Genomic DNA, 144,179 nt, shown 5'->3' on the forward strand with positions numbered 1-144,179 from the left:
GTTACTCCGCCAAACGAGAGGACTGGGATCCCCTTGACTACTTGCGATCTGTTCCTTCTTTTGTTTTGTCGGGACAACTAGCAATTGCAGCACTCAGACATTAATTAAGTCCATTGTACTACACTGGGATTCGCTTTTAATTTTCTTTAAATCTGCCCGATCTCCGAAGAAATCTGAGTAGATCTTGTGGTGCCAAGGAGCCAAGATGGTCGCTTCTTAACACATCAGTGCCAAAGACCTCAAACCTGATTCGAGCGAAGGCGGGGCAGACACACAGGAAGTGATCCGCCGTCTCATCCTCCTCTTCACAAGCTGGGCAGAGTACATTGTCTGAGATGCCCAACCTTTCCGTGTGCTTCGCCCACAGTAAGTGACCCGTCATCAGTCCAACCAGCCGTCTGCACGCCCCTCTGCTTAATGACAGAAGGGTTTGCGACAGTCGATCGGACATGACAGGTAACATCCATTTAGTCCATCTGCAGCCTCTCTCAGCCTGCCAAGCTCGATTGTGGGTGGTAGTTACCCATTTGCTAACCGTGGCTGTGACGGCCGCAGAAGTGGGTTACGCGTCAACTAAGCGAACGCTGGGCAAGTACATAAGCTTTTAAGATCGCAAAATATTTCTAATACTATTCTAATCACTCGCGAATCCAATTACTATAACATTTCCAGGTAACGCCACATGGAAAATACTATTACTTATTTTGCCCTATAATAAAGGCCCAAATTCAGATACTTGTGGCAATCGGCCAGATATTTTTAATCTTTTATATCTTTCGTGGGTGCCCTTACAGGACACTGGCCGCGAGATGCTCAAGCTATCAGACTCTGCATTACTTCGAGTCCGAGTTACATGAAAAGTTAAAGTGGAATCATCTCATCACCTTCTCCCTAACTGCTTTGCGTTCCCATGGTTAAGATTAAGTATCTCTCATCTCTTTGCTAGCAGGCATTGATACCAAAAATCTGATGAACTTCATCAGCAGTACGAAGCCGCCAACACCACTGTAAATCAGTCATCATTCGGTCGTCTTCACCAAATGCACATCCTTCGCCCACTTCTCATCCTTCTTGCCTTCCCAGTTTTCTTGTGTCCTTTGTAATGGTATCATAAAGGAAGAATTTTTGATTTTCGTCGAAGTGTGCCCTCTCTATGGACAACCATTTTAACCTAACCTAACTTAACCTATTTGGCCAATAGTAAATTCGCATGTGCCATACCGCTGGAGTATAAATTCAACGTTTCGACTTTGCGCCCTCCGAATATAAAGCAAGTTTTGGAACTGTGACGAAGAATACTGCATATGAAACGGACACTCCATCTCTTAAGTTTAATTGTAAGTGGTATCAAAGATTTCAGACTGGACATTTTTTGGGGAGGACGTGTCTCGAGAAGCATGGCCAAAACCACCAAAGGAAGCAGCACAGAAGCAAGTGATTTTTGGTCTTATTTCTATAAGTACCTTGGCTAAAAAAGCGGGTCGATTATCAAGCACTAAGCATGTGAAGGTTTACGAGTAGCAGCAACCACAGCAGCAGCCGATAATGGCAGGGGAAATGGGGTAGCTCTTCAAATTGCTGACGCACCATGCGTACTCGATTGAGAAAAGACACAGCGAAGTGAATTTTTAACTTACCCATATTTGAACAGCCATGGATGTCTTAAATCCTCTCACTACAAATTCAAGCGTGAGAGGAAATCACGACTACTGCGAAAGCTGGAATAATGCGAGCGCCTGTTATACTTATTTGAGTGCTCGCTCTTTATGGCAAGTAGGAGCAGAATTTGAGAAATTTTCGGAGTAAATTTGTTTCCAGAGATTCTGCTATAAAAGATGATTGATGACGAAATAAAATGGAAAGCAGTGAGCGGTCTTGTGACAACAGTTGAGAAGTCTAGAGACAGTTAGGCGGAGTTGTGATGATTGGCGAAATACCATCTCATCCATAAAGTAATGCGCGGCGGCGGTGCTGTGGGTGAGAAACTTTTTTCAAATAGGTCTAGTCTGATTGAGAGAGTCTCTTGATAATAGCGCGCTGCCATAGCGCCAATTGCAAAGAAAAAAAGTATAAATACAGGCACTCGCATCCAAATAACAGAGACACAGCTGCTATAACTTTATGGTTGAATTTATAATATTATATTTAAAAAGATTGCAACACCAAGTGGCGTTTAAGTCTGCAATTTTTTTAATGAAAAACATACTTCCACAGGCAACTACAAGAAATAACAGCAACAAAATGTCAACATCAACTAAGCATAAATATGCAAGTGTGTGCGTATGTGTGAGCCCCTTTCAACAACGCTTGAGTTCCTCGGCAGCCGCCAACGCCGACAGCACTAAGCGCTGCAGAGCCGCACTAGCGAAGTATTTGCCCTGAGAGGCAAGTACATAAAACGGCGCATGTGTGAACGTGTATGTGTGCGTGTCTATGAAACCATTGCCTATACAAGTTGCAAGTTGCATTTTAATTTAATGGTGCACTCAAATTTACCCACTACTTCGTTGCACACATGCACACACACACACGCGCACTTGCACTTGTACAAATACCGACACCGCCACCGAGGCACTCACAAATCCAATCTTGCAACGCCCTCTCCAGTCCTTAGCCACTTCAGCCGCAAGCCACAATCACACACAGCCACAAATGGCATGAATATGATTTTTTTTTGTAAGTAACTCGTTGTGGCAACAATGGCCAACATATGTGGCAATATAGCGGCAACTTACAATTTTCCACTGTCGTCATTAACATACACACATACATACGCGTGCATAAAAATAACACACTTATAACTGCGAATATATGCAAGTGCAACAAAGCAAATGAATTGGGCGTGTTTGGAGGGGGACTACAGCAGCGGGTGGCGGAGGTGGGAGTGGAGGTGAAGCAGTCAACAGTGCCATTTCAAGCAAAGCGCGACTCTGGCACAATGACACAGCGGCAGGGCTTATTGTTGGCATAACTTGCAGAACACATCAGCTTCTTGCCCCTTTTGGCCACTTCAGCGCCGAGTGTCAACCGAAATTTACATACGCAATTTTATCGTCGTCCTTTCTGTTGCTGCTCTTGCTGCGGTGATGCTGAAAAAACGCGCATAAAATAATAAAAATATGTCAAAAAGGAAAAGAAATTTAAATTTGAATTTAAAAAGCGATTCTTTCGCAACAACAACAACAGCGGAGCGTATGCACGACGTAACATAAAGGACACATGCAATGCATAAGGATTAGGGTATGTGGATGACTTTGTGTATATGTATGTATGTGTGTGTGTGTGAGTACGCTCGCGCACTGGCTTCTCTCATTGTGTGTCAACATAACGCGCCATGCCTGTTGGCCACTCCATTTCCACTTTCATTCAGTCATAAACTGCACTTCCTTATGCGACTATAAAAATCAAACACAAATTGCTGGCAGGCAAAATTTACTGCGGTTGTCACTACAGAAGCTAAATGCGCTATTATATGCATACATACACATATACTAAGCACACTTGCAAGGTTAAAACAACAAAATTACTTGTTTCTGAATTTTTTATTTTTTTGTTTTTCAAATATCTTCTCATTTTTATAAACCAATGCTTCCCGATTAAAAAGTTATAGGAACTTTTTAGGAAGCTACAGCTACAGTTTGCAAGCAAAAAAAAGGTCAAGCAAATTATAGACAATTTTCTAGAGCTCACAAAAGAAAGCGTCATTTTATGCTGGGTAAAAATCGAAAATCGACCAGATATTCACAATATTCGATCAGTATTGGAAAAGAACCATCAAAGGAGAATCGAACACAAAATCTTTATGTCGATTGTAAAGCACTACGAATTACGAGTCCAAAAAATTCAATGTTTTCGGTACCAGTCGAGATTTGACGCGCTTGAGGCCCAAACATCCTTCAAAATGGTATTAACTGAGCCTTTCGATATGCCAACATCATCAGCAAGGTCTCTAATCGTTAATCGACGGTTTTTCAACACCAAATCTTTGATTTGTTGGACGTGAGCTTCGTCAGTTGAGGTTGATGGTCGCCCAGGACGCTCTTCGTCTTCGACACGTTCACGACCGGCTTGGAACTCACTATACCACTTGTAAACATTTTTTTTTAGACATAGCCTCATCACCAAAGGCTTTCTGCACCATCCTCAACGTATCCGAAAATTGATTCCGCAAACAAAATTTAATGCAAATTCTTTGCTCAACAAATTTCGACATTGCAAAAAACGAGAAACTCACTTTTAGCAGCTCACAAAACGACGCGTATCTCAAACAGTAAATGAATATTTCACATGAAATTTGACATAGATGTCACTCACAGTACTACCAACCTAAAAAAAAAAAGAATTCTCCTAATCCTTCAAAGCGCGCAGTTTAAAATCAAATGTCACCTTATTTTTTGGACACAGAGTTAATTCGACAGCACGATTAGGCGAGATGGCGTTTTTCAATACCAGGAGCACCATCCGAATTGGTAAGGACCACTCCGTGCAGTGTGATACTAAAGAAGGTTTCTGAAAAAGTGACTCGCTGTTGTGGGACTTCTTTAACAAGATTCTGGAAAATATTGTGAGAACCGGCCTTATCATCGACCTTAAAAGCCGCGTAGATAGTTCTGCGTTTTCCAACCTGCATACTAAAGTAAAGCCCTGGTGCTGAAGGAGAACAAAACGAAGTTCCTCCTGTCATCAAACAAACAGTCTTCGCACTCGGGTACCCGCCTCAACTGGGAGTGTTTGAGAGAAATATTATGCGGAAGATTTTTGAACCTGTGCACATTGGCGACGGCGAATATCGAAGGCGAGGACCAATGAGCTGCATGAGCATTACGACGACAGCGATAGTGCAGCGAATAAAGATCTGGCGGCTGCGTTGTCTGGGGCATGTCGTCCGAATGAATACAAATTTGAAAGTATTCGATGCGGTCCTTATTGGCATAGGAAAAATCAGGTGGAGAAGGACTTAGCTTCACTTGGTGTGTTCAACTGGCGCCGGTTAGCACGAGAAAGAAACGACTGGCGCACTTTGTTAAACTCGACCAAAATTGCTTAGGCGTCAATCAAGAAAAAGAATGGATCGTAGCTCGTATGACAAATTATCTTCAACAAGAAAACCAATTTTACAAATTGTCAGAATTTAATTTTGTGACAAAAATACAGACACTCAAGTAAGCAGTCCATTTTTCGGTTCCGATTTCGGTTCAAAAGAGTTGGGTATGAGTTCCTCGATATTATAGCTTTTGATGGATGTACTTTGCGAGGGAATAAATAAAGTATTGAGGTATTTTGTTATTATAAAGCGCAGAGGAAAGTTTAGCTGCTGAGTGGCGGTTTGAAGATCGTGATCAAGCGTGTGTAGATAATAAATATTCATACTTGCCTACTCTAATAAATGGCGAAATGGAAATGTAGTTCCCTTAACAATTCCCTAGCGCAAGACTTGGCTCTTTGCCACAGCAAATTAATGAAATGACAGACATAGACATATAAAATGGTCTGGATCTCACGAAATGGATTGACTCAAAGACTGTACTTCTGAGTTACCATTCCAGTGTATGGAAGCGGGAAACTATTCAAGGGGCTATTCATGAGGATATGCAAGTGAGACTCCCTGCAAGCTCAAAAATATGTTTGAGATAACTCCTCATTTGCTTTGGTTTAGGGCCAGATGTACAAGATGAAGTCCAAAATAAACAAGACTGAGCTACAGCAGACACTAAAGGGGCTTTCTTCTGATAACTTCGAGCTTTCCGGAAGAGTGTTTGAGGTTATTGAGCGGAATGTCCTGCAGGATGTCGGTACAAGCCTTTTGGATGGTCTCTACGGACGCAAAACGTTTTTCTTTCATGGCCAAAGGACACTTTTCGAATAGGTAGAAGTGACATGGAGCCATATCACGTGAATACGGTGAGTGATTGATGGTTAAAATGAAATTTCTATCATGCAATAAACGCCAGCTTCCTCTTTCGCGGTATTCAGGGCGAATTCGACAAATGCGATGCAACAAACGCTTCAAATGCCAAGATAGAAAATTGTATTGACGGTTTGGCTAATTAGTGCGAACTTTTTGTGGACAATTCCCTTGGAATCTTAAAAACAAATGAACAGCGACGTGATTTTTGACTTCTCCAAACGCGATTTTTGGGGATGCATTCGGCACTTTCACGCTTAGTTTCATCTTTATGTTTGAAACACCACATTACATCACCAGTTACAATGTTGTGAAGGAAGTTCTCGTCTTTTCTCGCCTCTTTATTGAGGCCTGTCGAATATTCAATTCTGAGCAATTTTTGGTCCTCAGTTAACTTGTGCGGAATGAAACGTGAACAGACCACTAAACCGAATGGCTTCCACTAAACCGAATGTCACCAAGCTTTCACTGGAAGTCGGCTAGGGACGTAACTTCCAACGCACTAACTCATTAAAAAGATGGCGCGATTAGAAACACTTTTTATGATGCCAGTCTTGCTTGTTTTGGACTTCACCTTGTAGTTTTAAGTTTTTTTTTAAGATTTAGACGATAAAATGGTAATACAAAGCTAATTCGGCAGATAATTTTACACATTTATTTTTTGATTATGATAACCGGCATATGTCAGCCGCGGCTACGAGTTACATGGTTCCTTCGATCACTAAAATTGTTGACTACTTTTTCCGTTAAATCTTCTGGCGTTAAACGATTCATGGTGACCTGCCAAACCTCACAGAACAGAATTTTCTCCACAGTTTGCCATTATCAGCTGTCGAACCATAGTTATCGACATCGATAGTTCTCATACAGCTAAAAAAACAGCCGATATGAGTGCCTCCCTCTGAGCCAATTGTCAAGCCATCTAGACATTTAATCCACAAAAATGATTCACTACTTTGCTGCTTAAAAATATTTACATACACTACTCAGGTAAGCAAGTGCGGGGTTACCGACGTCCATTTCCACTTCAATAAGCTGACAATTCACTCGTATTCAAGCACATAAATAGGTGAGTGTGCTGCTGCAATTCCTTGCAAGCATTCCAGTTCGTCTGCATGCATGGTGAGCAAAAGCACTTTTATCCATACATACGTACACCCATATATACCTGTTATACGTGTCATGTAACTTTATAAAATACTTAAATCATGAAATGGAAAATACTTACACAAAATATATATGTACACATATCCGTATGTACTTATCCAAGTATTGGATGAGTGTGCATGTGAAGGCATTTGCATAAGAAAAATATGAAAAGCGCACTCAAAATTTTGTAACGGATTTATCGAAATTTCTCATAGTAAAATTTAATACATATCATCAAACTTAACTATTCACTTACATAATCTCACATTTGCAGAAGAAATGCTGTATTACACAATCCGGCTTTGCTTCCATGAATTTTTCATATGCTTCATGATTGAACTCTTCAACATGGCTCGATTTCAATAAATCATAAAGACATGTCATATAACGAGTATTAACATAACCAATTTAATGCGAACACATACAAATAGAAGTACATATACGAGTATAATCTTTAGCATAGAAGTACGTGAAATATTTGGGCGAAAAGCCTTTTTGTTTTCCTGCTGAAAGAGTTGCAAAATTGGATGCTCAGCTTTGCACAAAAAAGCAATTGATGTTTAAAAAGTTTTACTTTTTGTGGTAACTTAAAAATTTAATTATTTGCGAGAGACTTAGTGTAGGTGAAAGAATTCAATGGACCTCTCAAGCTTGGTGCATGACCATTATTTGGAAGAGAGCAGACTAAAATCTCCGCGCAGAAAATGATAGAAAAGTTTTTCTCTAATAACAGCAGGCAATGGCGAACTCCCGAGTGTATTTCTGCCATGAAAAAAGTAGTATGTGTAGAACCATTCATGGTATTTATTTTCCAAAGATAATCCCTTTCAAAAGTTGGTCGCAACTTCGCAGTAATCATCACCATAACCATCAGTAAACACCAATTTTGAATGACTCGCTGGAGGACTTCGGTCGGTATCTTCTGAATAGCTTTAGTACTGTTGGCTTCCAATACCTCAATCGAAAGGTTATTCACAAAGCATTTAGGCCTTGCATACCCACACAAATAAAAGCCCAAATGAGTGATAACACACGATCTTGGTGTTTCATTGGCTGTGTGGCAAGTAGCGTCGTCTTGCTGGAACCAAGTATGGTGGTGAGATGTTGTCAAAACGACAGTTCATTGTTACATTGGCGCCAGCCTCTTCTTTGAAGAAATATGTGCCGATAACTCCTCTAGCCTATAAGCACCACCAAAGGAATGTTTTTAATGGATCTAATGGCTATTCTTGAATGGCTTCGGGTTGATCTTCAGCACAAATACAGCAAGTTAGCTTATTGAAGTAGCCACTAACTCAAAAATGGGGTCCCAAAAGACAAATTTTCGGCGAGTTTTTCAACAGAGCAACGACGGAAATTATTACGATCTTTCGTCAAATCTTAGACTAGATGTATTTTATATGCTTTTAAACCAAAGCCTTTGCGTAAAATCGCCCAGGTAGTCCCACAAAATAGGGCAAGTTGTTAAGATACGCATCAAATCGATTATTCCGGGTCTTCGGCAAAACTCAGTGCGGGCTCTGCGTGATCTAGTCGGTCAAGTATCATCCAATAATATAAAATTGTCCTCAATTTTTCTGTCGGTTTGCTGAATAGTGCGTTCTGTAGGACGATTAAGTCCACCAAAAGTTGGACTGAACGCACAATGAACACTGTTCACAGAACATCGATTGTCGTAATATGATTGTACGATTTGTAAACGTTGTTGATGAAACGTCAACGAACATTGGAAAAAATTATGTACAGGGTGGCGCACGAATCGTGCTACAAAAACAAAACGTAATAACTTTTTTTCTAATCAATGTATTTAACTTTTTGTTTTTTTATTGTATAGATAATTCAATTTTATTTTATGTAACTAATTAGTTTTGAAAATAATAGAACGTAAATGACCTCCATGCTCATTCACGCATATGCGACACCTGATGAGAAAGTTGTTCATTGTGCACTGAAGGGTTGAAGTCGGGATCGCCTCAATTATTGTTGTGATGGACTGCTTCAATTCAGTCAAATTACTTGGTTTTGTTTTATACACCTCTTGTTTGAGATAACCCCATACAAAAAAATTTGGTGCAGTGAGGTCAGGTGACCTTGGGGGCCAGCGGAAAGTGGAATTTCTGGATATCAATTTATTTCTAAATTTTCGTTGGAGCTCCTCCATAACCGGTCTGGCTATATGTGCAGTTGCTCCATCTTGCTGGAACCAAATGCTGTTAAAAGGGATACGTCTTCGCCGCAGTTCTGGATAAAAAAACAACTTCAACATGTTTAAATAACGGTCCCCATTTACAGTCGCTGTTACACCGTTTTCTTCGAAGAAGTATGGCCCGACAATGCACCTTGATGAAACTGCGCACCACACTGTGACTCGTTCTGGGTGCAGTTCCATCTCATGGAGTATTTGCGGATTTGATTGACTCCATATACGGCAATTTTGCTTCTTTACATTGCCGTTTAGATCAAAATGGGGCTCATCAGACATAAACAAGCAATTTATGAAGTTGTTGTCTTCTTCGGCCATTTCAATAATTTTTTGGCAAAATTCCAGGCGAATAGGCAAATCCAGAGGGTTTAATTTGCTTGTGATTTGAACTTTGTACGGAAACAAGTTTAAGTCATCATGAACTATTCGCTGCAATGACCGTCTGCTAACTCCAATTTGCGCCGACAAGTTACGAGTCGAAACTCTTGGATTTGCCTGAATTGACGATGCTACAGCCGCGATTATGGCTTCAACCCGAACATGGGGATCTCGATGGTACGGTCTGCGTGCGATGCTTCCAGATTCAGCAAACATGTTCACCAGCCTCATAATGGTCCATCTGCTCGGGAGAGTGCCGCCAAACTCCCACCTAAATTCCCTTTGGACGGAAATGATGGACTGCAAAGCATGGTACCGCTGCACTATCCAAATCCTCTTTTCGGTATCCCAAGCCTCCATTTTTTGTAAATCTAAATACTAATCTGCAAAATAAAAAAAAAGCCGATTACTCACACAGAAAAAAAGTTATTACGTTTTGTTTTTGTAGCACGATTCGTGCGCCACCCTGTATTTAGTTTGTCAATAGTGACGCCGGAACATCAAAAAAGTGCACAAAGTCATTTTGAATGAACGAAAAGGAAGTTGTGTGAGTTAGCTGACATCGTAAAGAAACTCTCTGGCTTTATATTGCATGACAATTTGGCTTTGAGAAAGCTCTGTTCAAAATGGGTGCCGCGCTTACCCTCTTTCAAGATAACGCACGGAAGCCAATCGAAGCAATAGCAAAACTACACGAATTGAATTTCGAATTATTCCACATCCATCTCTTTGGTCAAATTTGGCTCCCAGCAACTACTGGCTGTGTGTAGACCTAAAAAATGCTCGCTGGTAAGAAATTTTGCTCGAATGAGGAGTGTACCGTTGAAAATGATTCCTATTTTGAGCCGAAAGGTAAATCATTAAAAAAAAAATCCTCTGTCCATCAATGACGGGTAGCATTAATCTTAACCGATTTAATACTGTATGAATGAAATTAGAACAATTTTAGAATCATCACAGTAATTCTAACACGACATTCTTGATTCAGTTATCATCATTACTAATCTAGGAAAGTTCTCCAATGAAACTTGGAGATATTGTAGCGAGGAAACTGAAAGCGTTGAACATGTGCTGGCATCGTGATCAGCGCTAATGCCTACGCGGCACAAAGACCTGATTAAACATGTTCTATCAGAGCAATTTAATGCTTCAAATGCTTAGACAAAACCTACAATTTATTGAATCTTTTTGGGGCCAGATAAACGCTCTGCATCCGTGAAGGGGGCACAGTAGATCTTTCAGGTCGCAGTGCTAGATATCCACCCCATTATAAAGGGGGGTTAAATTTTAAGGGCCGATGTTGAATGTGAACCACACCTAAACGTTAAGCTTTTTTTTTGCATTTCATTTGACATTTTTTAATTTTAGTCCAATTCAATTTGAACCATGGAAAGATACGCTCGATTGTTAAAGTTATTCAGGCTTATTATGAAAACGGGCGTTCAAATCAAAATGCATATCAAAGAAAATCATCTTCAGTGATGAGGCACATTTTCACCTCAGTGGATTTGTCAATAAGCGTCAATAAGCAGAATTGCCGCATTTAGGCAAACGATAATCCAAGAGTGATTGCCGAAGAGCCAATGCACCCACAAATAGTGACTATTTAGTGCGGTTTATGGGCCGGCGGCATCATTGGGCCGTATTTTTTCCAAAATGAGGCCGGTCAGGCTGTGTTACTGTGAATAGTGTTCGCTATCGTGAGATGATAACGAACTTTTTATGGTCCGAATTGGAAGATATGAATGTGGACTGTGGCAACACAGATTGAACAGACGACCCGATGGCAACCCTGACAATAACAGGACAAGAGAAGAACGCCATTGAACGAAGAGCTTTGAGTTTCATCTAACCGCCGGCGAAGACGGACGTATATACCAACCCGCACATACGACATTAATATTATACAAATTTATTTTTAATGAAGTTAATTCTTATAATTGTATTTCTTACATACTAGTGTAAATAAATAGATAAAAACGAATCAATTGCCTACAATTCCCACATGGACGATATGTGGTTTTAACAAGACGTGGCCACTTGTCACACAGCTAACGAAACAGTGGCTCTTTTGCGCGAAAAATTTGATGGCCGAATAATCTCACGTCGCGGCGATGTCAATTGGCCGCCAAGAACATGTGATTTGACATCGTTGGCCGAGATTTTATTCCATACGTAATTGAGCCATACCAGTATTATCATAATAAAGAGAAATGATAAGAATTCCCTAAAAAATTTTATTTTATTCAAAATCAACACCGGCCCTTAAAACTTAACCACCCTTTATAATAGACTCGACGTAAATATTATATAGAAGTCACGTCCACTTCTTGTATGTCAAAACTAAATTTCCATTGTCCCTTTTAAGTTCCAAGCTATAACTATCAATGGCTATGAGTTCAATTGACACCAAAAATTAAATATTCAAATATGGGCGGATATATCAGCCGAAAGCCTTGGGAGCTAAAGCTTTTTATAACTTTCACCAATAGTTAATAAATAAAACCGACTTTATTCGGTTCGTACTGATTTAAGCCCTTCCTTACCATTTAATTTTGTTTTGCTCTGCTGTTATACAAATTGTATTTATCTGTCATGCTAAGCAATGTATCCAGCGAAAGAAAATTTAGTAAAGTAAAATTCTTACTTACCGAAAAAACTTGCAAACGCAACGAACCTTTATGCCATATTTTCCAGCACGCAATCTTCCTGCAATTAAAAGTAAATATATGATTATTTTTTGCTGCTTCTCCTTTTTGACGATAGAAAATATTTCATTGGAATATTTAATGAAATACTAAAAATGCAAATTCCCATTAAAGGAACCACTTCCCTGAGCTTTATTCCTCTGAGCATAATCAACCACCCTTCCAACGTGTCACTCTGCCTCTGTAACTTACACACTCTGTGGCCTTCCTGCTCATAAATAAATTCCATTTGAAGGACCAAGATCTTCACTAAGAATTCAAAGTCATCCATTTCCTTCGCAAAATATCTTCACGCCAATGCCATTCGCGTGTATTTATGAATCCACAAAAAAACACAACAATTGCAGTCAGTAAAACACAATTGCAAAATCAACATAAGGAAACTGGAGGAAAATTTGCTAAAAACGTAGAATTTTTCTTAATTTTTTCTATTTTTTTTTGGTTTTGTTTCGTACTCTATCACTCGCTTACCCGCACACACTATACAATGCTTAACAGTTTGGCGCATTGGAATTTATGAAGGGAATATCACAAAATCAAATTCAAATTCAATGCACAACTCAAATTGCCATTGAAGTGGTGGTGAATAAGTAAGAAGGGATAAAGGATGAGAAGCGTGAGCGGAATGCTCCTAGAAGCAATCGCATAATAAAGCAATGCGCCAGCTCAAGTTAAATTTAGCGCAATAATGAGAATGAATTTGCATGCAGCGGCAATAGCTTCGAAAAATTCCAACTCCCCACAGATCTGCTGCAACATCTTTTCCCACTTCAGCATCCTTCTATTCAACAACTCAGATATCTTAATGCGTTCATATTCCAGCAGCTATCAAAAACAAGTACGAAATAGCCAGCAAACGGACAGTAAAAGAGAAGCGTAAAAAAATTACACCAAAATTTAAGATTCATATCCTGAAGCAACCTCTTCACCTGAAAATGTGAAAATACGCCTAGTGAATTCCCTGAGAGTAGGCTGTGTGGTTACCGAGTACACTTTGCAACGTATTGAGAGTGTGTTCGTACATAGGATCCTGGTATAAAAGCCAAAGTGTAAATGAAAAAGTGAAATCTCAATAGGTGAGTAAAGCGAAGGCGAGAAAAGGGGTTAAGATTTCTTATTTGGAGTTCACAAAAAAGGATTTTCACGGCTTTAGAGTGTCCTAAATAATTCATTTTCTTAGTAAAGGAAGTAAAGCAAAAACGCGGAGGAAGGTGAAAGTGAAAAATAAATCACCTCTCCACCACTTCTATGCTACCAAGCTACAAATTCTTATTCCCAATTCTGAAATTCATAGGGTTATTTACACTGAGGGAGTTTATTGACAAATTTTATCAACTTATTTATTTTTCATTTCATTTTAAGGGATTTTTTAATTAAAATATAGATGATAGCCACTTCACAGAGCTTGAAAATTGAAAACCCAGTTAACGAAATTCCATCGAAATTTCATGAAATTTAATCAGAACTTCTAAAAAGCTTGTCAGAATGAAGTGACACAAAAATCGCGTTGATTTTTAACAATTACAAAAACCATACAAGTCAACTTTTCAAGCTTTGTAAAAATTAAAAAAAAAGAGATTCAATAAAATTCTTGTCAGAATTTCACATTTTTTTAATCAGAATTTTTATTTTTAACAATTTTCTTTTTTTTACAAAAACCATATAAGTCAGATTTTTAAACTCTATCCAAAAAAAAAATTTATAAAATTTTCGTCATATTTTCCCATTTTTAAATCAGACTTTCTGAAAAAATTTCGAATATGTAGCTTTATAGCCAATTGAATTTCGGTCTAATAAATTTCAACGAACCCCTTTGATTTTTAAGATTTTTTTTTTACAAAAATCATATAAATCCAATTTTCAAACTTTATGCAAATGAAAAAAAAAGATTTCTACAAAATTCCATCAATATTTCACAATTAATCAGAATTTCTGGGAAAATTTCGGGTACACACTTTTGAAGCCAATTAAATTCCGATCTGATAAAATGCGAATTTTAAGTGGTCCAAAAATCGCATTGATTTTTAGTAATGTTTCTTTTTTTTACACAAGCCATATAACTCCGATTTTCTAACTTTGTGCAAATTAAAAAACTTCAACAACATTTTCGCCAATCAGAATTTCCCGAAAAACTTCGGGTATACACTTTTGAATCCAATGGAATATTGGTCCAATAAAATGCCAATTTCAAGTGACTCAAAAAACAGGTTGATTTTTAACAATTTTTTTATTTTACAAAAACCATGTCAATCCAATTTTCAAACTCAGTGCAAATTTAGAAAAAAAATCAAGAAAAGTTTATCAAAACTTCACAATTTTTAATCAGAATTTTTGGAAAAAATATTTTGTAGGCACTTGAATTTAGGGCTAATATAGTGCCAGCATTTGTAGTGGTTCAAAAACCGCGTTGATTCTTTGTTTTTTGTGTTTTACAGTCGGCCTTGAGCACTTCATAGCTTCACAATCCGTGCTGGATCATAGCTTCATCACCAATTTTTCTCCACTATATTCCATTCACGGCTTCATCTCGCCGGTTGCGTACGTTCATATGCTTGAGATCTGATTCGACGTCATCTAACCATCTCTTTCATGGACGCTCTCTCTTTCTTCCTCCAATCGGTGTTAGAAAAAGAGCTTTCCTAGCATTTCGATTTTTCGGTGTGCGCAGGCATCCAATCCATTTAATCCATTGTCTCTGTATCACTTCAATTTTGTGGAGATCAAACGGAAATGTTGTGTAGGCCAAACGGTGCATTTATTGAAAAGATGTCCGAATCATCTTTTCTGACGAAGTGCGTTTGTAACTCGGTGGCTATGTCAAAAATATCATCAAAGATGCCAAAGGTGGGCATACTCCCACTAACATTTTAACATTCCTCCTCATTGGGTGATTTTCCACCTGGGGCCGCTGTAAGCATTTCATTTTCAAGGTGGAGCCGCGTTTATGTCTATTGACACAACCAGGTACCTGCGGTCAGGTTCGTCTCTTGAGGACGTATGGAGATTTTCCGCCAGCAATAGTGTCCACTCTGCCCGCAGTTTTGATAAGTGGTTCTGGAGGAAATGGAACTTCAGAGTTTGCGATAGCGTAGTCTTTACCAACTATCATCTTGTCTTTTATCTGATGCTATTGTGAGTCATTGACTCAATTGTCCGCGTTTATCGCCGTCCTCTGAAGAAACTGTAATCTTCAGTTCATACTTGCAACTATAACAGAGAGCGACAATTTGATTTCAGGATGGCGTGCCTTGCTACATAGTTTATCGCATAATCAATATTTTTTGCGCCAAAATCGGTAATCGTGCCACCAGCTGCCTCGGCGATATAAATTGGGTACCCCGAAACTGCGATTGGAAGTCATTAGATTTTTTTTGTAAAGTATCATGAAGTATTGATATCATGCAAGCAATTCATTAACTATTTAGACGCTTAAGGTGGTTTCAGAGTGAGCTATTCATAAGATAAGGGCGGAAACCGTCACCAAGTTATTGAAAAACCGGATTATAAAGATGCGCTACCGCGAAGCGAGGCGAGACATCATCATTACTTAAATATTAGGAATGATTGCTCTTTCTGTTAAACTATTAATATATCCCGACAAATTCGCAAAAATTGCATAGTTCGATCTTAGACACAGCTGGTTTAGTCATAGTATCGCTGGAAATCTAATTGGATTCACCAAGAGATTGAAGTAGAACTGCAAAAATCACCTCCTGGACAACTCGACTCACTGACCATCGGAGTACGCTCTTCTTTTAAGAGCATAATGCGCATTGGGTATAAAAATTACATTCACCAAGAGATTGAAGCAGAACTGCAGAAATCACCTCCTGGACAATTCGACTCGCTGACCATCGGAGTATGCTCTTCCTTTAAGAGCATAATGCGCATTGGGTATAAAAAATTTAATTGCGCTCAAATCTGAATTCTTAACTTGTTTAACTAAAATTTTAGAAGCGAAAATATTTTTCCCTCCAGGCGACGCACAAAAATTCCATTACAAAATCTTTTCCATTTATTTTCAACTTCCGTTTCTCACACACTTTCTGACCTTTTTTTGCGGACAGTTGCATGCAAATGAGTTCGTAGCGACGATCCGCTCGGATTATTATTTTATGCCAAGTTCTAAAAACAGTATAAAGTGAAAAACGAATTTGTGACTTATTTGCCGCTCTGCGGGGCTGAAGAGCGGCAAGAATGAACCGAATTCGCGCGCGAGCCCTAAAAGGTACTTAACTTGTTAATAAGAAAATGCAATTCCTCACACCATGTGCTATGAACTTATTTAAAAATAAATATTTCGAAAAACAAAATAAAAAAAAACGATAAAAAATTAAAAAAAGTATAAAAATATAAGCAGCAGATTTTCTACTGAAAAGCAACCGAATTGAAATGAAAATAAAATTACATTCATGCTGTGTGTGCTCGTGGGCGTGGCAATTGAAATTCGCTACAAATGTTTTGTTCTTGCCACTTTCTCTGGTTCTGCTGCTCGCCTGTTTATGGCGCATTTATGCGCGCTTTAGCTATAAAAATTGACGAACTGTAAAAGCGGCAAATGTGGCGGCAATGATGGCAACGCAGCAATTGACTTTCAAGCGTCACGAAAATTTACATGCAACACACACCTGCACACAATGGTCTAACTGGTTTGCCTCAGTGAGTGTGTGTGTGTATGTCGGTGTATTTCTCACCTGTCCCACCTTCTTTCTACAGTTCAAGCGTAAGATGCTAGTAAATATTTGTATGTCTGTGCGTACTTGCTTTCTCTGTGACGAGTACTTGTGAGTGTAAATTTGTTGCACAGACTCGTGACTGCCACATTTTAATTGAATTGCTCGTTTACGTTGTCAGTTGTTCAGTAGTCCCTTCGGCTAGCTATTCGGTCTCGCTCTGCTGATTAGGAGGTGCGAATTTATGTTCCATTCCTTTGGCACTCGTCAATTTTTTCTGCTCTCACTTTAGCGTCTTAGCGTTCCCTTACTTTCAAGTTTCCTTACTAAATATCTTGCCCTTACGCGTGTGGCAAACAGTAACATTTTAATGATGCATTTTATTGTAATTGCAAAATTTTCCGCCACACCGTCAAAAACCGTGTGGAATGGGAGGTGAAAATGGAATAGGAAATAGGAGTAAATAATTATATGGCGCGCACTTAGTACCTTGGGGATTTATTATGATCCTTACTTTGAGGATGCGGGGTTGGCAATCACAGTTTTATGCCACAAATTTAACAATTTACGGTTCTTTTAAGTACTGCAAAGAAATAAGGAGCATCTTTTACTCGTCATAGAAATGCCAACATATTCAGGTTGTTTGCTACGACTTGATACAATTTCTGAGTTTAAAATTATGTAATTGTGTAAGCGTTGTGCGCTGGGCAAGGGACTCGCCACGTAAAACACCAATAAAAAGTATAAAAAAGCCTTGAATGAGATGGCAGCAAATGTTTTACGGACTATGTGCATGCACCTGTAATGTCCGGTCTTTTCATAGATAAGCTGGCTCTATCCGGCGAGCTGACACCCTTCTTAAAGCAAGTATTGATACGAACACCATTTAAGAGATGTGCTGCATGGTTCAAAGCAAAAAGTTCATTGACAAGTTGAGCATACTTGAGTCACCTAGTGCAGCTGCCATGGGTCAGAGCCTTTCACACCAAGTACTTTCATTTCGCCATAATGAGCATCGCAATGAGATTATTCAACATCTCGCTATCTGCTCGTAGCCCCAATGGACGTGAAGGACAATTCGACCAATTATCGTTTCTATGAGCGCCCAAAATGTATCTATGAGCCCTGCTCCCGCCGTGGCATAAAAATCGTGCTTAACGACTTCATTACTAGGGTAGACAAGGAAGTGTATTTCTGGTGCTACAGTCAGCCAAATAAATCTACACGGAAAACGTAAAACCAAGATGAAAGACAAGCTTTCAGCGATTTAGATGTGCGTGTAAGTACAATGGATGAATCCTATATCCAAGATCCAAGAAGTTAAGATCCCATTTTAAATAATCATTAATATTCTGCAGGGCGGAAAGAACTATTGTAACAGCCAAGAAAACCACATTGTCGCATAAATAAAAGAAGCTGCAAGCAGACGTAACGCAAACCATGTGGTATCGTTATCGGTGGTGGAGAAAGGAAGAGAGACAAATAATCTAGATTAAAAGCGAGAGAACGAGAGGCTACCGAGCAACTCTTGACATGTAATTGTGTCTTACAAAATTTGACGGAATATTTCATGAGAAACTTTGACCTCAATTTCAGGATTTATTGTCAAAATTAGTGGGTTACTACTTGCGCTACTTTTCTCAACAAAATACGTTTGGCGCGGTAAGATATATTATATTATTTTCCGTGGTCTTCCACTTGCAAAATTTTGCCTCTAGCATATTTTTATTTGCCGACTTATATGTTAAACATTTTTCTTCTTCTTGATTGGTGCGATAACCTCGAACGCGATTTTGGTCGATTTTAACAAAGCGCGCCAGTTGGACACATCAAATCAAGCCAAGTTCGTATCCACATGAACTTTCCAACGCAGAGGAGGCCCACTTCTTCCTGTGCTACCACGAGCTGGTTCCTTTTCGGAGCTACTTTCAGGGCCAGAGCATTTGTATCCATTCGGACGACATGGCCCTGACAACGAGGCCGCTAGATCTTTATTCGCTGTGCTATGTCTATGTCGTCGTAAAGCTCATACAGCTCATTATTGTTCTATCGCCTGCGATACTCACCATCGCCAACGTATAAAGGTCCAAAAATCTTCCACCGAATCTCTCTCGCGAACACTCAAAGTGACGCCTCATCGGATATTGTCATCGTCCAAGCTTCTGGCTGGCATGAGTTGCTGCATGACTGCCATTTGCAATTCGGAGAAACACCAAATCGAAGAAAATGATTTTTCTAATAGCGGTCGCCCCTCGGTAGGCAATGACAAACCTCCGAGCGTATTTCTGCCATGAAAAAGTTTTTCATAAATTTGTGAAACATTCCTGCATTTGTGAAACAGCATCAAGACGCACACCACAAATAAGAGAAGAGCTCCTCCCGGCCAAACACATAACAGAAGTGTACGCACCAATTATTTATTTTTATTTTTAAGCTTCTGGTTGACATAAATAAACGAAATCTTTTGCAACCTCGAAATCAGAACTCTCAACAGTGACGTGGATGCCGATACGCGAGTCCGCCGACTGTTTGTTTGATAACAGGTTCTATTTCGTTTTGTCTGCCACCACCAGTTGTTAAGGCCGATGATGTCAATATCATCGGCATACGCCAACAATTGTACGCTCATACGCAACTCGGAGACATACTTCTCAATTCTGAAGGCGCTGCTCGTATTGAGCAACGTCTGGTCAATTGTCGATTTTCCAGGTCTAAATCCACACTGATAACGTCCAATCAGTTGGTTCATGGTGGGTTTCAGTCTTTCACTCGAAATCGCTCACTAGAACCTTATAGGTGATATTTAGAAAACTATTTTATGACCTTCTTATGGTTTAGGCAGAGCACTCTTAAATTCCAATCTGCGGGCTGGTTTTCATCTGACAATATTTGACCATGGAAGCTGATGCATGCACTTTACCTGCTCTACGCCGTCATGTTTGTGTAGCTCAACCGGCATCCATCGACTCCCGTGGCTTTGTTGTTCCTTAATCGCGTTAGCGCTATTTTAACCTCGACCGGCGGGAGACCGGTGGTCATCGATTACTGTACCAGGATCTCCAAATTCTCTCGAATGCGCAGATGTCACTATTTAGCAGGTTCGAGAAGTGTTTCCTACATAATTTAAGTACGCTCTGGATGTTAGTCCCCAGATCGCCATCTTTGTTCTTAAAGGAAAATGCCCCGCTCTTGAAACCTTTTCTACAAGCAGCCGAACTTTCTGGTTGAATTTCCTATTTTGGCGTTTTCCTTATTGTCCCGCATCTCAAGCTCTTCTCACTCATGTATTTCGGCCTTTCGTTTCTTCCTTCTGATAATACGTCTCTCATCGTTTTTTAGCTCCCTGTAGAGATGCCATATGGCCCGCATTGCGCATGATCCCGGTGTGGCTCTATAGGCAGCATCTTTTTTTCTGTGGCAGCATACCATTCCTCGTCGTACCAACTGTTTTTACGGGCTCGCCAGAATCCGATTTCTTCTTCGGCGGCTATACGCAGGGAACGAAGAAAGGTGCTCTATTGCTCGTGCATGCCAGATTGTTGGGCAGTACTCTCTGAGAGCAGGAGTACGAGTCGAGTGGCGAATCTTCTGCTTGTCTGTTGCGATTGCAGCTTTCCGATGTCAAACATTCATGGTGTAATTAGATGTGCGTTTTATGCTGCATGGAGGCATATATGTACATATTTTGGTTTCAAAAATGATCCGAGTCGATGCTGAGCCCTCAGATATACATCTAGCACACTAGAAGCTTGTCTTCCATATATCGCAACACGGTCGATCTGGTTTCGTGTTTTTCAATCACGAAAGCCCCGGCGAAGTCAATGAGCTCCTATCCTTTACCGGATGTTTCGTTGTGCAGGCTGAATTTTCCGAATGTGGGACCAAAAATTCCCTCCTTGCCCACCCTGGCATTAAAGTCGCCAAACACGATTTTTATATCGTTCCAGGGGCAGCACTCATAGGACGACCCAGGTGGTCATAGAAGAAATCTTCGGCCTTCTCTTCCATCGGGGCATGGGCGCAAATAAGCGAGAAATAAAAATATTTTCTTGATAGAAGTATTTGTTTGGTTTTTGTATTTTTGTTGTTCCTTGCTTTAGTGGATTCAAAAAGTTTACCATTTCGAGGTAATGCAAACTCACACTGTATGTAAATTAATAACATAATTTGTAAAGGCCCTCCAAATTTAATAAGAAGCGATGGTTTTAGTTAAGAAAGTGCAAATGACTTGAAAATTTTAGTATGTCAAAGCATTTCCTTGACAAGCTGTATATTACAGCCATGATAAAGTCTCCAGACTAAAGATGCATATTCCATTTTACATCGAACAACGAATATATACACAAGCATTGTGAAATTAAATATTTTACAACAGTGTGATTAGTTTTCTATATAACCATACTACTAATTACATAAATATATGGTAAAACCTCCCTTTCAATTGAGTTTTCACCTGAATTTAGTTGCTCTATTTCAGTACTCAGTTTCCTGCTTCTTATCTTTTTACTTAAAGTGATACCTCACTTCAGACATTTTACTCGCTTTAACTCAAAAAATCAGCGCAAATTAAGTACGCCTCATGGCATCTGTCAGTCTGAAGATATGCCATGAGTATGCCACACATGCCACAAGTCCAAACTACATAAATTCAATCCAATTTAACTTTATAAAATTCACTTGATTCCACTTTCTTGCACGTCGCACTTGCCACTTTAGAAATTCTCTTCTTCATGTCGGGTAGTTCCATATGTTGCAAGTTACAACAAGCCAACCCTTGCAAAAGTTGAACGATTCAACTAACTTTATGTGCTCACCTCACCAAACCACACCCCAGCGCACCTTGTCGTATGTCAGCCCATCCCACCATTTGCAGTTGCACCGTCGTTTATAATATTGCACGCACATGCGACAACGTTGCAGTGGCGATAAAATGCCACTAAGTAATGCAACTACAACAATAGCACATACAACGATAATATTATCAGCTGTAAGTGCGTCAGCAACGAGCTGTCATATCGGTGGATTTCATTAGAGATGATGCAATGTGATGGCAATCAACGCTATGTTGCTGTTGCAGTGGCAAGTGCAAGTGTACTGCCATTGCTGTAGCCATTTTATCGCTTACTCCATTGGCGGAAACCAGCACAAGTGGCAACAATCAACTGTCACAAGCCACTTTCACTATTGCAACACCTGCACTGTATTTCAAACGAAGAACCCTCTTTGCTGCGACGTTCGTTAGTTACGTGCTGCATGACGCAGCGAAAGATATTGCAACAAAATGGTGCTGCACATGCATGCTTGCGCATATGTAGGTATGTATGTATGTAAGTATGTGTATATAAATTTAGTTAAGTAGCAAGTTGCAATCGACACTCATTTTTTTATTTCATTTTTTGGCGCAAGCAATCAAGCATAAACGCTCCATGTGGCAAGCAGCCAAACAAAACCACATCGACCTCAAATTTGATGTATTGCTATAGACTGTGTGCATGTGTATATATGTGTTTATGTATGCACGTATGAGGGTGGCTGGTGCAATGATAAATAGAGTGCGCAACGAGTTAGTGCAGTGGAAAGTGCATGCATGGCATGGGACCACAGTAGCATGCCACAAATTGTTGTAAGAGCAGCGTAAATGCTTAGAAACAGCTTGGACGGCAAATAAAACGAAATGTAGCAGAAAACAGTGGCTGCGCAGCAACAACAAATCGACAACAAAGACAAAGTAAGAGCAAGAAGAAGAAGAAGCATAAGGCAAACGCCGCACGAAAGAAAGCTCGCAAGCGTCTTACTCATATTTATGCTTGATTTGTTTGGGTATTTGTATGCTAATGTGGCAACTTTGAATAAGCCAAGTGGTGCTTGTGATATGCGCAATATTGCAAGCATCCCAAGGCGGTGAAGTTTGCTACACGTCGCGAGTATGTATGTATGAGTACTGCAAATATTGCGTGGAAAGGTGCAAAGTTTTTGCTTCATTTCTTTCCGATTTGTTATTATTATTTTTAATTTTTTTTTTGTTCTTTCGCTGGCAGCCAAATTTATTTGCGCATATTTCGTGGCAAGGTTGCACCACATGCACAGCTCGAAGCTTGTAATCTGCCGTAAATTTTGCAACGTGCCACAAGCAGCAGCAGCCACCACCACGAAGCCATAAAGTTGGCGGAAAGCGCGAATAGCGAGGGGCGGGAGTTGGCGTGTGTGGGGAGAGTCAGTTGCCGTAAGTGCACTTTAGACATCGCAGAGTTGCTAGCGTTTTCACCAAACGCAATTCACTCGCTCGCTCGCTCACTTATTAAAGATATTTATTGCCCTTTTGTTGCATAACAAAACGAGTTACAGTTTCGCTTACTTCGCGTCACTCCCCGCACGTTGTCACTATTATTATTGTGTTTTTTTTTTTGTTTTTCTTTTTTGCACCACACTCCGCAAATTGTTGGCCTCGTGCTGCATTCACACTTGCAACACCGCATTCGTTTTTATTTATTGCCAGCTTTGTTCTCAGCGTTCGTGTGTTGGCTGTGCAAAGCAAACAGTTTGCGGTTGGCAGCGTTGGCAGCGTTGGCGTAGTATGGCGACTCTCGCCTCGCATCCCACAGCGGCTACGCGTAATTCAGAGCTCACCTTCTGACACTCCGCGTGTGTATTTTTTTACAAAACGTATTTGTTGTTTTCATTATTATCTTTGCGTTGTGGCTTTTCTTTTGTATCGGTGCAATTGGATGTCGCATAGCTCCGTCACTGCGTCGCCACTGCGCTTATTGCTAAAAAATTATTGCTGACTATGCATTTTGAGCTCAAAAGCTCAATCATTCGCTTGTTCTCCCTCTCTCTCTCTCTCATTCTATCTCTCTCTCTCTCTGTCATCCTTTGTTCCTTGTTCTGTCACGCTTTACTTCTTCTTGCCGTCGCTGCTGACCCAAATTTTTGCCAAATTGGATAAATTTTTCGCATTTTCGCTTGTCCTTTGCCTGGCGCACCATTGTTGCCTGCATGCCAGCACTAAGCGTGGCTATCTATTGCATCCACGATCGCCTTACAGAGCTGCACAGTGTCTCTAAGTATCGCCAGCTGCTTCTACAAACATTAATTACACTAATTTACGTGGAAAAAAGTACATCGTTAAAAATGTGTTTTTTATAATAATTTGGCGTTGCTGAACATGCAAATGGGTTTCATTTCTTTTCTCAAAGAAGACCTTTTAAAATAAAGATGAAAAATGTGTTTTAGGTAATTTCGCAGTTACAATATCGCTCCAGAAAAACGAATAAAACTAAACTTTCATGACGTTGGAAAGTTATATTCTGCCTCTTCGCACCGATTTATTCTCTGCGTCAATCGAAAGAGGATTTTTCGAGTTACAGGCATCTAAATTCGTAAACAAAAATGTTTAATTTTTATTAATTTTTTTTAGTGGATAAGTCAATGCGACGCACACTGGGGATTTTTGTACTGAGATGCGGAAAAAAGTATACATACCAAAAAATATTTACATTTTTACTACTAACGAAGTTGTATATATTTGTGTATGAAAAGAACATGTTTAAAAACATTATTTTTTAAAACTATTTTTTAAAAAAAAAATTTTTTAAAATTTAAAAAAATAATGTTTTTTAAAGTTCATAAATTTTATTTTTAAAAATATATGGAAAGAACATGATTTAAAACAATGTTTAAAAAAATTTTATTTTTAAAAATATATGGAAAGAACATGATTTAAAACAATGTTTAAAAACTGTTTTAAAAAAATGTTGAAAATCAATGTTTTTTCCATATAGAAATATATACTACTGCGTTATTTGTAAAAATATGAAAATTTTTATATGGACTGCCGACAAGTGAATAAATAATGATGATACACAAATTATACACATTACATATTCATATAAAACATATTTTTTTGCAAATTTTATTCTTGTAAAAGCGCAATTTCTTCCTTGCTTAAATCACTGTGCTTTTTCTTATTGAAAGAAGGTGTCAAATGTGATATCAACGGGTCTGATGTCACCATCATTCGGTGCATGATGTCTTGATTCGTGGCAATTCTGCTGCATTTTCTGGAGTTTCTGGGTCTATACTTTTTGTAGTCTTTGTTTCGACATTCCTGAGCCTCTTCAGACAATATACCCACAGGGAAAATACAATTTTCCATTATATCCTTACCGTGTATGAGAATTTTATGGAGAGTAGTTGGCATATTGTACCATTCATACAAAGTAACAAACTTTTTTGCTGTCTCCATACAAAAATCTCCAAATTTTGTTGGGTTCACTGGCTCACGTATGGTTATGGCTTCAAGAATAAGAGCAAATCTTTTAATTAAATCTTCGTCCAAACCTGTTATTTCAGAAACTAAGGTTGGATTGGCAAAGAATCTTCGTGACGTGTTTTCGGAATTTGTTGTGCCGAATCCTTGCTTGACAGTATCAACCTGTATCCCAATTTTATCTTTTAGCTCTCGTTTTATCAATTGTTTTCTGGCTTTTTTTATTGGGCGAGTATGTGAGTCGACTCGTCCTCGTTTAAATTCCATATTATAGGCTACATGCAGAAGACACTCCATCAGCTTGATACGAGCATGGAGAGGTGACATGCCGAATTTCAGTGCTTCTTCATTTACGGGCCTGGATTGAACTTCTTCAATTTTATTCATAGTGCTAATGAAAACCATTAACAAAATTATTGCCGCAGATTTTTTTTTGTTGCCCTGTGTTATCATTGCCAAAAAAAAAGGCAGTGGCACCTGGTGGCACCTGCAATTGATTAAAACTGAAAGAGACGCTATTAAGGAACACGTTGATACTAGTTTCTGACCGTAGGTAAATGTAGCTCAACTTGCAGATCCAAGAATATGAAGGAATATGATTTTTTTTTTTGTTTTTGTAAAATTAATTATAAATAGATAATCAAATGCTTCACAGCCTTTGTTCTTCCGGCTAAAATATATAAAAATATCGTACCCTAAATGAAAAATAAAAAATTCGAAGTCGGCTCAAGCAAAAGGAAAAAAAACCACCTTGGGCTTTGAGGTTTTTTCTTAGTCAGTTCAATACTATAAAACAATTATACTTTTCACATATCTATAAAAAAAAAACTGTAAGTCGGAATTTAGTAATTCTTTTTGATTTTATTGTTGGTTCTATTCTGGAATTTAGAAATACCATTAAACATTGCGTAGGTGGTATGTTGGAAATTTGACTTTTTTCCGCAAAATCCCCACTGTGCGACGCAAGTAAAATTTTCAATATTTTTTTGCATTACAGTCTATTTATTTTATTGACCTAGCAACTTCTCATTTTTATAAAGTTAATATCGATTTTGTTTGATTTCGCTTTAATTAAATCGAAACAAGTGGCTTCGAATAATCAAAAATAAGTAAAATATAGTTCGAGATTTTTTTGTATAATCCTCTAATATTGCATTTCATTTATTACCATTATTATTTCCTTTTTAGCAGGCTTATTATGATTTAAATTGAAAAACTCAAGTCTGAAATGAAAGTCTGAATAATTAAGTTTTCTCTATTGCGAATAAACCTTAAGAAAATTACTTTTCGTTCTGCGTTTAGTGTACATATTTTTTTGTTCTTATAACGAATCTTCATATTACCAAGAAAAGTTGTTTAGAGGAACTCCTCCTCTATCACGACGCTCTTCTTGCAGAACGTGAAATCGCTATCTGAGCTCTTACTTCTTTGTACGCCTAGCAGACTTGGAATCAGCAGCTATCCACAGTATTTTAATTATTTACTATATATTTATTATTTCATTATTTTATTTACTACTTATTTATTATTATTATTTTTTACATATTTATTATTTTATTATTTATTTTGTATTTTATTGTTTATATGACAGACGAAGTAATTTCATCGCTTTGGGAATTAAAAGGGGAACTTGAGCCCGAATGCTTGGTATCACAATGGGCCTCTAGATCTAAGTGGACTCTCTCTACTCTCTTATGTAGAGTGGCAACCCCCGCAAACTAACTTTAGATCAACCCCCATGAATGACCATTGAAATCGATAATTCCTACCGAAAATGTCCCATCGCCCCGATAATCAGTTAAGAAATGGCTCCGTACAAAGGCATTTCTACGAAAAATATTACCGAAAGTGTGCATGACAGTCTAGGAATCCAAGTTATTTCATGTATACATATGCACCTACATATAATATAAGCGGAAATAAGAAAAGCTTTTGCTAATAAATGTTTGATACAGCGAGTTTTCAATTAATTAGTTTTTATTTATTATTTACTAAAGTAACTGCTACTAGACTGCTTAAAATATCTGCTTAATTTTATAGTGAGCGATTCCATGTGAAGTATTTTAAACATTACCTCCAATTCTTCCAGAAATCGGTTGTAGGGCTTATAGGGGGTAAACTAAGAAATATATAAACATTTTGATTTAACTCTATCATGAATATTTTGGTTAAGCGTTTTCTAAAGTGTCTTTTATTATTAAAAAAAACTTACAACTTGTGTTTTTTTTTGTTTGTAGCTTTTAAATAAAATATACTTGAAAAAAGTATTCGGAAAAAATGTGCATACATTTTTATAAATTTGTTTTCTTTCACTTTGATCTTAGCCATAAGGCTGAGAAGCGGCCACCGGCAAACATTACCAATATTGTTGATAGTCAAGCAGCGATCACGGCACTGATTTTAGCGCGCATCAATGTGCTAAAGAATGCAGGAAGTCTCTCTCGTTTATCCAACAACACAACACCACATTTTATTGAGTTCCCAGGTATCCTGCAGTTGAAGGAAACAAAAGATTAGATGAATGTGCAAGGAAAGGCTATGGGATTTACCGTCAGCAAGTAGTAGAGGACATAAACATTCCTCTAAACATAATGTACACTGCGATTGACTTTAGCGTAAACGCGAAAACCAACAGCAGATGGTCTCTGACTACTAACTGCAGGGTCTCCCAAGCGTTCTGATGGAAACTGAACCTTAAAACAAACTGTCTGCTTGGATTCAACAGATGAATGACCAGCGTCTTCACAGGTGTTCTGACCGGTCATTGCACTACCGCCATTCTAGTCAATAGAATTGGGACTTCTGTAAGAGTTGTGGAAATGAAGAAGAAATTGAGTCGGTACAACAACTCCTCTATGAATATCTTGCACATCAAGGAAGCTGTGTGAAATATCTTGGCTATTATTTCTTTGATGACCTGGTAAATTTGCAAAATGTCTCACTTCTTGAAAAGATCCAATTGGCTTAAACAACTTAGTTAGGGGATGGAAATCAAAAGCAGCTGTTACAGAAGGTCTTAGGGCGACCGAGTATCTTGTCTTAGACAAGCAACCTGGTTGCCACATCCTAACCTTTCTGTTTGTAATTTTTAAAGAATATTTATTTCAAAAATGTGTTTGGAAAAAGAAATTCAAAAATCAATGCAAAATGTTTTCTTATTTTTTTATTATTAGCTGAGACTATGCTCATTAATATCTACAAGTCTCATAAAGACTGACTTATATTCAAATACATACATACAGCAATTCAGAGGCAAATATTGCGCTAACGAAGTGAAAGGCATTCGTTTGCAAATCGATCGAAGCATCGCTACGTACATTAGCAGGCAGATACACAGAATTTTTTATTGTTTCGCTGAGCATATAATATTTGAATATGTCTTTCAAAGGATGCGCCTAGATGTTGTTTACAATTAAATATGTAAAAATTTAGATTATTTCAAGTTTCACTATTTTTATTCAAAACACGGCCTTTAATAATTATATGTGAAAAATTACATAATTTAAGTGCCCACTATGCCCATTAACACGTCTAGAGGGAAAATCCGTGATGCAAACGACTCATGAATGCCTTATTGTTGAGAAACGATGACGTTGAGAAATCGATGTTAAAAGTTGTTCAGCAACACTTTGTGCTACAACAACAATATTATCTACCGAACTTCCAGTTTTTGGTCTGCCATTTCTTTTTCTATCCTCGACAGAACCAGAATTTATTGAAATCTTTTCACCAACCTTTGAATTGTTAACTCATTGGGACGATTATTTCCATGAAGAAATCACAAATTTCGCGATGTCCGATTGATTTTAGATGCATCTTCAAGGACTTGTGATGATCACCATAAGAGACTTCTGGAGAAACGGGCTCCACAAAAACAGCGATAACTTTTACAATTATTAATTTTTCTTTTTTGAAGTTTTGCTAAAGCCAAGTAGAAACATGATGTATTAATACTATGTTTTTATTTTGATAAAAAAAAAATTATTGAAAATCATCATTCTTTAAGACCTCTGAATATCCCTGACCCCTTAAAGACCAACTATTTTCATATCAAATTCCAATCATTTTAACGCGTTAGTTATCGTGTAAAAGTATACACCTGCCTACTTGACAAATGTCAAAGATGGCATATAAAAGGTATTCTCCAGGAATAATTTTCTAGTGACATCTAGAGGTTACTTTTAAAATACCTTTTATTTGTGGGAAAGGCATTATAAAACTTCCAGGAACTACTGAGTATAGTTTAAACTATTAATGAAAAAAGAAAAAAAAATAGTAAAGACCTAAGCAGGAGATTTATCCTATATTACAAAAAAATTCCTAAAATTTTGGAAACCATGTAACTTCATCCTAAAAAGATTGTGGTTAGAAAAAGTATTTTAGCCTAGAAAATAAAAAAATATAATTCAAACTAACTAACAAATAACTATTTTAACAGGATCCTCGAACAGGATGAAAAAAAGGATGTAAAAAGTTGCACCTTTGGTTTTACACCTCGGATCTGGCTGGACTCATATACAAAATATATGAAAACATATATGATATGATACTTTTTTTTCGTTTTCATGGTAAATCTATATCAATGGGGTGTAACACATAACCATTTCTCGTACAGCTATGTCTTATCATCGATTACGAGTTTTGACACGATATATTCGTTTTGATAAGTCGATTCGGACCCGTGAATTTCACCAAAGAACCGATAAAGCTGCGCCCATTCGTGATATTCAATATATGAATGAAAACCTCAAAGATCATTATGACCCGCATGAAAGTATTACTATCAATGAGCAACTATTTCCATATCGAGGCCGAACAAAATTCATGCAATATATTCCATCAAAACCGGCGAAATACGGCATAAAAATCTCGTGGGCATGTGACTCCAAAACAAAATATCCTCTGCAAGGAAAGTTGTATTGTGGCCGAACAGAAGGAGAAGAGCGTGAAGTTGATCAAGGGGAAAATGTGATGCTATAATTATCCAACCGATATGTAAACAGCGGCCGTACAGTAATAGCCGGTAATTTTTTCGTTGACTCGCATTAGTTGGCACCATACGATCCAGCAAACGTTGTCTTCCACCAGATATGAAAAAGAACAATTCTCAACCAGTGCTTTCGTCATTATTTGGTTTTCATGAAAACCTTGTTTCAATCAGCAGCTATGTGCCAAAGAAGAATAAAACGGTCAATTTACTTTGCACTGTTCATTATACTAAAGAGTGTGAAGGCGAGGCAAAAAAGCCATCGGCTATTTTATATTATAATGCACATAAAGCTGGCGTCGATTGTATGGATCAAATTGTCACACATTTCACATGGAAATGGCCAAGAAGTCGATGGACTTTTGCTTTCTTTTGCAACATATTGGATGTCGTGGCATTGTCAGCGTTTTGTATTTGCAAGGAAGTCGATGGGCTTAGAAAAAGTGATGCTCGGCGCACTTTATCGAATACATTGGTCTTTGCAAACATCGAAAATCGTATGAATAATCAAAGCATTATTTTTCAATTTACTACTCGTTCGGCTATGGAATCATTTTTCAACAATAAAATAAATATCCCTGTGAATATCGTAGTTAATCAACCAACCGGTGGAGATACACTCGCAGCGAAAGGAGATTGTCGTCTTTGTGAACAAGGGGGCGATAAATTTCGTCGAAAAACTCGTTTTTATTGTACTGTATGCATGAATCCTGTATGTCAACAGCACTCAAAAGTCTCATATGCATGTTTTGCTTGCCTTTCCCCGAACCCATAATAAAGATCATTTCATATTTTATCATAAATTTTATTGCTTTCGCATATTGTTTCTTTAACTTTCTTCGAAATGAGTCAAAATAAAGAACAAAAAAAAAAAAAAAACAACGAACAAGAAAGGCCTTTCTTTACAAACCGAAATATTTTCAGCGAATATTTTTTCTTTTGTACGTAGCTCAATGCACGCCCAAACCAATGAGAAAGGTGAGAAATTTTAAATATATACCTGTGATGTTTATAAATGATGGCACATTTGCCATATATTCCCATAGGGTTCTACCTAGACCCGAGATGTACAACCGAAGGTTTAAAAAGTGGTGTACAACGGAGGGTTAAAGCAACATCTGAATATTACAAACCTACCAGGGATTAAGTTGCAATGTCTCGGTTGTTAATAAAAAAAATAAAAAAAATTGTAAAACAGCTTAGGGCGAGATGATGCATAAAAAATCATTCAAAAAGAAATTTCATTACAAAAAAATTTTATTTAAAAGTATATTTTATGCTAAAGAATTAAAAAAATTATATATTACAAAACTGTTAAAATAAATCGAAAATATTTCATTTTAAAAAGCTCTGCATATACCAAATTTTACAATATCTGAAATTATAAACCTTGTAGGAACTACGTTGCATTGTCTCAGTTGTTAATAAAAACAAAAATAGTAAGAAACCAATATAATAAAAAACAAAATTTGTAAAATATTTTAGGAGGAGATTTCTCAATAATAAAAAAAAAAAACAAATTAAATAAAAAATTATTATTTTCCAAACAAAAAAAATGTGTTTAAAAAGTAAGTTTTATCTCAAAATATTAAAAAAAAATTTTAATAAAAATCTTAAAAGTGACCGAAAATATTTCACTTTAAAAACCATCATCATTTAAAAGCAACATTTGAAAATTATCTGAGTATTATAAAATTATTTTCACTTTACTTTTTATTACACCTAAGCGTACGAATGAACAAATTTTTTTAAAATTTACGACAATGTTCAAAATACCTGGATAACTTGGCTTGGAATCGCTCTACTATTTACTATATTATTCAACTTCTCGTCACTTCAGTCACACTGTGCATCGCTTCTGTTTCGTTGCTTCCCTACATATGTTTACAGCGCTATCTGCTTCTCCAGCAAGCCGTCACAATTCACACAATTGTTAGCCATCTTGTTTTTGTTATATTCCTTTTTTATACGAAGTGCTGTTACTGATTTGTCTCCTTTGTTGCTATTGTAGTCACTACTTTCATTACCGTACTATGTATTGCGTTGCATTTTATTTATTTCAACAATTTTCGTAATTTTTCTCCGAATCAGCTAAATTTTTTTTTTATTTTATTCTTCCTTGCTACTCTCCTTCACTCTGGTCCGCGTTGTTGTCTGGTTGTTGCTGTTGGAAGCAATTTTGTCATTGTCATGCATGCTGTTTATTTTTTGTTGTGCTTATTGTGGCCGAAGTTTCTTTTGCTTCTCTTTCACCTCTGCTATTTGGCTTTTGTGGTCGCTATAAAGGATATGAGTTGTCACTTTAAAAGCGTCGACTTTCAGTTTTAATCCTCCCTTACTGCATTCCCTGCCATTTCCTGCTTTAGTTTTTCATCTATCTCTGAAATTGAATCGCATTTTGCAAAAGCGCAACCACAAAACAATAACAATACCAACAAAATAAAAAACAGGGGAAAAAACGTTGCACTTTTAAGCTCCCCTCATACATACACACACGCAAGCGGAAGCAGTAAAATTAGGAAAAAGTGTTCACAAACCAGCGCCAATACGCTCACCTTTGCCTCCCGCTCTCAGCATACCTCTTCTACACTTTTCGTTTTTCCATTCCATTATGCTTTCGGGCATTTTGTTCGTCCAAAAGAGGCAGCCAATGTGCAAACGACTATATATCAGAGGGCAACACAGCCTGCTAGCTGGCGGGGCTTTACAACTGTCCGCCTTGTGAATTTTTCATTTCCTTTTCCTCTGCATCGCTGCTCACAACTCCCTTTTAGCCAGCTAACGAGCGCTAGCTTGCTTTTTTCAGCTGTTTTCTACCCCCCAAGCTCGGCCCCTCAATCACCCAATCTAAGTCGCTACACAATCGCTATGTTTCATAGACAAAGTTATAGTCAGCACAACGGCGTCATTGCCGGAATCGTCCTGCCTTAAGCGTTTTAATCATGATTTACGTGTCGCGACAAGCGGTAAATATAAATGGAATTTTTAAATGTAATCTGATTTAATTATGCACCCCAATCATCTCCTAGCCAACAGTTGTGCAATGGAATGTTTATTTTCCTCAAGAAGAGCTGCTGCTTTTGTTGTTCCACGTAAATGCGTTGGGAAATTATATCATGGTTGTTGGTCTAAGAAGCTTTGCTATATTACAACAGCACAGGTTAAGTGCATGCGAATTTTCATTGATTCCAGATAGCGGCCAAGGCGAGTGGAAGCTTGCGCTAATATAACATCATTTTGCATTCCTTCCAAGAATAAACCCTTTGCTTGAAATATGGTCACCATTGAGTTCGATTTACACGGGGGACATAAGTCACCAAAATTATAAAAAGTGCCCCAATAAGGTCAAGGTTTTTGAATTTCAATGCAAAAATACATTGCCCATCCGAAGGATTTTTGAGGAGTTTTGGCATGAGAATTACATATGGAATACAATTTTAAGTAAACGACCGAATCCTGACGTTCAGCTTTTAGTTGAAACTTCAAAAAAATACAATAGTCCGTGTGAAATCGCTGATTCTCACGACAGCGGTGCAAGGTAACGATATTCTTGAATGTCCTCCATGAAACTCTCCCATTTTCGGTAGTTTGATTTTAATCATATCATATGCGCTACCAATTTTGTATCCGTTACTCCAAGCATAACGAAGACCACTCTACCACTCTACCACTCCATTCAGAAGAGATATAAATCCCCACAAACCATTTTCCTCCCTCAATTGATAGATTTCTACTAGTGCTTTCTCACAGTGTGAACTGTTTGAGTCCGGTCCTAGAAAGTCAAACTAAAAATGTCGCCACTCATAACAAAACTCTTATTTAAAGTAATTTATTGGCTTTAGAAGATCATAAAATACACAGTAACGCTGTAAGGGATTGACGTCTCTTGTCTCTTAAGATCAATGGCGGGCTACACAGCATCAACTCGAGCGGTTAACAAGCAGGCAAAAAAGCATGAGTTTTACGGTGCACTAGACAGGGCTACTTTACTGGAGCGGCAGCCTTTGATCGGGAAAAACCCAAGTCGTTCTGGTAATGTAAAACCAGCTGCTACAACTACAATTATTGGACCAGACAATATACAGACAAACATTAGACGACATTATCTCCCCCTTACCTCCTTTCTAAACTCCCAACCCCCAAATGCCGTTACCGGAGTCCAACCGCCACCTAATGCAGACCAAGAACTTCAGCTGCCTCGCTAGACCCGCGTAACTTTGGCTCAATTGTGTTCTGGATTTTGTATTAGATTAAACTCCTCCTTATCTATAAGCGACCCAGGCAAAAAATTCTCAGAAACTTCGATATCTTTCTTTATAGGACGGATCGGTGTTGCTCTACTATGGATCTGATGGGATCCTCATTCAACTTCTTTCCACCGAAGAAGGATTGGGCGAGATTTTTAGCTTGAATCCAATAACAAATCATTTTTTCACATATTGTTGGAGGTTGGATGGTTCTTGTTAGAAGAAGAATATTTAAAAGAAGAGCTACCATCCATCTTAAATTTAGGCTGCCGGAATATTGAAATGCATTTCAAACTAAGGTTGTAGTTATTAAAGCAGTAGTCTTTTAACTTTTTTCTAGTTAAATACACTTTTAAAGATCAACATTTCTTCTGTTAGCTGCACGATAATCATGTTGTATGATTCATTGACGTTGTACGTTGCGCAAGATAGTTTTTAATACCTGACTTCTCTTTGGGTCACCTCTGAATATTTTCTTTTCATATTAATATTATAATTAATTAATATTAGTATTGAAGAAAATACGATGAATTTTCTGGGCAGGGCCCCCTCGATATAATTTCTCCGAGAGTGAAAATAGTTACCTGCGCGCAGATTTTGTGCAAATACGTCTTGGGTCAGCTTACTAAGGGCTAACCCGGCATATGTAAAATTGTAAGGTCGTTATGACTTAGAAGGAGGTAGATGGATCTTAAGCTCTAACCGCAGCTCTAGATAATGCAGAGAGTGTTAAACTATCAGTATTCGAGAATAATCCAAGACTAGGCATTGTTGCAACACCCTGCTGAGGAAAATTTTTGGAAGAAGAGTTTCTCAAACCGACTAAAAATGCCTGCAGCTCTTCTATTTCTTGGCTTATCTCTCCATTTATATAAATAAATATTATTGATGATGCTCCACACTTAGGGTGTCTATTGAATCTAAGCCATATGTGAAGTACATAGGAATTCTGGCAGATCATCGACTTAGCTTCGATTACCACGTGGAATACACTAGAAACAAAGATGCAACGGTAGCACTGGCCGGAATAATGACAATATCGACGAACCAAGGTAGTAGGCAAGACAGGTATACTAGCGGGAATGGTAAGGTCTGTCCTTCTCTATTGCGTAACAGTTTGATAGGTTGCACTTAAAAGAGCTACATATGTTACGAAGCATAAATTCCACGTACTGTTTGTGCAGTCTTAGCAAACTGCTCTGCCGTCAGAGCGGTCTCGGAAGATTTGGCGCTCACCATAGCTGGCCTATGTCCACTTGGCCCGGTAGCTCAAGAGATATGTGCAACTAAAAACATAAGGCGCTACGAAAACTAATGCGATCCCAATGAACACTTAAAAATGGTAAAATAGCGCAGCCTAGGTCAGTAGCAGATAACAGATGGAATAGTTATAAAAAAGGCAGGTGGACCCACCGCCTCATCTCGAAAGTGGAAGAATGGCTTGGAAGAAAGCACGAAGAGGTTGATTACCACATTACCCAAATCCTTAGCGGTCATGGATGTTTTAAAGCATACCTTCATCGCTTTCGGCATGAAGAGACTCCATACTGAGAGCATTGCGAGCCAGAAATCGACGAAGATGCGAAACTTGTGATTTTCGTGAGTCTCAGAATACCTACAAAAACACTAGAAGATAAACTCGGCTGGGGTGCCACGCCCGCTAATCTGGAACCATTGCCGCGGAAGAGCAATGACGAACAATGTAAAGCATGTGCCTGCCGAAATACTGCAGAAACTTCGGTATAGCGAGCAGGAAAGACGAATATGCGAACGGCAAGAAAACGTGTAAGTACAGGCAAACACGAAAGTACAGGCAATTGACGACATCAGACATAAGAACTTACCTTTCTATGGTATGGATAAGAACATGGCGGGTGGGGCAGTAGTGATACGACAAGGGGCTCTCTCATCAAACGACCTAAATAGTGGGTGGTAACAAGCAGATGATACTTTTGACGTAATGGACGTTCAGTCTAGTGCTCAAACCGTCTCCCTACGGTAGTATCTGTGCATCGGCACTTCGACGATGGGAGGGTTAAACTCACACGCTGACGTGGTTAAGCTCTCGATGCTATCTCCTCTTAAAAAAATATATATACAAAAGTACTTGGAGATACTTATGATTTCATGTCACCTCTTAAAAACAGAAGCTTTTATATGGCAAAAATACCCTGAAACAGGTAAGAAAAATATTTTTCTAAAATTTTTCTAAAGATCTTACCCCCATATTTTTCAAATTCATGGTTCAGTTAGTTCTTAGATAAACTCAGTCCAAATAGGTATTTAAAAGCACATTATATGGCAAATCAAACGCAGAAAGTAGCGATGGATAGATCAAACGCTTAGAAAACCACCAGATAGTATTACTGGACTGAACTCGCAAGGGAGCAGAGATCGCGGTCGGCCAAAGACCACTTGGTGAAGGTTGATGTTGCGCGAACTATCCGATGCCGACATCTCATGGGACGGCGCAAAAACAACAGCCCAGAACAGCGTACGATGGAATAGTCTTCTCGAGGTCCTATGCTCCCGAGTGAAGTAAAGAAGGATATATTCGTAAAAAAAACAGTACATGTCATATTAGCGTATTGTGTATGCCTCACTCGTTTACCACGAAAATAATACACCAGAGTAACCAAAAAATATTCATGATCAAATCACTCTCTACTAACTGATAAGTGACACTAAAAAAAATTGGAAGTACAATGTGAAAAAACCGAAATGAAAATGTGATGCGACAATTCCCTTATTTGTCATGACGCCATTCAATTACGCAGAACAAAAAACGCCAATCCAACTGCTGGCAAACAGCTGACAGCGACTGCACACTCACACACTTACATAAAATAACATAACTACAAATGCAAACGCAAAGTTCGAAGATGCTTTTTGGCAGAAGCGGCAAATCGAAAAACGTCAGCTAGAGGCAAATAAATTACAACCAACAGTAACTGTGAATTTTCGTATGAAGAGGGAGGGAACTGTGGCAGACGTCCAAGTAAAAAAACAGACATTTGGCGCAAGAAATGTGCACTGTTTTTGTAGCGGCACACACTAAATGTTTACATGTGTTTTCATTTCCACTTTTTCTACAACTGAATATGGGTATGGGCAAGTGTCTAAGCATATAATGGTAACAGTGACCCTGTGGAAAAAATTTGCCGCTGGAGAAGATAGTTCCTGGTTCACAACTAGTATTATTTTGTCCATAGTGAAACAGCGGCATTTTACATCAGTACCAAAAGTAAAACTACAAGGTGGCGCCAAATATATCGTCTATTTTTTTTTTTAATAACTTTTTTCTAAATAAAAAAGATGTTTTTGAGTGACGAAAATTTTTATTTTGACCTTTACGCACCTTATTGCTTGTTTATTTCTATACTCCAGCTATCCAATTCAAAAGTGTCAAATATCTTTGACTTACGACAATATTTCCAAAAATGATACATCTTCCGCTAGGATGATTAAATTTGAAACACCTTGTATAAGAAAAAATAGGCTTTCTCGCTTGTTACGACGACTGTGGCATCATATGCTGAATTTAACTTTGTTGCAGAACGAATCGGGCTAGAAGATATTCTGATTATTCTAACCTTAAGTCAGCCTTTTTTTATGAATAAAAGCACCGTTTTGGTCTTTCCTATTTGCTCTCGCTATTTTATACTCAGTTGTCTTTGTGAGTAGTGAGATATTAATTTTTTTTCTAATAGTCCAGCCGCACCAAGGCTCTGACGATGCCAAGGTGCAAAATCAAACTGGTCAAGTCCTGTAAGAAGGAGATCAAATTTGTGTACAGGTAAGATTTTTCTGATCTGGGTTTCAGGATAAAGAAACATAGAGGAACATAAAATTGGTAATGAGCTTGCCAGGAAAGGGTCGGTTGAATAGGTCTCAGAGATCTCCTATACGGTCATCAGCCGCCCGTTAGCTTTTGGATAATTGCACAACTTATTTCTCAGTAAAACGTAGAAGAGATGGAGCTTCATTTCTTCATGTGCTATTTTGAAAACTTTTGGGCCCAGTACAATGAATGCAGAACTCAGAAAGTTCTAGGAGACTCTACGACATTCAACAGTGCGTTAGTCTCGTTTATAGAACGAATGCTAACTAGGCGAATGATAAGCGCAAAACTGGGTGACACATCCACTAAGAAATTCCCAATCAAGGGTACAACCCAAGGTGGGGTAATCTCTCCACTTCTGTGGAACTTAACTGTCAATAATAATAAAAATAATCTCACATTCCGATGATATTGTTATAGCAATCTCGGGGAAACACCTTCCAACATTATGCGATCTTCAACAAAGGTCTCTGAACAGACTATCACTTTGGTGTAAAAGTCGAGGACTTGAAGTAAATCCGGAAAGAACGGATCTGATACTATTTAGCAGAAAACATAAAACACCTGCTCTTAAACACATATTCCGAGGAGAGAAACCACTTAGAGTTACAGAAAAGGCGAAATATCTAGGACTTGTACTGAATAGACTATTAATTAAATAAATAAATAAATAAATAAATAGGAAGTTAAAATGGGGGCCCACAGTCGCAGATAGGGTACGCAAATCTATGACGGCGTTGTACTCCTGAAGAAGATTAATTGGAAAGAAATGGGGATTGGAACCCAGAATTATATACTGGCGGTACACAGCGGTGGTTCGGCCTATTCTCTACTATGGTATTGTAATATGGTGGAGCACCCTTGAGAAGGGTGTTAACATCAAATATGTAACTTCTAAAAGTTCAAAGACTAGCATCTGTTTTCATAACTGGCGCGATGTCAACCACACCACGACATTAAACTTCCTGCCGGTAGATCTGCACGCAAAATATATTGCGCGTAGCGCGGCAATAAAGCTGAACACTCTAAGTAATTGGTCAAATAAGAGCTACGGTCACGGCAAAATCCTGGCTGGCACTTCGGAAATTTCCGGATTGGCAGACTATGTACTCCCAGCTACACTTGCCATTGCAACGTTCACGACCCTCCTCCCCTCAAGGGAAGAATGGGAACGGTATGATGTAAGACAGGGCGAGTCTATCCATGTATACACAAATGGCTCCAAGCTCGAGGGCAGGGCGGCCGGAGGTGTATACTCCGAGCATCCGGGGATCTCCTTCAGTTTTCGGCTCCTCGACTACTGCAGGGTCTTTCAGGCGGAACTGATGGCAATAATGAAACCCGCGACACGGGTACAGTGTAATGCGATATCTGGAAATGGCATCTACATTAATTCTGAGCAAAAGCTTAGTTTTTTATGTATTTACTTATGAACCATCATCGGTTCGCAATTCAATCATAGAAATGATAAATTGAAATAAAATCATTTAAAGCCTAAATAGTTCAAAATTTTGCCACTCGCATTCCAGGATATTCTATAATATAATAACTTGAAATGTAAAGTAATACATGAATCAATGCTGTCAGACCCAATCAAAGTAGCTGCGGGTGTCAGACAAGCATGCATCCTTCCTCCTTTACTGTTCCTTACTGTAATTGACGAAATTTTACACAATTCATTTGACAAAAATCCCCGAGTAGGTATTATAAGGGATTACCTTACCGTTGAGCATCTAAACGACTTCGATCGTGCTGACGGTATCGTTCTTTTCTCAAGAAAACAATCGCATCTGCAGTCGAAACTAAATGATTTACGGGACCATTCTTTAAGGTACGGTCAACAAATAAATATTAAGAAACAGAATCAATTAATAGAATCCTAATATTACCATTGCTGGCTAATATATTGAAGAAGTTTAAGAGTCCACGCATCTTGGTAGCCAAATTACTGTAAATGGTGCCGCTTTCGCTGATATAACAGCAGGATTAAAAAAAGCAAAATCTGTGTTTGAGAAGCTCAAAAAGTGTCGTAGTCCAAGCAGCTTACAGAGAGAACGAAAATACGTATGTGTATTTCTTACAATATATCAATGAATCCTGGCCAATATCACTGGAGATTGTGTTTAAACTGCCATCTATGCCTTCGCACTATAATACCCGCTAGGTGGCTAGAAAACTGGATAGTGAAAGCTGAATTGCTCAGAAGGTGCAATCAAGTTAGAATTGGCGTAACACTAAGTGGGCAAGGCTTGGAGACACCCTCAGAAAATCTGCCCCAGAAATACGAATAATGACTTTGAGTGGAATTCACAAGGGTATATAAGTAGACGCAGGGGTATACCAAGAGGATCCAGCTTGACGCAGTAACTCGCCACAATCTTACCTGGACTCAATGGAGGCCAAAAGCAAACGATAGAATTAAGTGGAAATCATTAATTTTGACCCTATGCCACCCAATCGGCGCTTAAGCAAACTATAATAATAATAATAATTCCAGGACCTCCTGAGTGAAACGTCAATACTCCACCTTGGCGACCAATACAACAGCAAAAAACGCTCAATTTTGTTTATTAGTCTTTCATAGATAAAATTGGTCGAACATTAATTCGGAACTACTTATAAAATGGCACAAGAGTGTGCCACATCTGCTCTATCGAAGTTAGTTTTAGTTCAGAATTATCGGAAAGAATGCGGAGCGGAGAGAATAAGAAAGCTCCTGGGTTATCTCTGTGCAGAAATTATTGAATGCTTATGTGAAAAGGTGAAAAAAACAAACGTTATCCTTTCTGTAAGTAATTCGGAAACCACTAAAGGCCTTCCAGAAAGTATAAATCGTTAATTTTATGTATTTCAAGAAGACAAGTAAACATAATTGCAAACTGGCAACTAAAAACAAAGAATAATGGAGTTATGTATTATACATAATTAAGTCACAAACTTCTGCCTAACTAAGCTAAATGGTAGAGTTGAATAGTAAGGAAAATTCTTTCTTTGAAACTGGGGAATCTAGTAAGTTAGAATTGGAGATCTCATTGAAATTACGAAGTGCACTTTCAGTAAGAGCATTACGAGCATAATTTGTATAGAACTTTTTTTGGATCAAAAGAAGAGCGTTACGAAGAATTCTTTTAAATTTTACTTCAGAAAGGTCAGTTTTACTTCGTTATCTATTAGAAATATTGCATGTCATGAAGCATCAACTCTACTTAAAGAGCGTAAAATGTGCTTCAAAACATATCTAATGTGGACTTCAAAAGGCATTTATAAATATCCAGAAGGTAATGTTATGAAGCTTAAACTATCATATATTTAATGATTTCCGAAGTATATCTGATTTTGTATTTAAAAAGATCTAGTCACCGTTTTAAATTCCCTATGAAGTCACTAGCTCGATACTGGTGCATTTTCCACTAGGGTTGGTTCAACTGTGTTTATCATACGCATTCATGAGTACGCGTATGTGTATGTGCGGTGTTGCACTTTGTCAAATTGAAACCAATTGGCCGTAGAGTTAAGTGAATTTATGAGCAATGGCTATGGGCACTAATATTCCTAGCTTGAGCACACACAAACAAAAGCAACAGCAGCAACTACAGCCACTAAGGGAGAGTAGCCAAAATTATTAGCCATATTAGCAGCCAGTTATTCCACTAGGGTTTGCTCATTTTCATTTCCTAAATTTTTAGTTTTTCTTTCAACTTTCCAGGGACTAGATATTTATGGCTGAACATGCCGTTGCGCGAAACTTACGGATATTCGAGTGCAATAAGTTGTTTTGTAAACTCTCACAGTTTGCGGTAAAAATATTTTGTGTTGCCTAAGTGTTTGATTCAGTTATGAAGTGAACCTTTTGATATGAAACTTTGCAAAGTTCACATTTTTTTATTGTTTTGGAAAGAAATGAAACTGGATATAGATATATTAGTGGACAATAGCGAAATATTTTCTTCACAGTCACGATCTACAATCATATGGAAAATATAGTAAAGCTATCGACAATAAAATCAAAGCACCATTTCATTCCGTTCGGAACAGCTGACGTACTTTTAGGACAACACTCACAATAAATATGCCTATGGATGGTAGTTCCCAAACACTTGAAGATCGCACGAGGTGACTCAGTAGTCGCATAATATATAAATTATTATGCGAGGTATAAGAAATCGCCGACCAATTATACTTGGGCACAGCTCCTATGAGAATACCTCAATCCAAGCTACCACCCAGAGCTGTAAACTCTGAACACTTTATCGAAAACTTATGATTTTTACTGAGACGCTTATCCACTCGTCGCCTCCGGCTATATTTTCCGTCTCCCCGCTTTATGAACTGCAACATTTGAGAACGCAGACCCAATCAATATTTTCTCCATCACTTCTGATCAAAATATTATAAAAATGTTAAATTTTCTTAAAGGTATAGATATCTTTCAACTTATTTAGACTTATGATCTATATTTACAATCATTTGGCTAGGCCGACAGCTCTTGTAGCTGGAGCGCTTACATTCGATTAATCTATAATTTTAGTTATATTTTAATAAATAAAAAATAATGATGTTTTCAAAAAGTCAAAAAATATATATATAAGATATACTAATCTACGCGCTATCTCTGTGCTCGACTAGGTTAAGTTAGGTTTGGCAGCTGCATAGCACATAAGAACAGAGATGCCACTTAGACCAGGAAATAAAACTAAAACACACGTCATAAAACTAATATATCCCACAATTTTACAATGCAAGTAGAAACTGGTGACTAAAACTAGAGTTCTTTGCGCATGATAGGGCCATCGGAAGACTATACTAATATTGTAGTAGATGGGTCGAGGTTAGCTATATGTTTGTATGAAATTAAACGGCATATTTGGGTGTTACGAGAAATATATTAAGAAACCTAAAAAGCTCCATTCATGCGAAATTGCAGCCAATTCTGAATTTTGTTGCTGTAGCTCGAGAAAATTTTAGCTTAGTACTAATCTCAACTGGTTTTGCGGATAAGGAAACAAATTATACATGTGTTCGTTTAGGCTTCAACATAAAATTTCAATGGACCTTCCTTCCAAAAGAGACTGGAAAAAGTTTAGATGTGAAAGGGTTCACTCTTATTTATAATCTACTAATATAATTATGGCTGCATAGAGAAGATGGCATATTTCATTCTGCGGAGTACTCGCTGCCTCTCTCTTTCCTACCGATTCAGTCTAGAATTATCCAGACAGCAGTAAAGGGAGCTTGAGAAGGAGTAGGTTAGGTTAGGTGAAGTGGCTGTCCTACGACGCACCTAGGCCAGTTAGAGGCCCCTTGTGATACCACCGGAACTGTCCTATCCTACTCAACTTGGTCCTCTCTAAACCATTGTGTGGCCTTTAAAAAGCTAGCTATACTAGATAGTTTGAGATTTGCAACATCTGCAATGCTGTCCAGAAAAGCGAAACCGAGCAATCTCCACCGCCTTCTACACAGAGCCATGCACCCGCATAGAAGGTGTTCGATTGTCTCTACCTCCTCTATATCTTGACAGCTTCTACAGTAGTCATTAGATGGTGCCCCTAATCTACTGGCATGTCTTCCTATTAGACAGTGCCCAGATAGGACACCTACTACAATCCTTAGATCCCTCCTGCCTAACTTAAGTAGACTCTTAGTGCGACCCATGTTCCATTCGGGCCACGCTAGCCTACTTATAGCGCAGGTGTTTAACTGCCTCCAGTTGGAGTTAGCAGCACTAATGGTGTATCTGTCAATCAAAAGTTTACATGTTGCCAAGGGCATAGGTATGTCAAGCCTGTCCTGACTAATTTGGAGCGAGGAGCCTAATCTAGCTAACTCATCTGCCTTACAGTTACCTATAATGTTACTGTGTCCTGGCACCCAGAGTAGATTAATAGAAAAGTACTGTGCAAGTGTTGTTAATAATTTGTAACACTCCTTTACTGTCTTAGACGAGTGTTTGCTTGATGGAAGCGATTTCAGAGCTGCCTGACTATCGGAATAAATGAAGATATCTCTAACAGTGACTACGCTTTTATTTAGCATTAAAAGGCTTTCTGAGATTGCCAGGATTTCGGCCTGGAATACGCTACAATGATCAGGTAAGCGAAAAGATAAATTGGCGAAAATAGTTTCCGAATATACACCACCTCCCACTTGATCATTGAGTTTTGAGCCGTCCGTATATATACTAACCCCGTTTTCGTTGTTTGTTAACCCATTCACCCATTCCTCTCTGGATGGAAAATGGACTGTATAAGGCCTGTCTAGGTATGTATTCACCGAGTCACAAAAGTCGGTGGTATTAGGAATACCTGGAAACATCCCAAGTATGCGCGAGTGTCCCCATTTGTTTGTCTTGAGCATCGATGATTCCCTCAATATTAAAGCCGCTTTGGCGGCCAGTTGTCTACAATATAGGTCAATTGGTAATAGATGCAACATAACGCTTAGAGCCGAAGTTGGCGTTGTTTTGAGCGCCCCAGTAATACTGAGGCTTGCTGCCCTCTGAATACTATCTAGTTTCTTAATGGAAGTTTTCTTATCAAGGGATGGCCACCAGACCAGGACTCCGTAGGTCATAATTGGTCTGACAATGGCCGTATATAGCCAGTGAACTATTTTGGGGGCTAATCCCCATTTTAAGCCTACAGTTCTCTTACAGGAATAAAGCGCCGTAGCAGCCTTCTTTATTCTTTCCTGAACATTCAGCTTCCATGAAAGTTTCCTGTCAAGAGTTAAACCTAAGTACCTGGCCTTTTCACCGACCAGCGAATGAGTTCCGTTGAGTGTCAGAGGCCGACAGTCGGGAATTTTATATTTCCTTGTAAACAACACTAGTTCCGTTTTGGCCGCATTCAGGCTCAAACCACATGTTTTGGCCCAAGTATCCACATATTTTAAGGTTCTATGCATTAGACTGCAGAGGGTGTCTGGAAACTTCCCCCTTATTAATATAGCTACATCGTCCGCGTAGGCCACAACCTTAATTCTCCTCTCCTCCAGATCCAACAACAACTTGTTCATTGCTAGATTCCACAGAAGAGGAGAAAGTACCCCGCCTTGAGGAGTACCTCTACAGACAGATCTGCGCATCACCGAAGAGCCCAACGTCGAGTTCACGAACCTGCTCGTAAGCAACTGCTCAATGAAATTCACAAAGGTTCCGGAAATGCGCAGGTCTGACAGCGTGTTCGTTATGACCTTAGGCAGGATATTGTTAAGAGCTCCTTCGATATCTAAAAAGGCTGCCAGTGTATAATCTTTAACTTCAAATGAGCTTTCAATTGATGTGACCAGTGAGTTTAGGGCCGTCTCTGTAGATTTTCCTTTACAGTAGGCATGTTGCGATTTGGACAGACGTGAGTGGGGTATGCTGTTCCTGATAACCGAGTCAATCAGCTTTTCTAATGTTTTCAGTAGAAAAGATGATAGACTAATCGGTTTGAAGTCCTTAGGTTTGGTATGCGAGCTTCTACCTGCCTTCGGGATAAAAATGACCTTAACCTCCCTCCATGCTGAGGGAGTGTGATTTAACTGAAGAGTACTTTTGAAAATGGTTACTAACCACCTTGTGATATGAGCCAGAGGCTGCTGAAGTTGTGCCGGTATTATCCCATCAGGGCCTGGCGATTTATACGGCTTAAAATTTCCTATAGCCCAAGTAATATTAGTTCCATTGATTATGTCTGAGATATCTGAGCTAATCTCAAATTCTGATACTCTGGGGTTGCAAGTTCGGGTAGGACCCGAGTTATAGACTTCAGAGCTCCCCGGAAAGTGGGTATCTAATAGTAAACTTAGCGACTCCTTGGTAGAAGTCGTCCAGCCGTTGTCTGGCTTCTGTAAAAAGCCCATAGATGTCGTTGATCTAGCCAAGACCTTTCTTAAGCGAGAAGCTTCCGCTGTAGTTTCTATATCCTCACAGAACGACCTCCATGAAGATCTTTTTGCTTTCCTCAACTCTTTTTTATAGACTTTGAGTTGCTCATAATAGAAGTCCCAATCGTCTTCCAAATTAGAGTATTTCGCCTTATTAAATAGTGTTCTACATACAATCTTATGAAGGCTAAGTTCTGAGGACCACCATGGGGGTTTTGTCTTCCCCTTGGGCCTGACAAGAGGGCAAGACTTATTTAGCGCTTTACAACATGTTCCGGTAAACAAATTGACTAGCTTATCTAATTCTTCCTCGTTTTCTGGATAATAAGGGGGAATTTCAGGAAGATTTCTCTCCAACTCGTAATTATACAGCTGCCAGTGGGTCCTCCTGTAGTTCCTAAAACTAGTTGGTTGAGGGATTTCTTTTTCTAATATTAATTCAATATAGCGATGGTCTGAGAAGGAGTGCTTCTCTAATACTCTCCATTGAACCACCTTATCTATTAAACAATCTGAGACTAGGGTGATGTCAAGAACTTCCTGACGATTCCTGATTATAAAAGTAGGATCGTTCCCACGATTACATAACAGCAATTTAGTACATCAAATGTAATTGAAAAGTAACTCACCACGTTCGTTGATATCCGAGCTTCCCCATACAGAGTGGTGTGCATTCACGTCACCACCCAGTATTAGTCTGCATTTGGAGGCTTCGCTGTCCGATATCAAATCCACCAACAGTTGTGGTGGTACGGGTTCTTCGTGGGCCAAGTACATCGATGCCATACGAAATTCGATGTCAACTGCTTCCCAGCTTACCGTCGTGAAGTCTTCATTGCTATATTTTGGGATTAAGAAAACGTTAAGTTTAGATTTAGCTAATACGCATGTCCTACTTTTACCTGCACAGCTGGCAGCGTAAAGTTTATAGTGCGGAGCCCTCAATCCGCATATGCGCCCTTGTCCCACCCATGGCTCCTGAATGAGGACAATATCAGGATTTTCTGCCGCCATTAGTTCAACAAGGGCTGCTGTAGCTGCTTTACTGTGGTGCAGATTTATTTGAAGGAGCCTCATTGGTTACATCTGCGTCTACCTCACCCAGGAGCTCTTTCTCCGACAATAGGTTTGCAAAGTCTTCTGTCAAATCCGCCCCAGAAGAAGCGTGTCCAATACTGTCGACATCGCCTATAGACTCTTTTTCGTGCACGTCCATCTCGCTAGACGAATCTTCATCATCAGCAAGCTGGCCTAACGTGTCGCTTCTGTATGTCCTGATTTTAATCTTACAGAAGCCATAATTGACTTCGCCATCGCTCTTCGCCAATGGCTCTAGTGAGTCCTCAGTCAGCAGTAACATGACCTGCATAGTGGCTCTTTTCGACTCCACCTCGGTTGTTGACTTCTCCTCAAAAGACTTGACAAATTTCCATTTGTCAGCTGGAAGATTAGGATTGCATGCTCTTAACAGCTGCATGATATCCTCAGGCTCTGATGGAGTAGTTGGTAACCAAACTCTTGCTCTTGGACGAGACGGAATTTCCTTCTTCTCGACCACCGCCAGCTTGGCACCGGGATATACTTCGCCAACTTTAGAGATGGCAATCTTGTAAAGCTGCACCGATCTTTCGTCGTCGCAAGCAACTATCTTTATTTGACCCTGATACCACCCTGCATCTGTACAGGAAGGAGGAGGCCCAGGGTTGCTGGTCATAACCTCCAACGCTACTTTCGTCAGCGCAGCATTCACACATTTCCACTGGTTCTTGGGGATTTTTCCTTCAGGGTCTGCGAGCTGTCCCCCTCGGATGCACCGGACGCTCAATTTGGAAATTGGGTAGTACCGCCTTCGCCCACTCGATCGCCTCTTGCAACTCCTTAGTGAGTTCTTCCCCAGCTGGTGGCGTTGAGTGTATCCTAGTGAGTAACCTGGCCGCATTGCGCCTTTCCTGGTACCCAGCTTTTGACGGGTCGGAAATTTTTATTGTAGGCCATTTCTGGACCTGAGAACTGCTTTTAGCGCTGACTGAGGTCGCAGTCACCTCAGCTTGACGACCAACTTTCGGTTGTCGCAACAGTTGCTTGTTTGGCTGGACCAAATTACCAGCCGTAGATTTGTTAGCCACCAAATTTTGACTAGGCTTGGCCTCAGTCGCAACTGGGGCTGAAGAGAGGCTCGTCAAGGACGCTGCCCTTTTTGCAGAGCTGGAAGCTCCTTCCGGTCCTTTAGCGGAGGAACCGGTCTCCATAGAGTTTTTATTTTTAATTTTGCCAATATTCATTTTGGACTCACGAGTGTTGGAGAAGGAGAAGTCCGCCTACGCATAGCTCCAGGTACGTAGGTAAGGCTAGCTATTACGGAGGGCGCCAGGTATCCGTAAGCTCCGTTTACGACTGAGTTATTTTTGAAAAGGGCCCCCAGCCTGGCAGATCATCGGCACGGGTCGCATTACACCTTGATCCAGCCCTTTACCCCTCGACCATGCAAAAGATACTCCGAATGATGTTGTACTATTGAGGAGTAGCGAACACCAAACTTTGTATAATTAGCTTAGCTAGGTACCTCCTATTTCAGGACTACTGTGGTACCTATTACCAGCCGGCACCCTCTGGGCGGGTTCAGTGGAGGATTTTTGCCAGCCTAGAAGGAGTAAAAAAAAAGCATCAAAAAAAAATTTGTCAAAAAGCTGAGCATGACTCTTCAAAGAAATATTTCGGAATGATGAAAGATTAAAGGTCAATGTTGTGTTAGACGACCGATGCAAGATTATATATGGTAATGCATTCCGTGTGGAATTCCTAGTCTCTTATCGGATGCCTTCTTAAGTGGCGGATAGGGAATGCTCGGCAGTTATGAAGGATAGGTAGGAAATAAAATTCCACTCGCGAACTGAGATACCGCATAATGGGTACTGAACGTGCACTTCGGATCGAGCGACTTAAAAGCAAACAGCTCTTCTCGCCAGCTGTACCAGAAGTGGCAAACAATCTATTACTTCTGAATGGAATACTCTTACTGACGCCAGCGCTATAGCAACTACCTATTAGTATTATTAATGACTTCAAAGCAGAGGCACTCCATTGTCAACTCAGAGCAGCCAATAGATAACCACATTTGCAATTCGAAAAATTTAGGAAATGACAACCGATAGAATATGAATCCCCAAGTTTAGATTACCAGGCATGTCCTTTTATACAGTAGATGCAATGCAATAAAATCAAATAAAGATGGCTTCTTTTTATGTCATTGCATACGACTGGTTGCTATTTCACCAGCTCTGAAAGTTTTCGATATGCTACCAACTGCAGCCTTATGCTCCAATTTGGAACTCTAAGAATTGATGATGATAATGTTGAAGAACTTGGCTGCCCGTTTCTTATTGGTCTCGGTTGGCACGTGACGGTAGTGCTGACTAAAACTGGCGAAGAGCTTTTTGTCGCTCTTATTTGCTTATCAAACTTGAAATGCCCTGAAAATATTTCTTCCATCCGGAAAAAATTAACTACATTTGTAGTAAAGTAGATACATTGGAAGACTTTCGCGAGAACCTATATTAGGATTAATAAGATAGCTACGACCCGCCTTAGAGTTCTCATGTCGGCCATTTTTATTATTCGTTATAATATTACCAGAGATTCTAACTTTCAGGTTAGAAGTCAACAGCAATAATTTTTTGCAGGCGTTTCTAAAACAGTCGGTTCTACGTTAAGGGAACGACACGGATTTACATTCATCCAAGCACTAGCACTCCGCCCAAACTTACATATATGACGAATTTTTATATTATTACAGCAACAACAACAGACCTCTGACACATATATCTAATTGCGACTTTTACTTCAATTTGGGTTTTAGGTACCAAAGTTTTCCTGCAAATAGAGAAACCTAAAGTTTTACTTCACCTTTGATGGCAATTTGAGATTTTTGAGGGATCACCGCTTCCTATAATTTTGGTGTCTCTGTCTGCAGCGAAAATCGAAAAGAGTACCTACAACCGGAATTTCATACACAAAAACATTCGACTAGCTTGGGAACCATTAAAATTGATTGCTCAAGTCTAAAGAAATTCTTCTTCTAGAGAGAATATTTGAAATCAAATTTGCTTTTATTGCATATTTTTAGTTATGCAACATTTTTCAAAAAATTCAAAATCCCAGGGAAACTAATAATATGGTTAATAATGATGACCCTAGGGAACTCTGAGTACAAAATCATGACACAGGACAACAAATCTGAAGCCCTTCCCCTACAGATTCGCGTAAGGCAAGGCAACTCTTCAACAATTTCTAACTTAATTTGTGCCGTGAGATAGATGAGGTACGCAATGCCGAAAGGATTGGGCATAAAAAACGTGGCGCAAAATTAGTCACTCTATCGGAAGATTTATAAATTTCGAAAATGGTGTCGTATGTCAATCATATTCGAAACTCGTAAACTAATGAGTCACTCAAAATAATGCATTCATATTTAGTAAAAAGGTTTTTGAAAAACAAAATTGGGTGATTAATTTTGTGGCACCTTGTACTGAAGGTAACAACTGAATTATATGCATTTGCCGACAATATTACGATGATCAGTAAAAATAAAAGTGCAATAAGAAGCAACCTTTTCCAAAATTGAAACAGCGGCATCAAAAATTTCACCAAAAATTAACAGCGAAAAAGCCAAACACATGCACTCTCTTGAATAAAAATCAAACACTGTCTAAAAGAAGTTAATGCTGGAAAACACATTCACAAATCTTGGCTGTAAGCTGACAGCAGATATTACGACGAACCTCTCCATAAACGAACGAATTTAAGTAGCCCATAGATCATACGCGTGATATACAAAACTCATCAAAGCAAAATTTCTTAACAGACCAGCCTGCAAAGGCACTATATAAAGCACTCGTACGACCAGTTTTTTTGTACTATGGAGAAGGAAAGGCGAAGTGTTCGAGTGAAAAAGACAAGGCAAGACTTTTGAAAGAAAATTTCTCCGGATAATATTTGACGTGGTCAGAATAATTCAAGACAAATTGCGAATAGAATAGAAAAATGTACTGGAGGAATTAATCAAAAGCAAAAACGTAGTACATTACATCAAAGCGTAACGAATACCATGGCTAGGTCAAGTTATGAGAATGGACAGTTCAAGAGTTGAATGGAAAATACTGGAGATGAAGGCATATCCCAACTAGGCTGGAGGAAAACGAAGATGGAGATGGAAAAAAGCAACTAAAACGGAAAAACTGGAAGGAGAAAACAATCGCCCGACTACTATAATAGCATCAGCTGGTACCGCATGGAATATTTTCAGAGCCGGAGCAGGAGCGTTTGTATCCATTCGGGTGACATGATTTAGCCAGCGGAGCTGCTCATTGTTCGATCGTCTGCAGTACTCGTCCTCGCCAACGTGCAAAGGTGTAAAAGTCTTCCCAGAATCTTGCTCTCAAACATTTCAAGGAGAAATGTACAGGGTTGTTCAATAAGCGCTTCAACTTTTTTCCGATAGGGAGGGCGAACGACGCAATATTTTTTATTTTTCGCTTGTCATTTGTAAACTTCATTAGTATACATTTCATCATGGAACGCTACACACTTGAGCAACGATTGCAAATCGTGCAAATTTTTTATGAAAATAATCGTTCTGTTGCTGCTACTTTAAGAGCATTACGGCCATTTTACGGTCCATTTAACAAGCCGTCCCGTTTTGGGGTTATGTGAAGTCATTGGTCTGCAGTAACAAGCCGGCGACGATTTGTGAGCTCAGATCCAATATTGAACGCGAAATTGCTGGAATTTCGGCCGATTTATGCAAAAGAGTGGTCGAAAATTGGGTTCAACGATTGGACTTCGTAAAACGTGCACGCGGTGGTCATGCAAAAGAAATCGAATTTCATACTTAAATGTATATGTTCAAACTCGATAATAAAAAAAAATTAGTTAAAAAAGTCAAACCGTTTATGTTTTATTCAAAAAAGTTCAAAAGTTGAAGCGCTCTTACTGAAAAACCCATTATATACAGGTATCAATACCGCAGTTGTGATTTAGCCACCGTAGTCGAATGGTTTGGTGCATGACTACCACTTGGGAGTGCATAGGTTCGAATCTCGAATGCTAGAAAAGTTTTTTCTAACAGCGGTCGCCTTTCGACAGGCAATGGCAAACGTCCGAGTGTATTTCTGCGATGAAAAAGATCCTCATAAAAAACAACTTGCCGCTCGGAAGTGGCTTAAAACTGTGGGTCCCTCCATTTGCGGAACGACATTAAGAGGCGCATCACAAACAGAAGGAAGAGATTGGCCAAACACCCAATTAAGGACGTAAGCGACAGTTATTTTAACAAATATATAAATAAAACAAATGATTAAGGCGAAATTATTGAGTGTATTTGGAGGAAATTCTGAAGTAAAGTCTTATGAAATTTAGCCTTCCTCTGTGTAACTAGAAGTTCATGCTTCTCAGACAGCTATTTATGGCTAGTTGAAGTAATAAGCTGGCGGAAAACCAACAAAGACACAATTGTTTATTACTACTAAGTATTCAGTGAACTGCTTTTCGTTTTCCACATAATATTTGCGCTTCCTTCCATGTTTGTCTTTTATATAACTCTTTTCAATTTAAAGACGCAAATGAATAAACTTTTCGCTTTTTTCTATGCCTAAATAGCAACACAAATATCAATACCAATTCAAGTGCAAACAAGATTGTGAATCGAAATTCCCAATTAAATTTTATACAAAAATAAACTGCACAATTTCCGAAAAGCAAAACATTTACCCAAAACTATTCCGACTATTTCCGCTCTTTCAAAAGCACATTTCGAACAAAAAATAAAGTTTAAAAGAATCGAAATCAATAGTATCAAATATGTCCCTTAGAACGAAATAAAAATAGTACGAAAAAAAAACAAAAAAAAAATCGAAAAACTCACCAGAATACTTAAGAGTAGAAGAATAAGCGCAAACGACGTTTAGGAAGTAAAGTAGCGATGTTCAAGTTACATTAAAGGCAACAAACGGTCTGCTCACCAGATCGAACTGCGGTCGCCTTGTACCACTACTTGCTCATAAACATACTCATACATTGAATACCACAGTGGCTGTTTCCGTTTTCGCCGTACAATGTGACCAAACAAGGCGGACATGAGGTTAAATGAGGGCCATTTGTACGCAATTCAAGACCCGTGCTCGGCACAAGCACAACCACACAAGCGCAAGCTAACTTGCATACATGCCTTCGCATATTTGTAAATCTCTTTTATTCTTTCCTTCTTTTGAGATCCTTTGGCCAGCCATGAATGCTCCGAATTGGGTGAATTGGCTTAGGCTTGGCGCCCACATTGAAGAAGCGCGCTCAACTATAATATTTTGCCATCAATATGTTGCCTTTCAATTTTCCACGCTATGCGCCCATAAGTAGGACATTCACAGGGCATATGCAGCACACGCACAAACACACTCAAGTGTTTACTGTTTGTTTGTATGCTCAATTTCTGTGAACTTGTTCGCAAATAACTTAAGTGTACGAAAACAAATTCTTAAATAGGAAATTATGCGAAGTTTGTTCACAAAATGTCGCAAAACAAAATAAACATACACGCACACACACACATGCACATGCATGTCCACACCCAAAAAAAGGAGAAAGTTTAATACAAATATGGAAAAAGGACCTTCAGAGTTTGACTTTTTTTATTTATTCTTTATTTTTTTTGTTTTGTGTAAACATTTTTTCCTCTAACCGACAGTTGCGGAGGGAAGTTGTCACACAGAAAAGCAATTGGATTTATACGTATGCAGGAAATCAGTTCAGTAATGTGCATGTGTGCGCACATACTCGTTTAGTGGACATATAAGTATGTGTATAGATGCTTGTGCGTGTGGTTGGTTACTTAAACCAAACCTATATTTCATTCTTCTGAGACGCTATGGGTTCCTCTTGTAAGGGTGCATGCGAGCGTCTCACCACGGGGAAGGACATTGACTATTATAGCTTACTTGCTGGGTGGAATAACAATGTGGTCAAGTGATGTGGAAGTCAAGCTAAATAAAATAAATTACTTGATTCTTTTGCGATTTAATTTCATTAAAGTCAAAGCTGGCAAACGTAGTGAGAATCAATCAAATTATTTGTTAAATGAGTTAAAGGCAACTACTTGGGTTGTACTTCATTAATGTGGATGGATGGCGGGTAACTTGAGTGGAAAAACAATTTCACAAAACCCGATCCAACAACTAGGGTATGAAATGTAGCATAGAATGCAATAAAAAAAGCATGCCAAAGTTGGTTGTGTTTGTTCATAATATTTGTAGAAAACTCATATATTCACTACTGAAATATGATAGTACACGACACCACAGCTGTGGGTAGAAGGACATAAGACGCAGATTTAAATAAAGGGTCTTTCAAAACTGACGCCTATATGTCAGTAGTGATGATAATTTCTAGACGGTACCTTTTTGGTGTCATTTTTGAAAATTATTAATGAGAAAGATTTAGAATTCTCCCTGATAGAAGAATGCGATAAACTCATTGAAATTTGTTATGAAATTGCTCATATTTAAGAACAACTTATCGCAAAATTCATTTTTTCTATGCCAGAAATAATCATCTGAATACTATAAGTCGACAAAACAAAGGTTGATTTGAAGAAACTGGTTCTGTAGAGGATAGGAAAAGAATTAGCAGACCCAAAAACTAGACGTTTGGTTGAGAATATTGCTGCTTTATCGGAATTTGCTGCCAAACAACTTCCAATCAAACTACTCTTTAGCAGATTTTACCTGTAGACATGCAGCTCATGGTGGACACTTAAATTATGTCACTTTTATTTTACAATTTTCAAGAGCCGTGCTTTGAATAAATATTGTGAGCCCTGAAATAATCTTCGCTTTAACATATTTTATTTAAAAATTACACTTAATCCATTTTCGGCAGCTGGTCGATTTTTCGACCACCAACTTCGGACTCCAATATCTCAGAAACTAAATGTAAATTTATTGATCAGTTTTCACAAGTTTTAAATTTGGAATTTATTAAATTTCTAGAGCATAATTTTTTAAGAAAAAAAGGTTCAGGGCAGATTTTTGTAAAAGAATGAAATTATCACTATTTTTACATGTTTTTTGTGCAGATGAAAAAATAATAAAAAACAAAAAAATAAATAATTGTTGCTAATTTATTGTAAAGAGAAAAGATGAAATTAAGAGAATCAAAAAAGTAACATATCGGTATTGCAATAATTTTTACAGTTTCATGGACGTAAACTTTAGTGGTCGAGAAATCGACCGCTGGCCAGGAACTGTCATGTAGGATAGAACAAATTCTAGCAATATTTTTCTGTTATTGAAAGAGATGGAAGTAAGTATCTTTGTGGTATAGGAAAGGTACTACCCCTGCAGGGAAAATCACAACTAGCGAACCAAAATTCTACTTCAGTACCTTACCTCCAAAATCGAACCTGTCCTATATTGGATGGTACGGGACTATTAGAAAATACCTACAAATCGAATTAGTTCTCATTCGTCTAATATCGAACTAGGGCGGAACTATCCTAAAAGGGTTTATTGGAATATTGCACCTATCCGGGTACCATACTTTGCCACACATTGACCACTACTGGTCTGTTGGACCGGACATGGAGTTCCAATTGTGAAGCAGGCTATGAGTCGTAATCGGTTTAAAAAATTAAGCAGTTTTTCCATCTCGCTGACAATACGAATTTAAACGCAGCAGACCGTTTTGCGAAGGTTCGTCCTATTACTGACGCTCTCAACAAAAAATTTATACAGTTTGGAGTCTTTACCCATAATCTCTCTATAGACGAACAGATGATTCCATACTTTGGACGCCACTCCTGCAAAATGTTTATTAAGGGAAAGCCAATCCGTTTTGGGTTTAAAACATGGTGCTTATGCTCTGAAAGTGGGTACCTATTTTCTAGTTCATTGTACGGGGGAGCACAAACCCCTCACGATAAAACTATTGGTCTAGGAGCACAAACAGTCTTAGACTTGCTTGCCAACGTATCTGACCCTGAGTGCCACATCATTTTCTTTGATAATTTTTTCTCTTCATACTATCTAATGTGCATAATAATTAAAATAATAAATTAAATTAATTAATTATTTCACATATTTTTAAATTCCAATAAAAAAATATTTAATGTAAGATTTTGCATTTGCGCCCGTATAATCAACGATCGAACTAAAATAGCAAGAAAATTTGAAGCCGTTTTTTCGTAGCAACAAAATGTCATTAGTTTTGAAGCAAATGCTCTAAACTTTTTTATATAGAGAAAATGCATAAGACAACCGCCAAAAAAATGGTAAAAAAACAACGCAATTTTTGAGCCACTTTGAACTTGCCCTTTGTAATATTAGAATTCAATGGGCTATTAAAGTGCATACTCAAAATTTTTCAAAAAATTCTAATTAAAAAGGCGTGAAATATTTTGATTTTTTTTTTAACTTGCAAAAAGTTAGAGCTTGAATTTATATGAATTTTGCATAAAAAAGTTATTATAAATTAAATGAGAAATAAAATCAAAACTTGTCAATATGTTGCTGTGCTACAGTTATTTAATGAAGTGTATATGCACATTATTCTAGATTTTCGATTCAAGCTCACTCGGTGGCCACAAATTAAAATTACGTTTGGTGTTTTCATATTCGATAAAACAATCAGCCGAAACCACGGGTGCCCTTTGGACGATACAAGCACTTTGTGAGTTAAGTTAAGTTACCATTTTGACCTATTATATTTTTATTGCTTGTCAGCAAAAAATATCACATAAGAAACCAAACTGGCCATCACACGGGGTAACCCACTTCAGCTACTAAACTTACTTTCCAATCCAATTTAGAACTAAACTTTTTACTTTGGTTAGCCTATTTTGCAACGCCAAATTCCAATGCTCCTTTTGCATAAGCGAACCTTCAATTAAGCTTTGACATGAAATTTTTTAAATATTCAGGCACTTGACTGATCTAAATTGTCGCATGCTGCTCCTCTGACTTTTACGCCAACTAATCGCTAGTGAGCGATTTAAAAACCAACTTCCCGAGGCAAATATAAACAAACTTAGTTAGAGCAAAAAACTGCGCGCTGTCCAAAGTCCAGCATAACGCCTATTCTTAGTCATTCATCTATAGTAAGCGCAGTCAATGGACACGCAGCCTACAAGCCCTTGTCCGTACAAAGGTCTGTCAATTGGATAGGCGTCCAGCTTGCTTGCTCTTCATTTACGCCTTAGCACACACCCACCACAGCGCGTCAGATATATGTATAAGTACGTATAGTTCCAGTGCCGTTATAAGCAGCAGCTGCTTTAGTTTTTGCTTCCCCTGTAGGAAAAACTGAAGCTGGTGTGCCAAAGTCGGTAGTTTAGAACTACTTAAGTAGCAGATTTCTGTTAATTACAAAACACTTCCCTGTTTGGATGGCGGGAAGCAGCTGCTACTTTTCGAATGCACTCGTATGTGTGTCCCGAACAACTCAGCACGACGGCTCCTTAGCTAAACATTGAATTATTTACATAATTGGCCGTAACAACGCGTTACCGCCTGCCGAAGAATGTTTCGCTAGATGTTTCTGTTTTCCGCACACCTTTTCCAGTTTCTTAAGTCAAGAGAAGCCAGGTCATCTTGAATTTGTTCCTTCCACCGGACAAGAGGACGTCCTCTGCGCCGTCGACCGTCAATTACCATCTCAAACGCCTTCTTGGCTGGAGCAGTCGCTGCAGAGTGATTCGTTGGACTATGTCAATATTTCCGTAAAGCTGTACAGCTCATTCATTCTAATACGGTAACCGTCATCTACGGGAGTAGGGCCAAAAATCTTGCCAAGTCCTTTGCTCTCCAAAACTCGAAGAATGACTATATCTGATTGTCTGATTGCTCAGGTTTCAGCGCCATAGAGAAGCGCCGGGATGATCAGCATCTTGTAGAATGTTGTTTTCGTTCAAAGAGATAAGGCTTTACTACTCAATTGCGCACTTGGGACAAAGAAGCAACAGTTAGCAAGAGTTGTACTCCGCTTGATTTCACAGCTGACATCTTTGCTGTAGGTAATAGCGGAGCCAAGATATATGAAATCCCTAACCACATCGAATTTATAGTTGTTAACTGCGGTCTGTGGTTCTAAACGCCGCGATTTCCTGTGACCTTGTGACTCAAAATTAATGGAAATGGGATTCGATTTGTTTCAAATCCCCTCTATTATCCAGACGTGGCTCTATCGGATCACTCGGACTACGATATGTTCTCCAATTTGAAGAAATGGCTGGAGGGAATTGTATTCAAACGAGGAGTTGATTGCAGAAACGAATGGCTATTTTTCAGGCTTGGACAAATTGGAAGGGATCAATAAACTAGAAAAGCGTTGGACGAAGTGTATAAGCTTAAGAAGAAACTATATCAGAAAATAAGTAAGGTTTACCGAAAAAAAATTAAGTAGTTTTTATTTTTGCACTGACTTCTCAAACGATCCTTGTATACTGCAAACCATATCCAACGTACTTTGGAGAGCGAAAATTTTTTTTCAGCAGATAGCAAATGCATGCAAACTTTAAGAGGCATTTCGAAATATTCTGACATTCGCATATAAATTTGATAAATTTTTAATATTTTTACTATGCAGAGTTGCATGTTTTTAATACTGCCTCAAGCACCCATGTATGCAATTTCTAAATTCAACGATTATTGCACCTGATGAAGGTAGTCACGGTTGTAAATTTTCTAAAAAGTGCTCCAGTTCTTTACTGGTGGTTTTTCCTAAAGGGTAATTACGGCGCACAGCCACACAAACTCAGTGTCACATCCCCGACTGGACACTCACTCACACAAACTTGCTTATGTATACTAGTATGTCAATAAAAGTTCACGAAGTCTATGCGGCCTGACAGTCTATCGAAATTTCATCTTTACTCGCCTGCTCGCTCATTCGAGAAAACAAAGACACGAGGTTCAAAAACAACAGCTACACCAGTAATGACAAAGCATCAAGCAAAGCTAGAAGTACATACATATATTTATTTACAAAAAAATCAGCATAAAAATGTGGACAAAAGAAAAATAAAAAGGATCACTTCATTTCACAGCTTTTTACTTCCACTCTTCCGCATTCCTCGCCTGCCCAACTAGCGAAATAACGAATCAGCCAGTCAGCCAGCCATCGGGCAATGAGTAAAGCCTGTCTATTCATCTTCTAGTCGCCAACGTCATTCGTCCCGTTTTTTTTTTTACTGTTTGTGTTTTTGTTCTTGTCCGTTTATGCGCTTCTTACACATCCGCTCTAGAATGTCCTGCGCTCGTGCTGAAGTGATGGTGCTGCCCCTGGATACACACTGTGTCTTCCTCTTCCTACCTATTTGCGATAATTTTTTTTTTTTTTTGCTCTATTGAATTTTTTGTATTGTTCATATTTTCTTTTGTTATTGTTGTCCGTTTTTTCTTTTTTGGTTTTTTGGGTTCTTGTCTTTTGCTGAAGCGTCGCCATACTCTGTTGTGGCATGCATTCGTTTGTGCTCCCATTATGCTAATTGAACAATAAAAAATGTTTTACGACAGTGCTTTATTTTTCTCATATCAATCCCGCCTCGACCCGCCAATACACGACTTCACAGCCAAGCCACTGCCACTGCCACAGACATTGCTACCGCGCCATTGTCTCTGGTATAATAATTCGGCATAAATGTAAATAAAAGTAAGCAGCCCGGATTTCGTTTGTTGGCACTTAACTGTGATGCACTTTAACGGTACTTTACTGTACTCGTCGTATTCTGCACTGTGCTACAGCCAGTCATGCTGTGCTTCATCATTGAGCTTTGGCCACTGGTATGCAGACCGTCGTCGAAGGGGTCGTGGAATTGGTAATGGATGGGCGGGAGAGATGAGTGACTATGGCAGTGTTTCTATTTTCTTCGTAAATTTTTTTTATTATTTGGTTTTGTGGTTTTATTTGCTTTGCATTGAAGAGAGCAAAATTTGTGGCCAATTTCGCAAATTTATGTTTGTTGACATGGCAAACATCATTTAAACGAGAAACTTCCTTTGTGATCATGGCAAACGTTATTGTTGGCATACTCTTAAAGGAATAAAAAATAATTGAGTAAATAGACTGGGGAAATATGTGAATACTTTAGTGACATACATACATATGCACTTTTGTTTACATATATACTAGGCCGGGTCGATTTGTGGGGAGGCGAAAAAATCGCCCATTGCTCTGTGAAAATCATATTCTAGGGATCAAAATAAGAAACTTTGCCGAAGGAACCATACTTCTAAAACGAATTCTGATGTCCCCCAATTTGGGTCGAACTTTTTAGTTTCTTTTCTTATGTAAAGGCCAAAAATGGTGATATTTTGAAATGATTGTATGGGGAACCCCCCTGGGGAGTTCCAGGGGGTGTGCCACTGGCATGGGTGGATCGGCCGTTTAAAGTTAGTGGGGGTCGGTCATACATTTTGACTCGATTGGAGCACTCTAAATGGGTAAAAGTGGGATTTTTCGTTCGACCCAAATTGGGGGACATCAGAATTCGTTTTAGAGGTATGGTTCCTTCGGCAAGGTTTCTTATTTTGATCCCTAGAATACGATTTTCACAGAGCAATGAGCGATTTTTAAATCGACCCGCCCTAATATATACATATGTAAGGCGAAGTTACAAGAATTGCTGCTGGGGATGAAAGAATGAGCTGGGAGAGTTGCAGTTATGCACGGGGTTTAAGTGCGTAATGAAAATTTTCGCACTATTTTTGGTTAAAATTGGGTGGTCTAGCCCCAATGTTACTGCCTAAATATCTTTCAGATACACGCACATATGAAGGCCTTCAGAGAATAAGATCAGTTGACTCAGCACAAATTACCATATTTAATGAAAGTATATGGCGCCCGCCGTATCCGAATGGGTTGGCGCGTAAACTCCATTCGGAAGTCCAACGGCTTAAAAGTTGTTTAATAGTGGAGGCCCCTCGACAGACAATAGAGCGTTTTTTAACGATGGAATTGCAGCCATTAAAGCCTGACTACTTTCGTAAAAGTTAACATTGGACTTGGTTACAGTACACACAAGCGAGCTAAGTCTGCTGCTATTCCAACTGCTCAAATCTCAGTTTGGAAAACACTGCAGTGATCGGGACGCTTATAAGACTTACTAAGGCAGTATATCCCATCTTTACGTCTACTTTAAGTGTATTACGTTTGGAGCTAAACCACTTACGCCGTCCTTCTTTTTCGATAGTGATCTTGAACCTTTTTGCCCCTTTAAAAACCGGAGTCTCATAGCTCACATTGACTATTTTGATTCGGTTTATTGAGCTATGTTCATAATTTTTATTCGAGAGTTCGTTTAGGGCATTTAGTCTTCCTGTAGATTTCGCTGCAAGGTTTTCTGCAAAAAGATCTGCCGGTGGTAGGCGTGGTATGTATTCAAGGGCCGCCATTGGAGTCGCTCTTAGTGCTCCTATAATGCTTAAAGCAGTTAGTCGCTTAACCTTTGTCATAGGTGTATTGTAAGAAGATTTTCCAGCCACGGTTCACAACACCAGAGTACGATAGAAAATTATTGTCTGTATAATACCAATTCATCAAAGAGGAGAATAATCTACTGGTTGCCCCCAGCATTCTTTTACATCCGCAAAAGGCGCTAGTGGCTGTTTTCACCCTTTTCTCCACATTTCGATTCCACAGTATCTCGCTGCCTAGTACTACCGCAAGGTACTTAGTGTGCTGTTTGAGAGTGCAGCGCCGTTTAGTACTGCGGGCATCCACCGTGATATCTTAGACAACCTGAGAGTATTTGTTGTTACCGATGATGCTACGGCATTTGCCCGTTACTAGTAAGGCAATGCATCCGGTTATGCTATTTGCTGGGGGGCTTTCACATCAAATTTCTTTAGTATCCCGTTAGCCACAAGCAGCCATGGCAGCGGTGATAGCCCACCACCTTGAAGAGTGCCGCTACCCACTACGTAACCAACCTGGTTCGATCCATTCCGCTTCAATTCTTTTGCGACCTAATAGATTTCTGTTCCACATATGAATAGCAGGTTCTATACCTAGCGTCTATAAGCTATTCATTAAATCCTTCTTGGAATCGTTGTTAAACGCCCCAGCATTAACAACCTAGGACAAAGGTAGCCTCGACATCCAACGGAAAATCTCTCCTGCTAACAAGTGCTACTACTAAGTATGCTACTGAGTAGTAAAGTATTCTCTCGACAAACAAAACTAAAACTCTACAAGGCTCTCATCATGCCCGTCCTAAAGTATGTCGCAGAAGCTTGGACGATGACAACATCCAATGAAGCGACGCTTGGAGTGTTTGAGGTGAAGATTCTGCGTAAGAATTTTGGACTTTTGCACATTGCCATGGCAAGTATAGCAGATGGAACAATGAGCTGTGTGAGCTTTACGACGACAGAGGCTTACTGCAACGAAGAAAGATCCAGCAGTTTCATTGGCAATGCTGTCCAAATAGGAACAAACGCTTCGGCTCTGAAAGTATTCGATACGGTACCAGCTGGTGCTAGCAGAGGAAGTCTTCTTTGCATTGGAATGGTCAGGTGAAGAAGGGCTTGGTTTCACTTGGTTTGTCTGGCGCGCTTTGTTAAACTCACTCAAAATCCGTTATGCGGTTGTCGCGTCAATCAAGAAGAAAGTTCAACGAAAACAGGGACGTCTCAACAGAAATAAGATGACGCATTATGCCATTACGCATTTCTTAAATAGAGCAAAGTCCTAAAATTTCGCGACTTCAATCTGCAACTAAAACTACGTCTCATAAAATGCTATGCATGGTCACTTCTGCTATAAAAATAAATAAATAATTGGAGCGTAAGCTTCTCTTAGGTGTTTAGCCCAACTCCTTCCCTTTGTGGTGGTCTTCTTGATGTTGTTCCACAAATGGAGGCACCTAAAATTTTAAGCCGACACCGAATGGCGGCTGGTTTTTATGAGGATGGAAATATGGATCATAAAAGTGTCAGACATGAACAGATTGGAAGCATTTGAAATGTGGCTTCTTCGGAGATTACTTAAATACCCGGTTCGAACACGGTTCTAATGAAAAAGTCCTGCGAAAAGTTCAGACAACAGTTCAGGTGTATCAAGCGTAGAAAACCATCGGATCTGGTAATTTCGAAAAAGGGAAAAGTAGCGAATGTAAGCAGTTTTCTCGGTTGAGAAACTTAAGGCAGTAGACCGGCCGGTATGCAACGTGTGAGTCAATTGCTTTCTCAATCCAAATCAGTCCTGGTAGGTCTCGATGATATATCCATAATGTCTCGAATCATCATCATCATCATGTATAGCACTACACCTCGTTGTGACCTTTAGCTTCTCGAAAATAAATATTTATATAAATTAAATCTTAATTATTCTAATTGAGCGAATTTAAGTGAATTTTATACAAAAAGAAAATAATAATAATTCTTAGTCGCCCGCAAAGCTGCTTTTATTACTAATTAAGCGGTTAATGGGAGTACAAACTCCATAAATATCCAACTTTCGTTTTTGTAACATAAAAGCCAGTAGCACAAAGTAAAGCCCACCGCAAGTATTTACTTTGCGCAATTTTTTCTTTAATCCCCTCCATTGACCTCTTTTTGGTATTCTCCCTCGGCGCATTTCATTTATGAAGTACAAAACTAAAATATATTTCCAAGTGTTTACCGCTGCGCAAAGAAATACCATTGCTTTGACTTGTATCGCAATTACCGTTGCAACAGCAACCGCATCACACTTTACTTTGCAGACGCACTCGGCCACGCCGTAGCCATAGCATGCCACAATCACCACAACGTGCCAATGCAAATTTCTAACTCGTAAATAGTGAATTGCGAACCGCAGAGGAACTATGCCACCTCCCCAACTTGCCACTGCTGGGGCAGGCGCTAGCGCAGTGTTTGAGGCATGGGGTTGGCCAAGAGATGAAGCTGAAGTGCAACCGCTAAAGTGCAATTTAATTTCTTCAGCAATTTTCATAATCCAACACAACAAATTGTTTCTGATTTGGAGTTTGTGAGGGAAAATCATCTGGGTAGCAACAATAAGGCGCTATGCATATTGAGGAAGACAATTTAAGTGCTGCACAAAATCTACCATTTAGTTGCGCTGCACTCATTCACATAGTGCCACATGGGCGTGGCAATCGTCTGCAATGCGTGCAGCTGCTGTAGGTAGCCTCGCTCTTTTAAAAGCAACTTCCACCTGCGGTTTGAATGCCCCGATGAACGTCACGTAGTGTAACAGTCTGTATAGCCGTCAGCACTGTCTTGTTGCAACCAAGTTGGTTTGGCGCAAAAGTTTGTGCTGCATTGCTGCATAATAATCCCGACAGAGGTAGATCTTCAGGGCTCGTTAGAGCGCAAAATCTAGCCTAAGTTTTGAGTTATTCCCAATGCAGGTCTACAAATAGAGCGACGTGTTTGAGGTAGGGAGGCAAAAGTTGATGCAACTTGCAAATGCGGCAACGCCGCTCATAATAGGAGCTATTAAAATTGGGAAGAATAATTGAGAAGCTTGTGAAATGTTTTAGTTAGAGTGACAAGAGTGAGTTTCAGTAAGCGGCAGTAGACGCGCCATTCCAACAGTTAAGCAGACGCTAATGCGCAAGTGTATTGTACTGGGGAAAAGTGTCGATGATGAAGAAGAAGAAAAGTAGAAAAGAAGCAACCGTGTGCAACTGAATATTGTTGTTGTAATAAGTAATATGCAGGTGTGTGCCTTACTTTCGAAGTCGAGTGCCGACAGCCTTTGGCTGTTGTAAAAATGTTCATCGATTTTTCTTGCTCCAGCACACACCCACACACGCGCTTACACACGTACGTATGACTTGCACTTCTTAAGTTGGAAAATCGTATAAAAAGTGCGCCCTTGAGTTTAGCTAGCGCACGAAAAATAAACTTTAAAGCAGCAAGACCCGAGCGATTTCATTTTTAATACATAACGAAAACCTCAGCACCGCAGCTGTAGCGTGGCGCGCGCGCAAGGCCGCACACACTGTAATGCACTTTGAAGCAACCTTAGTTGTGTACCAAATGCGGTGTTGCATGTTGCCTAATTAAAATTGCAGTCTAAGCCAAAAGTGATGCGGCGCAGGCAACTTAGTTTTTGAGCGATATAGCTTTGCTTGTCTTATCCCTTCGAGTTATATTTCAAAAATTGCCTGCCGCTACTTGCCATTTACCCATTTACGCTTCGGAGTTTTGAGCACTTAACAGCAGCACAACGCTCGCGGCCGGGCGGCGCGGTACCTATATACATATATACTATAAAAAAATACCTTGTTAAGTCCGCGCCTCTAACTACCACAGCGTTACGTTGATTGTGATTGTTTCTGCGCGCTGAGCGTAATTCGTTTTATGCCGGCGGCGATACTTAGGTGCACAAGTACTTAAATAGCGTGCAACATGCCACACGCACAAACATCTATTATATATGGCGCAAAGCTGAGTTTTAGTCTTACAACACTTAATTTTAGTGCTCGTCTTGAAGTTGTTGGTTTTGTTTTCCCTTTTTTTACCTCCGGCAGTTGTGCACCATTTGCAGCAAGTGTGGCAATCAGGATGCTGTGCATGCCATTCGTTATTCGACAGACGACATGCAGACGATGCTGTTGTCACAACGGCAACGACACTTCAAGTTAATGAAAACGGTACTTAGCCGCTGTTGTTATTGTTTCTGCGACTGCTGTCATTAGTGCTGTGCATTGCGTTGCACGGTGTTTTTTCTTGGTTTTCTTCGTTTAAAATTTTTTTTTTATGTTTTTATGTTTACCGGCACACCAGATACACTCTACATAGCCACTTTGGCCTGTTGCCTGCCCGCTGATGAAATGGCGGTGGCTCAAATAGTTGCAAAATGGAGAAAGCCTACAAAACCAAAGCGGTAACTTAGTTGCTGCTCCTTATTCCTATCTCTTTTGAAAGTTTTTTGTTTTTGCCATTGCACTTCTCACAGCAGCCACCGCCACCGCAAGCACTGTAGTCGTTTATTTGCGGGCAAATGAAGCGCACTCTAACGACACGCAGAAACACAAAACGATACAGCCAACCACCCGCTGCGCGTCAAGTGTCGCAAATTTCCGAGATAATTCGCACTTGAGCAAGAGGCGGGCCCTGAGGAAAAGCGCAGTAGGAAGCGCTGATTTTTGAAAGGATTACAAATGAATTTAGGCAGTCATTCGTTGAATGTCTCACCAGTGTGCTTCGCTGATGGCTGGCAGTAGCAAACGATATAACTGACTACGATAAGTGGAGAAAGGGTATCGCTACGTCGTATGAGCGCGCGAAGCAAAATATAGAAAGGATGAATGGATATGGTTGACAAAAGGCTGATGAAATACTATTGTACAGCTTAAGTACATACACACACTTGTGCATGTCGATGGAGCGCATACGCGTGTGTGAACGGATATTTTTGGCATTGATACTGTGCATGGATGAGTATAAGGTGCGAATATGTGACGATTGCATGAGGTTTTGAGTAAATGACGTAAATGATGTAATACACGGATTAAAAGTCGAGAAGATAATAGCTCTGCTATCTAGGATATTTAAGGTTGAGTGGGTTTTATGATTGGGAGGCAATACACAGAGGAATAACAAAACTAGTAGTCAGAACTTCTGTTAGAAAAGTTAGTTAGTCTTTCAGTAAACCCGAAAGAGTTAAATTATATTACTTTAAAATGAGTTTACCCTGTGAAATTTGACTAACATTACTTCTATAAAATATTAATTAAATAAACCGAAGCTGGAAGCTTGATTCTAAGATAAACTGAACAGATTCTGAGATATAGCTAAACATAAGTTTTTTGTGTGCCCAAATATTGAATTTATTAAATTATCTTTATCTGCTGACGAAAATTCTGTACGAATTTAGGATAATAAAATTTTCAATAAAAAATGTGTGTTTCGCTCTTCAATTAGACTATCGATATGCGAACTACTAATCTAACCAAACAAAAATTACCACCCCTGAGTTTTTTTCTGCAAATCCTTTCTAGTTTTTTTTTAGGTTTTATGTTTGTATATTTCCAGGTTTTTTCGGTTTCTGGCCAAATGCTGCAAGTCAAAAACTTTTCTGTGTTATTTTTATATCCACTTATGCCCAAGAGTAGTACAACATTTTTCACATAACGGTTTTGTGTAAAAGTACAAAGTAATGAATAATTTTGTACAGGGTGACTGATGAAAGCCGCTACCAAAAAAAATTGAATAACTTTTTTTCTTTTTAAGTTATCTGTTCCATTTTTGTTTTAATTTGCAGATTGATCTTTAAAATTTATTAAAATGGATAACTGGGACACGCAAACAAGAATTTGGATAGTCCGCCGCTATCAGGCACTGGAGTCCGTAGTTTTGGTATAGAGAGAGTACAGGCGGATGTTTGGCGGCGATCCCCCGAGCAGATGGACCATAATGAGACTGGTGAATAATTTTGCTGAGCAAGGAACAGTCGCAAGAAGGCCTTATCATCGAAACCCACCAGTTCGGACGGAGGAAACGATCGCTGCTGTAGCTGCAGCTATACAAAGCAATCCAAGGGTTTCAACAAGAAGCTTATCTGTTCAATTTGGTATCAGCCGACAGTCTTTGCAAACAATAATGCACAAAGATTTAGACTTATTTCCCTACAAAATTCAAATGGTTAACAAACTGAATGCAGCAGACTTGTCGATTCGTTTGGAATTTTGCCAGAAGATCCTGCAAATGGTGGAAGAAGACCAAAACATGTTAAACTGCCTTTTCATGTCTGATGAGGCCCATTTCGATTTAAACGGCAATGTGAACAAACAAAATTGTCGAATATGGAGTACTTCTAACCCACAGATACTCCACGAGACGGAATTGCATCCTCTTCGCGTGACAGTGTGGTGTGCGGTTTCTTCACGCTGTATTGTCGGGCCTTATTTTTTTGAAGAAAATGGTCACACCGTTACGGTTACTGGAGACCGTTCTTTGAAAATGCTGAAAGAATTTTTCTATCCAGAACTACGCCGAAAGAGAATTCCTTTCAACTCTGTGTGTTTTCAACAAGATGGGGCAACGTCTGACATAGCCCAGACTGTTATGATAGAGTTGCGACGAAAATTTCCCAATAAACTGATTTCAAGAAACTCCGAATTTCGTTGGCCCCCCAGGTCGCCTGACCTTACTGCACCTGACATTTTCTTGTGGGGTTTATGTAAACAAGAAGTTTATAAAACAAAGCCAACAAATTTGGATGAACTAAAACAATCCATTCGGGCAACAATTGCGGCTATTCCTGTCGCAGCTCTCAAAGCAGCAATGAACAACTTTTTACTAAGATGCCGCACTTGTGTCAAGGAGCATGGGGTGCATTTAGATTCAATTATTTTTAAAACTAGTTAAGCTACATTTAATAAAATTTAATGACCTTCAACTTGAAAAAAAAATAAATGAATTACATACACTAAAAAAAAAGTTATTTTAGTTTCTTAATGTAGCAAAATTCATCAGCCACCCTGTATAAACCAAAAAAGGTTCATGGGTTGGCATACAAAATGGGTGAACTTGGAGTGTTCACTCCTACCCGCTATGTTTCCGTAATTTTCAAATATAATAAAAAGTGTTTTAATGTTTTAATGAAGAAACCAAGAGAAGAAATACGAGTAGTGCCGGGCCTTTTTTTTGCCTGTAGCTCGATAATGACATCATAAACTCGCCATAACTTGGTACATGTTTTGTTCCTCACTTCATTTAAATCTGACTGGTGTGCGCCTTGATGTTTTTCCACAAATAAAGGGACCTATAGTTTTACGCCGACTTCGAAAGGTAGATATTTTTTATGAGGAGTTTATGAGGAGTTTCTTCATGACAGAAGTACTCGTAGTTTCGGAGGCTTGTGCCTTGTCTGCCGAGGAGCGACCGCTAATAAAAAAAACTGTTTTTATCATTTGGAGTTTCATGCACACGGAGTCGAGCATGCGCACTTATTGAGTGGTAGCCCCGCACCAACCCATTCGGCTACGGCGATCACTCTTTCTTTGCAAAGACCTAATTTCCGTCTATCCATTTGAAGCTTGTAACTCACGCTTTTTTTATGAGTTGGTTTGATACAAAAATGAATAGCCCAAACAAAAGAAATAAATTTTTTTTTAATTTCCTTCAATTTTCTCACATTTCCGCGAATTCTTCTGCACCTCTTGCGACTAAAACTCAACATTTAAAGCTTCTGAGCTTCGGTATAGAACTTGAAGAAAACAGTCAACGCAGCCTTAATTCAGGATGAATTTTGTGGTGTTATTTCGGTTTTGACACCTCAAAAAAGTGACATTTGAATGCATTACTTTTCGATTCGATGAGTCGTGTCCCTAATCGGCAAAGTTTGCCTCAATAGCATTTTGGATGTAATAGAATAATTGTTGAGCGACAGTAAGGCAAAGAAAAATAGAACCCTCTGCGCAATTTGCTCTTCAATTCACCTCATCCCCGATCATCGTAAATAATGTTTCGACATGATGCAGGAGAGATAGCGGTGCCATGGTGGAAAATATTAAAAGTGAGCTCTCAGCTAAAAGTGAAAATCTGCTACCGTTATTCGGCTCTGAGCGAATTTGACAGAATCGGCTGTCTTATTGATATACGAAAAAAATGAACCAATGACACTTCGTTGTCGTCTAAGCAACAACTGATTGGACAAGTGTGCGATATGTGTGACATTATCGTGCAAATTTCTTCCCTTATGTTGCTTCGTTGCTATTGAACAACGACTGATTGGGCGAGTGTGTGAATACATGTGAAATCATCGTGGCGAATTCGGCTGCCGCATCCCCAAGTGACGTGGAAGCCAAACTTTCCATCACTAATCTAATCACTAAACCCTATTCTATCATCATTGTCTAAATGTTGGTTTATTATCTGATTATCTTACTGATTACAAAGGCTGATTTTCGAGCACAATTTTCTTGTTCTACTCAATGTTTTCGACAATCGCACAGAAGACAGGTGAGGGAGGCAAATTATCAAGCTGAGAACGACCTGGTTATATAACTCGTATGTTTGTATGATTTCGACATTTTTAAGATCCATAGATTGCTGGTGACAGATTCAAAGCATCTGCAAAAGCTATTTTAAATATTAATTTCATTTAACTCAGAGTAAATATCGACTACGATTTAAAAACCTAACAACAGCCAATCTTAACGAGAAAATGCACAATTATAATTTTGATAGTATTTCAAAGACGATTCGTCTAAATAAATAAAATGGGTACTTTTTCAACAGAAAATAACAAAGGTGAGAACTTCAACTGTAAATTAGCACGATATTGAATCGATTTGATAAAGAGATTTAAAATTTTCACGTACTCTCTCGTATTGAGTTCAGCAATCTCGAACCGAATGTAGTGCTTCAGCTCTAAAATCATTGTTGGCCTATTCACATGGACTTTACTTTTCAAAAAACCTCAGTCAGGTATGCCAGTCATTTTTCTATCCCCGACAGAACTAGTTTTTCATTCTTTTTTCACCAACCTTTAAGTTGTCGATTCACTCAGATGATTATTTCCACCAAAAAAAATTACGGATTTACCCATATGTTGTTGTTCTTCTTCTTATCAACCATTTTTATAATAAAATTGCACTTCCGTCTACTTGATAAATCTCAAAAATAACATAACAACAAGATTAGGTTAGGTTGAAATACCTGGACGAACATCAAAAACTCGTCATTTGTGATATTATTGTAAAGGAACTGAGAGGACTAGGCAGAAAGGAAAGAGGAAAAGGGAGATGGATGTGTATTTATCGATAATTACCGAACAGTGATTGAGTTATGGTGTTGTTAGCCGCTTCGTACTGCTGATGAAGCTCATCGGGATTTTAATATCAAATCCTGCTATATCAGCAGGTATAACAAAGAAATGAGAGCCCAGAGATTCTTTAATTTTAGTCCCGCGAAAGCATGGCAGCTAAAGAGGAGGTGTTAAGATGATTTCCCCCCTCCTCCTAACATTTGGCGCAAAAAGGACTCGAAGTAATGGAATCTCATAGATTGTATACCTCGCGGGCAGTGTCCTGGCGGGTAGTCGAGAAATTTGAGAGCTGATATTCAGACGATCCCTCGAGCGTCTCCAAAAGACTCGTAGCCTGAAAGATTACGCGGCCTTACGAGTTTGTAATTCTCAATTTTTCATAAATTTTCAAATTTGTATATAAACAAATTCATCTGATTTGTTTTTTTTTACATATTGAAGACTTTTTAATGCTCCGTGTTTGCAACTCGAATGCAGCTTTGAAGTCGACGAAAATATGGTGGTGGTGTGTGTCGAGGAGTTACCTATATGCCGCGATGTCTGAATTTGGTATCCCTGCAAAACTAATACGGCTATGCAAGATGACGTTGCTCAACACATCCCCGAGCCGTTTGATATCAAACGTGGTTTGTTGATGTTGGAGAGGATCGTGCGAGCCGCAGAACTTAATAGCTCAGGCACAATTTTGTATAAGAGCGCACAATTGTTGGCGTATGCCGATGATATTGACATCAAATAGTTGGGCTTGTGATTTGCCAACAAGTGCTATTTTGGACTGAGTAGGCAACTGAGTAGTAAAGTCCTCGACGAACAAAACTAACTCTCTACAAGGCTCTCATCATGCCCGTCCTAACGTATGGCGCAGAAGCGTGAACAATAATAACATCCGATGAAGCGACGCTTGGAGTGTTCGAGAGTAAGTTCCTGAGGAAGATTTTTAGACCTTTGTTCGTTTGCGACGGCGAGCATCGCAGGTCGATGGAACGACGAGCTGTATGAACTTTATGACGACATAAATATAGCGCAGCGAATACAGATCCAGCGGCTACGTTGGCTGAGTCATGTCGTCCGAATGGATACAAACACCCCGATCTGAAAGTATTCGATGCGGTACCAGCTGGTGGTAGCAGAAGAAGAAGAAGGCCTCCTCTGGATTGGAAAAATCAGGTGGAGAAGGACTTGCCTTCACTTGGTGTTTCCAACTGGCACCGGTTAGCACGAGAAAGAAACGACTGGCGCGCTTTGATGAACTCGACAAAATCGCGTAAGCTGTTGTCGCACCAATTTAGAAGAAGATAAGTTTGCAAATCGATATGCCAAAAACGTTATCTGTTCTTTTTAGCTATTGGCAGGTACCATCGAAAAAAAAACGTTTGTTCGTCGTATACTAAAACTTGCAAGTAAAGTTGATCTGACCGTCCAACTTTCAAATAAATGGGGTACTCGAAAAAAAAAAATTAATTATAAAAATTTATATTGCGGCAACATACACAATGACCGTTTTAAGAATTTCGATTATTTTGATTGTTCCGCTGAAACAAGATTCCAAAATATGATTATTTTTGTCGACCCTTCAGTTAAATCAGCTCGGCTTAAAAATTTGAATTCAGCGAGCCGTCAACAAAGAGACAGAACCAAATACGCTTTCTCAAGGACCATTTACAAATTTAGGGTTCAATTCAGTCCAAGTATTTCTTTTGTGTTGGCGAAATAATTTGTCATACTGTCAAGCTAATTGTAGCCTAATCGGTATAGCAAAAATTGCTGAAATAAATTGTGCCAACTAACAAATCGATAAAGGAAGAACCAATGACAATGACTGAGAATATTTGTATATGTAAATACTCACCGATATCTGAATAAAATACCACAATGCAATCACGCGCCTCGTGCCCATCGTGCAACAAATTGTGATGCTGAATTAATTCAGCGCGGAGTGGCACAAGTATGACAGCGTATATTTAAATTTTCGCACAACAAATCCAATTTGGCAGCCGCAACGGCAATAAATCAAATTTTATCTGTCACCACAGCTTTGTGAGAGAGGGGAGCGATGATAGTAGTAGGAAATGTGCTCGTTTAAGCGTATGAGAGATAGAGCGAGATAGAGGCAGATAGAGAAATACGCGCCAGGTGTGGGGTTAAGTGAGACTTGGTTGCTGCGGGCATTTGTACGTCGCTGAAGCGATAGCGAATTTTTTATCTCTTCACTTAAAATAACAAATCAAATCAAATTAAAACATTTAAATTTTGGTTGCTTATTATTCATGACGCGCAACGCGTACACCATGCCAGCACATTCCCCATGTTGCGTGCGTCGTACATGTCGTCAGCTGGTTGGGCCTTTAATGCCGAGCAGCGATTACTTGCCAGCGTTGCTGGCATGGCGAGTGTCGGCAGGCAACACGTCGCCAATTTTTACGCTCGTTTATTGCTTTGCACAGAATTATAATCTTTGCATGCAGATTTTTTGCCCTGATAATTCCAGCAAAAGCCGAATATAAAGACGGAATTTTTGTGAGCTACCGCACACACACACGCACGCACTCACACCCATTCACTCACGCGCCCATACACACATACACACACACGCTTAGTCAGCATCAAAGCTTTGTGAAAATCCTCGAAACGAATTCTCCCGCCGCTGAAAATACAGAACGTGCCACACATATTTGAAGCCGAGGCGAGCATAACTTGCCTACCTGCCAGCCACAAAGTGCCACGCTTCATCATAAACACATCAGCACAGCGTGAGATGGTGAGCCAAGGGAGCAAACAGTGGAAGCCGTAATGCAGCGGCGCGATAGCCTTGCGTAATGGTCGCTTTGTATTGCCACAGCACTACATAGCCATTTGACCTTAGTGCTTCAATGCCACATGCAGCAATAAAAAAAGCAACCGAATCGCTGATGCTCGCGTTGTGGTGGCGCGTAGTTTTTCGTGATGACTGTCTCAGGCACTTTGACTCTTTCTCTTCGTGATGTATTCATCTGTTGTTGCTGCCACGACGACTTCTGCTGCCTGTCAGTGAGCAACAGCAGCAGCAGCAGCGGCAACATCAGCAATGACATTTTTATTAAAACATTTTTACAGTTGCGCCTTTGTATTTGTATTCTTTGTTGCATGCCACTCACTGCTGTTGCTGGTTACCACTTGCTACTTGCCACTAGCGCTTGTTTGTGGCACTCACGGCTATGGCGATCTGAACTTTTGATAGCAGTTTGCGGCTGTTGTTGATGCTGGTGTTGTTGTTGTGCGAGAAGTTTTCATTTTTCATTTTCAGTTGATGGCCAGTTGGCATTTTTCACTCTCCTCATTTCCAAAGTCCAGTCTGGTTTTTGTTCCTTCCTCATCTGCTCGCTTTTGTTGCTGCTGCTACTTTTGCACTTTTGCGTAGTTGCGCTCCACATTTGTGGCACAACAAATGAATATGTCGAGTTAAGTGCTCCTTTGTGGGCATTTTGCAGCATTTTTTACATTTTCTGACATTTTTATGCGTCGATTGAATTTTTTATTTTCATTTTATTTTATTTATTTATTTTTTATTTTTGCATTTTCGCTTTATTTTATTTCGAGTAAAACTGAACGCGTAAATACGTACATTCTTTTCATTGAATTTTCATATATACCATATAAGAAGTATTCATACTGGGGACGCCAGTCTCGATTTAACGAAATTGTATTTTTTAAGTAACGAAAATTTTTGGGTCTGAGTCCTGGAATAATATGTATATCCTTTTTGTAATGCAAATCAGCACTTTATGTAGGAGTTATTATGTCCTTGCATTAGTATAGAAAGATCCTACCTCACAATTTTACCAAATCGAGTTTTAACCTTCACTAAAAAAAGTATTTGCTCCTTACGCGATTTTGGCTGATTTTAAGACAAAGCGCCAGTCAACTCTTGCGCGAGCTAACCGATGACACTTAGACACACCAAGTGAAGTTAAGTCCTTCTTCAGCTGTTCTCTCCACCCAGTGGATGCCTTCCTCTTCCTCTGCTAGCACAGGCCGAAGCGTTTGTATCCATTCCAACGAATCCGCTGGATCTTTATTCGCTCCACTACGTATATGTCGCCGTAAAGCTCATACAGCTCGAGGTTTCATTATCGCTAATACACGCACCACAAAATTATTCTTTTAAATTTATTAAAAATAATCCGGAAGCCGTCTGAGCTTTTATTAAGCCTAAAAATACACTTCAAATATAAGCAAAAATGGCAACTTCGCGGAAGAAACGGGAGATATATTCGTTGCACGTTTTATACCTAACTTTGTTAGGCTCGTTTAGATTCCTAGTTACAGTTACATAGCGGAATACTTCTGGCCAGATAAGCCAGATAGTTGGATAGCCAGACAGGGCACCCTCGAGCCGATTTTCCTTCGGCAATGAGATGATTAGGGTTTACTTCAAATTCTATGGTCTGCTTCTGGAAAAGTGGTCTTGAGGTCAATTCTGCAAGCAGAGGTATAGTGTGCAAAAGTGCTAAGTTGCTGGATTCTTCTTTTCACAGGTAGATCAAATGCGCTCGAGGGAGCTTCTAAAACTAACTGGGTTTCCATTTTTGGGGGTATCCTTACCGCACATTGGAATCAATGCGGTAAGACTTGGTATAATCTCGACCTCTTTCTGCAGCAATTATCTGAAAGAATGGTGAAATCATGATGAATTTCATCGCGTTTAACGCGAGTGTAATTAGCCATTTTTCGATTGTCGTCCTTCTCTCAGCCAAAGCTTTCTTTCGTTATCTCTTTCCATTATGTTTTCCCCTCTATGTTTTTCGCTGTATGCTATCACAAAGGACGAATTTTATTGTTTGCCTAAGACTTTTCGGATTTCTCTTTGTCGTCTTATGCATTATTTGTAATGGAGGATGACGTTCCAGAAGCAATTGCAGCTCTGAAGCAGTCATCCTTAACCGTTGCTGTTGGTCTACCGCCTGTTCTCCTCAAAAATTAGTACTCGCTCACAAATCCATTAACGTTAATACTTAATAAGTCGCTCTCTGCTGGACTTCAGTATTTGTTAGTGGGAAACCGGAATCTAATATGAAATTGTTAAAAATTTTGAAATTATTTGACGCTTAGGTTTTTATTATACCTAGCCTTAAAAGCCGAAATCAACATGGAAGGTCTATGTACTTCGTCAAATTTTGCAATTTTCTCTGAGGACTGTATGGATGGTTTTAAGGCTGTCTAGCAAGTAGGTGTTATTTGCTAGAACTTTTTGAAGACTTCTAATAGGGCTCTTATAAAATTTTACATGGTAAAATTGCGGATTCCATTCCACTTTCCTAACTTAGAAAGCGTAACTGGTGTTACCTGCACAATTGCACTGGAAAACACAACTTTCCGTCTTTTTCAGGAAATGTTTGATGCTCTGCATGGCAATATTCCCGGTTTACACATCTTCATAACTTTTTTGAGTGACATATAAATAAGGTCGAATTTTCCCTTTTCGAAATTCAGCCTACACGCTTCCGTTTTATTGCTATCGGACATAAGCAGAGTTTATTTTTGGTTCGCGAAAAACTGCTCATATTTGAAATAAAATAGAAAAGTTAATACCAATTACTATGCCTATGATACTGGCTTGATCATAAAATTCTCGGAATATATTCTTGAAATTTAAAATACAAGTTTGTTATTCAAAAGTGGTATTATCACCTTAATCCCAGCAACTGCAACGCACTCCCGCCAACGTTTCATACAGCTCTCGAAACAATTCTGGAACTCTATTTTCGGTATAGCCATCAGAGCCGTATCCGACTTTTTCATTACTTCATTTCGGCTGTTAAAACGCGTCCCCCCAGATGGTTTTTTAACCCGAGCAAATGGAGAAAACTCACAGGAAACCATATCAGGTGAACTCGATGACTGTTGGATGGTATTCGGTTATTAAGCCTGGAACAATCGGCACTATGCGTCAATTAATAATGCCATATTGTCATGTGATATATCTCGAGATAGAGGCATCCATGCTCATTAGTGGCACTAGCCTGAACTAGCCTGAAGATGCCTTCTTATGTGGGCTGATCACTAATAACAAAGAACAACTGACGAAACAAATTGTTTATCTTTAACAACTCTTTTGTCGAAAGTTTTTAGACGTATTCGGCCGTCATAGCCGAATGAGTTGGTGCGTGATTACCATTCGGGAGAGCATAGGTTCGAATTTGGGCATGAGACACCAAAATGAAGAAGTTTTTCTAACAGCGGTCGCCACTCGGCAGGCAATCACAAACCTCCGAGTGGTTTGTGCCATGAAAAAACTGCACATCAAAAATATCTGCCGTTTGGAATCGGCTTGAAACTGTATTCTTTGTTCAATGGTTTAGAAATATTTGTTAGACGTACGAAGCTTTTGTGAGAGAAGCCACATTGTGAAGTATTCCAAGGAATATATTTATAAAATATTTAACGCTCTAACTACTTTTTAAAGAACATTTTCAGTACTTGTTAAATAAAAGTTCGAAAATACCTACTATGAGAGACAAAAATGGTCAGAGACAATGAGTTGTTGAGCTAACAATGATGATGATGATGTATAGATGTTTATGGCACCAAATAAAGCTGATATCTCTATAGAGGAAAACAAACTTACTGCTTATGCTCACTTACCGGCGGCATGCACTCATCACATAGTTTTTAACAAATATATCTAAGCTAACAAAAAAATTGTGAAACTTCATTTATATCACACATTTTTTCTAAATCAATTTAAAGAGAAAAGCTATTTTAATTTTTTTTCATTTTGCCATTTAGACTTAAATTCTCTGTGTGCGAATTACATGAAATTTTTAATTGCACTGAAAATTTATGAGCTTAAACGGTTAAAATTTTAAAGCAAATTAATACAGTTATTTAAACTTTTCCGATCTTTGTTTAAGTATAATGGCGTCTAAGTACAACATATGCATACATATACATACATACATATATCAGATATACTCGTATTTATATTTTTTATTTTATATTTTTAATTTTGATTTTTTCTTTTTTCCCCCTCTATGCGGTTATGGAGATCAGAGGGTAGTATTTTTTTCTCTCTCCAAATGTATCAATTTTTTTATGTTACATACGCCCTAACTAGTTGGATTCATTTAAAATTTACCCATCCATTGACTTCCGAAAATGTGCATTTTAAAGCGGCGCGCTTGCAACAGATTAAATATTGAAGCTTGCATGCAATTATTTTTGCCACATTTTCAATATTTGCCACCGCATATAAATTTGAATTAGGCGGATTTTGTATTTAATATTTGTTGCTATTGCTGTTGTTTTGTTGTGTGTTATGCCACACAAATCCGCAATTTCTACAATAATTCTGCGGCAACGTCGATCCATAAAAGCTGCGCCGACGCACACGCCACCCACAAGTCAAAGCCGAAACCGAAACCAAAACCAAAACAGAGCCAAAGTCAAAGCGGCAACGTCAATTATTTATTTATATCGTCCGTTTGCATTGCTGCACAATTTGCTAGCGCTGCCCCCGTCCACCTCTGTTGACAGCGTATGTGGCGCGCTACATTGTGTGAGGTTGTAAACCGCAAACACGCACCACGCGGCGGTATTTGAAATGTGGCGAGCGCGTGCGTATACTTGTATGAGCACGTTTGTATATAAATATGTGGATTACTGTTGCATGCGTCCAGTATTGCAACAATGTAATTACTTGCAACAATACTTGTCCAGTGCATGTTTTTGTATATTAAATCTTACGCAAACTGCTTTAGTTATTCTAATATACCCCACAGTGAATCGTGCTAGCTTTTAAGCGGAGCAGACTGGTTCTCGCTCCTTTGCCTATTGTTTCATTGTCTACTTTTACGCGGTGATGTTGTAGAAGTAGGAATGGACATTTGCTGCAGGAATTTATAATGTCTTTTAAACTGGTTGCCTCTTCGACAGGTCATGGCAATTAATTTTTGAGAAAGAAAAAATAACTGACTTCGACCGAGTAGCATATCTGGGCTATATTCACGAGGGTTTACCTTCAATTCTCAGGCAACAACTTATACAGTGCGTTCAGAAAGCAATTGGTTCACAGTTTCTCCGCTGTTAGTAACAAAAACTAAAAGTATTTTATTACCATTAAAATTATTCCTTTCTACTTTTGACTCTGACAAACGGTATTTCATAACGGGTGTTCAAAATAGAGGTCATTTTAAAGCCGTTTTTTCTATTTCTTACCTGTTTCAGCTTCAACAAAAAATCTCTAACACCGCAAAATATTATGAGGAAGGGAAACAATGCAAGTAAAATGAAACCCTCATAAAAACCATGGCAGTTCGGAGTCGGCTTAAAAATGGGGTTTACATTTTTGAGTAAGAACATAAAGACTCACACCACAAAAAGGAGGAGCTCAGCCAAGCACCTAAGACAAGTGTGCAATATTTTTTATTTTTATTTGATGGGTTTCCGGAACCCTATCAAAAGCCATTGAAGACAAGGTAATTAAAATTGTTGGTTAGAAATTCGACCTATTAAAACTATTTGAAAGAAACCTACAACTTAACTCTCGTGAATCATTTAGCAATTGCGCAGTAGTCGTTGGCTCCCACATCGCCAAAAAGCAACAGAGAGTCTCCATTGGACCAAGTAGGCAATTGAGTAGTAAAGTCCTCTCTTCACGAACAAAACTAAATCTTTTATAAGTCCGTCCTTATGCATGGAGCACAAACCACAGTGCGACATCAAAAATCAAACCGCACCGGACCTTTTTTTTTCTGAAAATATACCTATTCAATAGCAAAACCCTCGCTGGGTTTTTAAAAGTTAGCTCGATTTTTTTTTTTATTGCGTTTTGAAGTTTTCTATTTTCATGAGATTTTGGAGTTTTACCTGTACGCTAAATTTGACTTATAAATCGACCTTTGTTTGATTTAATCGATTTATTTTGTCATAGCTTGATGCAGAAATTTCGTACATGTATAAATACACTTATTTTGAGAAGAACCTATATCTCAATACGCAATTTTGAATACCAAAATTTCGAAAAATTGTATGTTTTTACCATTTTTTACTGTAATTATGAAAATAATTAAAATTTCTCACTATTTCTTCTAGCAAAAATGTTGCAAAATGTACTAAAAAAGTCATTTATAAGATAAAAACATAAAACTGAACTTTAAGTTTGTTATTTTCTAAAAAAATAAATTTTTAACAAGATTTTTCTTCATAAAAATAATTTTTTTATACTCTGCTTTAAATTTTTTTTTAAATATCTAAAAACTCTGTAGGTAAATATATTAAATAGATTAAGTAAAAAGAATATAGACTTGAATTATTATAATTTTTTTTTTTTTTTTATTAAAATAAAGAATTTTTACGTACTAAAACCTTGAGACGAGCTCTTTTCGACAATGATTGAATTTCAACATCATCATTATCAGAGTAATCAGATTCATCAGTACAGAATTCCATGCCTGTCTCTTCTTCTTCTACCTCATATTCTTTTTCCTCCTGGTTACTCCATTTTCCTTCATTTTCTTCCTGGTCGTATTGAAAAATATGTTTACTCCACCAACATATTTCGGCTAGTATGGCACCTTAGAAAAGGTAAAATCGTTGGGAACAAATTTTGGAATTTCTAAAACAAACATTTCCTGATAAGACAGACTACAACCTTCTTTATACTTTTTATTTTGGAATGTGTGCTAGCCACTTTTCTATGTACTTAACAGGCTAAAAGTCTTGTGGGACCAATCTTGCTTTTCACTACTCACGATCACATTTTGTTACATCCAATATTCATTGGAAAACCGTATCTGGAAAAAATACTAGCAAAAATAGAAAAATCTGAAAATGTGTATAACGGGTGGTTACGTATGAAATTATTTTCATAATTACAGTAAAAAATGGTAAAAACATACAATTTTTCAAAATTTTGGTATTCAAAATTGCGTATTGAAATATAGGTTCTTCTCAAAATAAGTTTATTTGTACATGTACGAAATTTCTGCATCAAGCTATGACAAAATAAATCGATTAAATCAAACAAAGGTCAATTTATAAGTCAAATTTAGCGTACAGGTAAAACTCCAAAATCTCATGAAAATAGAAAACTTCAAAACGCTATAAAAAAAAAATCGAGCTAACTTTTAAAAACACAGCGAGGGTTTTGCTATTGAATAGGTATATTTTCAGAAAAAAAAGGTCCGGTGTGGTTTGATTTTGATGACCCCAAAATTGTCGCACAGTGAACTTGGACGACGACAAACATCTAATGAAGCCCCTCTTGCAGTGATTGCGAGAAAGATTCTGCGTTAGATGCTTGGACCTTTGCACATTGGCGACGAGGAGTATCGTATGCGATGGAACAATGAGCTATATGAGGTTTGCGATGGCATAGACATAGTGCAGCGAATAAAGATCCAAAACCTAGTGGATAAAAACACTCCGGCTGTGAGAGTATTCGATGCGGAATGAGCTGGTGGAAGCAGAGATCTTCCTCTTGTTTGCGTTGGAAAGATTAAGTGAAGAAGGATTTGACTTCCCTTGATGTATCCAACTGGCGCCGGTTAGCACGAGAGAGAGAGAGATGGCTGTCAAGCCTTATTCAACTCAAACTGATGGGTTCTGAGCTTGAACATCAGGGAGTGGTAGAGGACATAAGCATTGCTCTAAACGAAATATACACTGAGACTTGATCGTAATCGGGAAACCAATAGAAGGTGGTCTCTAACTACTTTGACAGGGTCCCCAAAGCGCTCTAGTCAAAGGATAAAATGTTTGCTGGGATTCAACAGATCAACTATCAGCATTTACCGGGTGTTATAACGGGTCACTGCGGTATTGGCACCCTAGCCAGTAGAATGGGTGCACCTGGCAATAACGTCTCCAGGATTTGTGGAGATTAAGAAGAATTGAACTAGTACAACACCTCCCTTGTGAATGTCCTGCACTTCACAGAAGCCGTACCAAATATCTTGGCGATTATTTCTTTGAAAACTTGGGAAATTTGCAAAATATCTCACTGGAGGGACCATTTACCTTTTTAAAAAGTGGTATAAGCAACTTAGTTAAGGGATGAAAATGCAATGTAGATATTACAATGGATCTTAGGGCCACCGAGTGTCTTGTCTTAGACAAGCAACCTGGCTAAGGTATAGGCATAGGGAGGCATAGAAGATAATTTGACAATTTAAATTTTGACACTCTTACGGCACATGGCACACAGCCTTTACTAGGTGTTGGGCCGACCTGTTTCTACAATTTATGGTGTAAGCTGTGAGATGTGAGGTGCTAGAAATGAAGACGCTTAAAATTGTATGCCACCTCCCGGACGGAAAAGTTTTTTCATAGTAAAATATCGCTCAGAGGTCTTCCATGGCCAGCCGAAGGGCGACCGCTATTAGAAAAAGACTTATTTTTTATAATTTCATGCCCACAATGGGTTACGAAAACGAAGCAACCGAATGATAGTCAACCATAAAACTGCATTTACTATAATTAATATTCTTTATGAGTATCCTCCGAACCGAATTGAATCAAATAAAGACCCCTATTATTTGCAATAACTTTTCGATTTTTCTTAATTGGTTGACAGATGTCGCTCCTTACGGCTTAAGCAGCGATGTGGTTCGCATTTGTCCAAATAACACTAGTTCTAGTCCAGGAATCTGTTTCACTAGTACAACTTTTCCCGGTAGAGTGTGCATTGATGTGTGTGACTGCGATTGCTTATTTTTGTATCTTTCACCGCGGGCTGTAGCGGTTGGTTTTGCGCCAATGAGCAGATTAGCGCTATACTGTATTGCAATTGTCGATTGTGCATCACTTTTGCGCAACAACTGACATAGCTAAAGAAATAAACAAACAAACAAACAGATAAACAATCAGGTGTGCTGGCAAATCGCCGTACAGCAGGTCAAAAGTCAAATGCCAACGGGTTGTGATTTTAATTAATTTTACACATACACTCTTTTCGAAAGCAAATATACATTTGAATACACATTTGCTCATATTTTCGCACACATGCAAATGCATTCAGCACATACATACACACACATATAAAATATATTAATTTAAGCATTTGCATTCATGACATGCAACAGCAACAGAAATGTATGGCGTGAATTAATTATCCAGTGATAATTCAGGATTTAATATATTACCAAATGTGCTGTAGAAAAACAATGCATTTAACTGCGATTTTAGGAAAGTATACAAATTTTAAGATGGAATTTCCTCTCTCATAAAATTAATTGTAAATCGAAATGCTTACTTCGTCTACTTATAGACTTCACTTGCTTCGAGGTGGTAAATAAAGATAAGATAAAGAAAGTACTAACGCAGGCTAGCACGAGAAAGAAACGCCTGACGCGCTTTGCTAAACTTGGCCAAAATCGCATATCGTATCAAGAAGAAGAAAAAGAAAGTTATGCTTTATAATTCCTTGTATTAGACTATTTTCATACAATGACTCTGCAACTACAGCGGTGACCAAAAAAATAAGAATTTAAGGATAAGCATCTCAGCCAAATACCCAGAAACGTTGTACGCGCCAATTATATAAATATAGGGTTTTCCAAGGTGGTGTTATATTGATATTCAAAGAATAATGACATTTTTTAATATAAATGATCGAATGTTTATTTCATTATAAAGAGGAAGGTATATCGTTAATAAAGGAAATTAACATCAGGTAAATGACCACCACAACTACGTTTACAGGACAATATCCTTTTCATGAAATTTTCCATAACCGAATTGCAAAATCGCTGCCCTATGTCCTCAAAAGCCTCACCAATTCCATCTTTGAGGTCTTGAATCGACCTCGGGCTATTGGCGTAGACCTTCTCTTTCACGTGACCCTAAAGAGAACAGTCAAAAGGTGTTAAATCACAAGATCTCGGTGGCCAATTGTGATCCCCTCTTCGAGAGATAACACGGTACGGAAACTTTTTCCGTTAAAGATCAATGGTTTCGTTTTTTGTGTGGCACGTAGTGCCGTCTTGTTGAAAATAAACGTTGTCCAGATCAATACACCTTTGTAAAATACCGTCCGAAAAGTTCTATTTTTGGGTACACACATGAGCAAAACCTATATATTCTGAAAGCAGGGCTAAAAAAAATACCCGTGTCTTGATGTACGAGTAATACTTGAACCCAAGCTGCACATCGAAAATCTATTTAAAAGGCCAAAAATGGGGTATCAAGCCGTGTGTCGCAGTCTGGATAAATAACTTAGTGGTTTTGCCAATTTTGACATATGGTCGCCTAGTTTAGTAGGAAGCTCTTCGGAAGAGCTATAACAGCAGTAAATTAAAGAGAGTGCAGAGGACTGCATATATTGGCATCGCTAAAGCGTGTAGACCATGTCCCTTTACCGCCCTTAATGTGATACTGCACTTACTTTCCGTTGTTCTTCAAGTTGTTCTATTAGGCTGCAAGAGGTTGACTCGTGGATGCTATCTCCTGTCGGTCATGGTAGCATTTTGGCATCCAGGCATGAAAAATGCTTAGGAATGCTGTTGTGAGAAAGACATACAAGGTGAAGTCCAATGCCTAGCTGACTTTCTGTGAAAGCTTGGTGACATTCGGTTCAGTGGAAGCAACATTATTGCGTCTAAGGGGTCAGTATGTTTATGTAATCGGTACAAAAATGAGTCTCGAACAAAGAGATAATATCAAATTTTGTTTTAAAATCGGTAAAACGTTTACCGAAACATTTGAATTGATGAAAAAAGTTGATGGCGATTATTTTCTATCTAGTGCCAGAGTTCATGAGTGGTTTACACATTTCAAAAATGGTTGTGCGGACATAAATGACAATGGCCTGTATGTTTATATGTATGCCCAAAATCAGTAATCACCGAAAACTCCATCGAAATTGTTCGTAAATTTATCAAAAATTAACCGAAATCATCATTGAAATTCATAGAATCTGAGTTGAATATCTCCAAAACATCGATTTATCGCTCTTTAACTGATCATTTGGGTTTACGAAAAGTCTGTGCACATTTCATTCCGCACAAGTTAACTAAGGACCAAAAATTGCTCGGAATTTAACATTCGAAAAACCTCATTAAAGAAGCGAGAAAAGACGAGAACTTCCTTTAAAACACTGTAACTGATGGCGTTTCCAGCATAAACTGGAAGCTAAGCGTCCCAGTGCTGAACGGAAGGCCCCAGATGAGCCACCATCTAAATTTCGCGTTTGGCAAACTGAAAAATCAAATCGATGCTCAATTATTTTTACGATTCCAAGGGAATTGCCCACAAGGAGTTCGTGCCAATGGAACTAACCGTCAACGCAATTTTTTATCTTGGCGTTTTGGAGCGTTTGTTGCATTGGATTCATGGAACTCGCCCTGAATACCGCGAAGGAGAAAGCGGGCGGTTATTGCATGATAACGCACCATCTCATCGATCTACTCTTGTGACTGATATTTTGACTAAAAATCGCAATTTAACCATCAATCTCTCACCGTATTCACCAGATATGACTCCCTGTGATTTCTACCTATACGGAAAATTGCATATGCTCATGAAAATAAAAGGTTTTGCGACCATAGAGGCCATCCAAAAGACTTGTACCAATATCCTGAACGACCTGAAATACTCTTTTGAAAAGCGTTTAGATCGCGCAAAACAGTGTATCGAGGCCAAAGGGAACTATTTTGAATAAATAAACTCTAAGTTATCAGAACAAAGCTCCTTCGTTTCTATTTTAGCTCAGTCTTGTTTATTTTCGGCTTCACCTTGTGTAAATGGAAAAATCGATAGAGATACCAACCCGGGAATATACGCCGCAACGTTAATACATACTATTTTTTTTGCATAGTTATGAGGGTTTAGTTTGTTTTTGTAACTGTATCGAAACTCGAATAATTTAAGCATTCGTTATCCAAAAAAACGTTTTTAAAACCCAACGCAATCAAATCAATGTTCAGCCGCTTTAGGCTTGCATAATATTACACCGAAATTCATTGAGCTACACAACTGCATACTAAGAATTTTTCAGAAAATTCTGCCAAAAATGATTAAAATTTTAATGAAAACTTGTTGAATTTTTACTTTTTAATTCACATAAAGATTGAAACTTGGATTTTGTACATACCTATTGTATTTTTATACAAAATTATTAAAATTAATTAAGCAAAACGTAAATTGCCAAAACTTTTCAATAAATCCCTGTAATATTTTATATATATTTATTAGTTATTTGGAAATATTACAAAAAAGGATCACCTTTTGTTAAATCTTCATTTAATTATATGTCAATATTTATTACTCTATTTATTTTGTGGCAAACGAAGAGTTTTTGTCGTCTATTTGGGTATTAGCAAAAAATACGGAAAAGAATAAAATATTACAATTTTTGTAAATATTATGAAACAAAAATCATTCGCGCGTTTGAGAGCGCGCAGCAGTTTTAATTAAAGAATTCCAAATTCCGCAAAATAAATATGCACACATATATATATTTTAACACAATAAATGATTTCAAATAAACCCAAAACCGAAACATTCAACAACAAAGAACCGAAACAAAAAAATGCGGCTAAAATGCTTCGTTCACCAGTGGCGCTTAATCAAAAGTTATTTACCGAAAAGTTCAAAATTCGTCAGGGCTAAAATAAATAAAATAAATGCAACAAAAGCTGCTGAGCTATGGCAAAGCAAAAAACAACAAAAACAGAAAAGTTCAATATAACAAAAGAAAAAACGCGGTGGCGCCCTAAATTCGCTCCACTGAAAATAGTAGAATTTTTCAATTTCTTTATACTGTTGTTTCGATTATTTATCTGTTAGGTGTAGCAAATCCATTGCAGGTTTTACACTTTTTTTTTGTGTTTTGTTATTTTTTTTTGCTATACCACCGCAGTGGCGACAACTGACAACGCCAACTGACGGCCCAAATGGTACGCTTTGGTGAAGCGCTCAATCGCTCAACTATTCTTTCATCCGTTCATCCAATCAGGCGTTCAGTCGTTCATCCGTTCGATTGGCAGTCAACGACAACAGAATATAACTCTCTCACACACACACATACATAGACGCACGCGACTAGCCGCGGTTTCGACTGGGTCAGCCAGTCAGACATCGCGTTCAGCGTTGCCATATCAATTCGCTCAAATTGCAAATTTATTTACATTGCTCAGCTCTTTGTTTGCTTTTCAGTGCGCGCGTTGCTCCAATTTATTTGATTTCTTTATTTCTTTGCTTTGTTTTATGCAGTAATTTCTTCTATTTGTTATTTGCTATTTGTTATTTGTGTTTCGTCGTGTTGGCGGACGTGTCTGTTTTTGCTATGCGGCTCCTGCAGGAAAAAATTGAATTAGTGAAACGAATCTGTGATGCATAACTAGCACGATTTCACCCATTCCGAATCACTTTATTACCCATGTCGGAAGAGCGATAACTGTACACAGCAATTAAAAGTATCAAAGCGGGATAATTTTCTCCTTTCCTCCTTGACTGTCTGCCTTCTTTACAGAGCTCTAAATACAATAGACTTTTTAGCCTGAGTGTTTTAGGCGCCACCAAATCTCTTGGTACTCGACCTATTCAAATTTCAATTTCAACCAAAGCGGAAATGATTATTTGGTATTTAGAACTCGAAATATTTTAAGAACTCACAATTAAGGAATGACAAAGTCGGTACGGGCCGGATGTTATATAGGCGCGCAGATTTCAGTTTTCGGAATAGATCAAACTCATAAACAGTGAGAGTCTCTACACATAAAAAAACCACGCCGTTTTATTTGAACTTAATAATATTTTTGTCGGATCTAAATGAGGTATGGAGCAATGCGTGTTCTGATCTTGAGCGATTTTTATTGAACTGTTCTTGGGATACAGCCAAATACCCAAAAGTGGTCGGGGCATTGCTTCGTACTTCTTTTTCGAGGTTCTTCATTCGTCCTTCATTGATTAATTTTTATAACAAAAACATCAGGATTTTTCTATTTTTTGAAAACAAAGAAAGGACTTCAGCTTAACCTTTAGCGAATGATGGATGACATAAGCATTCCTTTATACGAACTGTACACTGCGATTGACTTGGGCGTAATCGCGGAAACCAATAGAAGGTGCTTTCTGATTAATAACTGCAGGGTCTTCTGAACGCCCTGACAAAAAAGGATCTTAAAAGGACAAAGGACCTCACAACGCCGTCTGCAGGAATAGTAGAGATGAAGACGCAACTGAGTTGATACAACAACTCGCATGTAAATGTCCTGCACTTCAAAGAAGCCGTGCCAAATATCTTGACGATTATTTCTTTGTGGACGTGGGAAATTTGCAAAACGTCTCACTAAAAGGACCAGTTACCTTCTTAAAAAGATCTAAGTAGTTTAAGCAACTTTGTTAGAGGTTGCTAGTCAAATGCAGGCATCATAATAGGCCAATAGGGCAAGTCTAAAGACTAACTTAGACTTAATCTATTATTCAGATGTAATAGAAAAAATTGTCAAAAATCGACTCTGTTTGTGGCCTCAAAAGACCACTGAAATAATCCTAGTAAAATTTTACTATATGTAAAATATTTCGAAAAACATGCTGGGAAATAAATAAAAATTAAATTAGACGTACAAGTGAAATTTTACCTGAGAAAGCAAAAATCTTTGGAGATCTTAGCACTTTCAGAAGCACAGAAGCTTGGACGATGACAATACCTGAGGAGGCGTCCCTTGGAGTGTTTGAGAGAAAGATTCTGCGGAAGATTTTTGGACCTTTGCACGTTGGTGACGGCGAATATCGTCGACGATGGAACAATGAGCTGTATAAGCTTAACAAGGATATAGATAGAGCGCATACAGCGGCAAACGGTATAACGGTATAGTATATACAAACGCCCCGGCTCTGAAAGTATTCGATGCGGTACCAGTTGGTGCTGGCAAAGAAAGACCTCTTCTGCGTTAGAAAGATCAAGTGGAAAAGGACTTGTTTTCATTGGTGTATTCAACTGGCACCAATTGGCACGAGAAAGATACAATTGTATGGAAGCGAGTAGAAAGTACAGTACTTCAGTACTAAAGCCATTTCCCTACAGGGTCATAACAGATATGTGTGCGAGTGTGTGTACTTTCCCGATTGTGTGCCGATTGCCAAGTGTTTTGCTTAATTTGTTTAATTTTTTTTAAGTTGCAATTTTTTACTCCACTCTGTTTGCGTCTGTTATTTGATTTGTTCTTACGTAAGTACTCGCACTGAAAGTGTGTATGTGTATGTGTGTGCGGGATTGTATGTGTGCACCTGAGTATTTATTTGTTAAATTTTTTTCGACCCATATACTACAGGCGTGACCACCGATGCTTTAACCAGGCGCCAACCAACAACGTCATCTGACGCCTCATTACATACTCCTCCTCACAATCTACTTTTCCGCGTAGTTTCAGTCCTTACAAATGAATTGTTTTGTTCTCGCTCAACCGTTGATCAGTGGCCATCAGCATATGAGTAAAGTCGTGATGTGTTCGGCAACTCATTCTGTTTGTTTTGTATTTTTATTGGTGCTACACTAACTTGCCGAAGCTTTACAAAATTAGCAAGCGGAAATCCGTTTGAATGAGTTGTTGCAGACTGGTTTTGCTTAATTTTAAAATTAGCAATTTTTATTTCATATTGGAATATCATTGATTTATTTATTTTTCCAAGCAGGTGTTTTTTAATATCAAGAGCGCCAATGTGCGAGTGGCTTTTAGTCGAGGAATTTTAAACAGATTTCTCCTGTTGGGGAGCAGCATACGGGGTGTTTCCACCAAGAATATTAAACTCTGCTGGGAATCAAATATTGAAACAATATTAGACAATTCCAAGTAAAATCAGTTCTGCCGATTACCAACGAGATAAAATTTTCTAGATCACGTCAGGAAGATAAGATATCTACTCCTGAAGAATGTAGAAGAATCTCTGAATTTCCTTTTCGTTGGGAAAGAATTTGATCGATTAAAAGACAACAATACATGGTGTACCCTACTAGGAAAAGAAATCCCTGACAAGACTACGCGACTTAATCAAGGCGCAAAACGAGGCTTTTTAAGGTCGAATTTTGCATGACGGAATCTTATCGGAGCCCATACGAACTAAAGCCGGTGTGAGGCAGGGTTGCATTTTATCACCGTTTTTTTTCCTGGTGGTCACTGTTGAAATTCTAACCACTTCAGTTGATAATGCAGAAAGAAAAGGTGCTACAGCAACCTTTTAAGCCACTCTAATACTGCTGGACTCAAGGCCAATGCAATCAAAATAAAATATTTGACGATAAGAGCGAATGACGCGTAATTCAATATCGAAGAGACCAGCATTGACAATGTTTGCGGATTTCAATATCTTGGAAGCCAATTCACGGCAAATGGGAGATACAAAAGTGATGTTTTCACAAGGCTGCAGAAAGAAACACATTTGCTAATCTTCGAACCGTGTGGCGGTCCAAACAAATCAGTGTGCATACGAAACTTCGAGTCTTTAATTCAAATGTTAAGTCTGTACTTCTCTATGCATGTGAAACATGGTATCTAGCAGCAAAAACCATTCCGATTCTGAAAGTGTTTATCTGAGGTACATCCTGTTCTCAAGGTGCCGTTGCATCGAAGGTGATATAAAAGCTGGGAACAAAATCCTGACATGGCAACAAGTAAAAGCAAAAGCAGGGAACAGAACGGGGTAGAAAATTTTGCTTTGCCCCTGCTCGCTACGGAGCTAGAGGAACTATGCTAAGAATGATGTATGAGACGTGACGTCCTAGATAACTAAGGTAGGATATTTAGGTATTTTCTGATTAGTTCGGTTATGTGACATGATGTTGAAGACTTAACTGTTTTCGAGATATCCGATTTTAAAGATTATTAAAAGCAAGGTTTAGTTTGCTTCTTTTTCTGATCTTATTAAAAGCGTAAGACTTTTTTTGTTTCTAGTTAAATCGTATGCCAGTTAATAAAAGTTATGAATAAAATGTGGACAAAGCCTTGGTAGTCAAAAATGGTGGCTTGATAATGTTGTGAATTTCCGATTTTTCATTAGGTGTTTCCTTCTTTTCATTCTTCTTTATTTTCATTTGTTTTAAGTTAACGGTAACAAAGCTTGCTGACTAGGTTTATAAGATACCTTAACAGCAAGTTAAGAAAGAAAAAGATTATTTAAATAGATAGTTTGCCTGTTAAATAATAAATCAAGACTCAATGAGAGACTTAAACAGAGACCTTGACACCGCAAAATTAAGATCTAGACTTTTAGAGAGCCGATTAAGATCTTCAAGTTCTCTTATAAGAGGCTCGGGAGTTACATAAATCTGAGAGCTCCAGCATAAAAGGAATTCTACAAGCGACTTACACTGCTAGGCAACTCTGTCTTCACTGACGGTTCTAAGATGGAATTGGGAATCGGTGCAGGAGTTTTCTTTTAATGATCCAATTTATCTATTTCCTTAAAACTGATGAATACTGATAGTGTTTTTCAGGCAGAAGTCTTTGCGATCCTGCAGACATGCAAAATGCTTAGGGGACGTGAGAGCGAGGGAGATATTAACATTTTTTTTAGTTAGTTAGTTAGTCACCCCCATTGCAGAAGGTGTGGGAACCTCTCAGAGAAGTAGACCGTTGTCTCAAAAACAGTGCAACTGAGCATTATATAAACATTAAGCTTTGAAGGAATCTGATTCAAATGATAAAACATTAATAAGCACCTAGCACTGATGGCAGGCATGGGACTATCAAAATGAAGTGATTGAAGAGCGAAATGTACAAACTTTCGCTGAACACTTTGAATTCTAAGAGAATATGAGGCATACAACGGATTCCAGATGACGGAGGCATATTCCAACTTCTAACTAAAGAATTAAATAAAATTTTCCTAGTGTATGGGTCTTTAAAACCACTAGCAAGACTTCGCAAAAAAAGCTAAGTTAGTATAGGGTTTTTCAATAGGTGCGCTTCAACTTTTTTCCGATAGGGAGGGCGAACGACGCAATATTTTTTATTTTTCGCCTGTCATTTGTAAACTTCATTAGTATACATTTCATCATGGAACGCTACACACTTGAGCAACGATTGCAAATCGTGCAAATTTTTTATGAAAATAATCGTTCTGTTGCTGCTTTTTTACGGTCCATTAAACAAGCCGTCCCGTTTTGGGGTTACGTGAAGTCATTGGTCTACAGTAACAAGCCGGCGACGATTTGTGAGCTCAGATCCAATATTGAACGCGAAATTGCTGGAATTTCGGCCGATTTATGCAAAAGAGTGGTCGAAAATTGGGTTCAACGATTGGACTTCGTAAAACGTGCACGCGGTGGTCATGCAAAAGAAATCGAATTTCATACTTAAATGTATATGTTCAAACTCGATAATAAAAAAAAAATTAGTTAAAAAAGTCAAACCGTTTGTGTTTTATTCAAAAAAGTTCAAAAGTTGAAGCGCTCTTACTGAAAAACCCTATATATGCAGTTAATATGGATAAAGAACGTAAAAGGGGAGTCATTCCATGAGGCATCGTTAAAAAAGGTGTTGAAACTACGCCTATTCTACAAATTATATTAAAGTACGTCTCTTTAGCTGTATGTCTCTTTTTCGCAAATAAAAATTTCGTTTCACATTACTACTTACAAAGTGGCATTTTAATGACTACTTACAAAGTGGCACTTATGCGCCTTCAAAAATTTTGCCACCCAATCAGTCTAAATAATAATTTTCATTATGTGCCCAATATTTCATGCCATCACAACACTGGCGAAATTATCAATTGAGTGGACCAATTTTCTATCAGTAGTAACGCCATTCACGTCATCACCCATTGGCTCGCGCAACACTTATTTTTGATTCTGTTTGTATTGTTTACATTAATGTAATTTGTTGTTAAATGTTCACTATTGTTGCTGGTGTTGTTTTTGCTGTTATTATTATTGCTGTTGCCATTGTTTGCAGCGAATTATGTCATTCGCCATTAATTTCAACAACAGGATGCGCGCAATCGTTGGTTGCAATGATGTTCATTGATGTTGCAACCACGGCGACATGGCTCATAATAGCGAAACTAGCAACAGCAAAAGCAAGAAAGCAAAAAAACAAATGAAGTACAATAAAAGAAAATAAACTAAAGAATGGCAACAGTCACACGGCCTCTATAAGGCACAGACACACACACACACGCGCCCTTCGACGTGCCCATGTTGCAATCAGTGTGGCAATGCAATTGTTGTAACATAAACAATAAAACCCCAACACACCGTCGGTGATGGCAATACCAGCAACGGCAGCAAACAAAACAACAAAAGCAAAGCGTGCAATGAATGGTACTAATAACAACAACAGAAGCAACTGTAGTAACAACAATTGAATTGCTTGCAACAAAGGTAGTATTATTTCTCTGCTTGCCGACTACTTTCGTTGCTGCAGTCCACTTGCCCCTCTTGTCTTTTATCCCTTTAACGGCGAAATTCGCGTGTCGTATACACTTTTGCCACACCATTGCTGCAGGCAATACTCAATACACAATTTAATACAGTTGTTGTTATTGTGACTCGTTTATTGTTGTTTTAGTTGTTGTCCTGACATACCAGTATTTGGCCACTTGTCCTTTGTTGTGCTCATTTAGCTTGGCTATAAGTAGTTTTTATTGGATCTACCTACATATCTAAAGGCGCATGCATGTGTGTGTGTGTGTGTATATGTATACCTGTATGTATGTGTGCACAGCTGCTTTTATGTAGTTTGCTATTTTCTATTGTCACCTTTCCTGTCATGTACTGGCCCACTTTTGTTGTTATTGCCGTTGCTGTTGCACCTTCTGGTGACTTTCTCGTTGCTTTGTCGATATTTTTTACTTTTCGCTTTTGCTCGTTTTTTTCTACATTTTGCGCTTTTTTGCAAGTGCCCTTCTTTAATCAGCTAAAGGGATAAGGTACTGCATACAAATATATGCACACACACATACATATAGAACCTACACCACTAGAATACATTCACCTATTTGTAGCGTGTTATTGAGACACAAGAAATCTCGTATTTTTTTTAGCGTTCTCTACTTCTCCCTTGGACAATACCATCAGTATGACAACTACAATTCACTGCAAACTTAATTTGTAGTATTTGTAGTGAACCTTTGGTCTAAGCAACCTATTAATTTTAGTTGCTCGTAAAAGTAAAAGTAACTGTAATTGGCACAGACCGATTCATTTGCATTGTTTGAATTTTAAATTTTTCATACCAAGAGTGACACTGTCATCGTCGTTCACTCGAATTCCTAATGAGACCCTCAATGTGTTAATTTGATACAGTGTCGTTGGGGAGTTAAGAAGTCAAAAGGTTTCACTAATACAATCGAGGATATGTATATTTGTATGTACATGTTACATCTATATAGGTGGCGCTCTTCTGAATATTGTAATGTTGTTCAACTTCATTTTCCAGGTGGATACGCTTTTGTCTCGCATTTTGTCTATCCTTTACCACAGCTAATTAACAGTTGGTTAAAAGCAATTGACCGGCAGCGCATGAAGCAGGAAGTGTTGGGGCAGTACTTTGTGGCAGCTAGCAATTTGCTTTTCATGTAACTAGAGTGCTATTTTTTTAATTCGTTTAAAGAAAGTGGTTCAACTGGATAATTTTCTTTGCTGGTAGTTTAAACAAAAAATGTAGGTGCAGCGTGCAGTCTATGTTTGTACAGAGTCTGTCAATTTCAATATAATTTTTTAAAGTCAAATTAAACGCATATTTTTACGTTTGCACAACTTGGAGCTTGACGCAGGCAACAAGTCGCAAACTCCAAGTTTTTAGCAACAAAAAATGAGCAAAATGAGAAGATTGGAGTTGACCACCTGTGATCTGCTCCTGGAGAGATGGGCCTCGCATCAACTCAGGCTAGTGCATGAACATGTAAAGTCGCGAGATCCTTCTAGCCACGGGTAGATCGGGGTGGCTTCTGAGACTAACAAAGCCGCAGCTCTCGGATTTGGTAGGTATCCTTACCGAACATTGTCCGTTAGGTGTCCAGGCGGTAAGTGAGTCTTGGGATTGCTTCAAGTCCTTTCATCAGAAGCAGTCTATAGGACGCCGTGGAATCATCTCAGCACCTTTTTTTCAGATGCGCCCTCTTGTCGGGAAAAGATGAAGACATCTAGGCTCTCACTTTTTCGCTACAGCTGCGGATATTGTGGATTCAAATATCATATGTCTGGTGAAATTCATCAGTTGATTGAAGCTATTAATTCCAGCGTGAATCGCTACTGTTGGTCGTCATCCTCTAATTCAAAGCCCCTTCTTCCTTTTCTTCCATCTGTCTGGTCCCTTATCTTTTCCTTTTCCCTCTGCTCCCCATGTGTGGTATTACAACGGACTAATTTTGAATATTTGTCCAAGAGAGTCTCACGCAAGGGCAGCCATTTATCTTAGCCTGTGACGGCAACATTTAACATTTTATTCATTAGGCGGAAAAGAAATCCATTATGGTTGAAAACTATTTTATGGTCGATCTTTAGCTCCTGGATGATACTACTAATTATTTATTTATTATTTATTATTCATATTTTTGACATTTTCTTTAACACCGAAAATGCCTGAACGTAGTCGACGAAACCAAAATTGCATGCAATCAGCTATTCCAGTGGCCATAAACACCATTCACAATTTTAGGAGCCCTTTCCTTAGAGGAGAACTGTGTTAACCTGACATAGCCTAACCTAACTGTTTATAAAGTAGATTAATAATGGGTGATCAGATTGGAAGTACTTTTTCCAATAGGGTTTCTTTCTTGACAGATCACGCACGACTACTGGCAAACTAAATTCATAATTTTTTCAGTACTCTTTGACACATCATCATGGAAAGACTTACGCCTCAACAACATTTGCAAACCGAACAATTGTGTTATGAAAATCGACGCTCTGTGAAAAGTGTTCATCTCGCGCTCAGGCTAACTTTTGGTGTACAGCGATGAGGCCCTTTTTTGGATTAATGGCTACGTCAATAAAGAAAAATTGTCGTATTTGGGTTGAAAAACAACCCGAAGAACCAGCAAACAGCCATTACGTTCATAGAAAAAAAAAGTTTGGTGCGGCACATGGGCTGAAGAAATCATCAGCCAATATTTCTTCAAAGACGTGGCTGGCGCCAATGCATAAATGAATGGAGAACTCTATCTCGCTATGACAAACGATATTTTGGTGTCGTAAATTGAAGCCTTTGATTTCCACAACATTTGGTTCCAACAAGACGACGCAACTTGACATGCAGCCTGTGAAACAATGGCTTTACTGGGTACAGCGTCTTTTACTAATGGAGATATCACACCTTTGGACATTTGTTTGCAGGGATGTATAAAGTCTAAATGCTTTGCGGCTAAAGCATCTTCGATTGATGCACTGGAAACCAATGTTACTAAAGGTGTTGGATGACCGAATTCTAAAGAACGAAATACAGTTTCGGAAAGGAAGTAAGTTTTTGAAAGCAAGTAACTTTAAAATAAATGTCTTGAACGGTTTTACACAAAAATAATGCAAATGGGTACATCACTTTGAACTTTCGTTGTTTTATTTCGATTTAAAATCCGATACCTCCAAATTGATCACGCTTTATAAGCTGTTTTCTATTCACCAACCACCTACCGATTAGTGAATAAAATATAAAGTTTCAACGTTGGATAGGATTAGGCAGCTCTATGTTATTTGCAGAGAAGTTCTGCATCGGAAGTAGTTATAAAGGGTATTTTATAGTAATAATAATTTACAAATTCATTACCTTCTTGTAATAAAAAAATTATTATGCAGCATTCGCAAAATTCGTGTAAAAAAAGAAGTCGGACATCTGGTTTGGCACCTTACAACGGGGAGTCCTACAATTAATTTGCTCTCAGTACAACAGTGCAAGCGCAGACGCAAGGTGAAGCCTCCTTGGTGGAACGAGGAATTAGGAGCATAAAGGCGTAGAGTACATGAATTCTATAGGTTAGCCAAAGTTGCTGACAATGAGTTCTGTTGGAAGAAGTATAAGGATATACTAAAAGTATACAAGAAAGAAATACGTAGACCCAAGAGAGAGTCTTGGAAAGACTTCTGTAGCAGCATGGAAGACACTAATGAAGTGGCTAGACTTAGGAAAATGCTATGCAAGAATCCGTCTTTGTCAAGAACAATACCAAAAAATTAACGGGGAGTGGGCTGACAACTGCGAGGACTCTCTAGAAGGCTTAGTCAGCACACATTTTCCAGGCTGTGCGGACACTATAGATCTCGAACTTAGAAGAGATATTGTGCACGACATCCCGACGAACGTAATTACGACCAACAAGATAAAATGGGCTATACCAAGTTTCGACTCATATAAATCGCCAAGACTGGATGAAATCTTCCCAGACATGCTCCAAAAGGTAAGTCATCTTGTGGTACCATGGTTAAGAACGATATTCAGGGTATGCTTGAGATTCAGCTATGTATTGTGAAGAGAAGTGAGAGTTGTGTTTATTTCAAAAGCTGGAAAAAGCAATCCTCTCTACTCGAAAGAATATAGGCAAATTGGTCTGACCTCATTTTTCCTGAAAACATTAGAGAAGATTCTAGATACACACATTACAGACACAATTGCGCCGGATGCATTATCCAAGACGCAGGACGCTTACACTAAAGACAGATCTACTGAAACTGCACTTCACTCACTTGTACCAAACATAGAAAATGCGTTAAAGACTAAGGAGTATGCTCTAGGCGTATTTCTAGATATATCAGGGGCCTTCACGAAATATGCTATTTTCAGAGTCACTTAATGTGCAGCCCGCGATTTATCTATGGATATGGCAGCTATTAGCTAGCAGGAAGATAAGAGCGGAATGGAACGATTTGAGCGTCACCTAATATGCATACAGAGGGACTCCGCAAAGTGGGGGGCTATCCCCGTTATTATGGTTACTTGTAGCAAATGAACTGCTCAAGAAATTTGACTGGAATTGGGGAATTCCAGCTCTTATCTTTCTTAGTGTTGAACAACCATTATTGACCTTGACATAGAACTATCGTTCAGTAATATAACTTTTTAGAATTTGAATAGATTTTTGGCAATAACCGTTCTAACTTCCAGAAAAGACCGTTGTACCAGAACTTGTCGAATGCTTTTTCTATGTCAAGATAAATTCCAATGCAAAACTTCTTATTGTCAAGGTCAGACAATATTTTATGCGTGACCCGGTGAATTTGCTAGACAGTTGAATGTTTGCATCTAAATCCTAATTGATGGTGAGGAATCGCTTTTTTGTTGTCAAGTATTGGCCTCAGTCTGTCGACTAATACTTTTTCAAATACTTTGCTCATTGCTGGCAATAAGCTTATAGGTCTATATGATGATGGAATAGTAGAATATTTTCCTCGTTTAGGTATGGCTATGATTTCCGCTATTTTCCATAGTCTGGGGAAGTATTGCACCCGTAGCAGAGAATAGTGAAGATTTCGGAGATATTGAAGTCCTTTTAAATGTAGCTCTCTTGAGAGGGCGCCGGTTATCTGATCGTAACCTGGAGCTTTATTCTTCTTTATTTTAGCTTTAATGCATTTTTTTATGTTGTAAGCTGTAATTTTTTGATAAGTAGTTGTTGTATCAGAAGATCTGTATTTTTCCAGGAACTACTTCCGAATTGCCTCAGGTAGAGGGTCAAGACGGCGTGCTAAGAAGGACACTTACTTATTCATCCTGCGTACAGGGTCGCCAGTTTTGAGAAACCCATGCTCAATGCTCTTCAACATAAATTTCCATTTCACGCTTCTTCTTTCGAATAATATCCTCCACAAAATTTGCGACGGATTTCCATTTTTCTTCGCTTATCATCATTTTCTCGATCACTTTTTCAGGTGTAAATACACCAATAGCTCGTGGCTCTTGAATTTTATCTTTAGGGCTTCAATTACATCTTTCCAACTTAGACTATTGAAAGCATTTCTAATATCCAGAGTGGCTAGTAATACTAAGCGTTTGGAGTATCGATTACCTGCCTGGGCATGTTCTACGCTATCTGTTACATCGTGGATGGCCCCTAAGGCCACTTCTAAAACCATGCTACCTGTTAGACAGGCCACCACGCTAATGTTGGGTATCCCTTTCCCTTACTAATTAGTAATAGTTTTTATTTTTTCCATATTTCTGGAAAAATTCCTTCTTTTAGGCATGCGTTGTACATGTCTAGCAGGAAAAGAGGGCGTTCGGTTGCCAATAGTTTCAATATTTCCGCAACTACACCATCAGGTCCAGGCACATTATTGCATTTTATTGCTTTTGCAGGATTTTTTAGTTCTACTTCTGTGAATGGGACAGGTTCCGTTGCTTCATACTCGAGTTCTTCCCTCTCAACACAATGTGTTGGGAAGAATGTGTCAACTATTTTCCTTACCACTTCGGTTTCCATATCAGCAGGGTCCATTCCTGTTGGATTAGTTATAGTCGCATTGCTAAATGAAAAAACTTGTTCATAGTAGTCAGCTAGTATATCTGTTTTTTCTGTATTTGTCCTAGCCCAAGAGCCATCAACTTTCCGAATTGCCGGATGAACAGTTTTGTTAAGAATTTTTCTCGTTGCTTTCCATAGCGAATAGTTTGCATCTATTGTGGGACTCAGTTGTTGAAGATATTTGAAGATATGAAATTTTGGTGTTTTCTTTAAACTTAAGTACCTTTTTTAGTTCCTTTGTTGGTGATCGCGTCTGTTGCCATTTTCTTCTCAGAGATGCCTTTGTCATTATTAGTCTTTATATAAATGTTCGAGTTCTTTTTTGTCATGTATTTTGCTAAGTTTTTACGTTTGTCCCTGTCTTTTACAGCAGGGTGCACACCATATTATCCCTACTTTGACCAGACTATACAAAGCAAGCTTACTGCTAGGATATTTGCCTACAAAATGGGCTGAGGTTAAGGTTGGATTTATTCCAAAGGTAGGAAAAAAAACCCGAACAATTTCCTAAATCATACAGACCAAATAGTCTCAGCTCATTTTTCCTTAAAACAATGAAAAAGATAGTTGATCAGTATATTAGGGAAAACAATCTAGCTAACTTCCCACTGCATCGACTTCAATTTGCCTATCAACAGGGAAAATCCACTGAGACTGCAATACACAGCCTGGTAACAGTTATTGAAAAGGCTATTGAGTCCAAACAGATAGCTCTATGTGCATTTATTGACATATCAGGAGCAATACTTCAACTCTCGACAGAAGTGAACTATCTTGGCGTAAGTCTTGACAAAACGCTTACGTGGAATTCCCATATTGAGAGAGTTACTTCAAAATCCACAAGGGCATTCTTTGCATGTACAAGACTTTTTGGTAAGACATGGGGACTAAACCCTAGAATGATCTTCTGGACATTCACCACAGTTGTGGAACCCATAGTCACTTATGCATCCTTAGCATGGTGGCCCAAGGTCAAGCAAAGAAAGGCAGCAAACGAATTAAACAAACTGCATCGCCTGATATGTGTTGGTATTACAGGGGCTATGAAAACATGTCCTAAGGATGCATTGGGTGTGCTCCTGAACATACCACCGCTTCCAATTCTAATTGAAAGGGAAGCTCGCTCGAGTGCCTTAAGATTAAAAGGTATATCTGAATTTAAAAGTGGGGATATGAAAAGACATTTAAAGATCTTGGAAGACTTCCTACATAGTCCCATTCTTCATAGGGATGATATACTATCACCCAAACCAATACTCTTCAGGAACTCCCAAGTTATAATTAATGAACGAACAGACTGGAGAACTAACTCTATCACTTTCAAACCTGGCTCCCAGCTATGGGTTACTGATGGGTCCAAATTGGAAAATGGTAGAACAGGGGTAGGAATCAATGGGCCTAAATTCAAAAAATCGATTCCGATGGGATTCTACACAACAATATTCCAGGCAGAAATACATGCCATTGAAATATGTGTGAGAGAATGCCTTAGCAGGAAAATGAGAGGTACTCACATCTACATACTTTCAGATAGCCAAGCGGCTTCAAAAGCCCTTCTGTCAACAACTATCACCTCTAAATTATTAATGTTTGCCTAAACCTTCTCAACACGTTAGGGAACCTCAACATAGTAACACTATGCTGGATTCCGGGACATGAAGGACATGAGGGAAATGAAATGGCTGATGACCTTGCAAAACAAGAAGCAAATATGTAACTTACTGGTCCTGAGCCTTTCTGTGGACTCACAAAGAAAGAAAACTTGCCGGACACTGGCTAAACTGTGCCGGTCAGCGTCAAGCCAAACTATTCCTAAGTCGCAACAAAGGAATATCTGACAAACTTCTTTCACTAAACAGAGCAGGTCTGCGTCTGGATATCTTACAGGTCCCTGCAGCCTGAGGTATAATCTAAATAATATTGGTCTATCCGAGACCAATGTCTGCCGCTTTTGCGAAACGGACATAGAAAGCTCAGAACATGTGCTTTGTGAATGTCCTGTGTTGGGCAGACAGAGACTTCACCACCTCGGTGGTATCGTAGTATCTCCATACAATCTTTGGAACAACAAACCCAAAATTGTGCTAAAATTTTTAAAAAGCCTAAAACTCTAGGGTTACAAAATAGGCCTTTCACAATAGATCAGCTCTGGTCGCAGTGCGTAATGGCCTTCTAATAATAATAATAATACGTTTGTGTTTTCTATGTACGAATGAATAGTTTTGAAAAATACGCAAGAACGAAAATAAATGTGACACATAAACGCATTTGTATTTTAATATAATATACATATTTTTTATTTAAAACCCTATTACTTAGGTGTCCGAGTTCTTTATTGAGCCACTGTATATATATGTCTAAGAATTATTCACGACGATATCTAGGAGTAGCTTTTGAAAGACCCTTTATTATAAATTGTAAAACTATGTTGTCGACTATCTCTTTAAGCAGAAATTATGAACAAACCAACAATTTTTCACTCAATTAAAAATACAATACTTGATTCAATTTCTATTCAGCTTCATTATTTCATCTATACAAATGTAATTTCACACGCTTTTAAGTCTTTGTAAAAGCATCAAATTTCGCACACAAATGACTAAAGGTATCGAATGCACTTCAATTGTTTAGATTTTACAAAAACGGAATTTTTTATTTTTAGATGCATTTTGCAAGTATTTTTATTTTTAATTTTGCTACCGATAATATACAAATACAGTAGACTCGGGGTTGAGGGAACTAATTCGTGCACGGGCTATTCCCCTCAACCCAGACTTTCCCTTCAATTGAGATTAAAATTATACATGTACAGAAGTGGGCGGATTATAAATATTTTATTAATACGGTTGTATGTAAGGTAGAGGTACATAGTTTGTGCAGTGAGTGTATTTATTTCATGTAATAAAAACATATTATTTAAAGAAGTTCAATCTAGTACTTTGCTTTTTCTTAGCTTCCAGTGATTTTTTCACAATATCCCTGATATTGTTAAGAAAAATGATGTGTTCGAGCGAGTTGGTATTGTGTTCAGTCCAATGGATTGCTTTGTCAAAAATTTTAATGGCTTCAGCTGCCTCTATTGTACACTTGTCGCCGTTTATTTCGTCATGCTCATCCTCATCCTCATCAGATGCCTCAACAGGTTGATTAACATCATCGATAACGCCTTCAGTACCATTAGCGCAATCGTCATCTATTCCTGTCCATATTCTTAGTTCGTTGACACTTAGGTTTGACTGAAATAAAAAAATTATGGCATGTTAAGTGCACGTATAACTGTAATGATTGTGTTTTTTACCTGTGGAAATGCAGTTTCAGTTAAATTGAGTAATTCTTCAAATTCGGAATGTTGTTGTGCAACTATCTGCCGTCTTAAAACACTGAGGGGCACATCATCCTCGATACACTCGTCATTGTTTATCGGATGTTTATAGTCAAGTAATGGACACCAACATTTTTTAATAACGTCGGCATCGACTTTTTGCCATGCTTGGGTCAAAAGGCAAATGGCATCTTTCAAAGTAATTTTTTTTAAAAAGTCGGCTATTTCGTCTTTACCAATAGCTGCTTTTAATAAATTTGTTCTATAGTGCAACTTGGTTAACCTTATTAAATTCTGGTCCATCGGCTGGAGAAGGGGTGTTACATTTGGTGGCATATATAAAACGAAAATTGAACCACATTCTGTTTTTAATAACTTTTGTTTTAGATGGCACGGTGCATTATCTAAGATCAAAACAGCTTTGACTGGTAGACCCTCGTGCATTAGGAATGTGGTAACCTAAAAAACAAAAAAAAATTATTTAGTTCAATTTATTATTTACTATGTTATGATTTAATAATTTAATTTACCTCTGGTACAAAGGAATTGTGGAACCATTCTTCGAAAATGTCCGCAGTCATCCATGCTCTTTTTGAGCACCTGTAGTTCAACGGAAGCTGAAAATTTCTGAATGATCGTGGTTTTTTGGGTTGACCTATTACTAATGGCTTTAATTTGTGTTTGCCAGTTGCATTAGTGAACACTAAAACTGTGACTCGCGCCTTTTCACTTTTTCTTCCGCACGCATTTTTTTCATTTGAGCTAACGTATGTTTTGTCTGGCAGTAATTTCCAAAATAATCCAGTTTCGTCAGCATTGTAAACCTGGTTTTCATCCAACTGTAAATCATTTTTTAGTCGCCAAAACTTTGCCTTGAATGCTGGCACTGCTTCTTGATCAGAAGACAGTTTTTCACCGCAAATTTTCCACAATCTAATTCCAAATCTAGCCTTGAATCCATTTAGCCAGCCCGAACTTGCGTTAAAACCACTTCCATTTCCATAAATTTTTGCATGGAGTTCTTTAGCTTTTTCTTTAATAAGGTTTCCAGATATTGGAATATATCGACTTCTTTGAGTGATGAACCATTTATATAGCTTAGTTTCCATATTAGCAAACTCACCCTTCTTCAGAGACTTCCGTTTAATGCTGCACGCTGTCGATGCTTTTAAAATCTTTCTTTTGCCATTTTTTATACGTGATATGGTCGATTTGGTAACACCATATTGATAAGCCAATGATTTTAATGTAAACCCTTTATCGAGCTTTTGTATAATTTCATATTTTGTTTTGAGGGGTAAAAACCTTTTCGCTTTCATAGTTAACTAGCAAAAGCAAATCACTATCTTATTTCGCACAATTGTTTCAACGCACTGAACCGAACTAAATAGCTTTACATTGGACAATGTACACAATATACATATATGTATATGTATATACCAATCATATACGCATTCTAATATAACTGTAAAATAACTGAAATTGCATAAAAATTTTGAGGTTCCTTCTACTCGGTACTTATTAGATTGAAAGTTCCCTCTACAGAGTATTCAATGTAAGAATTTTTGGGGTCCCCTCAACCGAGTAGTACCCTCAATCCGGGGTTCCCTCAACCGCGAGTCTACTGTATATGTATATATATTTAAATACTATATATAGCCATATTTGTGGAACATTTCCGAAACAAACAGCAGACACGAGACAACACAAAAGCGGCAATACAATCAATTTAACGAAACAAAAGCTTTTTGAGGCATTGATTGGATATTGAGGGCAAACTGATGGCCACAGAAAATCCCATGGATACAAACGTGAGCACAAAAGTAGATCAACGCTAACGTAGAATTCAATCAAACAATAACGAAAGCGCAGTGTAACAACAACATTTAACCATTTAGTCATGTATATGTGTGAGTGTGTGTGTGTGTGAGCGGGCGTCTATTTCATAGTATCTAAAAGATCTATTTATTCATTGTATGCGAGTGCTAACGAACTAAACTAAAAGCCAAAGCGATACACACACACGCACATGCATATGTATGAACATACAGATCTATACATACACTTGCATTGGCATTAGTGAGAGCAAATGAAAATGGCCAGTATAAATATGTGTACACCTCGTATTAAAGGAAACAGAGACACAGGATAAATGCATGAACGGCTCGGTGAATGCTTTCAAATGCAGGCAAATCCAGGCAAATAAATGAGCGTCTGACCTGGTTGTAGTGGAGGCAACCTCTATTAATAACAAAAGGGCAACAACAAAAAGTGCATACATACGCATGCGTATGCACTGACGATTACAACAAATACTAAATGTTGCTATGCACTAAAAGGTTGCCCAAAATTCATCAAACTCACAAACGATAACACCTGTAATATTCGCACAGTCATGCAGTTGCGTATGCCTTGTAGGAAAAAATACATCTACTCTACCACTACTACTCTATATTGTTGTTTCGGGAACTAATAATTGAGTGATGCTAAAATTGCATAAGCTGAGCTGGTCAGCTTTCTTGATGCCTAAACAGGGTGTGGTAGCAAAATATTGGAGCACTAATTTATACTAAATTCGTTTCGAATACCGGCTAAGGATTCTCCAGAGCTACATGAATAAGCGTGCACTGTTGTACGACACACCAGAAACAAAAGCGATAACGTCTGGCGCAGCTCAAGGATGTATTATTGGTCCCGAGTTCTGGAATCTGAGCTACAACGAGATATAGAGCATAGAAATGCCAGAAGATACACATCTAGTTGGATACGCGGACGATATAGCTGCAGTCATACCAGCTCGGGACACTGAGGACACTAGTAGGAAGCTGAACCAAGTTATGATAAGGACAGAAATATGGCTTGAGGACCACGGTCTGGAACTCGCCAAACATAAAACCTAAGTCATCCTTATCACACGAGGTCACATAACACTCGAGCTCAGCATGCAAATAGGCGACACGTCCTTAGTGACCCAAAAAGTAGTAAAATATGATACTTAAGTACTCAACTTGACAGCAGCCATGATACGGCATGTGACTACCAAAGCAGCAAAGGTCAGAGGTATGCTAAGTAGATTAATGTCAAATATAGGTGGGTCAACACAGAGCAAAGGAATGCTAATTATGGCGGCCATAAACTCAATTCTCCTGTACGGCAGCGAAGTATAGGGAATCGTGCTTAACTGTAAAGCCAAGCGCAAAGCACTGTAGGCTATGCAACGAACAGCGGCACTCAGAGTTGCCTCAGCCTACCGCACTGTCTCAGGCGCAGCAATTTTTGTGAGCAGCGGGCAGATACTCGTCGACCTCATGGTTCGGGAACGAATCGATGCGTGGGACTCCAAAAAGAAATACGTCATCATTAGCATCTCAGAACAGAGATGTCAAACCATATTGCGGTGGCAAAGTCGCTGTGACACTGAACCGAGTGGCAGATGGACGGCGAAACTTATTCCATCAATTGACAAATGGGTCCAAACGAACTTCGGGGAAGTGAACACCTTCTTAACTCAGTTCCTCTCGGGCCACGGATACTTCCGCAGGTACTTGTGTATACCGCATGGGCAAGGTAACCAAGTGGATATATTGCGAAGCGGAAGGATCGTTTTAGTAGCCACACCACACGACGCAGTATACGACGGTCGCTGTAAGTGCGAAGGCGCCTTCTTGAGTCTTAACACATAAAAATAAGGGCGTGGTTGTCATCCGTTGTCGATAATATGTCCTTGGGATCTAAATCGAGTATAGAGAAATAAGAATATTTTTTTTCCTGTACTGAGCCCAATGACCGCCACTTCGACCTAAATGATCGTTTTAGAGATTTTAGAGGTAGCTAATTCTATCCCTAATGATTAGAACTATTTCCTTAAATGTATTACAGCAGGTTCTATTTAACGTAAATGTTCACTGCCCCTAGGTGGGATCTTGTTTGGAAGCCAAATTCTTGCAGTCAATTTTCCGCTTTGCGGACAAATTTCGGAATACCTGCAGCATTTTTGATTTCATTCGGATTCATTTGAATTTGAAGAGAGCTGTGCAGTCTTGTCTGTGCGAAGGGAATACAGTTGCATAAGATATACTCTATAGTTTCATCATTCTCATCCAAGAAGTCTGATTTCTAATGTGAATTTTTCAGATATTGTAATTTAAAAGTGACCTATCAGAAAACCAACTATTTTCCTGATGTCTACTTTACGCATGTTATGCGGTTCCCTATTGTAGACAAAAGGTCTTGTAAGCCTTGTCTTGTGACTTCTTATTGAGTAATTTTTTGCGTTTAGATAAGATAAGATAAGATAAGAGTTTATTAAGTAGAAAAACGTTACAATACTTATGTTATCGCACAATTTACAGAATATGATTTAAATCTTAATTCTACATCATTATATTTGTATATTTATCCCAAATATTTAACCTACATTTAGCTTCTGCCCATTTGGCACATGAGTATTGGTCTAGACTGTGAAAATCTGCTGCCGACCCTGGCAATTTTATTACCTTTCATCCTCAGTTAGCCGGAACTCAGCAAAGTACAATTTCATTTGTTTCACTAAGTTGACGTAGGTGGTTAAGGCATTCGTGCACTAGTTTCGATGCCACAGAATGGGAAGCTAGAGCTTTTAATGCTGTTTCACTGTCCCAGTACACAGCTATGTATGCAACCATGTTGGCTCTCATATAATTTATTCTCGCACAGTTTGAAATTGCTTGAATTTCAGCCTGAAAAACCCTAAGCCATTTGCCGATTGCTTCGGAGATTTTCGTATTTGGACCATAGATTCCCGCACTGACTCCAGCGGAAAGCAATACGTTTAACGAGATTGGGCGAAATTTATTAAGTCGCTGTCGAGATACATGCATGTTATCACAAGGTAGCAACACCCATTTTGCAAAATTTGACTTGTATCAAATTTATTTTATTAGTTCCTCATTTCTACCAAATTTCAGTAATTTTGCGAATCAAATTTTTTCATTTTTTTTTTCAAAATTAGTTTTATGTGCAAGGCGGGTCTGGTGTTTGAACGATTACGGGCATTTTCAATGCCAAACTTCGTTGGAGAATGAGTAATATTTATATTTACCAAGTTTGTTTAATAAAATAAAAATGGTTCGAGTTATAGTGCACACGAACAAATAGGCATGGTTAAATAACTCCCTTGATCACTCTGAGCATTCTCTTATGTACCCTACAGCTACTTATATATCTGTCTCGATTCCTTATGCTGGTAATACAACCGTTTTGTGAATAAAATTGTAATACCCATGGGAACAAGTGCACGGGTAAAACAGTGACTGTACTTACCTTTTTTATTTTTTTATTTTATTTTATACAAACGTTTGTAGTAAAAGTATGAGAGTTTAGGAGTAACCGGTTTATTCGTGTAGTGATGAAATCTGTAATATAAATAAACCCATTATAAATTTTTTGCATATAAATACGGAGATATGTTTAATGGAAAATCGGAAAGAAAGAGATAAAATATATGTATCTTAACCCATATTTTATCGCCAAACTGTACACGGAAAGTTAAATTACTAATAATGAAGTTCACGATTTAAATGAACACGAAAAAATATTTTTGCTGAAAAAATTTTAGCTCCCATAATATCTGGTGGTATTCAGTTCTTTGGAGGCAAAGGAAATTCTTATGGGAATAGTGCAATGCAAGCAAATGAAGCGTACTACGCTTAGATGTCATAGTGAATAATTTCTAGATGGGTTTTATGTCATCTTTGACGTTTTTAAAGTAGACAGATGTACTATTTTACACACGCGTTAAAATTATTGAAACTTATTATGGAAATGGTCGATCTTTAATTGTAACATATGACGAAATTCGTGACCTTGTTTTTCTGGTGGAAATAATCGTCACATGCAGTTATGGTTCTGATATGTACTTGTACGAAACACACCGATTTAAAAGTTGTAATTTTCTTTATAAAGTTCGCCATTAATTGGAAATATCAGGCGGTCATGCTGAATCTGTTGCAAATCGCACGAAAAAACGAGGATCCATCCGATCTACAGAATTTATACGATCATCGACGAGGGCACTTCAAGGCACTTGCGAAGGAGATTAATGTTTCTGAGGGTCTTATCCGTGGAGTTTTCAATAAAGGTCAACTGCAACTTATAATCCTAATGCAGTTTATTTCGAACTAAATACGAGAACATTTTCTAAATAAAATTAAACACCCTAAAATACCTGAGATGTTATGGTTTTTGTCTGACAAAAAAAATTTGAACAAGTCCAAAAGTCCAACCGCAGAAATTATCAGAATGAGATATAACTTTGTTCCAATCCTACAGAGGTTTCTGTTGCAATACACACGAAATTCGCAGCCAATTTTATGGTTCTAGGTATATTGAGCAAAAAATAGCAAGTCCTTCTACCAGCACTTGTCTTTAGCCAAGGATTTCGAGTGAACTCTACTGCATATATCGAGGTTCTGAGACAGTAGTGAAACCCTGGATTGATAGAATATGCGTTGATAGCCAATGCAACATTCAGAAAGGCTCTGCACCTTCACACAAAGCGATAGCGACACTACATTGGATGGCTGAAAATTTCCGTGACTACATAACTGCCAAATTGATGGTCGCCTAACTCACCTGACCTTACTCCTCCGGACTACAACGTGTGGGGCGTTGGTTGGTTGGTTAAATTGGCGATTCTTCCAGAATCCAACTAGCGCTTCTGCACCATTTTGCTGCCACATCCTCGTTACCATCTTGTTTAAAAGTAATTTACAGCAAGAGTATATCCAGTCTGTGCGGTATAAGAACCTTATTAGGTTGTTGACGTCTAAGTCAGACAGTCGTTTGAAACTCTCGAACAATGGTTGGTCATTCGGAGCTGTTTGCTTGACTACACCTTATGGTGTGAATACCGATTCTGCAAGAGCGTTATTCACGGCAGATCCCCCTCTTGCCAGTTCATCTGCTTTTCTGTTACCTTCAACGTTCCGATGTCCCGAAACCCAGATTAAGGTACCTTTATGGTTTGCACTCAAGGTGGTAAGGCTATTTCTACTTGTTTCCACCACTTTAGAGGTTGTTGTCGCCAAACCCAATGTCTGGATTGCAGCTTTGCTATCCGAAAGAATAGCGATATTGCCCTTAAAAGAGAAATCTGCGATTAATAGCATACAGCCTTCCCCAATTGCCAGTACTTCCCCCTAGAAGACACTGCTGGAATCAGGGAGACGCAAAGTTTTTTCAATTTTAAGTCTGCTCGGGTTGTATGTAAGCATGTGTGTATGTATGAATAAATCTAACGGAATCTTTGAGCTTAATTTTCACTGGCTTCTAAAAATCTGATCGACTTGGAATTTTGCACACCTATCAAGGGCCGATGACAATGCAATAATTTGATAAAAGTTTTTCATTATCCTCATTAGGATTGCCAGGATTAATATTTTCCTTTTTAGATCTTCGGTAGAAGAGTAAGAAAGACAGAGCTAACGCGGGTTCTAAGATGAGCTGTGGTGTGGGAGCTGGCTTCCATTCGGAGCCACTCAACCTATCTCAATCAATTCGTCTTCCTGATTATGCTACCGTGTTCCAGGCAGAACTTTTAGCGATCAGAGAAGCATGCAAATCCCTAGAACTCTACAAGGAAGTTGGTGCAAGAGTAGCTATCTTCTCAGACAGTCAAGCAGCTATTAAGGCCTTAGACTCCAACTACATTTCATCCATGCCCGCGCTCTCCGAGTTACTCTTACTGATTTCGGGAGTCTACGACTTACTCTTTCGAATTCGAACTTGCTCGGGCACGCGGCACTGCAGTACGAATAGAAGGCTAAAACGTTTTCAGAGTAGTTGAATTCTCACTTTGTATAGTCTTTACACATGCGTAGAAACTACAAGTCTCATACACGCAAATTTACTCTATTCAATGTTCATATAAGATGAAATAATTTTCATATAAGATGTAATTTTGTTAATTACAATAAAATAATCAAAACATAAATTTTGAAATTATTTTACGGAACAAAATTTAAACAAGTAAAGAAGGAATTTATCATGACCATAATTTCATTTATAAAATTTTATCGATTAAAGACCAATTCACAACAAATATGAACTAAAATAAAAAATAGTTAAAAAAAAACTAAGAAACACGCTTTTATTGCTAATCGAACTAAAAAGTAGAAAATAAATTTTAGTGACAAAGAGACCTACAATCAAGTAATAGCAAATCGAACGATCAGTCATAGTCAACAGAACAGAATTATAACAAAAATGAAGATACAAACCCAGCAAACGCTCTTTGTCATTAAAATTTATTTTCTACTTTTTAGTTCGATTAGCAATAAAAGCGTGTTTTTTAGTTTTTTTAACTATTTTTTATTTTACAACATTTTTTAATTTCCTACCTAATGTGATCTAATGTGATGTCGCAGGCATGAGGTCTTGGTTGCTAGGGATTTTGCTATATAACAAACTCTGACTACTCTCCATAAAATTTGCGCTATTTTACCGACTTTTAATAAAAAGTTGCATTAGCTGGTTATGAATTGCAGAGCTTTGAACAAATTACGTGTGCAGCTTCATTTATACAATTTTTCTATTCAATATCCAAAATTTATTCAACAAAAAGGACAACCATCATTCACAGTTTAAGTCCATATAAGTTCTAGTATTATCTAAGATATTTCGCTCATTGCAAAATCTACCCATTATCCTGCTAAAAAGCAAAAGCTACTTAAGAAAAATTAAAAATCGAAAAAATATAAACACACATCTAAACTACCGTTGCAGCGAACATAAGCGATATTCTCCCATGTGCTCCAAAATGCTGTTAACTAGTGTTCAGTTAATAAACGGATTTGTAAACTAGCTGAGCAGTTCGAAGCAATAAGTTGATAATTGCCAAAACTTCCAAAATCCATTATAGTATTTTCTTTATCACTCTTCAAAAGTCTCCATGCACTCGACCCACTCAAGTTATTGCTGTTGTATTGGCTTGTCTGGATATGGTCCAATTTAACGCACAACCAACTAACCAACCAAGGAAAATCGATGCTTTTAATTAGTGGCTTACACATACAGGCCCACATACAGACCAACGTACAGACCGGCAAACATACATTTATTATAAACACACATCAAAAGCAAAAAATAGCACATGTGTGTGCAGCAGGGAAAATTGCATTACAAGCAAAACCGCAACGCGACATTCAGTCGTTGAATTTTTAGTCCAATTAAGGCAGAAGGCAGAGTTTTGGAGGTGGTGGTGAAGCTTCGAGGAGGAAGAAAATGCATATACATAAACGAGTAGTACTCGTATTAGTGAACGGAGCATATGTAGCGACGAAAAATTGGCCATTGACTGATTTTGCTCGCGGTCAGCACAAAACTAACTTAGGTAACTGGGTATTTGTGCGCGCGCGAAAAGTGAAAATTGGGTTGGGGTGCGTGGAAAGTAGTGCGACAGCAAAAGTTTAGCAATTCTGTTTGGACATAAAGCAACGAATTCTATGGTTGTATATGCAGGACGCTTGTGCCATTAACAGGCTGGACATATTGGAGCTAGCAGTGTTTTTTATGCGATTCAGTGTGTAAGTGTAGAGTATGTCGATATGTTTAAATACCCCTTTGGCAGTCTTTTGATGTAAGTCTCGCTTTTTGAATTACTAGAGCGAATTTTACTTTTCTGATTTTATTCTTAAAATTCTTTTTTTGGAATCCTACCATATACATATATATACGAACACATAAGCACATAACCACATACATACATACATACATACATTTGTTCATTTGTAGCTGCCAGTCTCACGCACATTTAAGTTCATTAAAAATCACAAAGCGTCTCATATTTCCGAGGACATAAATGTACGTGCGTGAAATACGCAACGCATGCATAAAAATATTAAGTGAAAAAAAAAAACAATGCGTAAAAAAACACTCACTGAAAGCAAGCAACGAAGAAAAGGTGACACAGGCATCGCTACACGAAACACGAAAACGACAAAATCTTTCGAAAGTGAAACTACAGCCTTCCTCTGCCTTTCTGCTTACACCCATATGGCGGACAAGGCTCCTAATCTGTAGGTGGTGAGGTAGTGATGGTCAAGGCTACGTGCCTTTATAACTTTCCGACTAATTCAACGCGTGCGAGACGCTCAACGATTGTTCAAGTTTAGACACCGACAGAGACATAAGTAGCGCAAACTGTGGCGTGTGGGTTGCTGGGGCTGCTGAGTTGTAAGTTCGTTGAATGATAGCAGCGCTGCGCGTAGATCAAGCAAGTATGTACTATAAGCTGGAAAAGTGAATAGTCGTTTTCGCTTTGGGCAATCGGAAAGAGGCAATAGAAAATTGTGTATGACTTCCCAGCAGCAATAGAATGCGTCGAATGTCACAACACTTTGGTATTGAGCCTAAAAAAGTGGAGAAAAGCGGTATAAAAAACAGTTGCTCACACGCAGTTGCTCAAACTCAGAGAATGTTGAGGTACCTTGAAAAATCAAGAATTAAAGAGTACAAGATTGTGTCCATCAGAGATAATTTTTTAGAATAATGTCACACTGGTGTGACCATCACCAAAAAAACTTGCCAAAAATTAACGGTATTTGTAGGCACTTGAGACATCTACTTTGTGATAGGAAAATTTGATGTGCAATAAAACTGGAAAGTTCTACAAATTCTGGTAAAAAGTTCAAAATTTTGATGAAATTCTGAGAAATGTTGTACAAAGTTTGAAATTTTCAGTTATATGTTTTTTGTTGTGGGATGAACTATACCTTAATATCCGATGAGGCATCACTTGGAGTATTTGTGAGAAAGATTCTGCAGAAGATTATTGGACCTTTGCACGTTGATCACGACGAATATTGCAGGCGATGGAGCTCTTTGACCTTTACGATGACATAAAAGTAACGTAGCGCAGCGAATAAATAATCCGCGGCTACGTTGGCTGGGTCATGTCATTCAAATGGATACAAACGCTCCCACTCTAAAAGTATTCGATGCGGTGTCCGCTGGTGGTAGCAGAGAAAGAGGAAGGCCTCCTCAGGTGGAGAAGGGCCTGGGCTCACTTGATGTATCCAACTAGCGCCGGTTAGCATGAGAAAGAAACGATTGGCGCGCTTTGTTAAAGGCGAAGAATATTTATTTTTTAAACAAAAAAAAAATAATCCTTGGTTTATAATTTGCAACGGGGTGCATATGAGAAAGAATCGTAGAGGTACGAATTAATAGGAGTAGGAATTCCTTTGGTAAAAAATGGGCCTCTTGCTTACGGTTTTATATTGAAATTGAATTATGAATATTGAATTATGAAACTATTATCAACACATTAAGGTTATATGAAGTAATGATGTTTGGAGAATGAGAATACTTCATTTTTCAATTAGCTGCGTGAGTCCTCATGGACCACTCTTACTTCAGCGCTCATCACTTTGCTTGAAATTCTGCTCGTAGACACTGGAGGCATTGTAAATATATGTTGTGAAAAAAGAAGAGCTATAAAATATCAAAGTACGTTATTATTTAGGTATCTTTAAATTCGATAGCCCATTTTGAGTTTGAAAACTTACATCAAAATATTTTCCTGCACACATTGAAGCAAAAACTTCTATCCAATAAAAAGTTTGCCAACTACTACTTCCCAAGCACACACACTCACTCACGCATGCATATTCAATTTTTTTTCTACGTATTTTATTTTTTTACTTTCAAAATTTTGTATCACTTTTCGTGTATTTCATTTGCTACTTTCTTTTACTACAAACTTCTATTTAAGTCTTTTTTTTGTATCTGTCACATTTTATGCCTGTCACAATGTTTATGTTGCAACAATGACAGTACAACTAAAGCACTTGTCACTTGTCAACTTTGTCATTTTTCATAGAGCATTTGCGTGACTGACACACCATCAACATCATCATTGCCGATGCAGGCGGCGCATACAGTGAGTCAATGCGACTTAATTTACAGAAAGCGATAAAATACATTATTTTCTTACCCTACTCTCAGTGTATAGTTCAAGTGAACTACCAAACGAGTATTTTGGTCATGTTTAACAGGATCTGAACGGTTTATTTGAACGCAACATGCGCCAGACTATGCTGATACGGTGATCCTTTAAAAATATGAAAATATGTCTAGCCCTCACTTCAATATTTTCTATCGAGATCTAGTACTGATTCTCACGAACTTTGTAACCTCAGATTAAACTTTTTAAGTTCTGTAGTATAAAATGATGTACTTTAACTTCAGCAAAAGCTAAGTGGTCGTCATTGTCGGGGTCCGAAATCACTTTTTTCTGGCCAACTTCCAACTGTATTTCAGCCATGAAAAAGTTCCTCACAAAGCACATCAAAACAAATGTGAATTCCTCCATTTGTGGGCCGACATCAAGACGCAACTTCAGAAGAGGTGAAAAAATTCACAGGAAAGATGGAATTATGAAAATAGACGACACTTGAGTTGAAAAGGATTGGATAAGCCAAACGGAGGAAGCCCTGTTACAGTCACTCTGTGGAATCAGCACGGCGAATGACTCAAATGAGCATAGTTTTAACTGAATCAGCAGGATGGAGTATATACAGGGTCCGGCACTCGAAGTGTAACCAATTAAAAACGAGATACATTTTGAGAAAATAATTTTATTCAATTCAAAGTACAAAATGTGTGAAAATAATTCAAAATTAAGAATGAATTTAATGACCATCTTTTGCCTTGACTATGGCCTTGAGACGGTCCAGAAACGAATCGCAAGCTGCCCGAATGTGACTTGTAGATATTGTGGCCCACTCGCGGACAATGGCTATTTTCAGCGCCTCGAGACTGGTGGCTTCGTTGGACTTTGACCTTCGTGACAAGTTCGAACTTTGCTCTCCAAAATGGCCCAAAGAAAATAATCCATCGGATTCGCTATGAAGTTCGGAACGTCGTTTTTTAGCCAATTCTGGTTCACTCGAGTTGTGAGACGGTGCCGAGTCCTGTTGAAACATGTGAAATGTTCGTCTGCACACGACTTCAAAGCAACATTCTAGAAGTTACTTTTCCGATAATATTTCGCATTTACTTTAACGCCAGGCTCGATGAAAACGATTGGAGAGCGCCCATCCGCGGTTACAGCGGCCCAAATCATTACCTGTGGCGAGTGTTGTCTCCTGGTGACCAATCGATGACTCAAATTCTCGTCGGTCAAACCTATCGTTTTAGGAGTTTACGAATTGCTCAATTTGAAAAATTTACTTGTCTGAAAGTACAATGTTCGCAAATTAACCACTTTCAGCCAAGCGAGGCAACTCCTTCGCTCTCTCAAGTCTGATTTGTTGCTGCTTTGGTGTGAGATCATGCGCCTTTTGGATCTTGTAAGGCTTGACTTTGAGATCATTTCTCAGTATGCGGCGGATGCTACGGTCACATATTTTCAGTTCTTTCGCCATTTGATTGGCACTTCGTCGGGGATTTCACTCAAGTCACTTCTTCACTTTTTGAACCGTTTCACGTGACGTTGCAGTCTTTTGATGATCACCTCCTGTAGGGTACTTCGGTCTTTCAGGGCATGCATATGTATGTGTGGCTATAACTTCCCGAAATCAATATTTTTCTTTTTGAAATTTTTCGTATAAGAGATGTAGTGCTACTACTTAACTCAAAAAATGAAGAGACTCCCTAATAATTAAATTTTGTTTAAAATAAAAGTTCGTTCTAGAGCAAACTAAGAAAAATTAAAACTCAGACGAACAATACGATCTGATTATTGCGTTTATTGGAAGTTCGATCAGTTATTTCAATTTGTTCGTTTCAAAGTTGCGATTCTGAATCATGAAATAGGAAAGAAGTGATTCGATCTTACAAGATATTGAAAAAATTTAACACATGAAGCAGGAAATCTCAATGGTTTAAATTTTTAACACAAATTTGAGAAACCTATGGTACTGAAAATTCAAACAGCTTCATAAATTGTGAATTCCGTGCTTAAGGCGAAAAGCATTAGGTATTTGAAAAGGTGGCGTGGCACCTCTCATAAACGACATATCCAGACATTGAAAAATTGACATATTGGAAAAATTATAAAAATTAGTGTTGAGCTCAGAAACCCCAAACAAACTCTCACCTATAGAGAGTTTCTTGGTATTTGTCAAGGTTGTAAAGGTAGTGTTAATGGTAATGGTAATGGTAAGCGTAATGGTAATGGTAATGGTAATGGAATGGTAATGGTAATGGCAATGGTAATGGTAATGGTAATGGTAATGGTAATGGTAATGGTAATGGTAATGGGAATGGGAATGGGAATGGGAATGGGAATGGGAATGGGAATAGTAATGGTAATGGTATTGTTAATGATAATGCTAATGGTAATGATTGTACGGGTTAGGCAGAGGCCTTTATGCATTGCGACCAAATTGATCTATTGTGTTGAATTTTAAATATTAAATACTGCAAGGAATCAAACCAGCTGCTTTAGAGGAAACATTTGTAAGTATTTATCCTCTACTTGGTGCGAACCAAGGATTCTGTGTCTCCTGTGACCTAATGCTTCACAACTGGTAATTAAATTTTCGATGGACATAGTCCTATTATATTTATTTGTAGACAAAGTGGCCTGTAAGTGCTCCACAGAGCAATCTGAGGTCATTTTTGTCTAGGGTTAGATCAAATTTTGCTCTGTCGGTATTAAAATTCAGCAATCTTTTTTGAGTGATTAAGGCCATTTGTGCCGTTTCAGTATTCCTTTGTTTTTATTTGACTTTATTTTTGGGTTTCCTGTTTTAGGTTCATCTTGTTAAGGCCGAAAATGGGGTTGGTTCAATAAATGGCCCTTCCGTATTGCTCAACTCCCGGCTAAGTTTAATTTTAATTTGGATACTTTTTTTTTGTTTTTTCATTCAGCAAAATTTTAATTCCTAGAAACTTATGTCAAAAGCGCCCACCGTGCGCCATCTGTATCAATGCCTCATCAACACTGTTTTTAAGTGCAAAAACACCAAACGATATTTTCGTATTAAAATAGTTCAAGCGTATAGTTGAAATATTTATGTCCATATTCATGCAGGCATTTATGTTTATTCAGCTTGGTCTTTACCAACTGTCTCTGCTGCAGGTGGCAGAGTTTTTAAATATATTTTTTCCTTTATTTTTTCATATTTTTCCAGTAAATCAAGAAGGTGCTGCTGGCAAAAAATTTACAAAGTTGTTTTACGCGGGTCGTTTGAAGTGGTCGTGCAAAAAATAAGAACTACTGAATTTTTTGGGGTAAACCTTTTTTTATTTTTCAGCATAGTCTCTTTTTTCAGCGCATACTGCTCTAGTTCGTTAATCCTTTGGTGTTTCACCGAGATTCGAACCTACGTTCTCTCTGTGAATTCCGAATGGTAGTCACGCACCAACCCATTCGGCTACGTCGACCGCTTGAGGAATTGGAATAGTACTTTTCAAGCAGAAGTTCTCGCGATAAGGGAAGCTTGCAGGATAATTAGAAACCACCCACAACAATTATCGGAATTATGTATGTATTCTTTAAGATAGTCAAGCAGCCATCTGAGCTTTAAAGTCACCTACAACCAATTCAAAAATGGTCAGATAATACAAAAAAGAACTTAATGCTTTAGCGCGCACGGCAGACATCACTTTGATCTGGGTACCTAGCCATAGAAACATAGAAGGATATGAGAAAGTTGATGAACTGGCAAGACAGGTGACATCCTATAACGAATCCAAAGCGATAAAAATAGGCGGTCACCAGGGAGTGCTCAAGACAGAAACCACGAGCAGACATATTCAAATTTACGTCAACAATAACTGGACACTGGCATTTGGGTGTCAGGAGGGGGTGGTCGTACAATGATAGATGTAGAAGCTGCAGTCAAGAAGAATTTAAGGAAACAGGCTTTCACTACCTGTGTGAGTGCTCAAGCCTGAGTGCTCTATGACATAAATTGCTGGTGGAATTCTAGATGGTTAACTTGAAAAAAATCGCAAAACAGAAAATAGAGGGCATATGAAGATTCATAGTCAAATCAAGAAGGTTCGATTAACAAAAAACAGTGGGTCTGCAAGTGGTGTATGGAAATAGCATCTTTTGTGCTAATTGGTGTCACAAAGACAACACCTCGACCATACCACCATATACAAGTTGTTCAATGGAAGAATTATGAATTAAGAGCTAAATTAAAAAAGAATTGCTAATAAAATATAATATAATAATAAAAAAGCTTATGGCTATAACTTTTACGCAGAAGACAAGTGCGGATTTTATTGTTTAAAAACTATTTGATCGTTACGTCGGATACACACTAGGAATCTTGCGCCCGTACCTCATGCCGCTCCCTGAAGAAGTGACATCCTTGGCATCCCTACAAATTAACCGAGCGAACTATATTTTCTTTTAGTGCTGAGATGGTCGCTAAATTTGCTTCATAGACTTTACTTTTGAGGTACCTCACAGAAAAAGTCCATAGGTGTAAGATCGGGCGACATGGTTCAGGACAGTATATGTCACCGAAATGGGATTAAGCACTTCAAAAGATAGTGTTTACCGTACAAAGCCGCTCCAACATTGTCTCGGAGAAATGTTTACGCAAATTGAAATAGTTAAGGCTAAGCGCGAGATTTGCATTTTGAAGGGTGGAAGTCTAAAATCATTCCTTAATATTTCATGCACAAGAGTATTTGGTAATAGTAGTCTCACGGCAGCCGCTGCCTTGCTCACGGAAGGACGCGGAATGTCATGCAAAGTTGTAGTGGCGAGTTCAATATTCGCAATATTCATTTATTCTCGATGTCCGACTGGCCCCGGTCGTAGGTTAAGTCGGTACTTGTTTCTCGAAATCTTCGCATCCATGAACGAATCAGATATTCACACGTGACATCGTAAACGTCGAATATTGCAACGCGATAAAAATCTACGACGAGCAGTTGCACACGAACCATTGACATTGATCGCTTTAATGCAAATGCCTTTGACCACCCGTTAACTGCGAAAATACAAAAACCCGCACGAATCGCTGTTCAAATGCTCAGCAAATGCTCAAATTTGAAATCTAATTCTGCATGACATCCTACTTTTTGCCTTAGCGGCGGAGAGGCGCATGCCGGGTATATGCTTGAAATCAAGAATATCTTTAAAGTTTATGCTGCTTCTCAGCTTTCCTGTTACTGAAAATTTATTCTTATAAAATTTGATGTTTTAAAATTGCAAATCTCATTTTTAAATTTAAATTTAAAATATAAAGTTATACCATTGCAAATCATCAAAGTACATTTTCCTCTTTGAGCAATGATATTCATTTTAATTGTAAAATTTTTAGCCAATGCTTGTCACAAAGGCATAGTATTAAAATTATCAAAGATATTTTAACCGAAATCGAATAACAAAATATTTTAGCTGAAAAAGTCATACCTATGAATAATTTAATAGGAAAACCTCTTAAGACGCATACACGATTTGAATTTCTTTTCGAATAAATAATAAACAAAAATTTAATCATCGAAAATAAAGTATTTTGAAAACTTTTACGAATTTTACTCTCATTTAATCCTCAAATATTTTCTTTGGAAAAATTAAATTCCAGTGAACTTGATTTATATTTATACTTTTACTAGTTTTTGTTATGCGTAGAGAATATTTACTTTTAGTAGATTTTCTACATAAGCACAAACTTTCAAATAACTGTGAAATGTCACAACTGGGGTCACATAGCGGTAGTGTGAGTGCATGCAGTTTTCTCTGTTTGTCTGCATGCCCTTCCTCTAGTTTGCTCAATTCAATATAAATAAATATGTTTTTATATTCAATTTGTAAAATAACTCTTCAATGCAATGAAATTAGAAAATAAACACAAAACACAAAATGTAAAGCGCTCCCTACCCTGGTATAAAGCCCTGGTGGCGTAGTTTTAAACATCAGTACTTCTATTCTGATTTTTTTCATTTCGATTTGTCACATTCAAATTAAAATTCATTTCTCTCTATGCCACAGACATGCAGGATTTCTGTATGTATTTACATGTGTATTTTACGGACTTAAGTATGTATGGGTAAGTGTTCAAGTTTGCTTTGAATTCTGTGTTCAGCATCACCGGTCGGGGGTCCAGTCACACATACATTGATTTTTCTATTGCATTCTGTTTGGTTGCCTTTTTCCTCTTTTACCTCAACAATATTTTATTACTTTATCGACATACACTCACACACACAATACATCCAATTGTACGTAAAATATTTCTGTGGCTTTTTATTATATAAATAGAGGCAGAGCTTTCATCGTTTAAGCATTTGTAAATTCTTCACAGACCAGCCAGCCAAACAAAACAGTCCATCAACTTTTCTTATTGTATTCACAGTTGCTGCCTTTCTGTGAGTCGTTTAATTCTTTGACAGCTCGTTCGCTTATACTTCAATTCATTCATTTCGTCATCCATAGACCGTTTTTTTTTTTTCTTTTTTTATAAACTGAATTACTTTGTTGAAATTCTCAATTCTCTGATGATGCTCATCAGTCCTTCATTGAGCTTTCTCTGTCAATTTCATGACTTCCTCCATCACCCGTGTCTCTCGGGTGTGGATGTGTGTTTATACCTTCTATGGAATTGAGCGGTATATTAAATTTAGCCATAAGTGCGACCAGGTAGACTCACTCTGCTGTAATGAAAACTTTTTTTTATGCAAAAATTATTCCTGCACAAGCTGCCGCGCTCATAAAACTTTGGGTGTTTGTCAGCGAAAAACCGAGTTAAGTGTAATTTCTTTATTTAAGCTAATTCTTCACAAGATTACTTAACAATAACTTAAGACTTAAATTACATAGATAATTAATTGCATAAATAAGTAAACTCATGGAGTGACTTAAGCAGAGACCTTTGCACCGCAAGATCAAGACTTCTAGAGAGCCGATTAAACCTTTCAAGTTCTCTTACAAGAGGTTCGAGGATTTCATAAATCTCAGAGCTTCAGCACAAAATGGATTCTCAGCGCGAGTTACTCTGTTAGACAACTCTGTCTTCACTGACGGTTCCAGGATGGAATCGGAACTCGGGCGGGGATTTTCTCTTAATCAGCCAATTTATCTATTTCCTTAAAACTGCCGAATGCTGCTAGTGTTTTTCAGGCAGAAAGCTTTGTGATCCTGCAGACATGTTGAATGTTTAGGGAACGCGGGAGCGAGGGAGATATTAACATTTTTTTCGATAGTAAGGCCGCGATCAAAGCACTGACAATGCCATGTTGCAGATTCAAACTGATCAACTTATGTAAGAAGGCGATCAAATTTCTTCGGTGTGCAGGTAACTTCTCTCTGATCTGAGTTCCAGAATATAGAAACATAGAAGGAAATAAAATTCCTGAAGTGCTTGCCAAGAAGGGGTCGACTGAATGTATCTCAAGAGTTTCCTACCCGTTCATTGGTATAACAGTCAGGAGTGTTGCTTAAAGGGAATTGCACAATTTATTTCTCAGAACTTATATTTCGTGTGCTATTTCGAACACCCTTTGACCGCAGCACAAAAGACGCAGTCCTGGGGACGCCACACCAATCACTTTCCAAACTCGTAGCTGTGTCACCGGTCATTGGACGAACGGCACTCACACTCATAAATCTGAGTTTCAGAGAAGGAAACCGTTGAGCAGTTTCTCAGTAAATGTTCGAGTTTGGCATCCAGACAAGTAACGTCACTAGGTGCTATTTTTCTTCAACAGCCTGGGACAGTGCCCCAACTTAAATCTCTTTAATTTTCTCCATCCTATCAACAGCTCAGATGGTACTGTTGGTGGGCCAGCCCTTATCGCGTACGAAGTTCGGGTCATTGCGCTCTTAGGAGTTTACCACTTAAGGTTATTATTGTTGTAGCAGTATTCCAAATAATGCATTGTAAAATTTATTAACTTATTAGTTGCCTACTACTCCGAATTCTTGGACCGGTAGATCACGGCAATTAACCTTCAGCGTATTAAGTGCGCTGGAGATTTTCTGAGGATTGAACCAAATGAAATGGCAAAAAAGAATTACAATAGTCGGCAGTGTGTGCCTTATAAAGAGGTCGCGCAAGGAAAACTTGGATTGATACAGTTAATGCCGACGCCAAGATCCTTGGACTGAAAAAGTGGAGTATGTCTGCAAATGATCGAGATTCTTAGCCAAATTATGGAGGGAGACCAAAGTTCAACTTGGACGGTCACACTAACACTGATGATGAATTTCCAATTAATTTGTTTTAGTGTTTAGTACATCCAAAACTTAATCATTTTCGAGATATTCGTTTCTAATAAAAAAGGAAAAAACATTTTTTTTCTTGTGCGTCCACTTTTTTAGTGTTATTTGAGGGGTGCAAATTTTTTACATTTTTTTTTATGTTAATTAAAACAAAACATGAAAAAATGAGAAAAAATTTTAACAGATAAAAATGGTTGCTTCATAGAGTTTTGGTTTTTTTCGATTTTTCACTAAGTATTTTCTTGCTCACAACATTAAATAAAAATTGTATGGAAACTATTTTAAATTTTTTTAAAAACTAATATACAATATTATGTTTTTCTAGCTATCCAAAAAGTTACAATAGTCGAAGAATAAGCTAATTTAATAGACTTGACAGGGAGTCCAGCACTCCGTAGCTAAGATGTCGAGGAAAAATAAGAAGTCCCCTGACCCATCACTAAATGACCTTTAAGCTTCCTGGGATTTTAGCGAAACTAATTAGTCACAGAGGTTATGCTTAAGCAATCAAGTTCTTGAGGAGGTGCCTCCAAAGTACAAAGTACAAAGTACATCTCTGGAAGTACAGTGCAGTAATGAAGAAATCGTTATGAGAAACTCAAGGCCTAGGAGACGTACTTTCATTAAAAAAAAAAAGTATTGGCTAAAGAGCGAGCTATACTCCGAAGTTATCAAAATTAGTTCATCTTGCGTTAATGCCTACTTTAGGCAAACAGTAAGCAGAGTTTTAAACCCCTAGAACTTAATTATTATATTCCACCCACTCTATTTAGTCTCGATCATAGGCGAAGCCATTAACGTCCTTATTTGCTATTTGTCGATGAGAGCCTCATTTGTTAGTTTTGTTTTCCTTTATTGCCCATTGTTGCTTAACTTATAAGTTGAGTACTAACTTTTTTCTTTACGATTTTAGCGGAAGTATCAAACATTTTTATATGTAAAAATACTTCGCATCTCCTACCGCCCAAAACGCTTAAGAGCAGTTCGCGATACTACAGCGTCCGGATGTTGGCCTGGTGAAACTTTAATTTCTCAGCCCGAACTCGAAGACATATTTTCCAGCCCATATGTAAGTATTACTGGTATTTATTTATTTATCCGTTCATTCGCAATAAGTATGAAAGGATTTTCACATACAAACGAGATACATAGAAATAGCTGGAGGGTAAGCCACGTGCTGTATTTTGGTTTTTCCGGCATCAGTAAATCCCCTTTTATAGTTTAACGCAAACACATACATAGGCACAGAAAAACAGCCATACATATAGGGAGGTTTAAACATTAAACATTTGTGTGCTTCCATTGAACGTCGCTAAGGTCAGGCATTAGGCCGCGCTTGCATTCGCATCTATATTACTTATGCATGTATGTTTATGTATGTATATGCATAAGCTCGTCATTTCGCACGCACACATGTCCCATAAGCATCACGCCTACTCAAGCGCGCTTTACTCCCACGCCCATTATGGTTACCATTTATTTAGCAACAGCAGCAACAGCAACAGCAACATCCATAGCAACAGCAGCAAAGCTTCCACGCTCCCACGCGCTTCAGCATTGCTATATTTGGGGATATGCGTAGCCAACCCGAAATAAAGCAAACATTTTCTAAACAAAACTTTACTACACACAATAAACAACAACAATTGTAAATAACTCTTGCTGTTGCAGGAAGAACGCACCTACTCACACATGCAAACACACACATTTACATACATATGTACAAACAAATATTATGCGTTACTCTGTTAGAAAACTTTTTATTTATGCGCCACAAAGGACCTGCGCAACTATGTTTACCCGCTTGGTGGGGTTTTCAAATTTGCGCCAGCAATCGCTCTCCAACCGACTGGATGTACACTCACAGATGAATACTTGCACAAAATCATGTGTATACCTATGTAAATTGGTGGCGGCATAAGAGTGCGTGTGAAATTTAAAAATATTTAGTGTTGTGGCAAAAAAATTTGCGGGTCCTCCCTTTATACAGAAAAACCCATCTTCTATTTCCAACACTTTCCAAAACTAATGAAAGTTGGTTCCGTTTTGTGGTGACAGTTTTAAAGTACGTCCGCATAGTGAATGATTAGCAACAAACCCAGAAAAATTAATCCACCTGCACACATATAACAGATTAGCTGCCGAGTTGACAGTCAGCTGTCAAAACTGTTTTGAAGGGTTTTTCTTCATAGAAATTGGTTTGGTGGAATATTTTATTTTTTTGGTTTCATTAAGTAACGCGTGATTTTTTAGCTATAATCTTTTTAAACAGCTGACGCACGTTTCGTGTTTTGTTTCACTGCCAAACATCTTCAGTTTGGTCTATAATTTAACCGTAAATCGTCTTACAAACGAACAACGCTTGCAAATCATTGAATTTTATTATAAAAATTCGTGTTCTGTTAAGAAAGTTTATCGCGCGCTTCTTCCATTTTGTGGTCAGTTTAATCGACCCACTGAAGCGGCTATTCGAGCTATTGTGGCTATATTTAGAACCAAATTTACATTATTGGACATCAAACCACCAACACGCTTACGTAGAGTGCGAACTGAAGAATATATCGCAGCTGTATCGGCCAGTGTTAATGATGGCCATCAATTATCGATTCGTCGCTGTTCGCAACAATTGGGCCTCTGTTACTCAACAACGTGGAAAATTATGCGAGAGTATTTAGGTGTGAAGCCTTTCAAAATACAGCTGGTGCAAGAATTGAAGCCGAACGATCGACTGGAACGCAGAATTTTTGGTGAATGGGCTCTTGGAAAGTTGGCCGAAGATCCACTTTTTTATCGAAAAATTGTGTTCAGCGCCGAAGCTCATTTTTGGATCAATGGGTACGTAAATAAGCAGAATTGTCGATTTTGGAGTGAAGATCAGCCAGAAGAATTGCAAGAGCTAATGTATGCAAAAAAGTTCACAGTTTGGTGCGGTTTATGGGCTGGAGGTATCATTGGACCGTACTTCTTCAAAGATGCTGCGAATCGTAACGTAACTGTGAATAGTAAGCGCTACCGTGAAATGATACCCAACTTTTTTTTTGCCCAAAATGCCAGAGCTTGACTTGCATTACATGTGGTTTCAGCAAGACAGTGCCACATGCCACACAGCACGCCTAACAATGGACTTGTTAGGAGGCGAGTTCGATGAACATTTTATTTCACGTTCGAGACCTGTCAATTGGCCACCCAGATCGTGCGATATAACGCCTTTAGATTATTTTTTGTGGGGTAATGTTAAAGCTCATGTCTATTCAGACAAGCCTGCTTCAATAAACGCATTGGAAGACAACACTAAAGAATTTATGTGTGATATACCGACCGAAACAGTGGAAAGAGTATGCCAAAATTGGACTAAGCGGATGGACCATTTGAAGCGCAGTCGCGGTCAACATTTGCATGAAATAACCTTCAAACATTAAATTATATGGGCTGTACTACCGATTAAAATAAAAATTTCATGCATTTTTCTGAATTGTACGTGCGTTTTTTTTGAAAAAACTTTCCTATAGTATGAAGAAAAGCCAAAAAAAGCAATAGCGCAATTTGCTGCTAGTAATAGACAGTTGGAGGATGGTTGCTTGTGTAGAAGTCCACGCAAGTGTGAAAAGCACCTGATTGCTATTCACTTGGTAGTGGCGCGGACGATTCTTCTACAAATAGTGCAACAAGCTCACAACTTCCCGGCATCGCCTAAGTATCCTCTGGGTAGCTTCCGAGCATACGCTTGAGAGCGAGCCAACGTGAGAAGGCGAATAGGCCCAGGATATCTGATTGTACGTTGGGTTTGGAACCCGCCACTTAAAAATCCTTCCCCAATGAATATGCCAATAAAGCCTTGGATCAAAACTGGTTAGTCTGATTACGGCACCTGCAAACGAATTAAGGACTATGATTTGAGTGCATGCAGCTGGAATGTCTGGCCCGTTAATGAGGAAGGTGCTTCTGCCCGGCTAGTGAGATCAAAGGCTAAGGCTGACATCACTGCCATTCAAGAGATGAAGGCACGATGAGCATTGCATCTTGCGACGTCTACTACAGCTGACATGTAAAGGAGCGAAAATACGGTGTTGGATTTAATGTGGGAAAGAGAATCCGATCGCCGCCCATACAATTTTTTCACCGATGGATCCAAAATAACGGAAGGAGTAGAAGCGGCTGTCTACTGCCCGCAGTTCGATCTCCAAAAGTCTTTCAGGCTTTCTAATGATTGTAGCATATTTCAAGCTGAGATCTATACTGTAACCAAAGCAGCTAGCTCGGATTGCATGCAACACTCTAGACTCAAAATGGACGAGCTCTGCGAGAATGCATATGTCAATATTTATTGGGTACCAGGGCACAAGGGAATGGAGGGAATTGAGAGAGTTGATGAGCCTAGTCAAGGTGAGTACGTCGAACATATATCCCTCACTTGAAAGGAGGAACTAACTCTGGAAGAGCGAAGCACATGGATAAGGTGAGATGTCTACCTTGTGGAGAGGAGAATGAGAGGGCGGTCCACTTTCTGTGCGTCTGCCCAGCCTTCGCTTGGATCAGAACTCGGGTCTTTAACTGTGATATGTTAAAAAGCGACTACCTGGGCGCCACAAGATCTACTCAGATTTCTTCGGAGGTCAAGTAGATTTAAATAAAATTAAAAAGGGAACCCGAGTGCAGTACAATAGGATTAATGTTGTCTGAGCACCGTACTTGCAAACAAAAAACAATCTGAAAGAACCGTCTATGTGGGAAGCCTCGACCTCCCGCAGAATTGCCAAAATAATGCTGCGAACTTGCAACACGAAAACCACCAACTTTATTTTATCACTCTCAAGAGGGGAATGCAAAATATTGCTTGTAGTACGGACGGGACATTGTCTCACTCCATATCAAGCAGCTAAAATGGAATTGGTCCAGAACGACGCATGTGACTTATGCGAAGAAGAATGGGAATTTATGATTACGCAAAAAAATAAGCACTACTCCATGGACCACCCTGTACATGCATATGCAGTTCCGCAAATCCATTCCACATATTGTGATTTTAAGTCCACGGCTACCAACAATTCAACAATTTGTGGCAACAGTCATGCACAAGCCTTTCTTTTTTTTACTACTATTTTTCCGCCGTATTTGTGATGCGGCGTTACAAAACTGTCTGTCATGCGGCTCGGATTCGCTGCTGTGCTTAACGTTCTGTTGTGGCATACAAACCCAATCACATTTCCCATTCAGAACACATTCTTCAAATATTGATTTTGGAAATTTGTTTAAAATAAAGCGACGGCAGCCACCGGCAGTTGGTTGCTGCATGCAACAAACAAGAGCAAAACAAATGCATACAAAACTCAGATTGATAGAGTCAGTTGTGTTGTATGGCGGTGCTGCCAACAAAAGATACTGATTCTCTAAGCTTCTATCTACGCTCTCGACTCCTTTAATCCAGCTGCCTTGTTTTCCCACATACTAGAAATATTTATATAGACATTTTATGCAGTGTATTTATAATCAAACAATTTCAGATATTGTACGTATTTACTCTTTTTTGCAAATTTTCCAATCTACACTCTTATACGAACGCACATCATGGCGTACATTGGGTTAATGCTTCCTTTTTTCATAGGAGGCGGAAAAAAGCACAAAGCAAATGGAATTTCCCCAAGTCACGATGATACTAAAAATTGTACAGTACAATAAAAACTTGTGAATGAGTTCGGTAGGCACTAAATATTTTAGAGAAAATGACAAATAATAAAAAATAAATAAAATAAAATGCCTACGACTGTGGTTGGCGGCAAATATTTCACAATCAGCAATGAACAATGAACTACACGCGTGCACTCTATTGCATGTGGGTCTGTGTGTAGTTTGCTTAGTGTTTTGTTTTTGGCGCTACAATATAATGGAATATATTTAATGGCTTCTAAATAGCAGTACATAAAAAAGTTTTTAGCTATAAATTTGAAACTCAATTCAAGTTGTATCGATACAATATAAATATCCATATGTAAGTATCTGTGAACACACATACATACTGTGAGCGTCAAAAGAAAGTGTACACCACTTATTGATAAGTTGTGACCATTTATTTATTTACTTTGTAATTTCAACTTTTAATAACAAAATAGTTAAAACTATAACAAACACCTTATGAAGCAAAGTTTCGAACTTTACATAAACTTCCTAAGAACTCAACAAATTTTGATCAAACTTTTTTCGCAGAATTTTTAAAAAAATTTGGGTTATGCAGTTCTACAGAGCATTGAATTTTACTATAATGAAGTTCGAATTTCAAGTGGTTCAAAAATTGTGTTGATTTTTGGCAATTTTTTCTGTAGACGGCTGTGGGTGTTCCTCTCCAATTGAGAAAATACACAAAATTGACCTACTTGAAACTTGCACTTTATTACACCAAAATTTTTCTGAGAATTCGGAATTCGGTGAATTTTTGCAAATTTTATACAAAGCAAAACTTTGCTATATAAGCCTTTGTTGTACAAGGTGGCGCAAAAGTAACCTTGCGATGTTTTTTGGCTGTAATTTAAAAAAAAATGAAAAACTTTGACTCTTCTTGTGGATTATTTTTATTTGGTTTTTTAATTTTTTTTTACATCAAGTCGAGAATATGTTGTCATGTAAATGGCCGCCGCCACAGTTGATTGCCATTTGAGTCCTTTTTATGGCATTTTGCATCACTTTGGCCAAAACTTCCGGCGATAGGTCCTCACATTCTTAACGGATATTGTCTTTAAGAGCTGCAAGAGTCTGAGGCTTGTTGACATAAACCCGCGACTTCAAAAAGCCCCACAAAAAGAAGTCCGGAGCGGTCAAATCAGGCGATCTTGCTGGCCAGTGCAAATCTACAAAACGGGAGATTAGGCGCCCGGGAAATGCATCCTTCAGCATATCGGTTGTGGCACGTGCAGTGTGTGCCGTTGCACCGTCCTGTTGGAACCACATGTTTTCCAATCCCAATTCATCAAGTTGCGGCAAAAAGAACTCGTTGATCATTGCTCTGTAGCGCTCACCACTCACAGTAACCGTTTGGCACGCGACTTCTTCGAAGAAAAAAGGTCCGATGACTCCTCCAGCGAAAACAGCACACCATATAGTGACTTTGAGCGGGTGTAATGGCATTTGCGTGGCACGTCGTCTGGTCGATGTCGACGGCGCTTCCATGACATCCTCGGCTACAGCAGCAATATTCTCTGCAGAAGGGCTACTCCGGGGTCTGCCACGCCTGGCAGCATCTCGTGTTGTGGCAGTCTCTTCGAGGCGTTGGACGACGAGGAAATCTGCGTCGAAATGCACGCTGTGCCAAAGTCACCGACCGATTATTGGTCAAATAAATAGTCAGCAATATTCCACGTTCTGGAGCAGTGTAGCGTAACATTGTTTATTAACGTGTATTTCGCATGTGTTTACATTAGCATGTGTTTACAAAGTAGAACTGACATTAGGGGCCAGTCGCAAAATTTATAGCATTTTCTGATAGGAGGATTACTTTAGCGCCACCTGTTAGTATGAACTGTATTTCTATAAACAAATAATTAAAATTAAAAAATAAGCAAATAGTCAGAAAATGTCAATATATAGTGTAAACTTTCTTTTGACGTTGGCTGTATATATAAGAAGAAAGTTTGAATACTTTTAATCAATATCAATTTATAAATTGTATGGTTTTTTAACTTTTATCTAAATTCAGGTGATAATAGGTTGAGCTGTTCTTCGTTCAATTTTATGTACATTGTTTAGAATTTCTGCTGAAATTGAACGCCATCCATTGCTGAGTGATATCGAATAGCCAGTTGGAGTTTATTTTTGTTATGAAAATTGAGTTTGCCGAAGTAAGAAAGATACATTTTTTTATTGCCTTTTTTTTCTTTTTTTTTGGCTTTGCTTGGTTTTAGTTTGTATACCCGAGTATGACTGCACTCGAATTCCGAGTTCCTAGTCGAAGTAGCACTCAGTAATTAAGCCAGTGCGCTTGATATTCTCTCTATTTCAATAAGTACGGCGCGACTATTAAGCAACGAAACTGACTCTGCTCTAGAAGAAGTGAAATCTGCAGCTGTTTAGATGAGTTCTGCTCATTTGATACCCGATTTTCTACTCCCTATTTGATATTTCTGACTTCTGGTAACAAATCAACTTGATTATTTTGCGTCGCTAAAAAAATTTTACCCTGGTGGAATAATAAGGTTACCTTTTATATTTTGCATGTTTTCAAGGCTACGTGTGATGAGCTGTAACTGGTTATTTTTTTTATTTGTTCTTTTTTCGCTGAGTTGAAAAATTTATCTGGCTCAAGAGATGGAATCCGCTTGTGAAAATGTTCGTCCGATGATTTATTACAATGTTGCACGTGACTTATCGAGACAAGAGATCAACTTTCTTCGAAACAGAAGGAAAAGAACCAAACAGGTGGAAAAAAGAGCAAGGCACTTTGGATTAGAAGCTGACGACGAACAGTGGCTAATTACCTTCGCATTAACCGCTTCAAGCTGCTGATGAATTTCACCAAGGGTATGACGTTTAAGCCTGCAATATCCGCAGGTGTAGCAAAAAAATGAGAGCACAGAGGTCTAAATTTTTACCTGGCTGTGATAATTCCACATCATCCTTCAGACAGTTTCTGCTGAAAGGACTTGAAGCAATCCCAAGGCACTGCATGGACATCTAACGGACAATGTCCGATAAAAATACATACCAAACTCGATAGCAGCGGCATTAAACTCCGCAGGGCCCGAAGAAACGCACGATTTCGCTCGTTTCCAGGAGTAAGTCACAAATTCTCAAGGGAACCCGAATCCTCTTGTCTTGCGATGAAATCGTCTCCGGGGTCCCCTGTCTAGCCTGCTCATTAGTCCAACAGTCCTCTATACCGCTGTGACTGGGAACCCAAATGAAATTAAGGTTGAAGTATGCCTCGCTTAATTTCGAACGCACAAACAACGAGCCCATTCATGTCAATTGGTGTAAATAAATTACGAAGAATTTCAGCCACGGTACTTCAAAGTGCGTCTATGAAATCGGAATAGGTGCACATGAGCAGCAAACAAAACATCAATCGACAGTATGGGAGTTCCAAGACGAGACAAATCCAATAAAAGTTAGAAGAGGCACCTCAAAGTAAATGGTCGCCGGTTTTTTCGGGAAATCTGGTCATATTGCAACTGTACTACTAACTACTTAGAACAGTCAATTCCGAGTGTTATACACCCATCTCTTTCCAAGAAGTTTGCCAAGAATTAAGGAAAACCAACCGACAAAAACGAATCATCCATGTGAACACAATGCAAGCTCTCATGCTTCGGCTCACGCAAGCGAACTCTCAAACTCTCAAAAGATCGAATTAATAGGTCATCCGCTTTATAGTCCTGATTTGGCACTTAATGATTTGTTTTTGTTACCAAACATCAAAAATAAAATGCGAGGTCAACGTTTTCCAACGCCTGAAGACGCTGTTGATGCAGCTTTAAGCAGCTCGTTTTGGAGGTATCCACTGCTGATGGCAAAAGTGCTTTGAAAATTGGTTCAGGCGAATGCAGTAGTGCATTGATTTCCAAGGAGAATATTTGGAAGAACAATAAAGTCATCTGCATTATGATTTTACTATGTTTTCATTATAGGGCATGAAATATAAAAGGCAACCCTCGTAATGAGGCAGCTTTCTCTGTTCATTTTCTAACATTCGACTGCCTTACATTTACCAATCTGTGAAATATCATTTACTGGGAGTTAAAAATACTGAAGTCAAGCTATATGCCAATTTTTAGAAAAACGTGGACGGATGAAGGCGCGGGTGGACAATTGAAATTTGAAAAAAGCAAGCCAAAACTCGGGAAAGGAAAAGGGTAGATAGTCAAGGAAGAAAAGAGAGAGAGAAATTGATAGGATAGAATAGAGACAGAGATAGAGATAGTTAAACCTGTAAGAAATTTAGAGATTCTTTGCACAATCTGCGTAAACTAATTTTACTCATTCTCATGACATCGGAGCCCAAAATTTGTAGCCTTGCTGTAGCAAAGAGAAAATGCTCACAGAGAAGATACTCCATGCTATCCGTTAGCGCGAAGCAAAACAAGCAAATCGGGTCCTCAATGATTCCAATTGTGGTCATATGCTGACCCCATGGGTTGTGTTCTGTAATAATACCGACAATAAACCGAACGTCTTTTCAACCAAGTTTTAGAAGAAAGCCCGACAGTTTTCTGTATGGGCTTGCCACAAATCAATTTGCAGTTCTGCAGCGTTCTAGACCGGACGGTCGCTCTTTATGTAAATCGTATACATAATGGCTGATCCAATTCATGATTTCTGCGGAACTGACTTCGCTTATTGGCTCTGGTTCCTGTGGGGTAATCGCTTAGGTATGTTTCATGGAGCACTAGCCTGTCACTTACGCATAATTCTAGAGTATGTGAGCTTCGTGTTTTCAATATTTTAATTTATTTTTCATTTATTGAAAAAAATATTTGCAGTATTTGGCAACGGAATAATTTCAGGCACTCCCAAATTTTCTGAGAAATTATTATGACACAGCAATAAGTAGACAAAAAAAAATCCAAGTGGAGTGTGCATTGGAGAACTTTGTTTATTTGGCAGCCAGTTTTAGCAGCGAGTATAGTGCCAGGTTATTCATGCAACGGAGAATAATTCTAACTACCAAGAATTGTCAATTTGACAGAGAAAAAAATTAAATCAAGACAATCCCGTTATATGATGCAAAAATACGCGGGATTGTCTTGAATTGTGTTTTTAGCTGTACGATGGAAGAGTCTTGTCGAGGCCCTATGCTCCCGAGTAGTGAACAAAGAAAAAAAATATATTTTTTAAATAGTTTTGGCTGCAGCTTACGCTTAACAAGAACTAAATATAACATTTGAATGTCTTAAATCGTATGCAGTTGTTAATATTTTTTTATTTATTTAGCATAAAAACAAAAATAAAAATAAAATAAATACACCCATCGCTTAGAGACAGCCAATGCTAAATAAAAATTCGCGAATGTTGCTATTTATATTTCTAGCCTAACAATGAAAAAAGGAATATCGGTGTTTGAAAATGATTTTATATTTATCAAAAACATTCTTTATGATGAGCAATACACTTTTGCATTTTTTAAACCAATTTTCGACGAGTTTCCAGTGCGCTTTTTCAATTGTGTGTGGTACATCGCGAACACACATTTTTTTCACAAGCGGATCATGCAAAATCTTATTGATGCTCGTCATACTCATACTAATGCCCAAGGATGCATGAACAATCACACTGTTTGTAAAGCGACGGCTTCAAAAGCCTTCCCAGAATTCATCGTTAAGCGAACAGTGTGACGAGCAAATTCCTTAAACCAATTTTTTACGGTCCTAAGGGATGTTGTTTGCTCGCGGTATAATGATTTCAGTTTATAAATTTGAGCTCATCATTACTCTCCTTTTGATGCGGGTCAAAACTTATGAGAAATAATCGCACGAAAATGTTCACGATGTAAATACGTTTTGATTTTGCCGAAATGAATTTGTAAAGCCACTGTAAGCAGCACATTTCTGGCTTACACATCAAAACGTGCTGAGTGCCTTTAGGGTACTTTCTGAGCGCGAACTCGGATTAAGCATAGCCCCAACAGTCTCCGAAACTGGTGCCAGAACGGGAACCAATATAGTTTTCTCGGATGCGGTGACATAATAGACAGGGGATACCTGCATCATAACCACATCTAAGTTCACGCAATTGCATCACGGACCAGACGCTTTTTTCATAGCCATTAGTGCAATGGTTTTTTTCAGAGTTGCATCCGATTAAAATACAGCCAAGAGGAAGATACGAATTTAGCACATTACTTTCGTACGTAAAAGAAAACATCAGAGCGCTGAAACGTAAATGAGCTGGTCCAGCCTCCTCAGGATCAGCTGCAGGATTAGCAGGAGTCACCTACACCTCCATAGCTTTCACTGGTTCCACTGAGTCAAGCTCATTTTCATCCAACAATAGGCTCTCGATAGAACTACGAATAGAGCCCTACGCGGGGAAGCCGTCTAATAGGTGTCCACCCTCAAACGTTTATGGTAAAATATGTCAAACTTTCCAATGGAAATACCAGCTGGCGTCTGGCATTACTAGAAGTTCCCAAGGTCCAGAAACTTAAATAGCAACTCTCATAAAATTACAAACAGCTCTGATGACACAAATCAATTTTAAAAATTAACTGCATTCAGCTGAAACTTCATCCTATTATGAACTGATATCTGAACTTGGATTTCCTATAGGGCACCCTTACTCGACGTTACACATTGCAACACTTTCCATTCACATGCGATTGCAGTCATAAGAACGTGTGTGTGTGTGTGTTGAAAGTTAACACATCGCAAAACTGTTTGCCACTCCTAATGCTGGTGCTCCCGTAAAGATATCTATTTGATGGCTTGTCAAAAAGTGCATTTGTATGCATGACGTAGACATGCATAGCAACAACAACAATAATAGCAACAACGACAGCTACTAATATCGCGTTAGTATAAGCAACGCGTGCCACTCCAAAAAACATGCCACGTACGTGCCATAATAGCGGTTGATAGTTATGCAACGCGTGCAGCATGCCACCGTGCACCAAGCCAGCTTCACCCACACAATGCACCTATACTTACAAGCTGCAGCACACACATACACACACGCATACCGCCGGCATGGCACATTTTACCGCGCGTTGCATGTTTCTTGCGGCTTGCTGCTCGTCGCTCATTGCTATCTGTCACGCAAGTGACAATTGCCAACGCAACACTACACTGCAAACTAATGATCCACCGCAATTCAATTCCTGTTTTGCTTATTACTCGTATTGTTGCTTGTTACTACACACACACACACAGATTTGATTGGATGTGGGAGCTTGCCTTCGTTGCTATTGCATTTATACACGCGCGTTGTTGTCATTGTCAGCAAATTGGCAAATTAACGCGCTGCAATGATAAACTGAATATGAAATTTCAATTAAGCTCTAACCACTTACGCAAATGCTCGTGTATGTATGGATGTATATGTACTATGTATATGGAGATCCATGATAAGCCGAAAAAAAATCTACAAAATTTCATTTGAAAAATTTTCATAGCTCATTAATTGGCAAAAAGCAGCACAAAACAAAAACTCATACGCCTACGAGGTGTGTTCAAAAAATATCGCGAATTTTGTGTTTTTTCAAAAATTAATTTATTTATTCTTTAATATCTATTTTGTCCCCTTCAAAGTGCACTGCTACCAACGTTTTTTCCAATCTTCGAAGCACTTCAAAAAATTATTTTCTTTTATCTTGTTCAGCTCCTCCTTCGATGCCGTCGTTTTCTCGTCAGTCATAGCGTAGCGTGGTCCTGTCGAGGCCCATTTCGGGAGCAAGAAAAAGTCACAACGGGTCAGATCTGAGGAATACGGTGGCTGTGGCATCATTAGTGTGTTGTTTTTGGCCAAAAAGTCGCGCACAAGCAATGCACAACGCCCCTGCAACCGAAGAAAACGGTAAACTTTTACATTCGACCGATTGGCGCGCTTTTTTCGGTTTTGGTTCGTACGGCAGCTCCCATTGAGATTATTGAACACTGGTTTCCACGACATGACCATACACCCACGAGACCCTCTGGAGCAAATTTGGGTCGTCATGGACAGAGTCCCACATCTAATTAGCAATGTTCATGCGATGCTTCTTTTGGTCGAAATTGAGCAGTTTTGGTACGAACTTTGCGGTGACCCGTCTCATGCCCAAATCATGGAAAGGTCCTCAGCAACTTCTCTGACGGTGATTCGACGATTGGCCAACACCATTTTCTTCACTTCATAAATTTTTTCGTCTGTTGTTGAAGTGCTCGGGCATCCGCCACGCTTTTCGGCGTTCACATCTTCTCGGCCTTTTGAGAACATTTGATACCACCGATAAACGTTGCTTTGGTCCAAAGTAACTTTTCCGTATGACACAGTCAACATTCGGAAAGCATCCGCACACTTAATTTCGCTTTTGACACAAAATTCGATACAGATTCTTTGATCCATCTTTTTGAATAGGTACAAATCGAAAACGAGCCGAAACACGTGCAAGCAAGCAGCTGTCAACAATTAACTGAACATTCAAAATGGCCGAACTTGTTGGCATGAGTGAGAGACATGAGTACCAACATATCCCCACAAAAAAATCGAAATTTGAATATACGTAAGCTGTGAAAATTCAAAATTCGGAATACTTTTTGAACACACCTCGTATGCCGAAAATAATACCACTTTGCTGAAATCGCACTGAATTTGCAAAGTACTAAAGCCAACCATCATCATCCCAACAGATCTCTCTCCCACCCCTCACACGCTCATACGCACTTCCATAGGCCTGCACGCCTTTATCTAATTATGATTATGACCTCGGTAATTAAATCAAAAATTTGCTTGTTTATTTTCTTGTTTGTTGGTGCTAGATAATGATTACGTGCAGCGAAATTTCGACCTGACCTCAGCGGGCGTCTGTGTAGTTGCAGTTGATTGTTTTGCTTGCGCATGCACGAGCGCAGTGGTATTAGTGGTTGCGGATGAGTGGTATGCGTGAGGTAATTAAAATTGATGGCAACAAATTTGCAATAATCGAGGTTTTTCTTTCTTATATTGCTATGTTTCTACTTGTATTTATGTATATATGTATAGGTGTGTATGTATTCACATCATAGCTTCGGGGCGCAAAAGTTCACAATCGAAAATGATTAATTACACTTTGATAACTTAATGAGCGATAAGCATGCGCTTCATCTCCACCTTCTTAGTTCCACTTCCTGCTATTTCTCCTATTATAAGTAATTAACAGCTCCCACTCCTCTCTGGTGAAGTTGATGAGATTATTTTCGTTTATATTCTGCCATGGCAACTCTCTCGTATTTATTTTTCTTACAAGTATTTCCCCATACTGTAATTTCTCTGTGTTGGTGTTTGGTTTACTTATTTACGTATGTATCATGTTTTGCTGCTTTGTCTTGCCTGAACACTCTCGGACATTATTTACCGTCATAGTTGCGATGGCAATCGCTATCGGTTGGAGGCGTAACAGAAATCAATACGCGTGAAATAGATATCAGTAATTATTAAATCACAAATAATGCGTAAGCTTGATTTCCAACGAAAATAGAATGATGGGGAATAGAATACGAAGCCTAAGGATATTTACTTAAATATACTAACAATAAAATTATATTTTGGAGTACACAAATACTATTACATTTAAGATTTAAATGAGTTGAGTGCTAGTTGGAATATATGATTGAATTTGTGCAAGACAGCCGTTCGATATGGTTCGAAGCCACTGGTTGGCGCGTACACCCCTTGTTTGTGGGTGTTAGCCGAGCTCCTCCTCCTATTTTGGAGTGCGTCTCGATGTAATTCCACAAATGGAGGGACCTACAGTTTCAAGCCGACTCCGAGCGGCAAATATTTCTTATAAGGAGCTTTTTCATGGCATAAATTCACTCGGAGGTTTGCCACTCTTGGATTATCATTCGCCCAAATGCGGCAATTCTGCTTATTGACGAATCCACTGAGGTGAAAATGTGCCTCATCACTGAAGATGATTTTCTTCGAAAATTGTACATTCACTGTTGCCATTTCCTGCCACCATTCTGACCATTCTGGACGACGCTTGAAATGGTGAAGAGGCTTTAGTTCTTAATTACACCTTGTAAGCGTGTAAATGCAAGTCTTTATGCATAATGTTCATCAACGACGAGAGTGAGAGGTGCAATTGTTGGGCACGACGACGAGTTGAGGTGGACGGCTCTTCCACCACACTATCGCGAACAGCAGCAATATTTTCTGCAGTACGAGCTGTGTGAGCATGCACTGGTGTTTTCACATCTCCTGCAGACCCGATTTGCTCAAACTTTTGCACAATTTTTGCGATTGTACGCACATTTGGACGATTAAATTGACCGAAAAAATCACGAAGTGCGCGATATGCATTTTAATTTGAACGCCCGTTTTCATAATAAGCCTGAATAACTTTAACGCATTGCTCGATTGTGTAATTTTACATGGTTCAAATTGAGTTTGTCAAATGTCAAATGTTTTTTTCAAAGTTTGAAAAATGTCAAATGAAATGCAGAAAAAAACTTGACGCTTAGGTTTGGTTTACATTCAACATCGGCCCTTACAATTTAACCACCCTTTATTAGCACCCGTATGGCCAGGTCACCATTTTTATAACTTGATTTAGCATTTTTTTTTTTGTTATTTAGTCTCGGAGTTTTAGTTCTTTCTTCATGACAGTTTTATATAATGTATGAACATTTTGAACCCTCAAACTTCCCTTAGCTGCCTGCATCAAGGCATCAGATTGTGTGAGGTAAGCGCATCAATCAAGGAGCTGCTTGCGAAACTCAGTAGAAAACAAAACCAGCAGCGATATTTTCATTTGAACTGAAGCGAAGAAAGCACCCTCTATTTTGATATCTTGCACTGACACAGTAGACTCAAAATTTTGATAATTTTTTCTTTTTTTTTACAGGTTCTGTTGGACTATTATAACAACCGAAAGCATCTGAAACTCTTCGACATCAATAATTTTCAGAATTTTTAAATTTTCGTATCGAACTTTAATTAGTATTATTTTTCTGCATCTGTTGATCAAATTCGAACTCATTTTGTATAAGTCGATTTTAGATTTTCTACTTAAGATCTGCAAACGAGACGTCATCGAACGCTGTGAGCTGCTCAAAAAAACAACAAAGAGTCTGCTAAAACGGAGACTCGAACTTAGAATAGGTACAAGCCATTGCTCTTGTTCCAGCTTTTAGTGAAATAGTATTAAAAAAATTTTAAAGAATTCATCAAAATATTGAATTTAATTAAATTTTAAAATTTTGTGCATGCAACACCTTTGCACTGCGTAAGCTCTTTGAAATTTTCCTGAAAATTTGCAAAATATTCAGAAGTAGGAAAATAAACGAAATTACGCGACTTCATTCACTTTCTCTCTGAACTTTTTCTTCATTTTCCCCAAGCTTATTAAGCAGCATTACGGCAAATTTTTGCATACTACAAAATGATGCAACAATGTTTGCAACGCTTTGCTTATTAATAGCCTTATTGTTGGAATATTGCGAAACTATAAAGTGTAGGTGTATAAGCAATAACAGTAAATTGTTATTGCGAATTCTTTGAATTTCTTCAAAACAAAAATGTCTATGTATTAAATTATGGAGCAATGCAGTAGAAAGCAGTAATTTATCATTCGTGTAGAAATTATTGGAGCTTGCAATATTACAAAGAAGTTGACGAATGCAGAGCAACATGGCGCAGAAAAAGCTATGCATAAATAAAACAAAAAGCATTCTAGGAAATAAAACTAGAATTGCTAGCAAAGTGGAATAAAGAAAATGTATTTGTATGTGTAAGTTTGAATAACTTTGTCGTTTTTGTGCTTGGTTGAGGCTGGAGTTAAAAGGAGAAAATAAAAATTGTGACTTTCTTTGCACTTTACAGATGAAAAGAGGGAAAAGTAAGAATATTTCTTAGGTGCCAGCGCAAATTGTGTTGAACTCCGGGTGTGATTTAATGCAAAGTTAATTAGCTGCGTGCACATACATAGTTGTATGTTTGCGTACACAGAGCTCTATGCATACCCAGCAGAGAAAATAAGAAATAGTGAAACAAAGACTGATTCAGAATAAGTAGGATTTTATAAATGGATTTGATAGTGGCGGCAGCTGTCTGGCTTAAAAATAGAATGCAGAGTTGGTGAGATCGCACCTATCAAGTGTAGTACTAGTTACAAATGGTACTAGTTCCGAATGGTACTAGTTTCGAATGGACTCGTCCTAATGTTACTAGTTCCGAATGGTATTAATTTGAAACCTTACTAGTTTCGAATGGACTAGTTCCTAGTGTTACTAGTTTCCAATGGTACTAATTCCAAATAGTACTAGAATAGTGTACCAGTTTCTAAGGGTACTAGTTTCGAATGGCACTAGTTTCGAATAATTGTTAAAAGACCAAACTTCTTAGAACATCACTACGAAAAATTTATTAGTTAGGTTATGTTTTATACTTAAGTTAGACTCAACTTGAAGAGATGGCAGCTCATTATTTTCATTCTACATGAAAATACGGTCGAAAAAATTAGAATGGCCACTCAAACAATGACGATTAGGAGCGAAAAGTGAACAAACACTAAGCGCTAATAAGAATACATCGCAGGTACTTAATATACAAGCCGATTATCTCCTATGTCGTAATTAGAAAGTGACTTGGTACATCTGACTCTTAGACGCTCGAAAGCCAGAGAAGAGAAGTATAAACTGAGATGGCTCCAACTCGTCATAATAAAAACAGCTAGATTAATTACATTAACTTTCACTATATGTTTTCCGATCGAAGTTAAAAGGGTACCTTAACATAGCACTAGTAAATATTTACATTAGGCCTTATAAACTTTAAATGCTCCCACGACCGCTTCAAATCCACCCGCGGGCAGAAAGTCTTCTAAATTTTGTAAATCATTTTACCCAATACTCACGAGAAGACTCAAGACCCAACTATTCAAATACAAACCGCAAGTAGTCAAGGGAACCTCCACACTCCCTTTGCACGAAGAGAGCACCTACCTGCTACAATCGTTTCATTGTTTTAAATGATCCAAAAGGTTACTAAATGAGTGGGTACACTCAGAGTAAGGTAAGCATTTGAGTACAGTGGTGTTCCAAGAACATGCCGCGCTCTACACTTTTATTAGGAAATATAAAACCCGATAAGTTGGGACCGACTTAAAGCTACCAGCAGGTTAGGTAAAACTGCGGCCACTATCCATGAGAGTGAAGAGGGGGACGCCTATACCTAGAGGCCTACTGTGATACTACAAGTTTGGGCTCACATTCCACCTCTAATTCATTATGTCGCGAAACCACTTCATTTCTCTAATAAACAATTAAATATTGTCGATGTTTGCTGATTCCAAGAGACATCCATAGAATTACGAGTTTAGAGAACGATCTCGCGTTCTGGTAAGATCAGCACAGTGACAGAGAAATAGTTTAACGCTCAAGATGTAGAGCTCATTAGTGCAGATGCGACAGAAGGCAGCGGAAAGAAACCCCATACGTTTCCCATTATCCAGTGCCCGGTTTTGATACCAACTACTTTACTAATCGGAAGGCGGTATAGATCGATGAGGCTCATAGTTCTCTCTCTTCTCTTCTTCTAGAGCAGACCTGACTAGTTACCTTAGATGTAGGATCCATGGGCCTATTATTGGGAGGCGCGGTGTAGATCTGCTGATCCAGAACTTTAAGAAAAAAAATGCCCACGATCAATTCACCTCCTATCGAGCTCATAAACATTGCTATTTCTGAAAATGTTTCTTTGTCTAGAGACCCAAACAAACAAGTAGCGCACCGCGAACCGTTTAGAATAGATACACATTCAATTGCTACTTTCGCTTAAGTACATATTTAGGCCCTGTATTGATTTTATGGCAGCTTACTGTCGGAGTAGATAGTGGTTGGTTTTAGTGCAACAGCCTGGTCCACAACACAGCCTGAAATACGCGGCAGTAGTCAAGTAGCCATAGACTGAGATTTAGCGGCAGCCCGAAGGAGTTCCGAGAATTTTGGAATGCCTAAATCTGAAATTTTTCCAGGCTAGACATACATTCGGTCTAATTTCATGTCAATTAGTCGTGAATTTACCATAGATATCTAGAGAGGAAACAACTATAGAGTTTCAACAGCCTTGGTAGGGGTAGAAGGCAGAGCTCCTGTAATAAACTTATATATCTTCACCATTTTTCTCTTGGATTTCCTCATTTTTCATAGTTGACCTCCAAACAGAGAACCCACAAAAGAGAAAGAGCCTTACAACTGCCAAAATATGGCCTATAGTCAATGCCAGCAGGTTAACTGATTCCACATAATCCACTACGTTAGCATCTTTATTTAGGTGGCTGTGGGACGGAATGCCGGCTATATATTACGGTTGATGAGATGTCAAACATTTTATTTGAATGTCCTCAAGAGATGCATAACTGATCCTATTACTACCAGGAATGTGACAAGCACCCTTTATTGGGTATTAGGCCGAGCTCCTCCTGCAATTTATAGTGATATTTTTCCACAAATGGAGGGGCCTACAGTTTTAGGTCAACTCCGAACAGTAGATGGTTTTTATTAGGAGCTTTTTCGTGGCAGAAATACACTCAGGGGTTGCCATTGCCCGCCGAAGGACGACCCCTATTAGAAAACTACTTTTTCTATTATTTTGTGTTCATGCACGAAGATTGGGACCTACGCAATACCGAATGATAGTCAAGTACTAACCAGTTCAACAACGGCGGCCGCGGAAACATTATATTGCAGTATTAAAGATATTTTAAAAAGAGGCAAAAAAAGTAAGACGAACTAGTCATTAGCTCGCAACTCAGCAGAAGCAATCCACTGAGGTACAAGTGGATTTCTCGGCAGGGTAGCAAATAAACGCGCGCTATTAATCCCCACACAAATGCAAGCACGCGTATGCGCTTTAAATCCAAAGTCACTTAAAAGTAGCTGCTAAACTGACTGTGGGAATTTACAAAATAGCTTGCGCTGCTAAAGAAGAAAGAAGAAGCTCAACAGATTTTGCAATGCAAATTTGCCGGCAAAGTCGACTGGTGTCGTCAACAAACACAATTGCCACCAAGTCAGAAACGCCGGCAAGTCATACGAAATGCAAGCAATGAGGAAATCAACCCGCATGATGTGTGGTAATCTGGAATGCGATAGTCGAAGCAGCAGCGGTGCAGGCGCCACCTCTAAAGTCAGCGTCAAAGCCTGCAGCGTACGCACAAGCAAAATGAATGAATGATGGGAAAAAACTTTTTCGATTAAAGTTCATAATTGCATTGCTATGCAACACATGCATGCAATAATGCATAAACACACACATGCACAAGCCCACTAGCGCACACACACAAACACAAATATCACATGCACGAGCACATGCGCTTGCAGCAAATAATTTTGCAAAGATACAGATGGCTTAATACATGTATGTATAGTTAAACATATACACACACGCTAATATATTTTTGTATCTAAATGCAGGCACATGTATGTAGTTATATGTAAGAGTACATACACAAGCACACGCGCGATTGCATTCAATGGAAAACGGCAAGTGCAATGGAGGCAGTGGCGCTGGTACTGCCTCTTTTTTCTTCTATCTGGGGCGCGCTTCTGCTTTATACTAATTTAGTACGCTTTCAAGCAACCAGAATGTACTGAGCAAATGGAGCGAGGAGTAGAGAATAGGTGGATGGTATAAACGCAAGATATCAGCGCCA

General features: G+C 38.5%; 1 protein-coding gene across 1 annotated transcript; it reads right to left on the reverse strand.

Annotated features, from left to right (window-relative positions):
• Positions 1 to 48,787: 48,787 nt before the first annotated feature.
• Positions 48,788 to 103,277, reverse strand: LOC129237085 (jerky protein homolog-like). Its single transcript, XM_054871502.1, has 4 exons — positions 103,227 to 103,277; positions 102,673 to 103,155; positions 102,460 to 102,610; positions 48,788 to 48,873 (listed from the first exon to the last, which is right to left on the reverse strand). The coding sequence occupies exons 1-4, from the start codon at positions 103,275 to 103,277 to the stop codon at positions 48,788 to 48,790; spliced, it is 771 nt and encodes a 256-aa protein (XP_054727477.1).
• Positions 103,278 to 144,179: the final 40,902 nt, after the last annotated feature.

This window comes from Anastrepha obliqua, chromosome 1 (assembly GCF_027943255.1).
Source record: "Anastrepha obliqua isolate idAnaObli1 chromosome 1, idAnaObli1_1.0, whole genome shotgun sequence".
Lineage (NCBI taxonomy): Eukaryota > Metazoa > Arthropoda > Insecta > Diptera > Tephritidae > Anastrepha > Anastrepha obliqua.

Bases quoted from the DNA above. Each gene is read 5' to 3' on its own strand.
- LOC129237085 (XM_054871502.1), bottom strand. From the start codon at position 103,277: ATGACTGCGGACATTTTCGAAGAATGGTTCCACAATTCCTTTGTACCA. The intron at 103,156-103,226 runs GTAAATTAAATT...TTTGTTTTTTAG, and splicing joins ACAATTCCTTTGTACCAGAG to GTTACCACATTCCTAATGCA. The intron at 102,611-102,672 runs GTAAAAAACACA...TTTTTATTTCAG, and splicing joins CTGAAACTGCATTTCCACAG to TCAAACCTAAGTGTCAACGA.